Genomic DNA, 142207 nt, shown 5'->3' with positions numbered 1-142207 from the left:
GACACCTGTGATACAGTCTCCTGGAGATGGCCCTGAAGCAGGATGTACCCCAGGTTGTGTCTTGTTCTCTCACACTTAGGCTCTCTTGGGGTGACACCTGCCTGACTGGACCACCACCTCAGGAAGCTCAGGCTAGGTCTACTTAGATGTCTGGTGTTTCACTTTGACAGTGGGGTCCCCAACCCATGCCCAGGACATGTGTACTTTCAGTCACAGGTTCAACGACAGTGTCTGCTTAGCCCTCTTCATGTTATTGGAAGGAACAGGAACTGTCAACACCACGAGGCAAGGTAGGAGATCCTGGGAAGCTTTTCCCACTTAGTTCTGGATGTGCACAGCCATTCTTGCTGGTGGACAGACGCCTGAGCAGATGCACACACTCTCTAGGCTGCCCCACTGTCAGAGGACAGAGAGAGCTTGGAAGCCAAGGGTCTTGGTGGGCTTGCAGGCATATACTAGAAGACTGAATATTGGTACCTACTTGGATTAGAACACCCAGTGCTGGACTTAGACTTGGGGGTGTGGGTATGAACCAAGATGGGATGGTTCCTGATCTTCATTTTGGGGGTGTTTCAAAGATGTTTGAAGCTAAGTTTAGGTCAACTACTACTGAATATAGTGAGTGAAGGAAAACTTAACTCCTCTGCCAAAAAGGAAAAAACAAAAACCAAAAACCAAAAAAAAAAAACCCAAAACAAAAAAACCCACAATGCCTGAAAATGCAATTAGGCTGAACAACTAGGTACAGCCTGGTCTCAAGTGAAAGAGCCTGGGATGACCGTTGACCCAGAGCCAGCCTGGTCAAACAGGCTGATGGCCCAGGCTAAGAAGACAAGGGTGAGTGAAGCAGATGGAGGGAAGGGCCTGCTCGTTGGCTGGCCTCGCCCCGCTGACCTGGGCTGGTGCTGTGTGCAGTTCTTCCTGCCTTTGATGTCCTTACTGCCCCGGAGATGTGGTGAGAGGGGCAGAGGCGGGTAGTCAAGGTTGGATGGTCACTGAGGAGGGACAGAGTCCAGTTCTTTCCTCTCCTTGCTCCCTCTCAGAGGGAGCAACTCCCATGACTGGCTGTAGTACTTTCAACAAGTAAAGGGGTTGGTTACCGGATCGGGGGAAGTGAGGCGCAGTCCAGCGGTGTTCTCTGGAGAACTCTGCTCGGTCTACCATCCAGCATCCAGCATCACCAGGAACCAAGAGAGCCAGCACATCCGGATCTTGGGTCTTAAGGGCTCCTGTCTTGGCCCCACCTCAGGGGCAGGTCATAGGTAGGCATGACAGTTACCGAAGCCTCACTGGGGGTAGTACTTCCAGGTCAAAGCTGGAGCAGCTACCCACTACAACTGGCCCCGATTCTGGGCTCCAGGTCAGTTCTAAGAAAGGAAAAGAGCAGGTCAAGGGATGAGTACCATGTGACCACAGAGTCTGCCTTCCATCACAGAAGCCATACTGTCCCGAGGCCCCAGAGAGCCTCTACCACATCTGTCAGAAGCATGTTCTTAGTCGGTGGACAAAACTGAAGTCCTTACCCACAACAAAGAAAACAAATGCCATCAAGAAGGCAGGAGGCTCTGATGGTCTCACTGCCTTGGGGTAGCTAGCTGGAGGTCTGGCCACTTTCCTCTTTTTCCATCTTCTGTCCCCAACCTGAGGGTGGCCTTGGCTCTCTTGTCCCCTGGGTACCTTTTCTGGTCACCCAAGACTTAGGTCAGGACCCGAAGTTTCACCAAAAACACCCAGAAATCTCTGTCCTGTAGATACTAGATTCTTGGCCAGTGAGCAGACCAAATCAGAGTTCTCAGCCTATGTTCCAGAATTGGTCTCAAAAATCAATACCCTTCCAGGAATGGGCACCAGGGGTTGGATGTGGTCACTGTAGCACAGGCCAGTTGGGGGTGTCCAGCTGTATTGGACAGTGATGAGGGAGATGGGTAGCGAGGCAGGGTTCAGGATGGCTGAGGCCAGAGCATGCTTGGAAGGACCAAGCCAGTTAAAAGGTGTACCCAATCAGGAGGCTCCAAAATGTGACATGGATCTGTGTTTCCTTTTGATTCCTTCCTGACGGTTTACGTAAGAGGCAGCGTACTGGGGCCAGGAAGGGACGGAACCATGGGGCTGGGTTTACACCAGCTCTGCGGAGCCCCTCCGCTCTGCCCCCGCCTGCGAGGGGCTTTCTTGGCTAGGTCTGTTCCTGACAGAAGGGATGCGTGTTGTCGGGGGTGGGGGCCTTGGCATGTGTGTGTGTGTGTGTCTGAGAGAGAGAGTATGTGTGTGTGTGTGTGTTTAAAATACAGAAAAAAGAAGCATGGCTTTCCTCAGCTGCAGAGGCGGGCCGGGCTCTGTCCGTGCCAACTCCCTCAGAGCGGGCACCATGGGGACACAGGAGCCCCAGGAAGACTGCAGAGGTGAGGGACAGGCATGGAGAAAGATGGACGCTTGCCATCTCGAGTGCCGGCGGCGGCGGCGGCTGCGTGAGGCCAAACCCCATGAACAAAACCCACAGCAGATCGCTGGCAGCCCATGTGAGGAGGCAGAAGACAGTTGGCAGCGCTGCCGCCGCCGAGGACAGCCTGGGAGCAGGTGGATGTAGGCAAGGCCAGCATGGAACAGGTAAGGACAGGGTGGGCTCGCTAAAGTGCAGGTTCCTGGTGTCTGTGTTGGGGTGCAGGTGGGGGCCGAGTCTGACCTGGGTGCGGGTCCCTCGGCATGGCAGCTTTCCGAGAGGGCCAGATCTGAGGGAATCCGGCTGCCTCCTATCCAGATCACCTCCATGTACCTCTGGGCCCTTTAACATGTCCTGGTGCCCGCTGCTTCCCCATGTGCGCTTGTCTGGTGTCCTAAAGATGTGGGGTGGGTTGGCCTGGGTGGGCCATCTGGACCTGTGACTACGGCAGCCGCGCCTCGTGGTGGTCTCAAGGCTGCATCATCTCCACCAATGCCCGTACTCGCAGGGATGGTCCTCTCCACCCTGGTTACCCAAGGCCCCCTGACCATGAAGGGATAGATCTGTGTCCTTTGGCAGCTGGGTCAGGATGAGCTGGGGTTGTGCTGGAGGGTCCCGGAGCATCCAGAGAAATGCGCCTCACTCTCTCAGTCTCTCCAGAGTCCCCATCCTTGCCCACAGCCAGGCTTGGCACCTCGGTGCCTGTGTGCAGATCGATGGGACTGAAGCCAAATGTGCCGTCAAAGGGATCCGGGTGCCAGTGCCAAGGAGCCAGCTGCCGAGGGCACGGGTGGGGTGGGCTCCAGAGGGGAGGGGCATGTGGCTAAGCTTTCCTAGCGGCTCCAAGGACAAAACCCACTCCCTCCTTAGTGGTCACAGGCTGGTCAGAGAGGGTAGGGCTGAGGACGGGAATATTCCATCTGGTAAGGCATGGGAGGTCCCAGGTGGCCAATGAGGATCAGGCAAAGATAGGGGTGCTGCCCTTGTGCCCGGGTACCTTTCCTTAAGTGAGGTTCCAGGCAAACATGGAAATCAGCCTCCCTCCTTGCCCCTCTTCCCATCTTTCCCTTCCACAAGAGAGGCTGGCGCGGGCTCTGGGACTCGTGCCTCAGGCTGAAGGGATAACAAGAGGGACAGTTGGGCCGCATTGGTACTTGGGCCACTCTGTTCCAGTGTCATGCTCTAGGAAGTCACTCTAATCCCAGGAAGGTGTCATTTGAGGAGGCCTGGGCGCTCAGGTAGGCAGAGACATTAGCTTTGGTGCAGGCTCTGTGGTGCCCAGCTTCCTCCATCAGGCTGGTCCAGGCTTTGCGACTGTGGAGAGTGTAGTCTAGGGCCCAGGTGAGCAGAGGGGCCTCCGCAGAAGGATCAGGGAGGGACCTGAAGATCAAGAGACTGAGAAGCATGGTTCAGAGACTGGGAGGCACCAGGTTCACTGTCTGGGGCAGGGCATGGGGAAAAGGGAGAGATTCCAGGGGAGGTTCAGAGCCCAGCAAAGGCTGAGCCATAGAGGTCCCACAGGCAACCCAGTAGGAAAAGGCTACCAGACATCAGCACTGCTTAGCCAATCAGAGCTCTCTCCTTACAGCCTGGGGGAGGCACTGCCACCGCGGGCTACAGCCTTTAGAGAGAGGATGGCTAAAGCCTTGTGAGGAGAGAGTTCCCTTTGAAAATCCTGGGAGGAGCCAGGTCCTGGTACGCCTCTGCACAGGGCTGGGGATGAACAGGCATGCACCCACTGGGCATTTGGAAAAAAGAGGTGAGAGAATAGACCTGCTGTGGTCACTGCTACATACAGGGCCAAAGGGCTGGCTCTCAGCTAGAAGGAAACAAGGTGACCAGCTCAAGGGAAGGGCTCAAAGTGGGGATCCCAGTCAGGCTTCCTGCTCCGAAGCACAGACTTAGCATCATCCACCATCTCAGAGCCCGGGGTTCTCAGAAGCAAACTTTGGGACATTAGTGCTGGCCCAGTCTGACCTGGATCTGGGCTCAGCTGATGACAAGGACCTGTCTATAGTCACCAGGCCTGTTTGGTTGGCCAGGGTCTGGGTGGACCCTCTGGCTGTCTGGCTCTGCGGACCAGGTCAGTACAGTAGCATGGGTGGGAGTCAGAAAGGGCTGGAAACGGCTGTGTGGACTCAGTTCTCCGTGCACACTTTGCCCTGGGGAGTCTGGGCTCACGCAGCTGGGCAAGTTGCCATTGGTCTGATGTTTCCCTGGCAAGGGAACATGCTGGCCTGGTGCAGAGTCCCAGGAGTCTTCAGGTGGTCCTAGCTGTCCACTGTGACCCTGTGGCCCTTAGCACAGCCTCAGTCCACAACACAAACATACTTGTCAGGGAAGAGACCCTGCATACGCACTGGACCTTCCACTAGCTCCAGGCCAGTGTAAGTGGTATACCTGTCCGTCTGTCACCTCTGCCTATGGAGAGTATTAGCTTGTCTCCAGGATGGAACTCCCTGGAGGCCCTCCCATTCAGAGCTGCTGTGTTCTGACCTGGAGGGGAGGTATAGGGTGGTTGATTACCCTATCCTGGGCAGGTCTTTGCTGATGTCGATAGAGGTAGAACAGCAGGGTTAGGGGCCCTCTGGATGGGGAAGAGCTATGTACCCACCTGCCCTTTTGTCCTGGGCTCTACAGTGCCTGAGGATCAGGAGGCAGGCAGGGAGGTTGGCATCCCACCTGCCTCCCAGCTCTTTCCTCCCCCTCTGCCTCCCGAATTTCACAGTGCCTGCTTTCTGTGCTGGCCCAGCTCCCTGGAGACTCCACCAGATGTTCCTGGGCTGTGCGTTGCTCCCTAATGAAAGATTCATGCAGCCGCTCTGCCTCTTGACACAAAAACCTTCTGCAGCTTCCCCACGACCAGGAGCTTGGCAGCTAGCTCCCCCAATGTTGAGTGTGAGCCGGCACCTACCAGGAGCCTTCCATGGGCTCTGGACCAGATCCAGCCCTTGTCCAGAGAAAAGTCAGGGTCACCTGGGGCTTTATCCTTCTCCCTGCCCCAGGACCGCTCTGACTCCATTCTGGACTCCCAGGGTCCAGGGTCAGCAGCTAAGCATATCAACATGGTCTTGGCTTTGAAGGGCAGGAGAGCTCATTCTGCATGGGACAAGCTACTCCATGGGGGATAGACACCCCCCAAGAACACCCCACTCTATCCAGCAAGCCCAGGGATAGTGGACTGCCCATGTCCTCCATTGTCCCACACTAACATGTCAAGTCTATGGCCCACCCATATTCCTCTTGCTGGGCATGGCTGACCAGTCTGATTCCTGACATCCATCCCCTGGCTCCTCTGAGAGAAAATCTCCAGCTACAGAGCCTGTAGCTGGAGGCTGAGCTTGCTAATGTGGAGCAACGGACCCGGCTGTGCCTTCTGTGTGTCACGCTCCCCTGCAGCCCTCAGAAGCCCTCAGGAAAGCCTAGCTACTGCATTCAACAGAGAATTGGCCCACCAGGTCTGGAAATATGGTGGACAGAAAACAGCTCGTGGCCACTGCCAGCCATGTCTACAGGAGGCCACAGACTGGGGATAGTTACTTCTTAAGGCTTCACATGCAAACTATTGGCACAGGTGGGCAAGGCACCCATACCAGCCTTAGATTGAGGCAGGTTCCTGTGGCCAGTTTGTGGCCCTCCTTTCAAAGTCAGTGGCCAGAGCAGGTGGCACAGTCTCTCATCCCTCAGCCTTTGTGCGTGCTGCTCTGTCAGGACCTGGACCCAATTCCCTCCTGACTGCAGAGTCTCATCTTGCAGGGTTGGCCACATAGGAACTCTGCCTAGTGGAACTCTTGGTTGTCATTCCTCTGGTGGATTGGGTTCTTCGTCTATCCCAAGTCCTGGGTACATCCAAAGGGCTCTGAGTCTGGCCTGCCTGGACCTCATGCCCCATTCACTCCTCCCATTGGCCTTGGTCTCCACATTCCTGAGCCCGACACTGGTACCTTTGCTAGGCTAATATATATATGACACCTGAATGCCACCCGGTTACTCCAACCTCACTAATAGCACAAGACAGTTCACCAGGTACATACAGGGCTCCTGCGTCTGTGGAGCATCCTTTTCACAGGACTGTTCTCACCCGAGTGTCACTGTTGCTCTGCTGTTAGGAAGACTCTCAAGTGAGACAGGAGGTCCAGGAACCCCTTTACCACACATCATGCTGAGGGTCTGAACCCCCTTACCACACATCATGCTGAGGGTCTGAACCCCCTTACCACACGTCATGCTGAGGGTCTGAACCCCCTTACCACACGTCATGCTGAGGGTCTGAACCCCTTTACCACACATCATGCTCAGGGTCTGAACCCCTTTACCACACATCATGCTCAGGGTCTGAACCCCTTTACCACACATGCTGAGGGTCTGAACCCCTTTACCACACATCATGCTGAGGGTCTGAACCCCTTTACCACACATCATGCTGAGGGTCTGAACCCCTTTACCACACGTCATGCTGAGGGTCTGAACCCCTTTACCACACGTCATGCTGAGGGTCTGAACCCCTTTACCAAGCATCATGCTGAGAGTCTGAACCCCTTTACCACACGTCATGTTTAAGGTCCCACACAAAGTCAAGGTTCTGCCGGTCCTTGCTCCTGGACTATTAAATGAGGGTGGGGGCAGTGTGCCAATGCTTCACTCACTCATCCCAGAGGTGGATGACTTGCTGAGCGTCTGTGAGCGGAGCCACGGAAGGGCTTCCATGGCCCCAGCCTCATCACTAGTTCTCTCTGCTTATGTTCCTTGATGCCCTGCTCATAGGATGCTCTGATCATGGTTCTGGGTGGGACTGAGAGAGAGGTCCCAGGGAAGAGTTAGGTGCTGAGAGCATGGCTGAGGATCACTAGCCCTGGGTCAAGTGTGTGTAACATGATCCCGGTCACAAGGTCACAAACTCAGGAGAGATCACTAGGCTCACCGCCTGCCCAAACCTCACCCTCCAGAATGGCAGCTGGTGATGACCAGGCACATTCTGCCATTGACAGTGACTTCTTAGGGTTTAGACAACCCTATCCTTTCACCTCTTCCTTGGGGCCACCCTCATGTAGGGCCAGGAGATCCTTGGGGGCGCAGGAGTTTCCGGTTCAACCCCTTTCACAAGGCCCCAAGAGGCTTCTGTGTCATAGCAAAGAGGACCTGCAGCCCCTGAGAGCATGATTCCTGGCTTTCAGAGCGTGGATCTTGGCCCCATAGTCCTTCTCCTGATGAGCTGGGAGGTTGTCTGCCTGTCCTGTGGTGGGCAGGTACAATGGAGTGCTGCCCTGAGACCCTCAGGATACTGCTGAACTTGAGGGCCTGCAGTATGTATCAGAGGAGAAGTAAAGGGCCTGGGTGAGCATTCTGCAAAGACTTCCACACCATCCCAGAGGGACTGCCAGATCCCTGGTCAGCAGAGAGGCAAAGCGAAACCTAAATCTTTTACCAAGGGGTGACAAATGTCACGAGTCACCACTGTGGGGGCTGTGGGACCCTGGGGCTCCTGTTCATGATTGACAGCCACAATAGGCTGAATGATAACTCCTATCTTCTTCCCGCCGGCCTGGGACCAAGGGGCCCTTTGCTCTACTCAGGCTCAGGGGCTACCACCATGGGAGTAGCCCAGCAGGCTCACTGAGGCACCAGGCCATCCACTTCTGTTTGGCCTTGGGTCAAATCTTTGTGTCTGTCAGTTGCCTGACTTAGATGACCGTCTCTGACCACAGCAAAGTAGAAACTCAGCAGGCTGTGGACCACAGAGCTAGGAGCTGTACTGGTGGATCCCCTAGTTCAGTGTCTCCACAGTTAAGGAAGGAAATAGCTCAGAGAGGCCACAGTGCTTCCCTGAGGCCATAAAGCTGCCTGTGACCAGAGCCAGGATTGAAGAGGCCAGGACCCTTACCTGGAGCCCTGGCCTCCTTTTGGGGACCAGCCACCAGGAACTGGAACAGCAACCTCTTTCCCCCAGGAACTCCTCAAAGGGACTCCCAGCCCTTCCAAAATCACTGAGTCCAGGACTGAGGCCCTTCCCCCACACAGGCAGTAGGTTTGGAAAGAATAAGTTGGAGTCAGGAAGGGTCTGGGCCATGTCTTCCCTCCCTTCCCTGGCCCCCGCTGCCTCTCCCCACGCTGCCAGCGAGGTAATAAGCTATGCGTGTCGTGCAGAAATGAAACATGTTCCGCAGAACAAATGGTGTTAATTTGCAGCAAGCTCCACAGCCCAGCATTACAGAGCGCCTGGAGGGGCGGCTGCAGCAGCTGCGCCAGAATTAACAGCCTCGTGCAGCGAATTAGTAGAGCCATGCATCACCATTAGAGGGACAAAGCCCCCTGAACCCCAAGACCCCCACGGCTCTGTGCTCCAGGGAGGGAGCCGGTTCCCAGCGGTGAGAAAGGAAGTTGTGGGTCTCTTCCCTTCTGGAGGTTCTAACCCACAGGAGTCAGTGGCCCCACCTAGGCCACATGTAGCTGGCCTTCCAGAATCGGGGTCACTGCATGGCCAGCTGTTGTCAAAATACACCTGGGGCCTGTCCTGGTTGGGAGCCTGAGCTCTCGACGCCCACTGTAGAGGACTCACAGGATAACACCTCCTCCTATCCTTGCCTATAGATTGTGCTCCAGGCCTTCCTCTCACCCCTCCCCACCAGAGGCCTAATTAATCTGCCTGTCTATTTACTTCTACTTATTGCTCGAATATCGGGCTGCTTGGAGCTGCCGGTCTGTATTGATCGCTCTGAGATGCACCATCTCCCTGGCGATTCGTCTTCCTCTGCGGCCCGCCATCCATCCCGCTGACGAGTGTCTGCCCTGGGTGTTAGGAGAAAGCTGCAAATTGCACGTTACATCTTAATGGGCAATTCCAGTAACTTCATTGCATCTGATGAATATTTAACATCACCCATCCATCCCCATGTCGCTACCCAAAGGGGGGGGGGCGTTGGGGGAGTCTGGGACTTCTACTTGCTGTCTTCTGCCTTGTACCTTCTGAATTTGGAAATCTTGGCTATTCTCCCGGGACAGGTGGGAAGATGGCAGGTCGGGGAGGGAAGAGGGCATGTTCATTTGTTTGTGCTGTGCAGAGCTCAGGGTACTGTCTCTTGTTTTCCAGCACTGGTCTTGCTTCAGCTATAGGTCCCTGCCTCCCTTCTCCTCTGTGAATTAGAGGCTCATTCTGGAATGCGTGTCTTCTCTTGGGGACCCAAAGTATGATTCTGCTTTTGAGACTGGAGCTGAACACTAGAGGCTTCCCATGAACACTTGTAGAGTGATGGACCTATGGGTAAATGAGCCAACAAGAACCTGGACTCAGAATCATAGAACTTCAGGCAAGTGTCTAGAAAGTGTCTACCACTCTGGTAGGACACATAAGGAAACTGAGGGCCACAGAGGGGAGATTATTTGCTCAGCCACAGCCCTAGGTCTGAGGCTGTGGCTTGTGGCAGTCCGCTGGCCACGCTGGCCTCCTCAGAGCCTAGTCCCACACAGCTCTTAGGTAGGGCCATTGAGGGGAGGCCTATATTTCTCTCCAATCAAGGTCTTGGGGTAGCTTGCAGGTTGTGAGGTCACAGCCTTCCTGCTGGAAAGGGTCCCTGTGCCAGGTTGTATCCATAAGATTGCAGCTGGGTCTCACTCTCTCCCCAACCCAGCTGCTTCCGGCCTTCCACACGCACACTGACAGAGGTAAAGGCATCTGTAATTGCAAAAAATCATCCTTAGTTATCTTGATAACTAAGAATACACACTGTTTCACGTCCCATAGGCTGTGAGTTTGGCATACCACTGACTCCGCTGCCTCCACGGTTAGGACACATACTGCTTTGTCCCTCATCCCTAAACTGGAAGGCAAGGTACTGACTGATGAGAAGCCGCAAAGTTTTGAGCCTTTAACTTGGGATGCTGGTGTCGGGGAGATCTGGATCAAGCTCAGCCTCGGCCTTCAGCTATGCCAATTTCTCTATCTGTAGACCGAGACTTACACTTACTCTTATTCAGTGTGTATGTGTCAGGATTCAATGTAAGAACATAATTTATACTTCTGGTACCAAGTCCGTGTTGTGAAGATAACGGTGGTGATAATGGTATGGTGTTGATACTAATGATGGTAGTGATAATGAAGATGGTGATGATGGTGTTGGTGATGATGGTGCTGGTGATGGTGGTGATAACGATAGTAACTGATGGTGATGGTAACGGCAGTGATGGTGGTGGTGCTGGCATGGTAGTGATGGTGATGATTGACCATCGTAGTGGCCATTATGGTTGTGACAGGCTTGCAGTGTGAGTGGATTTGGATCGCTGAACGCTTCCAGGACCTCCCACACTGTTTGGCTCACACTTCAGACAGGAGCTTCCTCTTCCGCAGCTCTACAGCTTCCAGTTTGTCCAGCAGATCGGAGCAGCCTCATTAATCCTCCCACCAGCCTCCTGACTGGCAGACCTCAAGCATGTTGAGGTACAGGCCTGGGACCATGGTTGCTGCTGAGATTACAGGACAACACTGTTTTGTAGGGATTTAGAGAGGAAGGGAAAGGTCACGCTCAGACTCTTGGAACAGCAAACATCTAGGCTCCACGTGAACCAAAGGACTGTGGTGAAACCCAACCAGAAAAGCAGCCGGGAAGCACCAGGAGGAGACCACGCCCTGGTCTCACGTGGTCAGTCTTGTGGAGATCAGCAGTCAGTTCATTGAGATGGAGCCCAAAGAGAGGCTGTGCCAAGACAGGGCTCCATGTTCAGAAAACCAAGGCAGGAAGGGACAGCTAGCCTCTGTCCAGCAGAAACTGGGAGGCTGTGACTGACAGGCAAGGAGGGTAGGCTTCATCAGTAGATTAAGTAATAAAGGGTTCCAGGTCTGGACCCACCTTCCGCTTTCAGAATGGCCAGCTCCTGAGCCCAGCTCTCCCAGCCTTCCTACCCATTGCCGGCACCAGGCAATCTCTATTTTGTTTCTGTTACTCAGACTCCCATTTTTCTGAGAAGCTCCACTTCAGATCAATATTTACCTACAGTGGCAAAACAACTCGTCTGGGTGGCGGATGCTATGACTGAGGCATGTTGGAGTGACCTTCTGGCTCTAGCTGAAAGGGCTTAAGAGATACTTCACCCTTCCCTCTACAGTTCTGGGCTCTGCCCACAGTGCTCACACAGCATCCCTGCTGTGGTGCTGGCTGTGGGTACCAGCAGTGTGGAAGGCCTGCGGGGGAGGGGGGGGGGTTAGGTGGGGAAGGATCTTGTTTGTCAGGGCAGGAATAAAGGTGCTTAGCTGGTGGGGAATTGGAGAGTAGATGGCTATTCATGGTCTCTCCTCTCCCCCTAGAGCAACAGCGAAGAGCCGCCCCTGGCCTCTGAACCCACCACCAGACCAGGGGTGGCTGGCGGTCACTGCCTGGTTACATCTGCTGTGCACGCGAGAGCACTTCCAGATGTCCCAGAAGGACCCGCTCGAATGTCAATTCCATCTTCTCACAATCATTTTCCGCATCCTCTTAGCGCCGCAAGAACGCAGCCTGCTCGTTTGAATGCATAATTAGCCCAAGCATTCTACCTCGCTAATTTCAAGGCAGGGGACGCCAGTGGAGGGGGCTTAGGAATTTGCATATTAATTTAGCCGAGGGAGAGAAAAATTGTTTACCACTTTCCCGCAGTTGCTCACAGAGGACTTAACTCTTTGTACTCTCCATCTGGAGCCTCCGGGAGGGAGTGCATGGGGGTGCAGCTAACCCTCCCCCAAAGACCCTGCCTACCCAATTCAGCCCACCTAGGAGCTACTGGACCACTCTGGGGTGCCCCTGTACACACTATTGGGTTCAGCCAGCTGTCCCTGACTTTACGGGGCCACGTTTCTAGCCCCTTCAGTATTAGACAGTGTGGGGACTCACAGATGACCCCAAGCACTCCTCCTGGGCTGATCTTCAGGAGCCAGGCGTCTGAGTCCTTTTGGCTACTCTATTTGCTTGCTGGTTTGTTCCACAATTGTTCACTGTGTCCCACGTCTAGGGTCAGTATAGTGCTGGGTATATAAGAAGTGGCAGGTTAGCCATGGCTGCCCTGCCTTCCTCACAGGCTAATTACTGGCTGCGGTGGCCAATGATGTGAGAGATGCTGCAAATAGCTCCCAGCATTCCCTGGAGTAAGCATCCCCTGGAGAGTCCACTACCTGCAGGAAGTACCATTTGCCTTGGCTCTTGCAGAATGCGATGCTTCTCCAGTTGATGGAGCTGGTGTGAGGAAGGAGGCAAAGGGACACCGAGATACAGGGGAATGGGCCAGTGGTCCCCGCCATATTTAGGGGCTTGTGATGTGTCAGGTCAGGGCTGAACGGTGGACTCAAGTGTGCATCCTAAAAACAGTCAGACCTCCCTGAGCCTGCACGTTGCCTGGTGTAGTGAGTCGCAGTGGTTGCAGGAGACTCTGGTTCTCATCAGGACTGTGTTTCCATAGTGCAAAAATGACAGTGTTTACTGTGCATGATGACTTCCCGGAGGACTAAGCTGTGGCAGCTCTAAGTACTAGAAAAGAGTTTCATGTGGCTTGGTTCTTCGTAACAGAGGAGCTTTGCTGGAGGCAGGTTTAGGCCCATCAGGAAGGGCCAGGCAGAGGGCTGTTAGGGTCCTGAGTACCCATGGCAGGCAGAAGGCTAAGGTCTGAGAACAGAAATCAAGACGCTGGGTATCTGCAGTTCCGGGGAGCCATAGTTGAAGTCTTTTGGCCACATGGAATGGATGAACACCAAGATGTCCTCCAGCTGAGACCCTCTCTAGACAAACGTGGACCATGCAAGTTCCCACAGAGCCCACACGGCCTTGGCATCGACGGCCACTTCAAGCAAGGAGCCAAGTCCCCTTTGCAGTATCAGTGGCCTAGAGACCCAGAGGCAAGCTGCTCACCATCTGTGGCTTTCCTGGGATTTTTCTCACTGCCCTCAGTCTGCACATTTGCAAAGTGGCCCGGGGTGAACCCAGAGGGCCTTGTACTGAGCCTGACTCTTGGCACACGCCCAGTGAGACCAGTGCCCAGAAGTACTGATCCCGCGGTCAGTAGACAGGACTGTTGACTACAAGAACCTTATCTGCAGAGTCAGGGTCTTGGCGACCAGACTGGAGGCCTAGCAATTCAAGGGACATGGCTGAGGTCCGAGAAACAAGGGTGATAAGAACACTCTGGAACAGGACTGTGCCAGCTGTCTCAGAAGCCTATTGTGGGCAGGACGGAACAGAGGCGGTAGAACCGAAGTGGAAATGAGACCTAGAACCGGGAAACTGCCGGCCATGATGGAGGGGCTGTGAGTGAGGGGCTGCTGGGAACCACACACTGACGGGACCCTGCGGGAGCAGGTGCTGAAGACACACTTGGTCCCCATATGGGGAATCAGAGCCCCTGACCCAGCTGGACTTCTGGACTCACAGACTTAGAGGGCTAGAGGCAGGGCTGAGCCTTTCTGTGGTTTAGCCAAGCTCAGCTAAGATGTGTGCCTGTGACACCACAAGACGCGCCCAGAGTTCAGTCGCTCATCCCAAGCCCCACAACCATCAGCAGAACACTCTTCCGGTCCCTCAGGTGTGTGTTCAAAGGGGGAGGTTTTATAGGATGAGGATTTGATAGTGCTGCAAGACCCTAGGGACACATCCCAAAGCTCAGAGGGCACAGAGGCAAACGCCTACTACCCAGGGAGGAAGGTACAACAGGGAACAGGTGTGAGGCTAGACCTCCATCTGGGAGGTCACAATTGTTATTCTGTTTGACAGACAGAAGGGATGGACACACCTCCCCCAATCCGGTATCCACCTTGCCTCTGCCCGGGGCCACATCTCTTCTCCCCTGACTCCCTGGGGCCTCCTGCAGAGGAAAAGGCAAGGCCCATGAACTAAAGTGTCAGGCTTTGTGTGGGACTGGAGAGCAGAGGCCCAGGGATCCCAGGTGTGCAGCCAATACAGGTTCCTGGGCCAGTGTGGATCCAGAGTCCAGACCCCCTTCATGGGCCTCTCTAACAAAGGGCTCACCCACCTAGGGTCTCAGAGCTCCAGGGGAGGCAAAAGAGCTCCATACTTCATAGCTAGCCAAGCCCAGCGGAGAGAAACTTGGTCCTGGCTCTCCTCTCTGGCTTCCTTCCCGCTGTGGGCTCCCTCCCTCCTGAAGATCCCCTTCCTCGGCTTCCTTTCCTTCTGTGTCTCCTTCTGTCTCTGAACCTCGACTCTCCAGGTTTTATAGTGGCACAAGCCCTTCTTTCTCCTGCTCCAGCAGGTGTTCACTGGAGACTTAGGAGATGAATGGCTGATGGGTAGGAAGTTGGTCTTTGGGTAGGGGACATGGCTGTGGCTAGGAGAGGGTCACATTCACGTGAAGTCTAAGGGCCAGGGCAAGAAGTCTGTAGCCAGGCTGCCCTTACTGCACAGGAGGGCAGGCACTGCCCGTAGCAGGGCGGGAGCCCTGGGGAAGCAGGAGCAGCTTGCTCGGGCCCCCTGCCGTTCCTGCTCATCCAAGTGAGGCAGGCTGGCTTCCTTTGTGTGGATGTGTGGGCGTTGTGGGCTGGGTCTGGAGGTAATTTGTCTGCCTCCTGCAGCTGGCTGTCATCTCACATCTGTGAAGCAGCTTCATTTCACTGTCATTAAAAATCCCAGGTCTGACAGGTAGCAAAAATCCAACGTGAAAACAACATCCCAGGGACCAGCCTTGGCTCCGGTGGGAGGCTTGCTCCTGACCAGTCTACTCCCTCAGGGAGGCCAGATGGGAGTTGGCCTTCTGCTCTGTCCTGGAGAGGGCTGGCTGGGTTGAACAGGTGTTCCCTGCTGCCCAAGACAGAAGAAGCAGAGAATGAAGGAGCAGAGGGGGAGCTGTGGGAAGGCGGAGACCCATCCCAGCCACTTGCTACCTGGGCTGTGCCACACAGCCATCTGGAGGGGCCAAGTACCGCCCATCCATAGATAAAGCAAGGAGGTCCCAGAGATCCAGGCACACACACCCAGGCCCTACTACCTTGGTTTCAGCCTCTGCTGGAACCTCCTGGGAGGGGACCCTGCCAGGGGTCAGGCTGGCTGTTCCTGATGGGTCCTTTTTCTGCTTACTTGACACCTCTGTTTTTCTGGGTAAGGGCAAGAGCCCCATTGAGAAAGTCTGACAGGGTCAAGAGAAGTCCCAGTATGTCCCTCTCTCTTTCCTGATGTCCCTGAGCCCTTCAGGACAGGGTCTGGACTCCAGGAGCTGAGCCAGACTCCAGCCCAGCCCCACCTCTTGAAGCCCCTCCAGGAAGTGTAGCCGTGGCTGTCTTCTCTGAACCTCCAGAGAAAGAGTAGTGAGTGCATGAGATGCATCCAGTCGTGGCACGATACTGGACTTCAACCTCAAGAAGGAGAGCAGCCTGCAGGGAGACCACCACTCACAGCTCTGCCGTGGGCTGCTGGAAAGCACTTGGATCCTGGCGAAATGGTAGTTGCTTCAACCCTTCCTCTTACAGGAGACCAAGCCCCACAGGAGATACCAGGCCCCACCATAGATCTGACACCTTACCTATCCACCAGGAGGCAGGCTCCGAGTAGCCTGCACAATGGTACTGAGCCTGTCCTGGGTCACTGTAGACCTGTGTGCACTTGTCCCCAGCAGAACCCAGGGCTTGGTTTCGAGGCCTCATCAATTAAGTCTGTGAGCGGGACCTGGATTGGGTGGAGCCTGCAGTCGTACCCCAGGTCCAGTGCACAGGTAGTGTTACCGTCTGGAGATGTCCTAGGACTCTAAGCATTGCTGATTCCTCCTGCTGGGGAGTCGGGAAGGCCTCCCGCGGCCTGGAGCCCCTCCTGGAGCGGAGGAGCCCAGCACGGGGAGGGTTAAGCGCTGATGATAGCTTTGCCTCTGCATCAGTGTACATAATGTGCTGTGCATTTGCATACTGCAGTGTGCGCTCAATTAAAATGAACTTTTAATTTCTTCTAAGTAAATTACTTCTTGCCGGTACGTGATGTGCACAAATGTCAGAATAATGGGAGAGCCTTAATGAGCTGGGGAGTGGATCTGGTGGGGGCTGCCTGGAACAACCCCTGAAACACACATGTCTACATGCCACACCGACACGGGGCACACACTGTCCCACGGGCAGGGCACATGCCAACCTGTGACTGCTGGTTGTATCTTTTCTATCCTCACCGTATACACCCTGGCTGGGTCATTATTAGTGTAGGACTTACACCGTCTCCCACTCAGCAGAGGTCTTCTCTCTGTGTGCTTCGGATGCTTACACACCCACATACAGAGGGTTCCCCGGAGGAACATGTGGATTCATCCAGCCTCACTTTCCCTTCTACTCCTTATTTTGGCTGGAAATGACGATATAGGTTTAAAGGGCTCGAGGCAATCGGAACTGAAGGCAGTGAGCAGGCTCCCTCCACCCTCGTGGGACCAGCGACTGAGGGCAGATCTGAAGCTCTCAGAAGGGCCTGTGATACTGCATCTGGTCAGAGGGGGAGTGGAAAATCGGACCAAGACACACAGCAAGTGCGGGGTGAAGACTGTCACCCCGAGGCCTGACCTCACCCATTTGATTTCAAGTATCTTTCAGAGACGGTAAGGCGCATTATCTGTCTTCAACACAGCTGGCATGGATGGGTTCAGGAGCCCAGCAGAGTGCCCAGGCCCAGGCCTCTGGCGCAAGGTATTAACCTCACTCAGTACTTGTTTCAGTACCTTGGAGAGGTCCAGAAACTGGCGGGGCCGTGGACCTCCCCCCATAATCGGTCCTGTTAACCAGGCCCTGCCCTTTTCCACAGAGGCAGCAGGACCAGAACACCACTGTGGTACCACAAGTCTAGGATCAGCACTGGCTCCAACACCCACAGGTCTCATGGCCCTGAACATAATCACGAGGGACCTCTTAGCCTCTTGTATGTGTCTGGGCCTGAGGGTGCCCCAGGCCACATTTAAATCCCTGCTCCAGGAGCCAGCGAGATGCCTTGGAGGGTAAAAGATGCTTGGCGCCGAGTCCGACAAGCTGAGTTTGATCCCGGGATCCACATGTTAGAAGAGGACTGACTCATGCAAGTCCTCTCACCTCTACGTGTGCACAGTAGCATGTACGTGCCCACATGCACACACACACACACAGACACACATACGTACACACACAAACACACACACACTCACACACACAGATACACACATACTCACACACACGCACGCACACACAGACACAGACACACACTCACACACACACTCACACACACACACAAACACACACAGAACAAGAATAAATAAGATATATAACCCTCCATTCCAAGTTGTGTTGGAGCTACTCCTGAGTGTCCCTGGGACCCTAGGCCACCTGCAGAACATAAATTGGTCTCACTGGGTCCGAGGCCACTGCCTGACATCTGGCAGCGCCACCAGTGCAGCGGAGGTGACAGTGCCCGCCACTACTCTCCTTAGGTGTGCAACTGCTATGAGCCAGACTTCTGACAGCCACAGCTGGGCCTCTCATATCTACCTCCCCAGGCCCCTGGGGTCTAGACTTGTCAACACAACCTTCTGTGCCAGTAACAACTGTGCCAGGAGGGGCTGATCTGCAGACTGCGGCCTATGTGGAGGAAGGTGGCGCCAGCCGCACAAACCTTGATGAGAAGGCATCACTGAACAATGTGGCTGTGTGCATCCTGCTCCGCAACGGGAAGTCAGGGTGGGCTTCCTGGAGGAGGGAGGTAGCAAATTGATTATGAAGGGCACACCAGGATGGGTGACCCTGAGGGGACACAGGGTGAGGAGCACAGGCTTGACTGGGCTGGAGGAGCATGTCTAGCTTGAGCCTGCCTCTGGGGTACTAGAAGATGCAGTTACCATGGAGAGTGGGGCCAGGGGAGCATCAGTGAGAGGTGCAGGCCCCATAGTCCACACGGCTGAAGAGACAACCATGTGGGGGTAGTCCTCACAGCTATGGCTGCTAAAGGAGAGGAGCGGATGGGAAATGATGGACGCTCTGGACATGCAGAGTGAGGGAAGGGATGTAGGAGAAGACTCGCCGTGGGACAGGAGGGGTGGGGACTGTGACTCAGGTCCAGCCCCAGGAGGACAGTGCATAAGTGAGTTGATACTGTCCCAGTCAAGGAAGGTGACCCTGGGCGGAGGCCAGCGTGGAGCAGAAACCTTCAGAGAATCCTCCTGTGTGTGACCAGCCCAGGGGGACAGATGGGGAGGCCAGCGACAGTCTTCACTGGAAAGGTATAATAATTAAGCACCAGCAGGTCACATGGTCACTGAAACAGAAGAAAGGAGCCAGTCCCAGCCTGGCAGGGTTGCCTGTGTGTGGTCTCTATGAAGTAGTGAATGGTGCCTCTGCATGTCTACCTGCCCAGCAGTACTGAGCAGGCAGTGCTGGGCAGGAGGCTGGCTACGTGGAATGTCCCTCTCTGCTGCACCCACCTCGGATGGGCACACCCCTCTAGGACCTCTGACCAGCCAAGCTATACATGTTGGACCTCCCCGCCCCCTCCAAGGACTTACCAATCCCTCACCCTACCTTGGCCACAAGGCCCTGCCTCTTCCCCAGCCACCAGACCCCAGAATGCTCTCTCCATTCTGATCTGCCCATGAGTGACAGTTGGGGGAGCCGAGTCAAAGACAGGCCCAGCACACAGTGAGGACTAGGTTGGTGAGGCCCCAGTTCCAGCTTTATGTGCATCTGAGCTATAAATGTCACACTCCAGCTCTTGTGAGACCCAAGGACCCATCCAGCTCCACTAGCCTCGCTCTTCCCACCAAGCGGGGGAGGGGACGCATCTTCAGCAATCCCAGTGCTGAACTGACAGGATGAACCACTCTCGGATCTCTCCCTTCCTATTTTTCATACCCATCTTTCCCCTGAAGAGGCCTGACAGCTGCCACTCCCCTGGAGTTTGGGATCTGCATATTCAGGTGTGTACACATAGGCATGTGTGCTCACGTAGGCGTGTGGGCATGTCAGGTATGTGTGCATGCCCGTGTGCACGCATGAGGTGACTAGAGATCAGCTTTCCCCCCATTGGTGAAATTTACATTGAACCACAAATTAATTTCATAATTTTTTCCTCTCTAATTATGCCAACATCTGTCGCAAGGCAAGCTGTGCGTGTGCATTTTAATGTCCCTCCCCTGCCCGCCTGCTCACAGCATCGCTGTCTGTCTCCGACTGAACTTTTCAATAATTATCGCCAAGAGAAGATCTCGACTTCCATTTTTCTTGCTCCTCGAGAGGGGGAGAGAGATGATGGGGGAGGGGAAGAGAGAGCAGGGTGAGGGGGGCAGAGGGAAAGGGAAGGGAAGGAAGGGCCAAAGAGAGTCACGGCAGCTGGGTGGGCGCTGGGGACCTCTGTGTTCCTTCAGGAAGGCAGTGTGGCTGTGAGGAGGGCATGAGGCAAGACAGGGGGAGAGCAGCTGGGAGCCACGTGTGTCATGGCCAGAGACATAGCTGCTTTCTCCAGGCCGGGAGGTGGAGGTGTAGCCCTTGGTCTCCTGGGAGCACTCCACACTCACAGAGTCGGTGAGGAATCATGGGTTTGCACCATCCAGCTTGGGAACCCTGGTACCTCCTCTGCGTGGGGTCCTGCATGGGTCCCTGAGACAGCCTCTGGTCCTGACAGGAGGCCGAGTCTGGCACCTGTATGTGGTACCCACACTTAAAAAGAAGGTGCTTCTGGGTGTGCTGAGAAAGAGTATTGGCACCCCTTGCCAACCTTCCCACCAGCAGCCACCTGCTGGCCCAAGGAAGAGGGTGACCCCAGAAGCACCGGAGACAAGGGATGCTCCAGAAACAATCCTCCATCCTACCCTTTGACTGAGTGTACCCATTCAGTGCCTGAATGTGTGAGTGTGTGTATGAGCATGTTGTATGTGTAAACTTGAGGGCTATGCATGTGTGTATGCATTTGTGCTCAGGCACACGTGTAAGCATGAGTTATTTGTGTGTTTATGCACACGTGTGTGCCTTTGTAGACCTGCATTTACTAACTTCTGCTTAGCCCTGCCCAGCAAATGGACCCCAGAGAGATTGCATGCATCAGGGCCCTTGTTTGCTGTCAAGCCTGAAATCTGGCTCTATATCTTGTGTGCATCTTGTGAAGCTAGGCAGGTACTGGCCCTCTCCCATGAGTTTCAGTCTCCTCGGCATTTAACAAGAGTCAAACATCCAGCATCCACAGAGAGGTCACTTGCATGCAGCAGCTGTTCCCTGTAACACGTGAAGGCATGTGATCTCAGCTCTGGTCCTTCTGTGGAGATGGAGGCTAGCACTTCAGAAGTGGGTCTGCATGCCCTGAACCTGTTACTTCCTCTCTTCTCATTACTGGAAGAGTCCCCCATTGGTACCCTTGCTGCTCAGGTCCTCCTTTCTACAGCCCAGCCACCAACAGTGGCCACAGTGGAACTTAGGAGCATAATGCTTAACTTGAAGCTGCCCGTCACTCCTCAATGACCTCTGGATCACATCCACCATCCCGTGACAGCACTCTGGGGCTGATCCCTCATCCTCAGTGCTTGTGAAGTGCACCTGAGGTCCACTCTCTGGAGTCCCCCAGCCCTTTCACATGCCCTCCTTCCCAGCCCTCCTCCTGGGGACTCATGGCCTTGCTTGGTGTCTCCTAGGAGGGCTTCCAAGCTTGCTCCAGGTGGGCTGAGGCTGCCCAAGCTCATGCCACACAGGCTTCCTGGTAGACATCACCTGCCTGTTTCTCTGCTCCCCCTACCTTTATTCCAGGCTCATAGCTTTTCCAGGGCAGAGCATTTCATCTCAACCCCAGAGCCGGAACCATGGTTGATGTTTAAGGACATTCTATTAAATACTGAACAAATTCCAAAGCAGAAACACATTTGCCAGCTCCCCTGGATCTATTTCTGGGATTGTGGTGTCCAAAGACCTCATCTTTGCATTCTAGACATCTACTCTGCTCAGCAGAAAGCAAGCAGGGCTGAGGAAGAGCGGCCCCCTGTGGTGGTAATCTAATTGTATTGAAATATTATTTTGATTTGTACTGAAATATTAATTTGATTGTATGTTAATAAATAAAGTTGTCTGGGGGTCAGAGCTATTAGAGCCATAGCAAGAGTGTGGCGGTGGTGGCACACGCCTTTAATCCCATAGATATCTGTGTGTTCAGGGTCAGAGCTATCAAAGCCATAGCAAGAGTGTGGCGGTGGTGGCACACGCCTTTAATCCCATAAGATCTCTGTGTGTTCAGGGATACAGCCAGCATTGGAGACATATGCCTTTAAGACCTAGGGGGCTGTACATTCAGACAGTGACGAGGCAGTCATGTGTTTGGGTTTACAACCAATGAGACGGCAGAACAACATACTTTAAAAATACGAACCGACAGGAAGTAGGTCTCTTTTCGCGAAGCTGGGACAGCAGGAGGAAGGGTGAGATTTTAGCTCTGAGCTCTGACTTCTTGGCTTTCTCTTTTACATTGTTTCTGTGTTTCTTATTTAATAAGACGGTTGGTTACATCTACATCTGGCGCCCAACGTGACAAGAATCCATTAAAAACTGCTTGGCTTGGCGGCAGGTCCGCTTTCCCGCAAGGGCGGCAGGCGGCCCGCGGCGGCAGCGGCGGCGGCGGCGGCGGCGGCGGCGGCGGCACACGGCGGCCGGCGGCGATCGGCTTCTTAGTCCGAGCTGCTGGCGTCCTAGTCCGGGTAGCAACTTCTAGCCCGGGCCTAGGTCTGTGAGCAGCTTGCCTAAAGCCGGTGCTACAAACAACTCAGACCTGCCCTGCCGAACAGGGCTCTGCCTGTAAAGCCAACGCACGTGGTCAGAGCTTAAGGAAGCCAGACCCAAGCCTTGACTCGGCACAAGAGGGAACACGTGGCTGCATTTAAGCTTTAGCCGGCTACGCTTTCTTGTGCGTTCTCTCTTTCCTCTCTCTCTCTCTCTCTCTCTCTCTCTCTCTCTCTCTCTCTCTCTCTGGATTTACACCTGGGACACTAGGTGGCTGCTTTGAAAATCCCCTCGGATTTCTACTGTTCTACGCAGATTTGGTAAGTCATAATATATCAGATATTTTAAAGGAAACTATCTAAAAGAGAATTTTTTTCGACATTAAAAAACAAATGGGTTTTATGTGTACATTGGAAGAAAATTGGTTTTTGTTCGAAATTTTAGGCAGTCTGGCAATGGAACAACTATATAATATTAGTATTGGTGGAATTATGCACCTCATCACTATAATAATCCACATTTTAATATTTAAAAAGATAGTCAATTTAAGTGCCAGGATAACAGCGTTAGAAGAACTTGTTAAACCTGTAAAAATTCAGACAGAAGAAATTAACAGTGAAGTTGTTTCAAGTCGGGATCATAAGGTTGCAGAAAGAAAGCCTGTTTTCACACAGTCACCCTTAATTTATCCTGTAACAGTACAGCAGATGCCTGATCAAATGGCTACACAAAATACTTGGGCTCCAATTGAAATGTTGGATTTAAAAAGGTTTAAGGAGGCAATAGTATCTTATGGCATGCATTCCCCATATGTAAAGCAAATGTTAAACACTTGGTCAACATATAATAGGATAGTACCTCAGGACTGGCGGGACCTCGCACAAGGTGTTCTGGAACCCAGCCAGAGACTTCAATTTCTGACTTGGTTTAAGGAGGAGGCTAAAAACATAGAAAAACAATGGAGGGATAAAGGAGTACAAGTTTGCCAGGATCAGCTTATGGGCGAAGGCCAATATGCTTCAGCACAAGCACAATGTTTATATGATGTCCAAACCCTAATTTTATGTCGAACAGCAGCCTTGAATGCATGGGACAAAGTTGAGGAACCAGGAAAAAAATCTGAGTCATTTACAAAGGTGAAGCAAGGCCCAAAAGAGTCTTTTACAGATTTTTTACAAAGACTGGCTTCAGCAGTAAAGAGAACGGTCTCGGATTCAGAAGCTGGTAAGGCAATAATTGAATCTTTGGCCTTTGAGAATGCGAATGCAGCATGCAAAAGAATAATCAGGCCATTAAGGGCAAGATCTGCACCTATGGAAGATTGGATTAGAGAAACAATGTTGAAGCTGATGAGCATGATGATACATGGGTAGGAGAAGTAATTTCAAAAGGTTTGAGGAGTGTTAGATGTTTTGGATGTGGAAAGCAAGGACATTTGAAAAGGGACTGTAGACAGGTCATTTCCAGAAACAATGTTTCTTCAAGGAACAATGGCAACAGAATGCCCCTTCCTTCTGGAGTATGCAGAAGGTGTGGTAAGGGAAAACACTGGACCAACGAATGTAGATCAACAAAGGACAGACAGGGTAATCCTTTGCCTCAGTCTTCGGGAAACTCCCAGAGGGGCCTCAGGCAGGCCCCCAGTGCAAATCCAGTTCAAACCTTTCCGGCAGCCATAGAGGAAATGCCTGCTCTGGAGAGCGATTAAATAACCAAATGCCTATTGGAATAAATCATGCTGGTCAGAATGATGAAACAGAGAGAATAGAAAATTCAGGAGAAAACATAAAGAAAATTTTTTGGCAAACTTCTATTAATGAACAAAGACCAAAATTAACGATAAAAATAAATGGTGTTTTGTTGTCTGGTCTGGTAGACACAGGTGCGGACGTTACCATAATAGCACCAGAATTTTGGCATCCAACTTGGCCTCTTCAGGAGGTAAACGTTCAACTGTTAGGAATTGGGACATTATCTCAGGTGAAACAGAGTGCAAGATGGCTGGAATGTATAGGTCCAGAAGGACAGAGAGGAAAATTAAAACCATATGTGGCTAACATAACTATGAACCTGTGGGGTCGAGACTTGTTGCAACAATGGAATACTCAGATTAACATCCCTCCAATCTCAGAAACAAATCATAAACTAGCACATGTTACTGAGAGAAATATTAGAAGATATTGTTCTAATGAGTGGTCACCAGCCATCCATATTATACAAGAACAGGGCACAATAACTGATGATCTTCCAAAGACACCAACAGCTCTACCTTTAAAATGGTTAACAGACAAGCCTGTATGGGTCCAGCAATGGCCTTTAACAACAGAGAAACTCCAGGCTTTAGAAGAGCTGGTAGAAGAACAGTTAAATGCTCAGCATATTGAAGAATCAACCAGCCCTTGGAATTCTCCTGTATTTGTTATTAAAAAGAAATCTGGTAAATGGAGAATGGTAACAGACCTTAGGGCAATTAACAAAGTAATTCAGCCAATGGGTTCTCTACAATCTGGGATGCCTTTGCCTACTCTGTTACCAAAAGGATGGCCTCTCATAGTTATTGATTTAAAAGACTGTTTCTTTTCAATACCCTTACAAGAAAAAGACAGAGAAAGATTTGCTTTTACAGTGCCTACTTATAATAATTCTCAACCAGTTAAAAGATTTCAATGGAGGGTCCTCCCACAGGGAATGTTGAATAGCCCAACTCTGTGCCAATATTTTGTACAACAGCCATTGGAAGTGATACGTAAAAAATTTCCTAAATCTATAATTTATCATTATATGGACGATATTTTACTAGCTGACTCAAATGCAGATACTTTAGAAATAATGTTTGAAGAAGTAAAGAAAATTTTGCCTCGCTGGGGATTACAAATTGCTCCTGAAAAGATACAAAGAGGAGATTCTATTAATTATTTAGGATATAAAATAGAGCTACAAAAAATTAGACCCCAAAAGGTGCAAATTCGGAGAGATAGACTACAGACTCTTAATGACTTTCAAAGATTATTTGGAGATATTTCTCATCTACGAACTATTGTTGGGGTAAAAAATGATGAACTGACTAATTTGTTCAAAACCTTAGAAGGTGACAAGGACTTAAATAGTCCAAGAGAATTATCACCTGAAGCTGAGAAAGAATTAGCCTTGGTAGAAAAGAAAGTGCATGAAGGACACGTGAATCGTATTGATCCAAAGCTGGATTGCATTTTGGTTATCTTACCTTCTAGGCGTTCTCCTACTGGAATATTAATGCAGAGGGAAGATATTATATTGGAATGGATATTTTTACCAAATAAACCAAATAAAAAATTAAAAACTTATGTGGAAAAAATCTCTGACTTGATTTACAAAGGAAAATTGAGACTTCGTCAATTAGCAGGCATAGACCCAGCAGAAATTGTCGTACCATTAACTAAGGAGGACATTGAAAAATTATGGACAGAAAGTGAACCTTGGCAAAGAGCTTGCAGTAATTTTTTGGGAGAAATTAACAGCAAATATCCCAAAAGCAATAGAATTGATCTTATAAAGAGAGCTGAATGGATCTTGCCTCGAATTGTACGGCAAAAACCCATATCTGGAGTTCGTACATTTTATACAGATGCCAACAAAGAAGGAAAGGCAGGTTACAAATCAGAAAATTTAAGTAAAGTGGTTCAAAGTCCGTATAATTCAGTGCAAAAATCAGAATTGTATGCTATTCTGTTGGTATTAATGGATTTTTCAGAACCTCTCAACATAGTAACTGACTCTCAGTATGCTGAAAGAGTGGTGTTACATATTGAGACTGCAGAATTTATCCCTGATGCTTCAGAATTAACTTCACTATTTATTCAATTACAAGATACAATCAGGAAAAGGAATCATCCTTTATATATAACTCACATTCGATCCCATACTGGTCTGCCAGGCCCTCTAGCACAAGGCAATGAAGAGATTGATAAATTATTGATAGGAAATGTGCTGGAGGCCTCAGAATTTCATAAAAAACATCACGTTAATAGTAAAGGTTTAAAAAAGGATTTTTCCATAACCTGGCAACAAGCCAAAGAAATAATAAAGAAATGTCCTACTTGTTCCTTCTACAATCAGACGCCATTACCAGCAGGATGTAACCCAAAGGGTACTCAGAGAAATGAAATCTGGCAGATGGACGTGTTTCACTTTGCAGAATTTGGAAAATTGAAATATGTACACCACACTATCGATACTTATTCAGGATTTCAATGGGCAACTGCTTTGAGTTCTGAAAAAGCTGATTCTGTAATCACTCATTTGCTAGAAGTTATGGCCATCATGGGTATACCTGCACAAATCAAAACTGACAATGCTCCATCATATGTCTCTGTTAAAATGAAACAGTTTTTTGCTTATTACAATATAAAGCATATTACAGGCATACCACATAATCCTACAGGTCAAGCAGTTATAGAAAGATCAAACAGAACTCTAAAGGATATGCTAAATAAACAGAAATGGGTAACAAAAACCCCCAGAAATAGACTGCATAATGCTCTTCTAACTTTGAATTTTCTGAATGCCAATGAGAAAGGAACAACAGCTGCAGAGAGACATTGGATAATAGAAAAAACTACAGAATTAAATCAGCCTATATACTTTAAGGATGTGCTGACCTCAGAATGGAAACCAGGGTATGTATTACATTGGGGACGTGGTTTTGCTTTTGTTTCTACAGGAGAAGATAAGCTGTGGGTACCATCAAAATTGATAAAGGTTCGATTTGAACAAGAGAGACCTCTTAATTAGAGGAGGTGATAGTTCATCAACCAGCATGAACATCCAATTTAAACTAACTTGTATCAATAACACATGCCTTTTCATTTAATCAGATAATAACTTGTCAAAAGGAAACATCCCCAAAATTAGTCTTGGGGAAAGGTTTTTGTTTTTGTCTTTTAGGAGAATGAAGGTTAAGGAATCTGAAGAACACTGGACAAATGAGACAACTGAAGAAAAGGGACAAATCATCTATCCCAAGAAACAGAGTGAAACGGTGTATGGGTATATATTATCTAAAAAAATTTTATGTCTTCCTAAATGTTTGTTTCTGCTTTTCTCTAAAGATTTAACACTATTGGTCTTCTAACAGTCCCAGTTCAATTAAAATTTAAAGCTGACTTTGGAGTTGGAGAATGGCTCTCTCCTTCTTTAAAATCAAGCATGTTGTTAAAAGGAAAATGCAAACTCCCTGTATCATGCCAGAATAAGAGCCATTTCTGCTATGGTACAGGACAAAAGCAAAATTAATTAAGGGACTATTCTATTACTAATCTCAACTCTTTGATTCTATTCTGATTCTTTAAACTGTTCTCAAAGTATAAATTTTATATCAAAATTTACAAGATTAATATATATATATACATTTTAAACTTTGTTAAGATATGAATGGTCACATAGAGTACTAACTAATTCTAGAAAAAAGGCTAGCTGCATATATATGTTTTTGTGTTCGAGTCTCTTATCAGTTTTCTGCAGGAAATCACGGCCTGGCCTAACATCAACTGAAGTCTCCAGAAAGAAGATGGGGCCCCACAACAACAACAATTCCACGTGGACAATAATAATATCATTAAGCTGACAAACATCATCCACAGATCAGCTTTGAACTACAAGGTGCTCAGAGCAAATTTGAGATGACTAGCTGAGATGATCCAGTCTCAAAGACTACTTGAATAAGGACTTGAGATAAACCCTCAACTTTGGCATTATACACAGACTGGATAATGAAGGATATAGTTACCTCTCCTAGAATTTGACAATTAACCTAAAATTTTTCTTTCAGGATAAAGAAAACTTCGCCCATACCCAGCAGGAAGCAATTTTAAGAATACGACGCCCACATTCCCAAAGAGGTGGTGTGGGGCGGGTGGTTTTTTGGTCTTTTTAATGGGTTTTGGGTCTGGGATAATTTTCAGTATTTAGGGGGGTTGGTTACAAGTTATTGTCAAGGGTTAGGAAAAAGGCTAAGCAAAGGAGATTAGATTTAAAGTTCTTGTTTAAAAAAAAAAAAGAGAAAGAAAGAAAAGAAAAAGACAATTACTAGTTTTAAATACTTTGGATTGAATTGTTTTATATTGTACACAAATTTGAAACTGATATTGTTAGAAAATGCTATATGTATATTTCTAATTGTATTTATTCCATCCATTTAACAATGTAATGCAAATTTCTGATCCTTGAATGTTATTATTATCAACTATTAGGATATAAAGAAATGAAAGCTAGTAGTTAGACATTATCATAGAACTTGTAGTCATATTAGATATGTTTTAAAAATTGAGCAGAGATGTTTTAGACAGGTCATCTTCAAACCCTTCAGAGATCTACAGAATATGGCATTTAAAATGTTTTAATAACTTAGAAAATTTTTCTTTTTTGAGACATGTCGGCTCCTGGCAGTACCAATCTACTTTAGAGAAAATATGGGCATTGAAGAAACTGCATATGGAGTCAACTTTCATTCTGGCAAAAGTTAGCCACTGGACAACAAAGTATCCTCGAATCAACAGGACAAAATGGACAGACAGATCACGAAACAAGGGACTACTGATTCTTGCCAAAACAAGTGTGGTTATGGCTTTATCAAAAGGCATCTTCTGAGGCCAGGACAATATGGCCCCATCCCTGAAGTGGCCTTCGCATCCGGAAAAGGTACGGTGCCCTTTTCTTCGAAGGCAGCTTAACAGGCAGAGGGCCGATGGATTCTGTTGTACAATGGAACAGCAGCTGAAAGCTCATGCCTCTCAAAAGTAGACTGGCATTTAATAGAGGGATGTGGAGAAGAAGGGGATGCTGAGATGAAGCCATATATACACAGCCAAGAAGAATGGACAGCTGAATTAAAAAACTGTCAACAATTTCCAGAATTTAAAATCCTGAATCATGACAGGACACTAGTGGAATTCAGGTGTTTCTGGTACGTGGACTGCTCTCACCCAATGTGAGGTTGAACTGTTGACCTTGTGTACATCCTACTTCACAAATGAGTCTGTCAGATACACTAAGCCTATAGGCTGAAGATGATGCCCCAACACTGCGGAGAAACCTCAGGTGACTGCCCAGGCAGCTGGCTGTTTCTGTCAACTCACAAAATTTTTTTGGAAGTTGCTTGCATGCACTTCCTGTTTTTATTTTTGTTAGCTAATATTATTCCCTTCTTGGGTCTCTGAGGGAGTTGAAGATTAGTTAGTTATGGTTGAAGATTAGTTAGTTATAGTTGAAAATTAATTAGGATAGAAAGTACATTAGATACATCTTGGAATTATCAAAATAGGATAGATAATGGAATTATTTTCTCTGATTCGTCAAATACCTGTTTAGGTATTTATTACTTGTATATATTGTATATAGTTATTGTACTTTTGTATATAGTTTTTCTTTTGTTAGTCATAACCTTTTGCTTTTTTTCTTTTTATTAAAATAGAAAAGGGGAAATGTGGTGGTAATCTAATTGTATTGAAATATTATTTTGATTTGTACTGAAATATTAATTTGATTGTATGTTAATAAATAAAGTTGTCTGGGGGTCAGAGCTATTAGAGCCATAGCAAGAGTGTGGCGGTGGTGGCACACGCCTTTAATCCCATAGATATCTGTGTGTTCAGGGTCAGAGCTATCAAAGCCATAGCAAGAGTGTGGCGGTGGTGGCACACGCCTTTAATCCCATAAGATCTCTGTGTGTTCAGGGATACAGCCAGCATTGGAGACATATGCCTTTAAGACCTAGGGGGCTGTACATTCAGACAGTGACGAGGCAGTCATGTGTTTGGGTTTACAACCAATGAGACGGCAGAACAACATACTTTAAAAATACGAACCGACAGGAAGTAGGTCTCTTTTCGCGAAGCTGGGACAGCAGGAGGAAGGGTGAGATTTTAGCTCTGAGCTCTGACTTCTTGGCTTTCTCTTTTACATTGTTTCTGTGTTTCTTATTTAATAAGACGGTTGGTTACATCTACAGCCCCCACCCAAACCCATGTCTGCAGACACTGTGTGCTGACACCAACAAGGTAACCACTAAGCTCCCAAAAAAGCTTGCACACTTTCCTCAGGTGAAGTGCTAGCCTGTGGGGCATCGGCAGGCTCAGAGTGAGACTCATCCCCCTGCAGAGGCCCCCAAATGCACCCAATGACAGCATCTGGATGGCCTCTGGGGGGATGGAAAAGGCTCTAGTAGGACCAGGGTGCTGAAGGAATCCCATCACAGATGGAAGGATGGGAAGTTAGGGAAGGAGGTGGATGGTGAGACTGCTTCTGGCCATGATTAGAATAACAGACGTTGGAATCACATGCCAGCCAAAGACAGCTGCTTAGCTGCACAAACCCTGCGCATGGTGGTCTACATGTAGAATGTCTTCTGGAAGGCTCTTATGTGGGATGCTTGGTTCCCAGCTGTGGATCCAGTCCTTGAGAGGTGACTGGATCCTGAGAGTTCTGACTTCCTCGGTGAATAGATTCACTGAGAGATTCATACTAAGGTGGAACTACTGGGGGCGGGGTCTGGTGGGAGATGGCGCTCACTGGGGGCATCCCTGAGCGGGTATCTTGTCCTGGGCGCTTCCTTTCTATTCTCTCCCCTTTCTTTCCCTTCCGTTCCTCCCCTCCCACCCTTCCCCTCCCTTTCTTCCCCTCCCCATCTTCCAGGCTGCTGTGAGGTGAGAAGTCTCTCTATCACACTCTACTGCTGTATGATACTCTGCCTCCCTCAGGCCCAAAGCAGTGGGGCCGCTTGACCTCGTACTGAAGCTGGTGACACTGTCAGCCAATGTGACTCTGCCTGCCTTTTAAGTCTGACAGCAGTGAAATTGTGACCAACTGAATGGAACAAGCATTTTCAGGTGCTGCCCAGACAGCTACAAACCACCCCCAGCTTTGTGCCTGGAGAAGGTTCTCAGGCCTCTGCTGAGTGAGGTGGAGACCAGTACAGCGCACTAGTCTTAGCAGATAGAGGAAGCAGGGGTTGGTGTTCGAGGGTACCGAGGTGTCTGCAGTTAGTGGAGTATAGAGAGAAGGAAGCGATGCAAATAAGAGGCCAGAGCTGTACACAGGAGTTCCCTGGAACCACACATGACAAGAGCAGAAATGCAGAGGCCCCATGAGAACTGTCACCAGAGGGTGGAGAGGTGATGTGGCACCAGCGACAGTGTTCGCTTAGGCAGATGGAGTGCAAATACTGGCTGATGGCCCTGGAAAGGCAAGTCTTGAGAGCAGGGTGATGATGGCCTAGCACAGAGTGCCAGGTAGCCCCCTTTGTTAACAGGTTCAAAACAGCTTTGCCGGGTAAAGCTTCATGGCTGGAACAAATATGATCCTCTTTATAGAAAAGATCTCAGAGGACAAACCCAGAGAGGGGTGACCCAGATGTTGAAATTAGAAGAGAAAGATTTGAGTGAAAGACAGGTGAGCAGCCATTTGGACCACAGAAAAATGATGAATAGACACGAATATGGATCCATTTTTAAAAATACAAGTTTAAGCACAATTTTAAAAACTCCACAGGGCTATAGACATGCTTCAGCCCTTGTTTAATAGTCAGGAAGCCGCCGGGCATTGGTGGCGCACGCCTTTAATCCCAGCACTCGGGAGGCAGAGCCAGGCGGATCTCTGTGAGTTCGAGGCCAGCCTGGGCTACCGAGTGAGCTCCAGGAAAGGCGCAAAGCTACACAGAGAAACCCTGTCTCGAAAAACCAAAAAAAAAAAAAAAAAAGTCAGGAAGCCCTGGATGTGACCCCAGCACCATATAAACTGGGCACAATGGCCGCTTGCACCTATAACCCAAGAACTCACGAGGTGTTTACAGGAGGATCATACATTCAAGGTCATCCTCAGCTACCGACTGAATTGGAGGCCATCCTGGGATACATGAGACCCTGATTTAAGAATAGAACAACAAAAATCCTACCACCTGTGGTAGAATTCCAAGCAGTATCACATGTATGTGACCAGGACCTGGAAGGAGAGGACAGAAATTCAGATCAGATGAAAAATATCAATCCACAAATCAATAAAGGTCATGTGGCATAAAACTAAAAAGCAGGCACATTGTGGGCAAACTACTAACACCAAAGCTAAAGAGAAACACCAGAAGCAGGTAGAGAAAACAGGTGTGTCACAGACAGCAGCACATGGTAAGGAACACTGATGACTTCTAATCAGAAGCCATGCAAGCCAGAGGCAGCAGGAGAGTGTCTTTAAAATGTTGAAACAAACCTATAAACAAAGAAAAATGAAACATCCTTCCAGAATTAAGGTGAAATAAAACATTTTCAGGTAAACAAAATCTGAGGAAGTTCATCATAGCAGACATGTGTGTAGGCACCGTGGAGAAGTCCTTCAAGACAGAGAGGAAGCCGGGCAGTGGTGGCGCACGCCTTTAATTCCAGCACTCGGGAGGCAGAGCCAGGCAGATCTCTGTGAGTTCGAGGCCAGCCTGGACTACAGAGTGAGATCTAGGAAAGGCGCAAAACTACACAGAGAAACCCTGCCTCGAAAATACAAAAAAAAAAAAAAAAAAGACAGAGAGGAAATGGTCAGGAGAGCCTCAGACCAACCCAGAAAGGAAGCCAAGAGAATGAGGTAACACAAAGTCTCTTCGGATGATGACAAGATAGAAATAATGGTGTCTGGTGGGGAGCATGGTATTTGCAGGAGTGTGTGATTTCAATACAGGACAAGAGGAGAGAGGTACCACAGCATCATCCTTCCAAAGCATCAGATCAATTCAGTGTAGCTGTGATAGGAGCTCAAAGCGAAGACATCATAATCCTCAGAGCAGCTGCCAAAAATAAGGGAAGCTCGGAGGTGTATCTCCTAAGTAAAACCAAATAGCCAAATGATTCAAAAGTAGGCAAGAAGGAAAATAGGAAACAAAAAACCAAGTTTCTATAAAAGACAACTAGCAAGATAGTTTAAATTCAATCATGTTAATAATTAAATTAAATATAAATGGGTTAATATTTGGTTAAAAAAGCAGAGGCTAAAGGGCTGGAGAGGGTTGGTTGGATCCCCAGCACCACAAAAAAGGAAAGGAAACCAAAGGAGGGCCAGTGAGGTGGCTCAGTGGGAAGGCGCACGCCCCTAAGCCTGACAACCTGAGTTCGATCCCCCAAACTCACACAGTGGAAGGAGAGGGCTGACCCCTGAAAGCTGTCCTCTGACCTCCACGCACACGCTGTGACGTTTGAGTGTGTGCATGCACGTGGGTGCCCCCTCCCCGCCCCAACACAAACATAATTTTTAAAAATTGTAGAGGACAGGAAATCAGGAGTGGTTACGCTAATAGAGGACAGAGTAGCCTGCAGACAGTGTTATTAGAGCTGAAGAGAAACGCATCAGCTATGAACTCATAAGGAAGATCCACAGTCATACATGAGTCTGCTCAGAGTTTTCATAGTCAGGCAGTGGTGGTGCACACCTTTAATCCTAGCACTTGGGAGGCAGAGGCAGGCAGATCTCTGTGAGTTGGAGGCCAGCCTGGTCTACAGAGTGAGTTCCAGTACAGTGAGGGATACACAGAGAAAACTTTCTCCAAAAAACAAACAAAAAGAAAGAAAGAAAGAAAGAAAGAAAGAAAGAAAGAAAGAAAGAAAGAAAGAAAGAAAGAAAGGAAGGAAGGAAGGAAGGAAGAAAGGAAGGAAGAATAAAGAAAAGAAAAAAATAAAAGTTTCAAAAAACATGAAGCAAAACTAGGCAGATCTAAATGGAAACAGACAAACTCAGTCTCAGTTCGAGGTTTCAACATCCCTGTCAAATGTATAGATGGAAAATGAGGAGGAGGGATGAGGAGAAGAAAGAAGCTAAAGACAGTATTTCAACCACCATGACCTCATTGGTATTAATAGATCCTTGACCCAACAGGAGCAGAATACATAGGAATTTCCCCTAAATGCAAATAAGAGGAAAATGGCAATATTTTGAACAAGTTTGTTCCAACACATTGGACACTGAAGGAGGCTGGGTAATTTTGACACAGTCAGAGAACTTACTTAAACTCTTTCTACCAAACTCCCGTGCCTCCTACCAAAAAAGAAAACAAAACCCTGAAAATCTGAACATACGACTAACAAGTCCCTCCTCTTTCCCTGTCCCTGTAGGTGCCAGGACGTTCAGAGCAGGACCCCGGTCCCGACAGAGGACAGTCACCTATGGCATAGACGACTTGCGGTTTCTACAACTGCTATTTTGTTTCCTGACATTTCTCAAACTTGCCTTGGAAGCAGATGTATACACGTTACAAATAAAATTTCCGGAAGAACCAGTCTTTGTCCACAAGGGGCCTTGACATCTGCTGGCCTGTCTGAGCTTGGCATTCTGAAGACCGTCCCACTGGAGTGGCCCAGCTGTGGCTTCTTCCCTAGCCACCCCTGAAGTCCACATCTGCAGAAGCCTCACCCTTGCTTCTCCTCTCAGCCCGGTTCAGGCAGCCCCATCCTCCATGGCTACAGCCATGCTATGGCCAGCCTTCCCAAGCTCCAGTCCTGTAGCCTGGAGGCTGAGAACGCTCCTGGGGCCACTGCTGCCAAGCACAGAGTTGAGAGCCATGGGATCCCCAGACACCAGCATCTCTGCTCTATGCACTCAGGGGCCCTGCAGCCAGCACCACCTTGGCTTACAGCCCCAACAGGACGCGGGAACATTGAAGGGCGATGTCTATCAGCTTCTTCCAAGGCCAATCCACGGCTCCCCTCTGCAAAGTCGCTGTGTGTGGGATCCTTGGTCTCTGTTCATATGTCACTTGCTTGGACCGTGGGGACCACAAACATGCCTGTGAGCTGGGTGGCTCCAGGGCCACACATGTGGTAGTCCTCAGCAGACACACGTGGAAGGCTAAGTTGTGGCCTTCGGTAGCCTGAGTCCTCTCACCTTGGAGGGGGAAACTGGCTGCCTGCCCTGCACAGAGAAGGATACAGACACTAGGCTCAGACCCATCATCCCTAGACTGTCGATACCTTCCCTGGACTCAGTGGTGACAGTATGCATCTAAGGGCTGTCACAGAGGAAAAGGCAGAGGCTAGGATTCCCAGCCCCGTTCCCACCTCTGGAAATAGCGGGCGGCCCCAGCCCACCCCCTCCTCCGATGTTTGCTGTTTTGTTGTTGTTGTTAATTCCTCACCAGGTGGAACCAGCACTGTGGGGCTTAATTAAGCTCAGCCAGCTGTTGCTGAACACGGGGATGCGGTGCGCGGCAGAGTCAGCCCGGAGCCGTGGAGCAGGGAGGGCTGGGGCCGCAGAATCCCAGGCCAAGATGGAGTGTGGCCTGAGTTCGGGGAGTGGAAAGCTGGGGCTGCCGGGGGCGCTCTGTGGGGAGGTCCAGGGATGTTCAGCTTCTGCTTTCCCTCCCCTCCCCTCCCCCATGCATTGACCGATCTCAGGTCCTGAGAACCAAGACCCACCCACCCTCACAAAGGACAAAAGGAAACGTCAGAGATGAGAGTCCGGGGAAGGTCTTCAGGACGCGCTGCTCAACACTAGGGCAGGAGTTCCGGAATGAGCATGAGAGAGAGAAAGGGGAGGAGGATAGGTGTGGTGGAGGGAGGATATATGTGGTATTGGGGGCTGTGTAGCAGCAGAGTGTGCATACACGTGTGTTGGAGGGGAAAGGTGTATGTGTATGCATGCATGCAGTGGTAGAGAGCATGTGAACACATACGCTGGGATGTGTGTACGGCGTGGGTCAGGGTGAGTGTACAGAGGTTCTCTGTTCTCACTGGCGGTGGTCAGACGGGCTCTGCTTTTCCCTCTGGTGTTTCACGGAAGTTTACTCACCATTTCCATGAGACGGTAATAGATATTTCAACAAACTGCTTAGTTGGGAGGGCAAAGCTGTGGGCCAAACCAAGAGGAGCCGCTGTGGTGCCGCAGCTCTTCTCTGCCCCTTGCAGCCCATCCTTGCAAGCGACGGGGCACCCCAGGAACCTTTTCTCTGTGGTGTCAGTAAGTTGAACACACGGTAGCAAATGATTGGTTACGGGAGTCAGGTGTAGAAAGCGGAGGATGCTGGGAACTAACATGAGGGTCCATTCCTCTATCTCTAGAGCAAGAAAAAAAAAAAAATGGACCAGCCCATCCCTCAGACTCTGACTTCCTCCTATCTGTCAGCCACCCCAGAGAGAAACAGAATCTCTAGACAGGACAGAAGACATCCCAGTGACCAGCAAAGGTAGCCAGCCCTGGGTGGGCCACTGCCACACATCCGTCTGTTCACATAACAGTGACAACCACAACAAAACCACACAGCCAGGACCAGGGAGGATTAAGAGTGACAGGCACACTTGCTCACAGGCCACAGGGGCTGACTGTGTCCCTCCCTTCTAGGGAGCTGTTAGCTAGAGGAGAAACAGCGGCCCAGGACTCCTCTCTCCGCCTGTCATACCTGTAGACAAGGACCTCTGTGAAAGCATGGGGTGGAGTGAGTTCACTTCTGTGGCTGGGTAGGAAGGAGAACACAATGTCATTCTGGGGGTATACTCCAGTTTCATAAGTCCGTCAACAAAACTTCACCCTCTGGGGACAGAGGCAGGCAGCATGGCCCTGAGGCGTGAGAGACCGGCAGGAGGAAGGAAGGCTTCAGATCCTGTGTGTTTGGACGTATGAAACTCCATGCAGTGTCTCCGGAGAGCCTAGGCATGTGCCAGGGGCATGGTTGGCTAGCATTTTCCCAGGGTTGTGTACAGCAGTCACCTGACCCCACCTTTGCTCATTGTGGTTTTTTATGACTGTCACTACCCGGTGCCTAAGGTCTTGTTTGGGATCAGATGAAGAACAGGTGTCTCCAGAGCCCACACAGGTGTCTTTGTTATAGCTAAGATCAGGAGTCCCCCTGAGTTCCCAGCCCCATCTGAAGACCATCTGAACCCACTCTTCCCCAGCTGCCTGTGGGGAAGAGATTGAGGGCAGGTGAGGAACCAGCCCCTCTGTCCTCCTGGCTCTCACAGCTTGGCTTCACCTGCTCTCAGCCTCACCTGAAACCACACTCAAGCAGGTGGCTCAGGCCCTGCCCACCAACGTTGCTTGTCCCCCACCCCATATTACGTGTCCACGACCTCATTCCCAGTTGATTGACACACACCTAACCCAGTGAGCTAGCAGGTCCATTTTGACTCCTGCTAAGAAAGTATACCTGAGACTGAAGTAGTTTAGGGATGTGCTGCGTGAAGTTGGGGGCCCTTGGCTCCCTCGATTGGTCTGTGGGTGGGTTGTTCTGACCTTGGGAACTTCGTTCTGGCCAGATGGGTAACAGGGGAGCTCTCCAGATGCTTTCCATATTTGCTCTTCTTTGTGTCTTGGGATTTTTTTTTTCCAATGGGTGTCTGTACTGCTGGGATTGAATCCAGGATCTTGTGCACATTAGACAAGCATCCAGCACTAAGCCATAGCCCAGCCCTTCCAGATTTGCTCTTGTCGAGCTCCCCTCCTTTAGGAAGATGCCCAGATTGTGGTAATTTTTGCAGGGTGGCCCTGTGAGGCATAACATTTTTGGTGAGGCCAGAGTGCAGAAAGCTACCATTCTGCCAAAATGCTGTGACACAGTAGTGACACTGGGAGTTTTGACACAAAGTTGACACCAGCTGAGAAAGAGGAGCCAGGAGACCAGGCTGCCTGGAGTAAACCTAGCCTCCATCTGCCAGCCATAAAGGCAGATTCCCCTGCTCCTGCCCAGCACCCATGAGGCTGAAGTTCACTTAAAGTTGCAGGCCAGGAGCTCAGAATATCCCAGGCAGGCCTCATGACAGAGTGTATGCATCTGAGAAATTCTCACTTGGGGAGAACAGACTGGGGATCCCCTGGTGGGCAGGAAAGGGCAGCCAGAGGCCCTTGTGAGTGGGTCCCACGAGTGTACAGCCACAGTGCTGGCCCTGCCTAAGCTCCAGGAAGGGTCTTCGACTCAGAAACAAACAAGGACTATGCAAAACTCTCCGCCATAAGTTATTTATAATTTGATTTAACTATTTTCCATTTCACTCTATTTCCAAAGCTCTCCCTTTGGGTTTCTTGATCTGGGTCTCCTCTCCTTTGGGGGTAGAAGCCCTGGCCACAATGGCCACCAGCTGGATCTGTCAGAGTCTGTGGTGACACCAGAATCCCCAGGAACCTTCCAAGGTAGTGGGATACAGCACCTAGGGGAGCCGGGAGCCTGGGGATAGTCCACCAGCCCAGTCACACCTGGACCACTCATCCCCAACCCTTGTTCCAACCCAGGCCTACCCACACCCCCCCCAACAACATCTGACCATATCACTCTTCCAAGAGGCCATCCAGATCCCCACCTCCTCCTGGCCCTGGTTCTGACTCAAGAGGAGCTGATTCCTGACAAAAGGAGCTAGGGGTGGCTTTGCCCACTACCTACTCAGCTGGCCTGGGCTACATTCCATGGGTTTCAGGGTCAGGCCACATGGGAAAGTCCTGTGGAGCCGGAGGGAGGTGATCTTCCACAGTTCCTGCCTGCTGTGCTACTAGTACACCTTTGTGCCTTTTTGGCTTCTCAGAGTTACCACCCTCATGAGGTCACAGGCAACTCATGATGTACCTTTCATCTGTGCTTTGGGGGCAGCCCTCAATTCATAGACGCCTCTCTCATGCACTTGGAAGCATCTCCAGCATGGACCACCAGAGCAGGACCTGGACACACAAGACCGAGTGTGAGCAGTGCCTGTCACAAGCCCATGAGCTGTGTCACAGTTTGGATGTGACATTTCCTCCAGGAGACCGCTCTTGTGGTAGGCTTGCATTCCAATCCGGCAGCATTCAGAGCTGGAGCCTCTGGGAGGTGACAGGATCACCAAGACTGATGACATTAGCAGGAAACAGTGGGAGGTAGGAGATAGGATCTGGATGGAGGAGACAGGGAACCGGAGGCACGCCTTTGGAGGACATAGCTTTTCCTCCGCGGCTCCCCCACCGTCTATCTCCTACTGCCTCTTGTACGCCACGAAGTGAGCAGCTTTGCTGTGCCACATGGTCCTGCCAGGGCACTCTGCCTCACCTCAGGCCCACAGGACTACAGCTGGCTGATCACGGACTGGAGCCTCAGAAACCAGGAGCCAAGATAAACCTCTTTAATTTTAAAATTCTTACCACATTTATTTATTGTGCGTGTACGTACCCATGCATGCCCCGGCACGAATGTGGAGGCCAAAGAACAACTTTCGGAAGTCATTTTTCTCCCTTCTGCCCTGTAGGTCCTGGGGACTGAACTCAAGTCATCGGACTTGGCAGCAAGTGCCTTTAACTGCTGAGCCATCAGCCCCAAAGTCATTCTTTTAAAATAGCTTTTCTCGGGTATTGTCCTAGTGAAGAAAACCTGACTAAATAAACAATACACAGATCCATATTCATTTGCATATTCATATGTCCCCAATAATATAAATATAAATTGAATATTCTCAATTATATAAGTTGATGAATCCTAGTTATATACCCATATATCCCAATCTCTCTCTCTCTCTCTCTCTCTCTCTCTATATATATATATATATATATATATATATATATATATATATATATAACCAGGTATATCCTCAGATAGCCCAATTGTATACACCCATACATCTCCAATCATGTATCACATACACCATGTATTTAAATGTGGTTCCACTTCTCTGAGTTTTAATGGATATTCATGCCAATCTCCCCACCAGTGACCTAAAAGGAGTCCTGGGAAACAGATAGTGGGAAATAATCAAAGGAAAAGTACACTCCCTAGAAACATGACTGTCGGGAAATGATGTCAAAACAAAAGTCCTCCTCCCTCTTCCTCCTTCCTTGTTTTTTCCTTCCCCTGTGTCTCTCCCTGTCTCCCTCCCTCTCTGGGCCCTCTCTGGTGACTCCCATTCCCCTCCTACATACCCAGGCCTCAGACCTTCCATGGATTGTCATGGCAACGACTGCAGGGTGGATGCCATGTTTCCCAGGCAATAAAAGGTCAGTGTCATGGGTAGAACAGCAGCCTCAGGCCCCACCTCAGACTTCTTACAACTATATAGAGCCTGTGACACACCTTCCAGGACCCCTGGACATTTCCATTTATCCCAGGCATGGATAAACCTGGGATATCAGGTTTTATCCCTGTGTCTAGAAACCAAGTCTAGACACTCCTCTATGTCCACTGCATATGTTGTTCCTTTCAGTTCCCTGGTGGCCGGCAGGTCCCACAGCCATAATGCACAGCGAGAACTCCAACCTGGCAACCAAACCCGCATTTGCTATGTCTTGTTTGACAAGCTGAGGTGCTGGGGCCGGTGGCGGCCAGCTCTGGAGGCTAGCGTGCTCATCAGCCTGCTTGCTGATCCCCGAGGTCATCTGTCGTGGGAACCACACCCTCTGAGAACTGTCCATCCTCCAGAGGCAGCAATAGAGCCAGGGCACAGTCTCTGGCTTAGTCTTGATTCTTGTTGCCGTGCTAAAATATACTATTAAAAGCCATTTAGGAGCCGGGCGGTGGTGGCGCACGCCTTTAATCCCAGCACTCGGGAGGCAGAGCCAGGCGGATCTCTGTGAGTTCGAGGCCAGCCTGGGCTACCAAGTGAGCTCCAGGAAAGGCGCAAAGCTACGCAGAGAAACCCTGTCTCGAAAAACCAAAAAAAAAAAAAAAAAAAAAAAAGCCATTTAGGGAAGAAAGGGTTTATTTTAGCTCATAATTCCTGGCTATAGTCTGTCATAGGAGGGGACACACAGAGGCAGGCACTTGGTAGAACTGTCACGTTACGCTTGCCGTCAAGAGCCAAGAGCAATGGATTAATGGATGTGTGCTAGCGCTCAGCTTGCTTTTCACACGCCCTGGAAGGGTTCACCCACAATGGACAGATCTTCCCATCTCAATTAATGTAATCAAAATAATCCCCAAGGGCCAAATGTCGACAGTCCCTCACTGAGACTCTTTTCCCAGGTGATTGCAGATTTTGCCAAGCTGACAGTTAAAACTGACCCTCACAACATCGGAGACTTTGATGTGGACACGTGGGCAGGTCACTGAGCCTCTGACATCTCCATAACCCACTCTCAAGAGAGACCCTCCTGTTTGCATCCCCAACCATCTGTCAATTATTCTAATGAATGACAGCATGGCTAGTATTTACCTGAGCCTTCTGGCCCTTCTTCTGGCATTTGGTCATCAAGGAGCCAGTCCTAAATTAGACTCATCCTGGGGGAGATAGGTGCCAGACTGGGAGTGGCGAGGGGTGGGGCAGCCACAAGAACGTGGCTGCATTCAAGCGCAGGATGGGATCCTTTCAAAAACTGGGAGGATCCTGTCAATCAAAGCCACACCTCAAAGATGAGGACCTCAGCATGTTCCTGCCCCTCATCCATAAACCATCTCTCACTGAACTCAGTACATTTTGCTGAGGTGCAGAAAGGCCTGCCCCCGTGTGCTGTTTGCTCTCTGGGATTAAGAGGCAGCAAGGGTAGCAGAATGCGGAGCAGAGGACAGAGCGACGCTGCAGCTCGTTTGCACCCCCAGGGTCCTTGTTGGGAGTCTCTGTGTCAAGCTCGCAGCTGACGAGACAGGCTCAGCGGGGGGGGGGGGGGGGGGGGCGACATGTCTGAAGCCGTTCAAGCAGGGAGGGTAGAGCCAGTGTGTGACCCAACTTTATCCCAAGGCCCAACTAAGGTCAGACAAGGTGCCTCGGTTTCCCCAGCTGTGGTAGGGTTGTGGGAAGCAGGCATGCAGCTGTGCTCAGTGAGTTCACACATGCTGTATAGGCTGATGAAGTTCGAGACTCCTCTCCCGCACCACTTCCTAAAGCCTTTTGTGACTGTGGTGATCGGAAAGAAAATGACCCCCAAAGGGAGTAACGCTATTAGGAGGTGTGGCCTTGTTGGAGTAGGTATGGCTTTATTAGAGGAAGTGTGTCACTGTGGAGGTGGGCTTTGAGATCTCATATATGCTCAAGTCATGCCCAGTGAGACAGACCACTTCCTGTTGCCTGATGGTCAAGACGCTGAACTCTCAGCTGCCTCTCCAGCACCATGTCTGCCTGCACGATGCCATGTCCTGTCATGATGATAATGGACTAAATCTCTGAAACTGTAAGCTGCCACAATTAAACGTTTTCCTTGGTAAGAGTTGCTGTGGTCATGGTGTCTTTTCACAGCAATGGAAACCCTAAGACAGTGAGTAATGGTAGGACCCTTCCTGGAGGGAGGGAGGGCTCTGGGGCCTGGAAGGTGGCAAAGGTTTCTCTTCCCTGGAGCAGCACCCTTGGTAGACCTGTCTACTCATCCTGGAAATACTTAAATGTAGCTAGAAAATATTTGAAGCAGGAGTGTGAGACAAGAACAGCAGGAGACTGAGAGGGTCATGGCTTCCAAGGGAGAGGTGAAGGCAGGGCTTTTCCGGAAGTCTTATCTGGGCCCCGTGGAGCTAAGCACATGCCAGCTACATGCTCTGCTGCGGACTGAACTCAGCCTGTGGATGAGATGCAGCTCTGCCTTGTCCAGCGCAAGACCTTGTCTCTGGCCATCCTGGCATCTCTTCCTCTGGCCCCCTCATGAGTTTGCAGCAAACCAGAGAGAATCCAACATCTGCCAGCCCAAGAAAGCAGAGATGAGGGCCCTGGAGAAATGGTTCAGCCAGTGGTTAAGAGCTCTGGCTGCTTTTCCAGAGGACCCTGGCTCTATTCCCAGCACTTACATGTCGGCTCACGGCCATCTCTAACTCCAGTCCCGGGGGATCCTATGCCTTCTTCTGGCCTCCAAGCACCTTGCACACACGTGGTACAAAGAAATGCATGCAGGCAAAACACTCACGCATACAAAATAGAAATAAAACAAATCCTGAGGTGGGGATAGGGATCATTCGAACAAGGATAGAGACACTGGAATTCCTTGTTCCACAAGTAGATCATGGGTGTATGGCTTCTATATCTCATGGCTTCCAACATCTCACCTGGAGTACGCTCCAGCATAAGCTCCCATTGGATCTGCCCCCTTGGCCCTTCACCTTCCTGTCACTGCCCCCCCCACACACACACAAAGGGCCACTTGCCACCAGATCCTGCCTCCAGTTATACAGCTAAGTATCCCAGCCAAGATATCCAAGCACGAGCTGTGACCAGGATGGCATGTTAGGGTGTTGTACCCAGAGGCAGGGGGCATGCTGACCACAGCTCTCTTTTCAGCCATTGCACCATTCAGTGCCTCTGCCTGAAGCATCTTTCCTTCCACGTGACACCTGAGTGACCCTAGGCTCCCCCTGCCCATCCATCCTGTATCCCCAATCTCTCCCAGCATCTAAACCTTTCTCCTTCCTCTGCCAGTGTGTCCAGGAGCTCCCACACACCAGGCTCTGCTCTCAGATCTGGGTCAGAGACACAGAGGACATAGTGTTTCCTGGTGTGTGGGGTGAGGACCTCAGAATGAACAGCAATGGGTTGAAGCAGGCCTCTCTAGGGAGGAGGCATCTAAACAGATGAGATGATGAGCTGCCAGCTGCCTGGATACCTGGATCGCGCAAAGGCTGCATACAAAAAGAGACTGGACCAAAGTCAAACAAACCACAGAGGACCAAGTCAGGCAGCCTACCGCACACCGTGGCAGCCAGGAGCCTTAGAGTCTGAGCAGGAGAGCAGCCTTGGCTGGCGCAGTTCCAGCAGCAACCCTGCTGCTCGGGCCATGTCCCTGCTCTCCCTTCCTGTGATAAATGTACTTGTGTGATCCAGCATCCAGCCAGGCTCTGACAGGCTGACGGCTTAAAGGAAGAGGTGAGTGGGATGCCAGCACATACTTCTCAAGGCGGGTGAGATCTGCCTTGAGCATACATTCAGAGCTCAGAAGGACTCCAGGGACAGCTGTAACCCCCTGGCATCCCCTCCACCAGGTGTTTGAGTCCTCCCCACCTGGTCCCTCCATCTGCATGCAAAAACCTCATCTCTAAGAGAAAGTTGAGACCCAGAGACAATGCAGAGGAGAGGCGCTGTAAGAAAAGCATTTGATGATGAGTCAAGCTATTGATGGTTGCGCTCAAAACCCCCGTATTTTCCACGGCCTTTAAATGCCTGCAAGCGGATTAATAAGGTCTTGGTAATAGCTGGCAGTCTATATTTATTCTATCTGCGATGCCAGTTGGTCAGGCCGTGTGAATATTGATGATGGCCGGGATTGAGGGCAGCGGCGCCTGGCTTTATCTTGCTCATGCAGGCTGCCAGAACCCTTATCAGCCAGACCGGCTGCTGCAGCTGCGTCTCCCGCAGGCCCGCCCCGCCCCGCCCCCACTGCTCGCTTTATAATCAGAAGAGAAGTTGCTGCCTTGATATTTCCATTTTTATCTCTCCTATTTACTTCATTTAACGTCTTTCAGGGAATATTTTCTCTGCAAGGAGGCAAGTCTGTGGGTCGCCTACATCTTGCTGCCCCCACCCCCGCCCCTTGCCTAAGCGGGAGAAAAGGGGGAGAGGTGGAGCCCCCCCACTCTAGCCCTTTGGTTCCTGTCCCTGCCTGCGGTGGAGGCTATGTCCCCCTCTGGCTCCACGCTCATGGCCTCTTCTCGAGGCTTTCTGTCTTTGCTCCTCACCCAGGGCCGTGGTTTCCACCCTCTCTGTCCCATGAGAGACCCATAGCTCCGCATCCCCTTGGCAGTTAAGGCACCTGACCCACAAGCCCCTGAGGCTGCACCCCATGCTGCCCGCCTGTGGTTCAGAGCTCCTGGCTTGTCTCCTCACACAGCCCCTGATTTCAGGAGACGTGGTTATCTTCTTTTCGCAGACGAGGAAACCAAGGTTCTGGGAGGTTATCAGCTGTGGCCACTTGCTTTGGCTGGAAACTTGTGACAGAGAGGGAGGGACAGCAGTCAGGCTGGGACAGGCCATGTGTGCACCAGGCTTCGGAAGGAGCTGGGGCTGAGCGCAAGCCCTACTCACCTTTGGATTTTCTCCCTTTTGGGGAGGGACGGTGCTGCCCTTAGTGCCCCCTTCAGGCAGCTCGCAAGAGGTGCACCCTGTGGCTGCGCCTGGGGAAGGTCTCCGGGCTTGGCTGCCCTCTGTGTCACACCCCCCAACCCCACAGACCCTTTGTCCAGAACATCAGCTCTCCTGCCACAGGCCAGTGTCTTAAACCTTGTGATGGCAAACATTGACCTTATTTTTTTTTTTTTTTACAAAGGTCTTTGCAGGTGACATTAAGTGAAGAATCCTTGTGATGAGATCACTTGAGTTAGGGCTATCCTAAACATGCTGACCGAGTTCTTAGAAGAGGGAGATTCAGACACACATGGGCACTACCACATGAGGCAGGCACTTCAGGAGGGAGTCAGCCTGGCAGCCAGGATTTGCGGGGGGGGGGGGTGTGTCTGTGTGTGCGTGTGTGTGTCTCTGTGTGTGTCTGTGTCTGTGCGTGTGTGTGCGTGCATGCATGCGTGCATGCGTGCGTGCGTGCGTGTGTCTGTCTCTGTGTGTGTCTGTGTCTGTGCGTGTGTGTGCGTGCGTGCGTGCGTGTGTGTGTGTGTGTGCACGTCCCAGAGGAAGATGTTGGGTGTCTTCTTTGGTCACTCTCCGCCTTATTTTTGGGGACAAGGTTTCTCACTGAACTTGCAGCTCTCCATCTTGGGCCTCTTTCCCCACCTGCCAGTGCTGCGGTTACTGGCATACGCTGGCATACCTGGCGTCCATACGGGGGCTGGGGATGTGAACTGAGATCTTTTCTCTTTTACAGCAAATGCTCTGACCCACTGAACCATCTGCCCACCCCTGACTGCTGTGGCAGGCCCCTAGTATGGAATCGTCTGTCCCGAAAGTTCCAGGAAGCTCTCACTGGAGAGGCCACTATCTGTGGGCCCCTCTCATCTCAGCTCTAACCGAGGACCCGGTCCACTTTGAATCCTCAACAGTGAGCCAAGTGCCTCCTGCCCAAAGCTGCCTAAGGGATGTTTGTTGAATGAATGATTAACTTTACAAGGAGGGATTGGCCCGTTGGCAGGAGGCTCCAGCACACCTGGAGTCAGCCACCAGGTTCAGGGGTGCCAAGCTCAGGAAACCTAGAACCACAGGGTGGTCATGGCCATGGGTCTCCAAGCATTCACCCCCGCTCTCTGGGCCTCACAGTTAGATGCCCCTCATTCTGGAGGTGCTGAGCCTCTGTTCAGATATCTGAGCTGTGGCAATTCCCAGGTCATTATTGGAGAAGCAAAGGTGCCCAGTTCACCCAGATGCTCTTATGAAGACCTGGTGAGTCCCACTGAGACATGCCCTGAAATCTTCTGCCCTGGAATTAAAAAAGAAAGTCCTGGAGCCTGGCAGAACTCCATGTGATTTTTGTCACGAAAGAGAAAAGTCCGGAGTTAAGGGGAAGAAGGTTCCCCTCACCCTCTTTCTTTGAAGGTGGTAAAACTTTGGTAACACCCCAACAGCTCAGTAAGACACGTGGGGGTCAGATCCTGCTTGAAAGGTGGGTCATCTGCCCTTTGGTCTCCCCAGCACACACTGCTGGATCACATGGGAGGTACATAAGGGTCTGGCCATTCCCCAGTAGCTTAGAGAACATCCAGATGTTCAGGCCGGAAGAAACAGAGAAAGGGAGACTGGAGGAGGAAGTGGACACAGAGATAGCAAGAGGTGGGTATCAGAGCGACATGCTGGATCCTGGGTGGGGGCTCTGACAGCGGGGACATTAGAGATAGTGGGTCTGTAAGATGGGTACATGATATGGTCAGAAAGGAGAGTTTCTTCCCCAGGAGGCCCGTTAAGGAGAAGGTGCTGGGGAATCCCCAGTGTGGCTTCAGCCATAGGTCCAGGGAAGAGGCCGGAGGAAGCAGAGAAACCAGGTTTCTGTCCCATGTGCAGGTGGTCTGGCACAGGTGGGGACTGGGGGTTGAGGGGAGCAGATGTCACAGGCAAATTGAGCTAAGAGACCTGGAATGAAAGAGTCACAGTACACTGGAGTGGGAGGACCTGAAAGAAACCAGAGTCAACGATGATGGTCAGCCATGGTTACGTAGGTGGTGTTGTCAAGGGCCCGTTCCTCCTGGCAACAGAGAACAACTGGTTATGCACCCAAGAGGAGTACGTCTGCAACCGAGCAAGAGGAGCTGAAAAGCCAAGCGGAAAAAGCCCGTGCTGTGGCTCTGTTTTCATGGAGTCCCCAGCTGGTAAGTGAGGTGAGGCCATGTCCCGTCTGAGTGACTGGAGGTGGGGGTGGATTCCGAGGAGGTGAAGTGCTGATAAAAGGGACAATACATCCGACAGGACCCTCCGCTTGTCCAAAGGGATGGAACTGTCACCTTGTGAGATGTTGACTTTGCTGCATGTAAATTGCTACTCTGTGACACTGATTGCAGTAAGTGACAGTGTACGGGGGTGGGGTGGGGGGGTGGGGGAGGGGTGGCGCAGCACAGACACTGACTGCTGACTGTTGCTCAGTGTGTCTGTCAGCTGTGCCTCGGGAGCAAGCACCCTGCCGTGACGGCTCTCTGAACTTCCTGCACAGTTATTGGGACAGCCTCGGAATGGCCGTGTCTGTTCTTCTCGTGAGGGATACAGGATCAGCCCCTAGAGGCCATTCAGGAGCCGGTGGTGGGACCTGGCCATCCATAGCTGCTGCTTCTACATGGAGACTGTAGATCCCACATTCCACAGGCCTGAGGCTTAGGAGGCAGCCTTGCAGGCCCTTCCCAGAGAGATGGTGGGGGCCGACCCTCGGGCCAAGCAAGGAAGGCCTGGTCAAGCTGGCACTGTCTGACACCTGGGAGGTACCACAGGGCTCCAAGTGAGGGACGAGAGCTGAGGCAGTGGGATGGAAGGACCCACAGCAGAGCTCAGATGAACAGAACCCCCAGGTGGCCTGGAGCTATGGCAGGCACTGGCTACCCTGGGCCCTTGATGCATTTTGACTCCCTTGATCCCTATGTGGCCACTACAGAAGAAAAAGAAGCATGGGTAGGTCCATAGCTCCCACAGGCGTGTGGGAAGAGACGGATCTGAGGCAAAGCAGCCCCGCTATGGGTTTTCTGCCCCCTCTGAGTATCTGGGCCATGGACAGTGGAGGGCAGTCTAGGGCTACCTGGGACCTCGAGCCTCTGCTCTGAGACCAGCCTCATCCTCAGCCTGCAGCCTCCTTTGCAGAGGATGCTCCATTTGCTCTTCCTGCCAGCCGGGCGATCTGCCAGGCCGCACAGCTGTGTGCCAGATGCAGAAGGCCAGGGGGCAGCTGTCCATCTGCCTCTTCTCTCAGGCAGCGCCTATTTTTAGAGGCAAAGCCTTAAAGCTGGGATTCAGGCAAGCCTGCCAGCTGTGGGTGGGCTAGAGAGGGCTCGGCCAGGACCACTGAAGTGAGAGGCAAGCAGCCACCAGAGTGTGTGGCCAAGGTCTCAGCCTGGGGCCCCGAGGCCTGGGCCGTCTGCTCCTCTTCAGTCTTGCCCTTCCTCACTCCCTCCTCTCTGGGACACCTAGGCCTGCCTGGCCTCCGGGTTCCAGCTTTCTTAGAGCTTCCCCATCTCTTGACCATCACCCTCCAAAAGCGAGGCTCCCCTTTGACCTCTCCACTCTTCATCTCCATCGCCCTCTGTCCCTCACAGCTCTAATCTCACGTTATGAGGTGGGGAACAACCCCACCAACCTACTGTCTCAGGGCTATTAGGGGCAACTCCCGTTGCTCTCCCACCCAGGATCGTCTGGATCCTGACCCCACCTACCAGCCGATGCCTTGGGTTGCCCCCTCTGCACCACCCATCCTGGAGGCCATCAGTTCTCACCCCCGGCCCCACAGCAGCTACCTTTCTCCCCTGGCACAGCCCAGTTTCTCCACCTCATCTGCCTCTGGTCTCATCTGATGATGACGTCACACATATGAGGCCTGCAATGCCAGGCATTTCTGATGGCAACTCCACTCCAGCCACACCGGTACTGAACACCAAGACCTCGCCACCCTGGTGCCTTTTTGTCTTCCATGATCGAACTGGGTCTCTGGCTCCCTCCCTTCCAAGTCCTTGCTCCAATTTCCACAGCTGGGGAATCCCTGGCCAACACCCAGCCTCCCCTGACCACTCCTGGCTGTGGTATTTCTTACTGTGTGGTCAGAGGTGTTTAGCTGTGTCCTCCAGATTGGACATGACCATCATCATCTTGAAGAGTTGGCCTGTTGACAGTCCGTGGTGGAGGTGGGACTCATGAGGCTCATGGGACTCACCAGGTCCCTCCCCCCGGGTTATATCAGAGCTGGAAGGCTGACCGGGCAGGACTCTTGCCCATAAATAGTCTGGAGAACTCCGTAGAAGTTCCATTGGTATAGTTACCTGTGAGTCCTCCATGTGTCTGTAAGGAACTCCAATAAACTCACTGGTCCACCGTGCCAGACTTAGGTGGAATTCTTTGGTCAGTGTGTGTCCTCTCTATCTGGAGTGAATAACATTTCTTTACTTCTTGGGGGTGGATCTTAATAAGGTAAAAATTAGGCTTTACTATTACCTTCCAAAGACTGGCACTACCCTCAAAGAGAGAAGTAGGGCAGGTGACCTTGTCACATCCTCATTTAATTCATCCACTGGTCTAGGCCTTATGAAAGCCAGGCAGATGAGAATGACTGCCACCAACATAACCAAATGGCCAAGCTGTAGGTGCTGTGCCCATCATGGGCTCCACGGTATCCATCCCCAACATGGGATCCACATCTGCCACCTACTTTTCCCAGTTCCTTACCTAGGGGTGTCCCAGAGGGCCCCTCCCACATGGTCTGAATAGAATGACACCAATGGCCATGTCAGCTCAGGACATAAGGCCTGTATGTTAACAGAGTGTCGCATGTTCACATGTTCTAATACCAGGTAAGCAGGCAGAGAAGGTATGCTGGAGTGGTAGAGGGGCATGCCATCATGGTGCTGCAGCTATCCAGAGAGTCAGTAGCCCACTGCAGTGAGTCCCTTCCTAGGCCCCTGGGACTCAGCCATACTTTGAACTCAGCTGTGCCCATGTTCAAGGAGACAGTGGGGTGCAGAGCAAGGGTGGACCTGTGGCTCTTGGTTATGAGTTACACACTGAGACGAAGAGGTGTACAAGGATGGAGTAAAAGCCACAGCTGCCTGGCTGCCTCATACCCATGACTGACCATGTTCGAAGTTCCTGGACACTAACGTAGGTCGGGGATGATCTGGTGGCATCCTGCTGAACCCTGATATGTCCCAAGGAGGCCTATCCAGGTCCCATGAAGGCTCAGGAATCATCCCAGTATGGCACGTGTCCTACATTGTGGCCTGAGCTAGTCCAGCTCCTGGTCCCCCATGGTATCAGATGAGGCAGAGGAAGCTTGTCTCCAGGTGCCCACATTGTCACAAAGCCCAGACCCTGCAGCATCAGCCTGTGCTTGGGATTTCTCTGGGCCGCTGCTGGCTCTAAAGGGCTTTGTTTTAGGGCCTTTGGATATCGGTCCAGCCGTGGTCGCAAGCCACAGAGGTATTTTGACTCAGACTCAAGGCCCAGTTGAGAGTAACGCAGGGGTCTAAGTCATTTAAGTGAAAATTGTGCAAGGAGCAGATGTGTGTCCTTTTAGACAGTAGAGAAAGGCTCAAACCAGGGTAGGGTGGGAGGGCAAGGCAGTTGGCTCCTTACAGAGGAGGCAGAGCTGCATCTGGTCCTAGTCAAGGGAAGAGTAAGGCTTGTATTAAGAGATACATTAGTGGAAAGTAGAGAGAAAGGCAGGAAATGGCCCTGGTAGGGGAGATGGTAGAGAAAGCTGATGGAGGCCTGGTCCCCGAGGGTGTGCACATCACAGCTAAAAGACCAGGCCAATACAAAGATAAATGAAAAAAGACGTACCACCGTCACCTGTCCAGGTATGAGGGTAAGTGCACTCTGTGCAAGGGACGAGTGTAGACAAACTCTTTGTGGATGCATGTGCCAACCACACACATGCTGTCTTCAAAACAGCCTGGTTTAGAGACTGCTGGCTTAGGGGCCATGACTGCTTCTGGAATGCCACAGCTCGGGAACCACATGATCAGGACCGACTGAGTCCATAGTGCAGTCCATCTGGGGACTAGAGGACAGTGATGTCTAGCATTTGGCATGGTGCTGGGTTGGAACACTTGCTCTACCTTGTCCTGAGGAAACTCTGGGTCCTAGTACACTCGTATAACTTGGGAAGGGTCTGTAGAAGAAAGTTTCTCAAAAGGAGATTGACCTACCCACCTACTCACCCACAGTCCCCATGCCACAGTGTAAACCCAAGATAAGAGCCGAGGGAAGGAGGACAATGTTAACAGGCCTCCTTGGGGGGTCTCCACTGTTCGGGGTACAATGTCCTCCACCCCTGACCAAACTCACGTGTATCTAATAATCTTGTTCCCCAGCCTCAGGGACCTGGTTCCCTCTGGGCAGTCCCTGGCTCCCATCCAGACATCAAGACTTCAGCCACCCCTAGAACTGAATCACAATCATTACAGAGAAGCCATGCACACACCGGGCACCTGCAGAGTAAGGGGGTGGCATTAGCAAAGCCTGGGGGAGCCTAGGAAAGACCACAGCCTCTGGGACATTGAGCTCACCTCCAGGAAAATGCTGTCCTGATTCCTTCTACCACGTCTGGCACCATCTTCAAAACGTATCATAGCCTTCGGGCTGTTCTCCCTGCTTCTGCTATTGCCATCGTGGGGGACGATGCACTCACTTTGTTTCCTTTCTCTTCTTGAGACAACATGAGAGAAGATGCTCTGTACGCGTGGACCCCTCTCCATGTGAAACCCAAAGCAAAACACAGACCATCAGATTGGCTAAGCCCCAGCCATGCATCTGAGCAAAGGGCTAAGGGCAGCAGGGGAGAGGGCCCCTGGGGAAGGTGTTCCAGGAAGAAGGAGGCAGGTATAAAGGCCCTGGGGTGGCCATGCCCCATGCCCACCTGCTGTCTGTCTCTATTCAGAGCTATAGCCTCCGGGCCAGGCTCAATGTAGGAGCTCAGGTCAAAGGCCCCGGCTGGACCCCCCCGACTCCCTACCCTCCCAGTTGGGAGGTGAAGCTTTTTGTAGGTCAGCCTCAGGATGTTCCCTTGGCCTCTTCCGGAAGCTCCTGGGGCTGGGGGTAGGGCAACATGGGGAGCTAGGGCGCAGGCAGCAGGTGCTGTTTCTAACAGCCTTGACTGTCTGCCAGTCGCCTCTGAAATCCACAGCACATCTGTGCTCCTCAGTTGGCGGACAGATGGGCCCCAGCCTAGTATTTCTGGATTCAGTTAGACTTGGGGGCTGATGTAAGACATAGCACAGGTGCCCTGGGTGGTCAGGCAGGAGGAAGGTAAGCATGGGAGAAGGGACAGGGTCAGATGCCTATTTTGCTTGGGGCTGAGTACTGTACCCAGGCCAGAGACATTGCTGGGTACCTGGGGTGGACTCTGCTTGTGCACCTTGGCTGTGGATTTTGGTAGATATGCCCTGTAGAGATGACAGTGCGGTGACCCTCACCGTCAGTTCATCCCAGTTGTGACAACGGCAGGCTGAGCCCTGGAAGATAAACACAGAGCAAGGCAAAGCTGAGCCGGAGGGCGGGTGCCTTGGCCGATTCTGCCATCAGCAACTGCTGTGTCCTTTAATCAAGTCGCAGCAGGAAAGCCCTGACCCACACCCAGTATCTCCCCCTGCCCCATGCCACCTTTGGGGCTGGCCTGGGGAAGTTCCCAGGAAGGAGATAAGGCTGCGGATGTGGGTGTGCCCAAGCTTCAGAGTTCCAACCAGATCCTGTGAGACAATGACCCTGGTGACCACGCAGGGTAGGAAGTGGGAAAGAGGATGCTTGGCTGTGAAGCCTGGCACAGGAAAGTGGCCTGCTCCTGTGGCTAAGGCCTCCTGGCTGCCACACTGACCCCCTGGGAGCTTCTGCATTCATATTTCCTCTCCCAACAGCCTCCCAGGTCCACCTGACAGTGGGGAAACTGAGGACTTTTACAGTAGGGAGGCTGGCCCAAATCACAGACATGGCTGTGGAATACTAAGCTTTCTGTTTTGCCTGTACACAATGACACTTCTGCCCTTTACCAGGGGTACCTAAGAGACCTGCTGGTCCAGCCTGTATCTTGAGCCCCATACGGCACCAACCATGGACGATAGTAGGCACCACATTCCTACCCTGGAGGGTTCCAGGAAGCTGGAGGTGTTGTGGAAGACACTCCAATAGTACAAAACTCCAGCAAGTGAGCTGAGCCCTGCATCTTCAAGCCCCTGCCCTGTGTGGTTGAATGTGCAGCATCCAGCTGGTCACACTTGGTCCTGGACTAAGACACAGAGCATCAGCTCTTTTCTGCGTTACACAGAGATGAGCTGAATGCCAATACACATCAGTCATGACCCGGGATCCTGGAGACACAGCAGCAAAGAAGTAGAACAGAGTTGTGTTGTGCTGAGAGTGAGGATTGAGAGTCAGGTTCAATGGCAAGAACAGCCTTCATCTGGGCTCCTCCTACGTTCAGAGATAGACTTGCAGTCAAGCCACATAGAAAACCTCATGGTATTCAGAAGGGACAGTGGGGCTCTGGAAATGCTACCTGGCCCTGGCCATGTCCCCAGCATGCACACAGCTGGCAGCAGGGCAGTGCGTATGATGGGCACCCCAAAGATCCCGGTGTTTGCAGTCCTGGGCTTTGCCCAGGAGGGAAGCACATGGCTCTACAGGCCTGAGCTGCCCTCATTGTTGTTTAGGATTGGCAGGGCAGCCAACACAGCTGGAGCTAAAGCGTAGTTCACATCCAGGTGAACCACGAGGTGTTCCGTGTTGACCTGGGGATGGGGTGTCACTGTGGCATGCTGGAGATGCAAAGGTCCACTTTGCTCACCCTACAGCATCCCACTATTGGGGGTGGCCAGTCAACATGGCTCGGGCTCTTTCCCAACCTTAGTCCCTTTCTCAGAACGGCCTCCCCAGCCTCCTCCAAGTCTTGCTTTTATCCCGGCTCTCTTGGATGCACATGGCACCTCTATGAACTGCCCAAAACAAGGGCACTCAGGCCCTGCCAACCTCCCTGGAAAGCCATGTACAGCCATGATAGAGTTAGTCAACATTTAGACCTCCCCAGAGATTTCTGGGAATGATTTTCTCCCCTGAGTGTAGTGGTAAGAAGTTATGATCGTTGTGGGGCTGGAGAGATGGCTCAGTGGTTAAGAGCACACACTGCTCTTCCAGAGGATCCGAGTTCAATTCCCTGCACCCACATCAGGGGGCTTACAACTACCTGTAGCCCCAGCTCCAGGGGGTACATCACACCTCTGGCCTCTGTGGGCACTTACATTCACGTGCACAAACCCTACGTACACATAATTAAAGTAATAATAAGAAAGAAGTTGTGAACGTTAAAGGCTTTAGTGGTCATCCTGGAGCATGAGTTGCAAGCCAGTTGACCAAGCACATTCAGAGCATGTGAATGGAAAGAGCTAGTGTCCCTGAAAACACCATGGCCTCCACATACCTCATCCAGAACTGTGGGCCAGTTAGACATGTGGACCTGCTCCTGTTCTTTGCCGGCTCAACATTAGAGAAGGCATCAGATTCCTTGACTGCGCTCCCATAGGAACCATTGCTCCCAGCCATTTCTGGGGGTTCACTGTCTCAAATCCCAGGACCTCATGTCTGTCTGGAAAGACTTTAGACAGACCATGAGGAAAGAGGAGAGCCAGTGGGTGTTATGGGCACTGGGGGGGGGGGGCTGCTAGGCCTCAAGCGCAGAGCTTGGGACTTGGCCTTGATTAGAAGGGAGAAGGAGCAAGTGTGTTTTATTTTAATACTTTATTTTCTGCAGTTCTAGGCAGGAACTTAGGGTCCTATGATGCCAGAGGAACGCTCACCACTAGGCCACACCACTCAGAGCACATTCTGAGTGAAGATGTTATGGGTACCATCTGTTCATGTTTTGTCCCTCAGCAGTGCTCCAGGTCTTCTGGAGGACATTCAGTCCTGGGGGAGTGGGGAGCAAAAGGCAGGAGTTCTGAGATGCCTCACATGGACAGGAGAACCCTGAGGGAATGGTCCTGCGAGAGCTATCTGGCTACCACACCAGGGCACCAGTGGGCACCTATTTCTTCCTAACCACAGTCTCACCAGGGTTGGAGAAAAAGTGGAGGAAAGGATGAGGTGGTGTTAAGGGATGTGTACGGCACCCTCACTGGGTTGCCGAGGCCCCTCCTTAAATGCGGGCTCACTTACTCCTCACATCCAGGGCAGCAGGTGCAGCCTGTAATAGGTAAGGGAAGAGGATGCATCCAACCAAGGGCAGGCTGGAACCCAGGCCTGTTTACCAGGCTCTCGGCAGCCTGTGCACAGGGAGCTAACTCCACAGGCACAGCCTGGCCTCGCCACCCTGCCTCCCAGCCTCCCGAGGACGGTGGTACAGCTTGGGAGGCAGCCATCTGGCCCTGACTCCAGGCTTCCACAGAGACACTCCCGATGAGGCCCCATCTCCATCTCCCAGCTGCTCTCTCTGCTGAAAATATTTACATCCAAATATGTCCCAGTGTGCCATGCTTCTGCCTCAAGCCAGCCTGGGCGTCTGTCCTCACCACCTGGGAGGCACGGTGTGACTTCAGCAGCAGCAGCTCCACAAAGCCCAGAGTGAAGAAGAAACCAGGGCTGGCGGGACGCCACCCACCCTGCAAGGCACTCTGCCTCGGGGCCTTTGCACCTGCTCCTGGCATTGCTCCAAGCTGCTCCCCACAGAGTGTGTGTGGTTCACATGGGTCACAGGAGGCTGCAGGCTCATGTCACCTCTCTAAGCCTTTCCTGCCTAACACCATGTCAAATCTCCCAGGCTGTAGCCTGAGTCATTTTCTCTGCAGCCATCTCGTGCCATGCTGTTTCATCAATTGCTGTTTTTTTTTTCTCCTGTCTCTCTTGTGATGTCTGACCTCTGGGACAAAGATTATGTCCTCAGCAGCTTCCAGTTTCCCGCTTCCTGATAGGACTTTAGAAATGCTGGTCTGAAGGGTGGGGTGGGCTGAGTGCACAGAGTATAGAACCCTGGGTTCAGACACTTACTAACCTCCAGCGGTCACCCATGCCTCTAGTTTCCTTCTTCAAAATGGGGACAAACAGTAACCACCACAGGGCCCTGTTGTGAAAATGTCCTGTAGCCGTCATCATGGAGGTCCACAGTTTTGGAGGTGTGGGGAGACAGCCCAGTCTGAAGTCATGTCTGAGATCAGGACACTCACCCTTGAAGGTTTGGAGAAGAGTAACACCTCTCTGAAGTTGCCCCAGGATCTCACGGGACCTACTGTATATAGAGGAGGGGTGTGTGTGTGTGTGTGTGTGTGTGTGTGTGTGTGTGTAGAGGACCTCTAAATGTGGAGACAGAGCTTCTAAGTAATGAAGTTAAAATGGGGCCCACGGGGGATGGAAAGGTAACTCACTGGTTAAGACTTCATACTGCTCTTGCAGAGGACCTGAGTTCAGTTCCCAGCACCCACACTGGGTGACGTACAACCTCTTGTAAGTCCAGCTTCTAGGGAATCCATTGCCTCTTCGGGCACTGCATGCACATGTATACACATGTCCACACACATACACACAGTTTAAAATAATAAAAAAATAAAATAAAATAAATAAGGCCCACAAAGCAGTGACAATCCAATCCAACACAGATGCTTGTAAGAAGACATTAGGTGCTAGACGACATCTGGCTATGGGAACACAGAGGAAGAATCCTAAGGATAACAGAAAGTGGCCATCAGCAAAGCCAAGAGACACCTCAGAAGAAACCCGACCTTGAAACTCCAGCCTCCAGAATTGAGGAACTTTATTATGGTTTTTGTTATACAACCAAACTGACTGATACGCCTTCCTGCCCCTTCCAGGTCCCAGGAACTGCCGGCAACCCTGGTGATCCCTAGATTGCAGCCATATTCCTGCCGTCTTTGCCTCTGTCTTCTGAAACCCACAATGCCTTGTTCCCTCCACTGCCAGGGTAGCCCAGGGGCCACCAGCAGCCCGGCAGGTGCTGTGCGTGCCCTGCTGGGGGTCACTTGTGACACAGGCCATGTTCTGATCTGGATTCTGCTCAGCGGCTGGCAGAAGCTCCGACCCACCTTCCTTCCAGCCCTGCACACGTGTGTGGCCAGGGCAGCCCTAGATGCTTGCTGGCTTGTTTCCTTATGTCTCAAATGAGACATGGGATAATTTCCAAGAGGTCTGAAAAACCTTTCCTGGAGGTTTGAAAAGAGCCACCACGCCTCTGTCACCCTGTCAGCTGAGTGGTGGGGTCAGTGTCCCCCAGCTTCTGAGACAGACCACAGCAATGGGATTTCCTAGGTCGGAAAGCACAATACAGGGCTAGAGAGATAGCTCGGGGGTGAGAGGCACTGGCTGCTCCTCCAGAGGACACAGGCTCCATTCCCAACACCCATGTTGGGCAGCTCACAACCGTCTGTAACTCCAGCTTCCGTGGACCCAGCACCTCCTTCCATCCTCCTCAAACACTTGCGTGCACATTGGCACACACATACAGAAACACGCGTGTGCATGCACACACACATGCACACGCGCACACACGCAACACACACGCACATGCAACCTCTCACACACACGCGCACACACACATGCATGCAACCCCCCCACACGCACATGCAATCACACACACACACACACACACACACACACACACACACACACACACAACCTCCACACACACACCACACACGCACACGCACAGCGGCGGGGGAATAAAAATAAATCTAGAAAGAAAGAACAGCACAGCATTGGGGCAATCCAGCAGCTGCTTTGTCACTCAGCTGCCTGAGCTGCAGGTGGGGTCCTTACACCTTGGTCACATCAGAATGCCTGCCAGACTGAAGAGACAGTGGAGGGAGGGCACAGGGAGGGTTGGCCGCGGGGAGGTGGCTGAGAAAGCTGACTGAAGGAACACTCAAGAGGAGAGCCCTGCCAAAGCAGGGGGAATGTCCCAGGCCAGTGCCCTGTGTGTGCAAAGGCCCTGGGGCATGCGATACCTGCCTGAGTCCTGAATAGCAGACTGAGTAAGTGAGATCAGGGTGAGAGCGGAGGAGGTCTCAGACCCTCAATTAGGAAGATCACCAAGTCCTGCCCCCCTACACACACACCTTCAAGCCTCTAGAAACCCAGAGGTCTGGCTTTCCTAAGCCCACTGGAGTTCCTAGGAGTTCTGGTCCTCCAGGGATCTTACATGAGTGCCTCCTGGCACTAAGCAGACTAAACTGGACGAACACAGGGAGAGCAGAGTGCTGAAGGAAGCAGTGGCCAGGGGAGGGTCCTTGGACAAGGGAATGGCTGAGAAGAGTCAACTGGCTGCCCTGCAAAGCTAACATCCTGATGGATGCCTGTCAGACAGAGTGGAGGTCTGCGGCGTGAGAGGAGTCAGCTCCCCTCTTTTTCCTCCCTTCTGTCCTTTTCCCCACCCTCCCTCCCTTTAGTCAGGCCATCAGAGGCCAAGCCTGTGTCCCCCAAGCTCAGTATTCTAGCCTAGCGCACCACGAACAGAGACCCAGTACAACGGGGAACACCCGCGTCCCTTCATGGTGTGGCCACAAGCCTAGAGGTATGTCCAGATTTGATATAGGACAGATATAGGCTCCATTGCCTCAGACTGGCCTGCCTGAGAGGGGCCAGGAGCAGGTGAGAAGGTCAAGCCAAAGTCAGCCTGCCCACAAAGATGGCGATATAAACAGTGGTTTCTAACCACAGGTCAGCACCTGCCCATCCAGACTGTCTTGGCTGCAAGTGTCCACAGCATACATACACTGGTCACTCACGGGGGGTGGTGTTGCTCAGCATTAGAACGCTAACATCCAGGAGTGTTTCAGACATGACTGTTCCCAGGGACTCAGTGTTGGCTCTGGTCCCCTTGTTCCACAACAGTTCCCCTGGTGCAGCAGCCAACTCATCCCACCCTACTCCTGGAGGGAAAAAAACCAAACCTTCCCACAAAGGCTTGTAGGCCAGACCGGACAGACGGGCCACCCTGTGTCACTGAGGTGGAATGAGTGGACAGAGCAGTTAGCCACGCCGAATGAAGTTCTCAAAGGCACAAAGGAGCTGGTGGGAAAGCGGACAGGCAGACGCAATCCCCTGCTTTCTGCTTGTTACTCAATGCTGTGCTGTCCGGGGAGGCCAAGGAACCCGAGGAAATAGGAGGAAGCCAAGAATGCAGGGGGGAAGCCAAAGAGGAAAGGAGTAGGCAGAGGAGGCAGGGGGGAGCTCGGGAGGAATCACTCTGCAACCTCTGTTGACCCCCCACCGCACCCCAGGTCAGGGATGGGAACTGGCCCTACCCACAAAGAACCTGGCCAGGGTGCTGAGGTCCTCATTTCTCTGCCAAGTTGGAAGCTTCCACTACAGGAGGATCTGCCCTTCACATTAGCTAGGATGGGCTGTAGGGGCGGCATGGCAAGTCTCTCTCCTAGCCTCTGCTGTCCTCACGTGATACATGATCACCTCTCTCAGAGTCCCAGCAACCTAAGACAGGGTAACACCCCAGAATCCATTGCATCGCAGAGGATGGACACTGGCTGGCCATAGGCAGCCTGGCCAGGGCCGGGTCTTATTCCTAGAGGCCCAGGACAGCTGGGAATGCCCCTAAAGGAAAATGAACAGTTTCTTAGGAGGCTAGGGATGTGGATGTCAGGGTGGCCATCTGGGGCTACTGGGAGCATCACCCTTAGGGCAGGTTTGTGATGTCTGTTAAATCGGAGCTTTGGTTTCCAAGAGTGAAGGTGAACATAGGGATGCTCAGTCCCTCTGGCACAGAGACCTTTTCTTTCAAGATGACCAAAACCCCACACCACCAATATCTACAGATGTGGCATGAGACACAGAGTGCCCAATCATAGAATACTGCTTGACACAGACGAATAAAGAAAAGGAGGCCACTCAAAGGAACTGAGAGAAAGAAGCCAGACAAAAGGGGTGTTCAGGATAGGGCGACTCAGTTGGTAGAGTGCTTGCCTGTCATGCACAAGGTCCTAAGACGTATCCCCACAACTGCATAAACCTGGCACGAGGCACACAGCTGTCATCTCAGAACTCAGGACGTGGAGACCGAAGGACCAGGAGTTCAAGGCCAGCCTAGGATATATGAGACTGTAAAAACAAGAAAGAAAGGAGGGAGGGAGGGAGGGAAGGAGAGAGAGAGAGAGAGAGAGAGAGAGAGAGAGAGAGAGAGAGAGAGAGAGAGAGACGTGATGTTGATTCTGATCACAGAAAATTCTAGAAACTACAAACAACTCTGCAGTGGCCGAGCAGGACCTCCCCCTATAGTGGGAGGGGAGGCAACAGGGTTGTTGGGGACTATCCCAGCATAGTGTGAGCTGTCACAGTACCACTTGGCCCCAGCTCCAGGCCTTTCCCCTCCAGTGGATAGAGGTGTAAGGAAGGCCCCTATAGGCTCACACAATCGAATGCTGAGTCACCAGAGAGTGGAACTCTTTGAAAGGATGGCGGGAGGAAGTGTGTCACTGGGGGTGTGGGCTTTGAGGTTTCAAAAGCCCATGCCAGGCCTAGGCCCTTTCTCTCTGCCTAGGGATCCGATGTAGCCACCATGACGATAATGGACTAACCCTGAAACTGTAAACAAAGCCCCAATCGAATGCATTCACTGATAAGTTGCCTTGGTCGTAGCGTCTCTTCACAGCAGCAGAACACTGACTAAACCAGGTGCAAAGTTGGCTGCCTTCAGCCGTCATGGTCTCCTAAGGAGAAGGAACCAGGACAGGAGAGACAAGAAACTGAGCAGCCTGCAGGAGGAACATGAGGCATGAGGGAGGACCAGAGAGCGGAGGCTAAGAGACCAAGCTGTGCCAGAAAGAGAGGTCCTGAGGCCCCTCTCTGACACCTCCCCCATGTAGCCCTCAGGTCCATCCCTTGAACCTCAGCCCCTGAGGGCTCATGGGAACAGATTCAAATGCCCCCAGGCTCTGCCTCAGCAGGGCTTCATGACAAATGCCCATGGCCAGGGCATGAACCTCCCTTCTGGCCCTCTGCCTTCATCCCACTGCAGCGTCTGGAACTTGTATTGAACAAGATGGGGTAAGACAGGGGTTTCGAACCTTCAGAATCTGAGGCTTCGAGGTGGTATGGGCCTAGGCATACCTCAAGCCCTGTGCAGGAACACTTGGGGCGTGTGGGCCGTAAATGTGCAGGGAGCAGAACCGTTGGCTTGGCTGAGCTCCAAGGGGTTCAGAGAGTCGTTTCTCTGGAGAACGCTACAGCTGGGATCCGTATGCTAATGAGAAAGCTTAAGCTGAAGAGAAAAAGGAAAGTAATTTGCAGCCTAGAGAAAGCAACCCTCTACGGCCACACTAGGATGAACCTTCATCTCTGAAGTTAATCAAGAGACGCCACCAGCAGGCAGGGGCCACAGTGTAGTACTGTCATGAAACCAGCGCCTCAACAAGGAAGCCAGAGAGCAGCCAGCACGGGACATGGGACATGGGGGTGGGGGTTGCGGGTGGGGGGTGGGACTGGGATGGGGACACGACACTGATTTAAAATTTTGTATTCTCTCTCTCTCTCTCTCTCTCTCTCTCTCTGTGTGTGTGTGTGTGTGTGTGTGTGTGTGTGTGTGTGTGTGCATGCAAAGGTCACAGAATGAAAATGTACAGAGTTGGTTCTCTCCTTCCGCTGTGTGGGTCCCAAGGATGAAACACAGGTTGTCAAGCTTGGTGGCAATTGTCTTGACCCGCTGAGCAATTTCACCAGCCCTACCTGATGTTTTAAGATGTTAAGTTAAAAGCCGGGCATGGTGGCACGTGCCTATCATTCCAACGCTTGAGAGGTAGAGGCAAGAAAACCAGGAGTTCGAGGCCAGTCTCTCCTACATAGCACTTTAGAGGGCAGCCTGGGTTCCTTGAGGACTTATAAAAAAATGGTTTCCAGGTTTAGTGAAAGTGAGGGGCTGGTACATAAGCAGTACATCCTCTAAACTTGTATGTATAGCACAGAAAAAATGTTACTAGAAACCTCATTTTTTAAAAAGCGATGCAAATTTTTTTTTCCTGGCAGATACAGGTTAAGGTCCTTTCCATTTAATTCTGAGATCATGGCTGTGGTGGTGCTCCAGTTGTTGGTAAGAGTGCTGGTTGGCACCGAGGGGAGAGCCTTCCCGAGAAAACCCGGCTAGTCACACCAGTGACTAATCAGATTGTAGGGGTAACTCTGAAAGTCCCCCCAAATCCTTCCAGGTGCCTAGAACACCAGTCATCCCCTTGGCCAGGCCTGCGGGGCCCGCCATGACACACCTGCAAAGAGCCTAGCCCCGAAGGAAGGGCGGCACCCTCAGTATGGCTGTGGAGGCGGAGTCGGAGGCCCCAAGGGAAGCTGGCCAGCAAACACCAGGTTCCCTGCCTGCTCTTTCACGCCACAGATCAGGCTATAGGCAACAGAGATTCAGAATGTTCTAGAACATGAGCACATTGTCCAGAACCAATCCACCCTCTTTTAAGCTGCCCCCAACACCAAAGGACGATAGATGGAGTGAAAAAAAAAAATACAAAGGAAGCAGTGTCCAGGCTTAAGGGAGGTTCTCCAGTTTCTGCCCCTGTGGTTCACGCACCTGCTGCCCAGGCCAGCTGCACTTCTGGCTTCCCAGACTCAAAGGAAGTGAAATTAGAGCAGACTGCTGAGGAGAGCAAGAAGGGTGAGCCTCCAGCCCCAACATCACAGTCATACAGAAACCAGGGGCCGCCCTGCACACTGGCCCCTTAAAGGGAAAGTGGCTTCTGGAGGGGCTCCCCCACCGATGGGCAGGCAGCATCCAGGCTCTCAGGATGCCTGCCTCTTGAGGGTCACTGCGTGCTGCGCTGGGCTGTATAGAGGCTGGCCTCTCCCTTGGGGGAGCCTTGGTTTCCTGTTGTGGAGTAGGGGCTGAGAGACCCAGTCTTGATGTGGCAATAGCAGAGGTAATGAGGACCTTGAGCCTGGACGTGAGGGTCACAGGCACATCCAGATTCGCCAGCCTGAGCTCAGCCTGGTTGGAGAATCCCAGCCCTCTTACAGTGGTTGGGCGACCTCCTGTGATGTGACAGTGACGGCAATATGCTGACAGTTGTGTCTCACCGGGGGCTGAGTGGGTTCTACGAGGTCACGGGCAGGCCTAGCATATCCAGGTGCTCAGCAGATGTACTTCCTGTGTGGTTTGGTGGATTTATTTACATTCTCTGAAGCACCCTAAGAGGTTCCTGGCAAAGGTATAATAAGCGAACTCCCAAAACGTGAGGACCCCTACTCTAGCCCAGCCCTCACCTGGGGTTAATTCCAGACTGCACTTAAGCCTAGGGACCCCCCAAACCAGGCTTGTCCTTTCCAGACGTACATCTGATCATCACAGTCCCCTGTCCCGGATTTCCACGTGTCAACCAGACATGAGCTGCATCACCTGCTCTGTGGGTCTGAGTTTGTTCAGCCACACCCTGAGCTGGGCAAGGCTGGTGGCCAGCACTGGCCAGGCTCACCTGGCACTCAGGTGAATGGTTCCTGCTACGCCAACTAGGAAGCAGAGGTTGATGGCCTGCTACTCAGTTCACATGGAGCTGCACATGAAACTGTCCTCCTAATCTGGGGTGGCTGGGACTTACAGCCCTCTTTCCAGGATTTAGTAGCTGGAGACATCAACTGGCTGACCCTATCCTTTCTGTGTAAAATAAGTTACTGTGAGACTTGAATAGCCTCATGTTTTCATCCATCTCTCTGTCCACCCATCCATCCATTATCTATCTATCTATCTATCTATCTGTCTGTCTGTCTGTCTGTCTGTCTCTGTCTCTATCATCTATCTATCTATCTATCTATCTATCTATCTATCTATCTATCTATCTCTGTCTATCTATCTATCTATCTATCTATCTATCTATCTATCTATCTATCTATCTATCTATCTATCTATCTATCTATCTACCTGTCTGTCTGTCTGTCTGTCTGTCTGTCTGTCTGTCTATCTACCCAGCAGTCATGGAGTCTCATAAACCAGGAGAGGAGACAAGAGTAAGTGGGGTATCTACTTACCTCCTATCCCCACAGCCTCTGCACCCCCACTCCCAGCTCTCTGGCTAGACTGCAGATTCCCAAAGACCTGGAAGGAAGCCTGCCTGGATCCCCAACCTGGAATCACTCAGCCATATTATCTGGGAGCTTGGATGGCCAGCTGTCTCCCACAGTACAGAAGCAAGGCCGTCTTGACCTCTTGCTACCCTGGCATGGGAAGAGTGTGAAGGTACAGGAGGGAGCCCCCAAGCCCTGGCCTGGCATCAGCTTGGTGCAGACTGCAGACAGCCATGGTTCCTGCAGGCTGGAGCCACCGCCCCCCTCAAGTTCTCCGCAGTCACTTCCTTCCCCACTCCTTATCTATTGGACCACCCAGCTCAGAAAGCCACAGCCAACGTCTACTTCCCCACAAACATCAACTGCCCTCCTGGGGGCATAGTGAGCGGATGATCACCCCCAGGTGCTGGGGCAGCCCCCCACTTGTGGGCAACTTTCTTCCCTTTCAAACCCCACCTCTGTCAGGCCCGCTGATTGGAAAAGCATGAGGACAGGGCAATAAGCAATTCAGAGCCTCCTTTTGAAAGCGGAAGCGTCCCATCTGCGGGCCCCGCAGGTGCAAGCCAGGAACATCTGCCTTCGAGCTGAAGCGGAGCTACCCGCTCCCACCAGCCGCACCCAGGTCCACCCCTGCTGCCTCTTGGGTGTGGGGATGTCTACCCAAGCCCCTCACTGCCCCAATCCAAAACCTCCCTTGGCTCACTCACTTTGATACACTGGGAACAGTTGGCTCAGGGGTACTGGTGCTGTGGGCCACAGGCAGGCAGACACACCTCTCTGCCTCTGTCCTGCAGAGGTCCAGGAGCCTGGCCCAGCAGGACTGTTGTTGGCACTGCAAATCAGTAAACAAAATACCAGTTCCCTCTGTTGACCCCACACTCCACCCTCATCAGAACACAGCAAGCACGGTGACACTCGTGGACAGTCCTGGCTCACAACGAGGTCCTCCCTCCCCAGACCCCGAAGAGAGCAGTCAGCCAGCACGGCAGAAAGGGCAGGCAGACCCCATGTCCCAGAAGTCTCCAACTCAAGGCCTAAGCATGTAGCTAGTCTACCCTTAACTTCAAGACGCCCAAACGCCAAGACGGTAACGTCCAGGGAGACCTGATGGCATGGGGTTTAGTAACCAACTATGTACAGGAACAACCTAGACATTAAACCAGAGTGAAGCATAGAGAGCCTAGTGGCATCCTTAGGACCATGTCTAAGAACCCCCACCAGGTTTAAGAGAACTCGATTCCTTCCTGTGAGGGCACCCAATAGTTGTCATCACCATTCAGTAAATGGCTTCCTCTGGAGCCTAAACCTAGGATGGCATTATTTCTGCTAGTAGTCAGCTGGGGAAGGGCCTGGAGTTCCTCCCAAGTAGACAGCCTTCCCAGCAAGTTCTGGGCAGCCAGGAAAGGGGTCACTGTCTACATGTGGCTTGTTTGGCTCAAGCTCCCCATGGGGAAGCTGGTATCGGATTGTGTTTCCACCACCTGGCAGACTGTGACTCCGATGCTGCTCAAGGCCAGGCATAAGGTGACAACGGAGATTCCTAGAGGGCACAGTTGACTGGAGAAGCCCTGATGATGCAGAGAGCCCACCCGAGCCCTGCGCGGGCAGGAGGCTGGTCAGAGTCCTGGCCAGGCTCACTCCTGACCGTGCCCCCGAAAGCCTTTCACTGGGTGACGAATAGAAGGGGATTCTTGGGCAAAGTGGGTGGAGTCTCTGGACCTCCCAGGCCACAGGAAGGGCTATACTCCATGGGAAGATAGGCAGATGAGCCAGGGACTCTCCCTGGCCAGGATGAACACTACCCCAGGTGGAGGAAACACACTCCATGAGCCACACCAGAGTGGGTCCAGTGGGAGGTTGCCGGGTTGCAGGCAGGATAGGAGGAAGTTGTTGGAAAGTCAAACCGGAATGGCATGGTGGAGAGAGAACCGGCAGCCAGGCAGATGGTTCCTGCCGAGGAAGCACTGGGCACAGCTGCAGTCCCCCGACCCCCACCGCATTATCACTGCGACACAGCTGGCTGCCTCACCCCTGAAGGCTGCAGGAGGACCTCCCCCACGCAGTCCCCAAGCCCGCCCCATGTCACATGAGGCCCTGCAGCCTCCCACCCTCTGTCCAGGGCTGCAACCCAGCTCTGCCGGCAGCAGAGACTAGAAGGGCCTAGGGCCTCCGAGGGACAGAGGCAGGGACGCCAAGACACCAAAGCTGTGCCATCCCTCCAGTTCTTTCCAGATCCCAAGAAGTCAGAGAAGGTGCTTCAGGGTGGGTTCCAGAAGCTGCCCATCTCACCCCAGCTCCCAGCACCCATCAGTCTCCTGCTCCACCTGCAGCTCCATGTCCCAGGCATCTACCACGCTGGAGAGTGGGGCATTGCTCTCAGGACCCCGGGGTCTTCGGCATGGCAGTCCAGGTAAGAGGCTGGGGTAGGGAATGGGGAGGATTGGAGAGACAGCAGCTGGGACAGGTGGGGCAGGTGACAGGAAGGTGACATCTCCAAGCTGCTGTGCGTGTGCCCAGCTTTGTTGACAACGTGGCCGTGTTGACCTACCTCAAATATCAACACAGTCCCCCCACCAACAGGGGAGCGTCCCTCACAGCTGGGGCAGGTGGCCCCATAAGAGCATGGCAGGTGTCAAGCCTGAGTCCTGGCCCCACCCAGAGGCAGGTGCCTGGCTCTGTGTGAGAAGGAATGGGCTCTGTGTTCTACAGTGGGGGGGCTGAGGCTAGAAGTCAGGGGCTCACAGATGCTTCCAGGTGCAGAGCCTCAATGCAGGCTGGATTAGGGGTCAAAGGCAGGAAGAGTGAAGCCCAGCTACACGAGCTCACTACTTCCAGCAGGGCAGTCGGGGAAATGGGGACCCTTCTCACCCTCAGGAGTTGCTGGTTCTAGGAAGGGACCCAGAAAACTGCCAGGCTCCTCTACATCTCTGGCCCCGCTCCTAGAACTCCAGGGACTCAGAGATACAAGCAGGTGGCTCCATCTCCAGCCCACAGCCAACCACGTGGTCACACTCCAGGCAACCTTCGGAACTTTCCTGAGCCCACAGTTCTGAGCCCCACAATACGCTTTGCTTGCAGTCAAATTCAAGTCCAGACCCTGGGCCCGGGGCACCCTTTTCTTCAGGGAGAACCACAGTGAGGCTGGTCCAAACCTTCAGCTGGCCCAAGGCCCTGACATCCAAACCCCCATGTATCCAGAGACATGTAGGACTCAAATGATGGTGCTGGGTATACGTGGCCCAACTTCCCAAACAACATGTGTTATCTATGGCTTCTGCCAGGTGAGGGGATTCAAAGACACCTGTGAAAATGTGCTTGTTCACGAACCCAGGTGTGAATACCCTGCAGGTGGACGCAAGGGAGGTGTCTGCCCTGGACTAGGTCCTTTCTCCCCTTCTACCCCCGTCTCCCACATGGCTTCTCAGAGACTGGGAAGGAGACAAGAGATGAGCTGGACTGTGTGATTTGGATGGAGCAGTAACCCTAGAAGGTCAGGCCACAAAGTGTACGTGAACTTGGTTGTGCCAGCAATATGGATGTAGTATTGGTGGGATGGGGTTGCCCAGAGCAGACAGTCTGTGTATGTCTCTGACAGAATACCCATCCTCCAGTTTAATGTCCCCAAGGTCACTTTGTGCATACCACATTCCCTAAACAACCTCCACCCAAGGGACCGATGTGAGACTCTGCAGTGCTAGAAAACACCACCAGAGGCAGCATGGAGCTGGGCCCCTTGATAGATATAGATGACTAAGAAGGTTCTGGGGCCTCTGTAAACCTCCAGGAATCTGTGTAGATCTTGGAGACAGAACATGGGCTAATTGGTTTCACTCAAATCATTGCAAGAGTAGAGAGGAGTTTGGAACTGAGTGCCAAGAATCTCTTTCTCTACAAAGCCAGTATACTCAGAATGCTCTAAGCTGTGCTCGTGGTTAATGGCCACAGGGGAGGTATCTGCTGTGAGCTGGGACATGGAGGCCTATGGGTAAAGTGTACGAGACTTTCACTGTCCCTGTGACAGGGCAAGGAATGAGGAGTCAGCACTGCACGGGGCAATCCCACCCTCGGAATGATGGTGCGGCATCCCCGTCTGTCGCAGACCCCAGAGGGCAGAGGGCCAGAAGCAGACCAAGTGGAGGGTTAGCAGGCTGGTGTTTATTAGGTGCCTACTGTGTGCACTAGGAGCAGCGTGAGCGCTGCCAGTCACAGATGGAGACCTTGAGACCCACTCACAGACATTGCAGCTAGAGGATCCCACAGGGGAGGCTCAGGCCGTGAACCCCAAGGAGTAACTAAGTCAGGCGGTTTGCTAGTGTGGCTTTAGAGAACAACATGGGTCCCAGTTAAGCAGGAGGTAGGGAGGTGTCCCTAAGTGGAGCAGCCCAGGCAGGGGCAGGAGGGGCAGGGCGCAGAGGGGCGCTGGCAGCAAGGACACCAGGGCCTCTTGGTCCAGACTGGAGTTCTGAGCCCAACCCTGGGCTGGCTGGATTCTACTACCCATTCCCTCCTCCCTCTTCTTCCTCCCCTTCCCCTCCCCGCTGCTCTGCCATCATCCTCCTCCTCCTCCTTCTTCCAGGCTATCGTTTGAATGCCCAGGTTCCTTCCTCATGCATAGATTCTACTAACCCTGGGTAGAAGATATTCAGGAAAAACATATCTGAACTGAGTTCTTCTTGTAGGTCTGTCTACTTGCGTCAGACATCACATCATCATCCAGTGCTCACAGGGCACACCCAGGGTCTGCGCAAATGTGGGGCCACTTTGTGTGAGTGACTCGATACCGTGCACTTTGGTGTTCTCACGCAGCCCCCTGTGTGATAACAAGGGGTGAGTGGGGAGCTGAAACACAGCAGTAGGTTCTCCCACGGGCAGGGACCAGGCTTAGTTACAGGGTCACACCTCCACCAGCACAGCTACCCTGCCTCTTCCAGCTCCTGCTACATCCAGGCACCCTTCATCTACGGGCGGCGTTTCGCCACTCTCCCTCTACCCCTGGATTGTGATCCTCCTAGTCTAGGTGCAGGATGTGGGGGCTGCTGGCCAGAGGGTCTGGTGTGCGCTCCAGCTGCCCCCTCAAGGGGAGAACCAGAACCTTACTTTGATGGCAGATCGCACAGGCACCAGCTTCCAGGGGCACAGAGAACATCCCCAGGGCAGCCACGGTAAAGCTCAACATAGAAGCCATGGATGTTTCCACTTCACACTTAGCCGCCATGGAGGCTGCCCAGCCTCTGTGCCCGTTAGTGAGAACCAAGCTTTGCCAGGGACGATGTGACTCACGCAGGAGGCAGGTTCCCGACAGACAAGAGAGGCTAACCTGGGAGCAAACTTCTGAGGCTGACCTCAGAAGTTCCAAAAAGAGGGACTGTGGGGCCCATGGGAATCTGCAGAGAGTTAACAGTGACCATTGGCCCTCGTCCGCTGATATGATGGTGACCTTTGACCTAAATCTGTGTGAGTGACTGTGATCGCTCACCCACATCTGCTTGAAATGAGGCGACCTCTGACCAGCATCTGCATAAGGTGGTGGTGGCTTTTGGCTCGAGTCTGAATGATGTGGAGATGACCTCTGACTCATGCTGTGCCAAAGCACCGTCATAGTGTCCTTCCTGTTAGGCCCGCCAGCTCCTGTAGTGTGCCGTGACCTTGACCCCATCCTCACCTTCCAGCCCTTCTTCCTTACTCAGGCCTGACACACTGAGAACCCTGAAGCGATGGGTTGTGGCCCACTCAGACTCCACCTCTGCCTCTGTCTTGCTGGCCACATGGTCTCAGGAGCTCCTGTGGGAGGTCGTACCAGCCTTGAGAGATAGCAGAAGATGACAGAGAGGTTCCAAAGAGCACCCAGCATGCTTTGCTGAGCCTGCAGCCTAGACTGGGGAGCACATGGGTTCAGATCTATCTGTGGTAAGTGAGATAGCCCCACAAGGTCAGCTCCTGGGTGAAGGGGCAATTGCAGAGAGAGCCAGAAACACCCGGGTTGAAAAGTGAACAAACCGTAAGGGACATCTTGCAAAAGTCAGACCGAGGAGGAAGGCAGAGCCCCCAGCCCCCGAGCAGGCAGAGAATGGAGGGATTAGGAGGTAAGTGGGGGGTCGCAGCCTGAATTCAAGTCTTCCTCCTGCCGGCCCCCGTGGACAGCACCCTCATCCACTCACACAATGTCCAGATCTAGATAAGGTGAAAGGCCTCTGCTCCAATCCATGGTGTTTTCTCCTCCTGCCCTGAGGCTAAGTAGACAGTCCCTTCTGGGACACAGCCCTGTCATTTCCCATCTCCAGCGGTGAGACTAGCTGGAAGCCAGGAGGAAGGTGTATGCAGAGACAGGATGAAGTCCCGGCCAGCTTCCTATAGGAAGTGTTCCCAATGGGACAGCTGGAGGCTATTCTTCAGGCAAGGGCGACTTTCAGTTCTCAATGCAAGTCGAGCAGAAAGCTGTTGGTGGGTGTGCTAATATATATAGGCCTCTCTGGTCTCTGTTCCCTGAGGGGATGCCCATCCTGTGCTCCCTCAGAACTGTCCACTTCAGTAGAGGAAGCCAAGGAAAGAGAGAAAGGGGCCTCTCTGAAAGTGGTCCACCCACCCCTGGGAGTAGGATGGAGGTGTTGCGAGCACAGTGCTGGACCCAAGGTCAGACCACATGGAAGCTGGTGAATTCTCCATGAAATTCCCAGGGGCATGTCTACCCAGCCCAGGATGGCCACACAGAAGGACAGGAACCCTGCCCAAGGAGGCTCTAGCAGCTCTCTTAACTGAGCAGAACTGCTTGCTGCCCATTGGAAGGATGATGGATCTGATAGACACAGGCACCCTTGGGGCGCCCCCTGGGTCCATAGCCCTGAATGTCTAGCCCTCCCACCTGTCCTGTGGGGCCTCTGGCCATCTGGCTGCTTTGCAAACACCCAGGGCCTTTGCACATTCTTTCCAGCTGCATTCTGCCCCTTGCAGTTTCTCCACCTGATGAGCCCCACGGTGTTTCCCCAGTCTATGTGTGACATATCATCTGTCCCTCTCAATTGCATTTGGCTCCATAAGGTTGGGTCTCAGGCTGCCTCGACCAAGAGAAGGGTGTGCTCAGGAGCGACTAGCACTGGAAGGGAAAGGGATGTCCATGGAGAGGTGCAGCCATGACAAGCTCACACAGCATAGGTTGGGCAGATACCACCAGGGCAAGCAAATGTTACCAGGGTCTACAATGCAGGGCAAGGGGGGAGAACATGGTTTCTTGGTCATGGATGCAGGGACACCCCTTTTGCTGTGTCCACTGTTGGCTTCCAGCCTAGCAAGATCAGGGCAAGCTGTCCTGAATTCTAGGTGAGTGAGGATCCTGGAGGCACACTGAACCTCCTAGCAAGGAGGTCCCAACTTCCTCCAAGGCAGAGGGACAGGGGACACAGTAGCCTCTTGCAGTCAAGGGACATCTCCCCTGGAGGATATAAGGGGGGGCCATGACACAGAGAACAGTGTCGACCCTTGGAGGCCCAAGAGCAGTAGGCTTTAACTCGTTTGGTCCTTCAATTTCCTATCTTCCTATCACCACGCTGCCTACAGAGGAGGACACAGAATCAGAGAGAGGAAGTACTACCCAGTAGTGAGCGACATCAGGCCATTACCTACCAAACCCATGCTCCCTTCCTGCCACCAGCACACAGAAAAGCCAAATGGCCTACCTGGACTCAAACTACAAGTCCTGGCCAGGGTGGACTCAGATCCCTCTGTCTGGAGCTGATCTCCAGGAGAAAACCAGAAGTGGGGAGGAATCTTATAAAAGGGACCCCTTGGCACTGGCTCCTCTGTGTGGGAGTTTGAGCTCAGCAGAAGCACCCTAAACTTGGCTCTCCAGGGGCTCTGCTTGCTCCTAGAAGACCAAGCATGCCTTGAAGCCCCACTGATGGCAATAACTGTCACAGGACAAAGCTGCCCTGCCAGGGCCCCAACAACAGTGCCCTGACAGACCTCCCTCTATTTGGGAACCTTGTCTCTGGCTTCACTCACTACTGAAGTTCGAGTTGGTTTTGCAGCTGAGGGTCCATAGAGTGGAGCCCTAGGAGAGGGAGGGGCAAGGACAGAAAGCTTCTTTTCTGCCAGAGGAAGGATGAAGCCCCAGAATCTTTCGGGAAGCCCTGAGGGCAGAGGCAGATGAACGGAGCTGGCATTAGGTCAGCAGCTGAACTCAGGGCTTCTTGAGGCCAGGCTCATCCTAACGATGCAGCCTATGTCCTGGCTCCCTGGGCCAGGTTTAGCCCATGTCCCTGGGCCCCCAAGCTACAGAGAGTCTACCACATAGATCTGTGCCATGGTGAGATGGACCTCCTGGCTTATGAAGTGTGAGGGAGGGACCAAACTTTAAAGATGGAAATCAGCTCCACCCGCTCCCACATCTGGCTGTGACACAGACCGTGGCAAACCCCGCTTAGTGAGCCTGGCATGGAACTGGGTGAGGAAAGGCTCGCCCTGGCACGGAGCCTGGCCCCCTCAGCTCAGCTCTATCTCTACCTCATCACTTCCTAGGGTCTCCAGCTCCCACCCCATCGGGACTGATCCTAAACATAAGGGGAGGAGCCACAAGGCCTTGCCAAAGCCAGAGGAACTGGGAGTCCACCCCACCCTCCAACCCAGGTGCACTCTGAGTATCTGGAAAGTCCCGGCTCTGGGGGAGGGGGAGTGTTGATTGAGGGGGTCAGAAGGCCCCATGTTGTGTCTACGCAGCCCCTGGCCCAGCACACCTGTGTTCCAGGGACAGCAAGGCCTGCTGGGCACATGTGGTTCTACCAGAATCTGGGGGGCCTCAGAAAATGTCCCTTGGCACTCCCAGGGCCTCAGCTGCTGTTCCCCCGCTGCTTCATCCTATGAAGAGAAAAGGAATAAGGTTTCCCCACACACCTTCAGAGAATGAAACAGAGGCCCAGGTGAGGCCATTGTGTTGGCTCTGGCCACACCTTGAATCATGCCTTCACAGCACCCTTGTGTACCTCCATCTGCCCCACTTGCTCTGGGGAACCTTTCTGACGTTCCCGATGTCAGGCAGACATCTCTGCAATAGCCAGTTTTCTCCCCGTGAAGTGGAGACAACAACTGCCTGGCTCTGCCACCGATCCACGCAAGCTAGCCAGGAGGGCAGTGCCCGCACTCAGAGCTATGCTAGCCGTAAGGACCCTCTGAGGCTCCCATTTCGTCTGCAGCATGCCTCCCAGACACTGTGGGGTTGCATTGTCACACTAAGGGCATTATGTCCTACGCTCTCTGCTGCTCTGCACTGGTGCCCATGGAGGCTGCGGGTCCCTGGGACAGACAAGCCACATAGCCCCACACATTCACTTCTCTGCTCCCCTGGTGAGAATTGAGCCCCGACTCCCCTGTTAAAAAAGATTCTCAGATGAGGGTCCTTTCTCTTCTTCCCTTGTGCCCACATCCAAACACAAGAGCAAGAGCAGACAACAGGCCATGTCCTGGCCTTTAGCAGAGGCCCAGGTCCAAAGTGGCTACGGCTCTTGCTCTCAAGAGAGAGAGGTTGGACTCAGAGGGCAGTAATGGGAACAGGGGATAGGTCCCTGGTTTGTGTGGCCTCAAGTGCCAAGATAAGGCAGAAATGCAGGGTTACAGCTCACATTCAGAAAGGCTTTTTGTGCCATCCAAGTGCCCAATAACAATTCTTGGGGATCCTGCAGGCCCTGGCACAGATCGTCCGAGAAGGGTACTAGGCACTAAGTGGGGATGGGTGCCTGGTGAGGATGGGCAGGTTGAGCCATGTCTGCCTGGCCCAGGTGTGGGAGAGAGATGGAGGACACCTCGCTGTGCTGAGTGATGGGAGAGGAGCCAAGAGTTCTAAGGGCACCCAGCCCAATTATCAGGCTCTGCTCACTAGCGGCTTACTCACAAATGTCCTCTGACCCTTCACAAGGTGACCCATCCTGGTACCCTGCCTGTCAGTAGCTCCTGGCTGAGGCACCTCAGGGAGACATGTGAGATTGTGTAGGCAAGTGCACACAAGGCTTAGGGACCTGGGAAAGTCTACACAGTGGCCTGTGGGAATCACCTCAGCCCTGCCCCTAGGGCGGAAGGAAGAGGGAGGGCTGCTTACTCTACCGCGTGGGTGGTCAAGGGGAATTCTGACCTCCTTTCTGTGGACTCTCTGTGCAGGCCCTGGCCTCCCCTCCACAGCCCATGTTTAGCAGTTGGTCAGTGGGGGAGGGGTTGCTCATTGCAGAAGCCAGTGATTCTGTGGTACTTTTTAACTTTTGGCTTGCATGGTCTCTAAAATTATTTGCTCATGTAATTACAAATTGGCCTCACTTAGCTTGGTCACACAAGAACTTTGGCTGTTTCTTTTCTTTTCTTTTCTTTTAGTGGATAACAATGGCTCAGTGTGCACTGGAATTTTCACAGGTTAGTTATGGCTGGCACCTCACCACTCAGTCATGCAGATCAGGGTCAGAGCATCTCACCTGCCACACAAAGTCATGCATTGGCAATTGCCAAACACCCCATAGTAGATATGACTGTATTATAGCAGTCGCATACAGGGACTCTGTTATTCAGGTCAGCATCTTGTGGCAAGTATCTTTATGAACCAGGAGATGGACATAGGACCTTGGCGAGAGTACCCAGTGGAGTATGGGCAGATGAGTGGATGGATGGATGATATATGTATGAATATTTATGGAGGGTGGATATATAGATGATGGATAGATGGATAGAGGATGATAGAGGATGGTGGTAGGTGGATGGATAGAGATGAATAGTTGATAGATAAATGAATTGTAGATGAATAGATGGATGGATGGTGGATAATGAATGGGATTGATGGATGAGTTATGGATGATGGATGAATGGATGATAAATAAAGCATCTTATATTTTTATCTCCTGTCTGAAAACTCTATCCAGGAAGGATATGGACCCTGATTTAAAAAGGATGGCTTTGAACTGCAAATAGCAGGTAGCCTAGTCAGGGACTGTATACGGTCTGTGCGATGCCACATAGCAAAAGCCCAAAGGCACATGGTCCAGCTGGAAGAGCAGTGGCACCCTCTGGGACCCGGGTGGTTCATTCAGTCTGCTTCACTAGCTTCTTGCTTGAAGATTCCCAGACAGAAAGTGTCCATCCCACCTCCAGGCTTTGTGTCTGTGTTCCAGCAGGGAGAGAGAGAAAGAAGGGCCGAAGACCAAGGTTGGGCTTAGGTAGAAATCCATCTTCAGACTTCCACTTATGCCTCACAACAGGGGTCCATTCTGTCTACAAACAGTGTTTGGCCCTCCTTGTAGGCCATTTATGGTCCACTCAGCACCTGTCCACCAGTGCCGTCGTCCTGAGTGTCAGTGCCCAGCATGGAAACTCTTACTCAGGATCCTGTCTGAGCTGTGCAGCAATGCCTCTCCACCCTTGGAGTCTACTACAGAGACACCCAGAAGCTGAAAAGTGCCAGAACTTGAAGGTCTATTGATTCCCTCCACCTTGTCTCTGTCCACCACCAGGCTCTACCACAGTCACACACACACACACACACACACACACACACACACACACACACACACACACCTAGACAACTTCTCCTTTCCTTCCTGGAACAGTTCTCCTCCTGGCAGCCACACTGCCCTCAGCTTCTCCCCAGCAGTTTCAGGCCCTGAAGTTATTTTAGATCCCAGCCACACCCAGAGACCCCCCCCTCAGACAGGCCACCTCGCCTTGAGGAGGCTGCACCCCCGATCACCCTCAAGCGAGTGGAGATCCAGTGGCTCTAGGGCGCTTCCTGTAGCTGCACTTTTACTAAAGTGGTATCACCTGGCTGTCTCTCACTCTATGCCTCAGTTGCCATACCAGGGTATAGTCAGTGCAGGTCACACCTCTGCTCATCTGCTCTCAAATCATTTGCAGCTTCCTAAAAGAAGCCCTGGTCTCATGATCATTACTCCCTGGCCACCACTAACCAGGTCTCTGTCTCTGTTGGATTTTCCTGTTCTGGGCATCTCTTATCAAAGAGATCGTATGTCATTCAGGCCCCTACTTCCCACTGCCCAGTTGGTGCCATGTTTTCAGGGTCACCTGCGTGGAGAGTATCAGTGTTTCGTTCCTTTAGAGACGACTAGCATTCAATCCTGTGGACTGTACCTCTTTTTCAGTTTGTCTGCACTTTACTCTTGGTCTGAGGAGAACCCAGCCCCATCACCTACAGGCTGCATGTCCTCCTCAGTAAGTCTTTGTTTACCTGATCCTTGTAATGAGGACAGTGGTCATGGCAGTGTGAGGATATGATGTGGTAGGAGGTAGCATTGTGATCTGGCTGTCACCTTTACCTTCACTGCCCTGGACTTGGAAGGGCATCGTTGTCCCTACACAAGCTCTGACTCAGTTTACTTTACACTCTAACTCAGTGGGTGTGAGTGTGGTTGGGTCAGCCCTGAAAGTCCAGGGTGTCACCCTGGGGCAGGGAGAGGTAGGGAGAGGAGGTGGTTCTGGAGTAGTTCTGACTAGGACCCTCCTCCAAGGACACTGGCTGGGTCTCCAGACCTGCAGCTTGAAAACTGAAAGGTGAGCACCTGTCAAGGGTCCTCCAGGAGTGTTGATGGGCAGCTGGCCTTGGACACCCCACTGGGGCATCAGAGCTCCAAGAGAGCTCTATTCCAGGTTGACCCGGGTGCTCTGGGCCTCAGATTTGGGGCATGGTTATGTGTTGTGTATCCCAGGCTAGGGTGAACTTGGATATGGTGGTAAATGCCAGCACTGATGTGCAGAGGCAGGAGGATGGCTGCAAGTTCCAGGCTAGCTGGAATACACAGTGAGTTGCAGGATTTGTCACTTGCTTTCCCACTGCTGTGACAGCACCCCTGGCAAAGCAGCTCAAGGGATGAGCGGTTTGTTTTGTCTCCATCTGAGGGGACCGTCCATCGTGGCAAGAAGTCATGGAGACAAGAGGCGTGAGGCATCTGGTCACACTGCGTCTGCAACCAGGAAACAGAGATGAACACTGATGTTCCTCTCACATCTTCCTCTCTAGTTAGTTCAAGTCCCCTGCCCATGCACACATTGTGGCTGGGGACGTTGAAGTTGGTGGCAGGATGGGGGTCTTTAGAGGAGGGGTATCAGATTCCGGGGTAGAAGGTTTCTGTGGGAGACACCTAGAAATGGTCATGTCACTTCGACGTTTATCTTACACGTGTGTCGTAAGCTAATGGTACCATGCAGCTCAGTACTCAGAAACAGACCTTCATCCTAAAATGCTAGACATGGCACAGAGAGGGAGTGCCAGGTGTTAGCCATACCGGGGTGGGACTGGGACAGTCCTCTCCTCCCTGGCTTCTGGCTTTCCTAAGCCTATTCTCCGAATGCTCACCAGCCAACCAACACCAGCCCACACAACCCCAGATGGGACCCCAAATTTTACCAGACCCACAGACAGCTTCTCTTGCAACATAGGAAGGTATGACAGCCAGCTCTGGCCAGGATGGTGGTACCCTTCCTTGGACTGACCCAACCCTCTGGCACCCTCAGCACACTAAGGAAACTGAGGCTGCAGAGGAAATGGGATTCCAGGAGCAGCTGCAGAGGCTGGACTGAGCCCAGGCCAGGCAAGAGAGGGAAGTCAGCCCCTCTGCAACACCCAAGGTTTCGGATTAACATTCATGGGATGTCGTCAGCCAAACAAACGCAAATGTTTATTTTCCCAGCGGTAAATTACAACTTCAATAGACAGAAATGACGGTCCTGGGCCTTGAAAAGCAGTGACAGGTGCCTTGTCCCTGGACGGTCACACGGCCTAAGACTGTTGAGTCCAAGAGCCCCCAGCTCATTCACAGCTCCCTGCTGCCCTCCCCCACCCTCAGACGTGTGCTGCCCACCAGACACATTTCCAGGCCTGCAGCACATCCAGTGAGTAGTCCAGGAGCCCAGGGCCAGTTCTCCAGGCACAAAACCACTCTCTACAGCGTGACTATCTACCATCAGCCCTCCACCACTGGCCTTGTCTGCAGCACACTTAGAAACCCCAAGAAGGACACAGAACAAAAACCACACAGTCTAGTGTGACCTCCCAAAAGGTGACTGGCATGATGATGACCAGAGCCTCAGCCCTTGCTTTTGGTCTTTTCTGCCCTCCACCATTGATGGGGGGTACCCAGGCAGATCAAGAGAGGGAGGTGTGGTCTTCTGCCATTATGTCTTGACCCTTTATTCTCAGACAATACCCTAGAGACCCAGCTCTAGCCCCACAACCAGGCATTTGATCATCTCAACTGCAAACCCCCCTGGGAAGGCAAGGATAGGCAGGTAGGGCAGCTCCCATACCCCTTTGGACAGTGTTTCCCTGGGTATATTGAGTCATTTGACACAACAACCCTACAGAGGCTCCTGGCTACTCTGGCCACATGCCCTTCTGGCCTACAGAAGACATGGTCTCATAAGACTGAAGGGCAGGGGAGGTGGGTGGAGCAGACCCTGGCCTGGAGAGCTTAGCAGTCTGAGGTGCAAGCCCCCCAGAGACTTTCCTCTCCAAGGCTGTTTCCTTATGCACAAAGTCAGTGAATTGGCTGGGGAGCTCTGAGGACTTTTCACACTGGGATGAACATCCTTAACTCCTCTCCCTGGGTGAAGGGTAGTGCCTGTGACCTGCTCCCTTTTCTCTGGACCCATGGCTGGGAGTCCAGGATTAGTCTGTGGACTCACTGGGGTTATGGGGGCAGCAGATAAGATCAAGCACTAAGGGGAACATAGGAAGTGACTCCCCAACCTGGGCATAGCCACCAGTTCACAGTGTTCTTCTCTCTTCTGTCATTGCCTGAAAAGGTGGGGGCATGACTGACAGATATAGATCAGGCCAGGCTGGACCCATGAATGGTTATTTATTCCACCATTTTTGTTCAATGGCACCATCCTTGCAGAGTCTCAGTGTTGATGGAGTCCTGACATCTTGCATCTCAGCATCCAATGGGTGCAGGAAGCCACAAGTTCTGGTGCTGGGGGCCTCCTTTGGACCAAGGAGAATCACAGATCTATGATCATGGGGACAGGACAGAGGAAGGCTTCCCGTGGGATTTGTTGAGGCTCAGCAGGACCTGCACTGAGAATGTATGCCTGCAAAATGTTCTAGATAGAGTGTCTATGGACCTGGAGCTGGGAGGGGTGTGGAGGAGGCAGCTCAGGAGCTGGCCCTTATCTGGAGCTGGAGGGGACAGCACCAGCCTCCCCATGTCACACTCTCCCATGCGGAGATGGATGGAGAGAGAAGCTCCCACCACCAGGCCTGGCTCCGGTGATAACAAACGGCCTGTCAGCAGCAGACACTGTGGGTCGAGAGATCATCGGCTGCCTGGGCTTGATGGATGAGCTGTGGTGGCTTCTGTGTGCCCCCAGCAAGCCTGTTCCCATCACAGCCGGCACTGGGTTACAGGAGCCACTCAGCTCTGAGTGTGCAGTAGAAGGACAGCCAGGTGTGGGTCATTCAGGATTCTGGGGCTACAAGTGACAGAAACCAGCTCCAGGGAGTCAGTCAAGCACATCTGCGACATGAGGCTGTCTGTCCTTGCCCTCTGTCCTCCCCTGTCCATTCTGCTCTGTGTCCCAGCAGATGGCCCTGGGCAATTCTGCCATCACCTCCCATGTAGAACCAGAGGCATGCTTTCCCTTCCTGTTAGTAAAAACAACCCCAGAGAAGGTCACCACCCTCCTTGTCTGAACCACGCGCCCACTTAAGGCCAAGGAACAGGGGCAGAGAAGCTACAGAGATGGGGTGCTGAAATGGCACCAAGGCAGGTGGTCCCGTTAACTATTACCAGGGTGGGGTGCGAGCTGGAATTTGGTGATGTTTTAAAAAGCAAAAACAGAGCCAATGTAGTTGTACATACCTGTAATCCTATCATTCAGGAGCCTGAGACAGGAAGATTGCCCATAGGTCCAAGGCCAGGCAAGAATACATAGTAAGTGCTAGGCCAGTCAAGACTATGTAGCAAGAATGCCTATATGTCTGTATATTATCATATAAGCAAAAACAGAACAGTAGAACAAAGCACATGTGTAAATATTCTAATGAGAAAAAAAAAGGGTGAAGTTAGAATGTTTCCTAGGGGGTGGCCTGACATGACATGAAGTCACTTGTGAGTGTGTGCAGTGGCATTGAATTCCAGGAGCGGAAAAGCGGTGGACAGCAGCCAGATGGTACCTCAGAGCAGAGCAGGGCTCAGATAAGCCATGGAAAGACATGGATGAAGAGGGAGGGAGAGGGACTCAGTGTGAAGGAGGTTCAGGGGAGCCCCAGCTTTAAGCAGAAGAGTAGAAATAGCTGACCTTGGGAGGGGTCATCCCCCTTTTATCTTCTCATGGGACTTCCCTATTCATGCACTACTCCAATTTGTATTTTTGTCTGCATTTGGTTCTATCTACCTATCAATCAATCTATCAATTATCCATCTATCTATTACCTACCATCTATCTATCAATGTCATATATATGTGATAGATAGCTATAGAAATATGTATATATATGTACATATCCTCTCTGCATGTATGTATGTATGGGTGCATGTGGAGACTGGGGCACAACCTTGAGTGTCTCACTGGCCCAGAATTTGCTGAGTAGCCTTCATTGACTGACCAGTGAACCCCAGAAACCTGTCTCACCTCCCCAGTGCTGGCATTCCAAGCACAGGCCACCGCACCTGGCTTTTTTACACGGGTCCTGGAGATCAAAGTCATGTCCTCATGTCTGCATGGCAAGCGCTTTCCTCAGCGCCACCCCAGGCCTGCTGCTTCCTCTTCCTTCTTTGTGTATTGTAGGCTTCGGTCCTTTGGGCACATGTCCCAGCCTGTGTCTCATCTTTCAGGGTGACTCAGGGCCCTGGGGAGTGCAGAAGCTGTCACCACCGCACAGTCAGATGTGTCCTTCCTGGGGTCCTGTGCTGACTTACAACCTTTCCTGACGCTCTTATCTGCCAGTGTTTGCAGTGTCTTGTACTTCACATTGTATTCTTTAGCTATGGGAAGCTGATTTTTGCAAGTAAAGTTGGAAATACAGAGTATATTTACTCCAAGTGGGACCTAGCCCTGATACAGTCTGCAAGAGGACTCCACATCTCTGGGGACATCACATGGTGCTTGATTGTACCCTGACTCCTTGGTATGCCCGTCAGCAGATTGCCTCAAGTGTGCTTGGCAGTGTCTCAAGACACTGGACCAAGACAAGAGAACAGGACCTGTCTTTGGCCCTCTTGACACATCTATGGCCGTGGCTCCCACTGATTGCAGGGCTTACAGTCACCCTGCACACACCCCCTTCCAGCCTAGAGGAGAGTGAAGCGGAGGAGCAACAGCTTGGAGGCCCCCACAGTGCAGAAAGCATGTCCCAAAGGAGGACACACAAGGGACATGCACACTCACTCAGCCCCGAGTGCTGCCGCGGCCCTTTTCCCCGGGGCATCCCCTTGGGTCTTCCCTAATCTGTGGCCTGCTCTCTCCTCTTTCTCAGTGACAAAACATGGACCCAGTCCCTCTCTGTCCACTAGAGGACCACCATAGCACAGTGAGGTTCTGGGTCTTGTTTCACAGTCACCTTCTCATTGTTAGGTAGTGGCAAGGACAGCTGGAGGCTTTGGTAGATGAATTCTAATGTGAAACTTTCTGGATCAGTCTTAAGTCTCTTCATGATGATGGCCACGGTGCCCCACAAATGCGCATCACCCTGAGCAAGCACTCCTGCAGAGCACGTCTATGCCACTGTCAGCTCCTATGGTTTTCCAAACCTTGGTTTTGCATACAGGTGAGAAGCAGAGTCCAGATAACTCATCCCAGGGGTCTTAGCAGACAAGGGAAGTGCGATGTCTTCCTGTAGTCAGAGGACATCAGGGCTTCCAAGAGGGAGAGAAGTCTGTGGCAGCCTCCTGTTCCCTCTGACTTCAGGAGGATCCTACAGGAGGGTGCAGATGGGGTGGCGCCAGGAGTTCTGGGTGCAGGATGGGAGCTGCTGCTCTGGGAGACCTGTGTTGGCAGCTTCTGTGGTTTATGTAGTGTCATTCCACTCACTAAGGCCACTTCTGAGCCACTCTGCCCCTCTCCACCTGGTCCCAAGCCTTCTGATAGCCATGTCCGTGCCAAAAGCTCACACTTGTTCCCTGCTGTCTGGAAGAGACAGAGGCAGCCATCTGTCCATCTTCCTTCATTGACACTGCCGTACACTGTACAGTTTGGCTGGTAGATGGCCCCAAGAGGGGTGGGGGGGGAAAGGCTGAGACTAAACCAGGAAATTCAAAAAGCCAGGTGGGGAACACAAAGGATGGAGGTTTCTGGGTGAAGCTATAACCCATCCCAGCCGCCACCACAAGACTTGAGTCTCCCAGGGCCAGCTTCCTCATCTGCAGAAATGCAGCATTCCCAAGCAGGCATGTGGAAAGCACCTAGACCTCGACAGAGGAGGGAGGCAGCAGGCGCCTCTCTCTAGAGCAGCTCTCTGTGAGGTAGCCTGGCCAGAGGCTGTTTTCTGTCCAGCCTAGAGCTGGAGTTTCAACGACCTGGATTTGTACACACCGTGATTCATCATTTTACCTGGAGAACCTAACCTCACAACTCCTTCATCTCAGCCTTCCCCCTCCTTCTCTTTTTCCCCTCCCCCTTTCCCCTCCTCCTCCTCCTCATTCTCTTCCTCCCTCTTCTCGCCTCCTCCTCCCCCCTCTCTTCCTCCTCAACGGAGTTTCTCTCTATAGCTCAGGCTGACCTAGAACTCACTATCTTTCTGCTTTGGCTCCCAAATGCTGGGGTTATAAGCATTGGACCTTGCACCTGGCTGAGTCTTGTTGAATAGAATAGAATTGTGCGCTGAGGGAAAGAGGATCTGTGTAAGAATCCAGGTGCTAGACCCGAGCCCATTCCCCTAGGCCTTTCCAATTGTGCTTACCCTTTACTATTTACATGAGATGCTTAAAATGTCATTGATATCTATATTTTGTGTCTCCCAGGCTTTTTAAAATAAATAGACCAAGCTTTCTAGAGCAGATTTGGGTTTGCAGGGAGACTGATCAGAAAGCAGAGCTGCCCCTGGATCCCCACAACATCAGCAGTGTCACTGGTGCCCGACAGTTCTAACAACCGAGGGGACACAGGCACACTATTACTGACCAGAACCCAAATTTACAACGAGCTCCTCTGTGGGTTGAGTATTCTGTGTGTTTAGATAAACGTCTGATGATAGTGCCCACATCAAAATGCCATCCAGAGTAGCCTGCCTTACCCCCACCTGCTCCCCAACCAGGCCCAGGGGTACAGGGGTTGGAGGGGGCAGAGGGCTCCTACTGCACCAGAAAAAGCAGAAGCCAGGCCCTCGAATCTTTCCACTGCCCTTTTCTTCTTTACGTTCGGAGTATGTTCTGTTAGAGTTGGGTCACAGAGAACTGCCCTCTCCAATGGGCTTCTTCACTTAGCAAGGTGTACCGGAGATTCCTCCAGGTTTTTTCATCCTCTTATGAATGAATAACATCCACCATCTGATGTGTCCCAGGTGGTGATGTCTATTCAGTGACGGATCCATTGCTTCTAACTTGGAGCAATTACAAATAAAATTTGCTGTAAGCAGTTGCTGGCAGGCTTCTTTCTAGACAGACAGCTTTTGTTTGCTTGCTTTTGGTGATGGTGGTGGTAGGTCTATTTTGTTCTGAACTTTTGATCCTCCTCCACCACCTTCTGAGTGCTAAGATTCCAGGCACACATCGCCATTTCTAGTTTATAAGGTTCTGGAGATCGAACCAAGTCTTTGTGCCTGCTGGGCAAATACTCTGTCAACTGAACTACACCTCCAGCCTGGAAGATTCTGTTTGCTTGTTTTAAATTGCAGTGTGTGTGTGTGTGTGTGTGTGTGTGTGTGTGTGTGTGTGTGTGTGTGTGTGTACGCATGCCTGTAATCAAAGGACAGCTTGCAGGAGCAATACAAATGAAAGTCAGAGGACAACTTGTGTGAGTCAGCTCTCTCCTTCCACCGTGTGGGTCCTGGGGATTGAACTCCAGTTGTCAGGCTTGGAGGTAAGTACTCCTACCGCTGAGTCATCTTTTTCACCCGGGCCCCAAAGTTTTTAAACTCACTTAGGAAACACCAAGAGGCAGGCAGGTGGGCTGTAGGGCAGGAGTGCTTAGTTTGGGGAGCGTGCCAAACCTGCTTCCAAAGTCCTCCTCTGCATCCCTCAGTGAAGGACCTAAGCTCCTGCTGCCGGGCTTGCATCCTTGGCTACACATGAAGTGTGGGTCTTTACTCAGGTACTTTGTCTTTATCTTCCTTGAGAGACATCTGTTCGGGCATCTGACCCACATTAATGGGGAGGCTGTTTGTTTTCTTGTTGGTTAATCTTAGGGACTCTTGGCTTATTTTGGATGACAGTCCTTTTCCAGATCTGTGTTTTACACATACATTATCTAGATTGTGACATGTCTTATTCTTTTAACAATATCTTTGCCACAGAAGAAGTTTTAAACTTCAAAATTCTAATTATTAAGAATTTTCTTCCATAGATCATACATTTGGTTATATTTAAAATCTCATTGTTTAGACCCAAGTTTTTAAGGAGAGTTTATTTTAAAATAGATAACAGCACCTATCAATCACTACAATTATCTAGGACTCACTAGATGCTGTTTTTGTCTTATTTTATTTTATTGGACACAGTCTCACTGTATAGCCCTGGCTAGACTAAAACTCACTATATACCTGAAGCTGGCCTTGAACTCACAGAGATCCACCTGCCTCTGCTTCTTGAGTGCAGGGATTAAAAGTGTGTGCCAACATGTCTGGCCTAGATATTCTTTTATTTTTAAATATCAGTATTTTGTCAGCTTTTCATGGCAGACAGCTAAACTCCTATTGAAGGTTTTTCAGTATCACGGAGAAGTGTTTAAAGGAGTCTAAACCTACTCAGAGTTATTATTGAAGGTCAACAGCAGGTGACAGCTGGGACTCGGGCTGGGCTGGCCCTAGTGGAACACTTAGCTCTGCCAAACACTAGCTTGTGACATTGAGGTCCCCAGCATCCTCCTCAGGCTGGCAGACTGGCAGGAAGATCATCTCCCAGGGCTACAGAGAGCAAGGTAGGAAAGGATAGGTGCCCGACCCCTGGCATGGGCTCCATTGTAGGCTTTCTAGGGTACCAGAAAAGAGTTCAGTCCTAACAGAGGGAGTGTGAGTCAAGAATCCCTGAGCAAATATTTTCATGCCCATTTTGTTTACATCAAAATCCTGAGCTGGGAGCTATGAGGAAAAGAGGTGCTGCCCTTTGGGGGGGGGGGTCAGGATGGCAGGAGGAACCCAAGGGCTGCTGGAAGATTGTTTTCCTTAGAGAAAAGATATCCATTCCAAAGAGAGCCCCCGGCTCCAAGTCAAAGCAGGTGAGTCTGGTGATAGTTCTGTACTGCGCCCTTGGCCAGGCATAGCACCTCTCAAAGCCCCAACGGGAGGCGGGGACCAGATAAAGGTGGAGAGCTGCCTTGACTGGGAAAGCTACAGTGCCGTAACAAGGAAAAGTGACTTCTCTGAATTGGATTGAGCCTTGTCTCTATAGACAACAAACACAGTAAAAGCTCCAGGCAGCACCTGGTTTCCTGATCCCACGGTCTCTAGCATGTCCATTAGACCCCCGGTGCTTGGCGATTATTTGTTGTTCTGAGTAGGTGTGTGTATATACCGTTCGTGTGGTCGAGAGCTTCCTTGAGGTAACATGACTAAGAACTGTGACCTGGCCATTTCCACAAGGAACCAGCCCTTAGTGAAGTAGCTGGAAGGCCAAGAGGGCAGGAGACTTGGCTTCTCTGCCTAACAATGGGCTCTGGAAAACATCTTTCTTGCTAGTGGAAAACGTAGGGACTGCAGCTGCCAGGACCCATTGCACACAAAGGAGCCCTCGGGGCCTCCACCATCCCTTCCCTATCCAGCAGCCACGGCTTTCTCAGGAGAGCTTTCGGAATGGGGAGGTTCACTGTCCCACTGGAATCTGTACCTCTAGCAGAGGTTGTGAGCACTTTTCTCAAGCCCAATGGCCACTTACCACAAAACAGACACAGCACCAGCAACCGGGTGGGAAAGCCTGCAGCCCAACCGGAGGGTCCAGCTCCTGCAACAGGCTGAGCCCCCAGACACTGGCTTAAGGGCTCTGCTGTCAAGCTGCTGCACCCAGACAGCTCTGCATGATAGCATCTCTGACGGGAACTGTGCTTTGCTTTCTTAGGGCACATGGCAAAAGTCCCTTCATGCTAGCAGTCCACACAGCTGGTGTCCATATGCCTGGTATATAACGTCTGTGGTCTCAAGCCATATATCCAACCCTGCTAGATCCACATTCCCCTGTGAAATGGACTCAGGGCCCTCCACACTTCTGCAGGATGGATGCAGACCATGTGGCCAGGTACAACCATGAAGAGAGATCTGAAAATGTGGACATTGTAGGTCCCCTCAGACTAGGGTTAGATACCATTCGCCACAGAGGGAGATCCAGGAGGCCAAGGAGGCCAGGAGGATGGGGCAGGAAGGCTGTTTTGTGTTTCAAGAATGCAGAAGTGGGTTCCTGAGAGGAACCCACCAAACTGGGGGAAAACAGGCCCGTACGGCAAGCGTGGAGAGAGAGGGAGTTGATTTTTTTTTGGGGGGGGGGGCATATTGCTAGATTTTCATTCTTCCCGTGCAGATTTATGCCTAATGAGATGAAAATCAAGGCCCCGCTGATCTGAAGTTCTGGCCCCTTCTGTCTCCGCAGACCGTGACCCTGGGTATCCCCCTAATCTCAAAGAAGTCAAGTGTATGTGGGACCGTGGGAAGGGAAGAAAAGAAAGTGCCGCGAGTTTGCTCAAATGTACTAACCAGAGGAAAGCATGGGACTCATCGCAGGGCGCTTCCAGGCAAAGTGGGCAAAGCGGGTGGGGAGAAGGCTCAGAGGAAGAGGAGAAAGTAGGACGCGGACAGGCAGAAATAGCGGCTGGGGGCTTTTCCTCAGGTTGACATTAAAATGAATGATATGCAAACGAATGCAAAGCATATGCGAACGCCAGGCCCGAGGGCGGTGGGGAGAACCAGATTCTGAGCCCCTCTTGCCGCAGGTCTCCTGGCGCCTTGGGGACCAAGGCCGTGCGCGGCGGGCGTAGCGCGCCCCCTGCCGGCAGGACACGGAGGTGGCCCGGGTCCCGGGAGGGCTTGCGGGAGGGGGGGGGTGTGCGGCGGCCGAAGGAGGGGCGCCCGCCTCCCGTCCGGGAGTAGACACCGTGGCTCCGGGAGCAGCGACGCCGTCGGGCTGCGATTGCTCCGAGGTGGGTGTGCGCGGTGCGCTCAGCTCGCCCGCCCTCCCGGGGCGCGGCCTGCGCGGGGCGGGGGCGCACAGCGAGGAGTCCGCCCCGCACCGCACCGGGTTGCCCCGCGCCGCACGCACTCCTCCGCACACTGGCTAAGCGTTGGGGCTCCTCGGCCGGTTCCCACTCCACAGCCCCTCACTCCTGCACCCACACAGGGTCCCAAGCGTGGCCTGGCGCTCTTGAGGTCCTTGAGTCCTGAGTCGGGCCCCACAGCCAAGTCCGCCGGGCGCGTCCCGGGGCCCGGCGGCCACCCGGGCGGTGGAGGCGGGAGCCGCTCTGGGTGTTGGGCGGCGCCGGGCGCACGGAACCGGGCCTCTCTCCCGCGGCCGGCGCCCCGGGGCGGAGCGAGCGCGATGGGCGCCGGGCTGGAGGCAGGTGGCGCAGCGGCGGCGGGGCGCGGGAGGCGGGGGCGGAGCGCGCGGGGCGGGGGCCGCGGGGCTCCGTGAGACGCGCGGGCGAGCGCGCGGCAGCAGAGCCGAAGGCACGGCGGCTGGACCCGGCGGCCGCCGAGGCCGAAACCGCCCGGGCGGCGTGCGCGCTTTGTTCCCGCGCTGGGGGCCGAGCGCACTCGGCATGGCCCAGGCGGCCGACCCGCGCGCCCCGACCCCGCCGCGCGCCTGAGCCCCGCGCGGCGCGAGAAGACAGCGTGCGGATCGCCCCCAAGTTATGGAGGTGGCGACCGAGTGAGAAGGAAAAGCCACTTCGGGAACCGGGTTGCGAGAGAGCGACGGTCCGCTGGAGCTCCAGACCGTAAGTGTCGCCTCTGCCCGGCTCAACGCCGACGCTGTCACCCTACTCTGCCGGTGGCTGCCCTCCTGGGGTCCCGCACTGCGCCCTCCGCCCTAGCCTGGCCACTTTACAAAGTTCATGCCAACAGCAGGGTGGAGCCAACTCTGCCCACTCATTTGACCGAATGCACCCACCATAGGTGAGCAGACAGCTTGACCTGTCCAGGGTGTGTGTGGTTAACCTTTGGGTGGGCGCTGAGTCGGTGGAGGAGTACTGATGCCCCACCGCCACCCGCAGGCGCCCCCCTCGGGTGCCGGGCTTCCTGACAAAGGCTGGTAGCCTGAATGTCAGTGCTCGGGGACTGACTGGAGAAGCAGAGGGCAACCCCCGGGGAGATGGGGCTGGCAAGAGAGGGTCTGCTGCTTCCTCTAGCCCTTCCCCCTCTTATTTTGGTCCCTGGATCAGCCATTAAGGCCTTGGGGCTGAGCATCCTTCCTGGTGGTGGGGAGGGGATCATGACCACCCTCCCTGGGGTCCTGACAGCCAGGTGCAGGCACAGCCTCCAGCTCTGATCCTTCTCACAGCCTTTGGGAACGGTCCATCTGTGTGTAGGGCAGGCCCAGAGCCAGGCTGTGGGAACAGCGGGGAGGAGGTGTGAGCACCGTGGAGGGACAGATGGCTGGAGATTCAGCCGGAGTCGGGCTGACTAAGGTGGAGCAGAAGGCAGCCAGGCTGGCAGCTCCTGGCTTGGAGCCGCTGACTCTGAATGCAGAGTCCCGAACTTAGTGTGTTTGGGCTTCTTGACCACAGTGCTGAGACCCCCCCCCTACCCCATGAATAGAACTATCTGATCATGTGAGCTGAAGCTGACTTTCAGAGCCCAGTTCCTCTAAATAACAGAAAATCTCATGCTCCTGTTTGTGGGGTTGATCCCAGCAACTGTCACACCCGTCCCTCCTACCCTGAGGCCAGGATGTGGCTTCATTATGTCTGGCTGGGTGTGTGCTTCCTCCCAGCGATCAGAAACAGGAGGTTCCCAGGCAGCCACTCAGAGGATGGGGCTGGCTGAAGACAAAGGAGCGGTCACTGTGCCCTGGCATTGCCCTTGCAAGTTGCTGGAAGGTTTCAGAAACTTCTCAAGGCTGGGATTCTCTCACCCCCCCACCCCCCACCCCCAATCCCAAATCCCAGGGGCTGGCCTGAGAGACTTCAGCCATACCTGGCCAGAATGCACTTGGCTCCCGGCCTGGGAAGAGGTAGGAAAGCTCTGTGAATGATTCCTGGCCTTGTGCATGGAAGGCTGCTGATAGGGGTACACTGGGGCCATGTTGTCGCCCCCACCCCCACACACTGAAGAGTAGAAGCTAGAAAATGTGGCTGTCCCCAGTTGGCACTGGGAGCCCACCACGCTGATAAGATGACGCTATTTGGGACTACGTTTTGCGGGGCCACAGCCACTCTTGTGCATTGAGAGGGAAAAGCAGAGAGAGCAGGAAACCTGCTAGCAGAAGGAACAGATGTGATGCTCGGTGCTGCCCGGGAGCTAGACAAACGCAGGGAGGGAGAATATCACGTTAGGACTGATTTTCTGGCGGAATCCACCCTCATGGGAGGTGCTGTGATCTTGGTGATTGGGGAGAGAGGGAGGGCCATGTGTACCTGGCACACCACCATGTTGTTGCCGTGCGCCAAGCTCAGGCTGGCATATGGAAGACACCCCTGGACAGCTCCCTGCAGGGATGCTCTGGAGCTGTGATGGGCCACCCACCAGCCCTTGAGGTCCCTGTCCAGCTTCTCTTCCTCTGTCACTGGGTTATCCATGTAATTGAGTTACCACCTCCAGGAAATCTCTCTGATTGGACTCCACATATTTTCTTTTCTGCATGACTGGGAGAAACTCATTTTTCTTCCTACACAAGGATCTGGAGATGCAAATGCTGCCGGGCTGGGTCACTGGGCCACAAGATCTGAGCCAGTGGGGTTGCCCACACCAAGGAGGGCCAGGCTTAGCTGCAGCCTCCTCTGAGGCAGGCAGGAGGGTATGTCAAGAGAGGCATTTCCCACCACCTTCTGGAATGGTCTTCCCTCCCCTGCTGCGCTGAAAGCAGGATGAATTTGGGGGTTTCTGATTCATTCTCTGCCTCCCACATGCCAGGGCAGTGGGATGATGGTAAATTAAATGGATCTGGATTTCCTCCACCACCAAGAGGGATGAGAACCCACCTAGCTCATTCATGTCTGCACGGATGTGCATGCACACACAAGGGTGCACAGAATCCAGCACAGGACAGGCAGCACACAGGCTACTGGGCTGGCTGTGCCTGGGGTTAAGGGAACTGTCTCCAGGGAGCTCCCTTGCCTGGCCATTGTTTCCTGCACTTGCCCACTCTGGATCTGCTTGCTACGGAGCAGGGCTATCTTCTTTAGCAGTAACTATGATCTTCAGAATTTAGCTCATTGTCTTGTCTAGATGAGTGCCCTGTGAGAGAGCCTTGGTGGGGTGAGTTTGATGACTAGCTGGCCTCTCCCAACTTTGTGGTCTGCCCTGCCTGTGTCCTGGGATCCTTATGCCAGGTCTTCTCTTCAGCAGCCTTGGAGCTCTGAGTATCTATATCCCAAGGGCTGCAAGCGACCAGGGTTGATGCTATGGGTGGGGAGCCCTCTGCTGGGCTTCCTCAGGCAAGTGGGGTAGAGCTGTCTTACAGTCCCTGCTCAGCCCCATTGCTAACATTATTGGCCTTCATGAAGCTGGGCCACCCCATCCCTGGTTCAGACCTCACCGAATTGGCATGTGGGGGTGCCACTCAAAACACTCTGGAAACCACTGGAACAATGTTTGGCTATTACAGTGAACACAAACCCATTGTAGGAGCACCCACATCCACTGGGTAGTGTCATCCCCCGGGTCCCCTGAGGGTGGTCAACAGTGGGACTATGCTGAGGTTACTCTGTCTGTACATAGCTGGCCCTGGAGAATGTTTGCCACTGTGAACTAAAAGTCTGTCCCATGCCATGTAGAGGTAGGTAGATGACAGAAGTAACCCCGGGGGCAGTCCACCTCACCTTTAGGACCTCAGACTTGCCAGATCCAGCCCTGGCTTGCCTCATCTCGCTGGGTCCTTGCAGTGACCCCAAAGTAGCAGCCAATGTCACTGCCCCACTTTACAAACCCAGAGGGATTCTTTGGACCCCAGAGGCTGATGGACACTTGGGATTCCCCTGAGTTCTGACCCAACAAATGATTTGGCTAACAGCCATGCAGTTGTATGTATATCTAGGTTGACCAGTTGTACCCCTGCGGGGGGTGGGGTGGGGAGGGACTGTGGAGGACCAGAGAGGTACAGAACTCCACAGGGGATAGGCCACAGGCCTGAGGCTCCTTTTTACAAGGATGTCCAGCCTCTAGACCAGATGAGGGGTATGGGGCTCTGTTGTTATCCTGATAAAGTGGTCACTTGCTGTCTTCCCCTCGTGGCTCTCAGTCTCCCCAGCTGAGTGAGTGAACATTCTCCTTTTCTGGTGGACATGTCGCCCGACTTTGCTGGGCACAGTGAGCAAACCCAGTTCTGTTTCTGAGGTCCCCAGACTGGAGCAGGGTATGAGAACCGGGTTGCCAGGGCTTCCTTTGTATGGAAAACGGTTCTTCCCCTAAGTGGGGAAGGCTGGGCAGAGCCTGGCATCCGGGTGTGCACCTGAGATGGTGGAAGTGATAAGCACTCTGGTTCCTCCTTTCCACCTCCAGGCTCAGCCTGACCAGGTGGAAAGTGGCTTGGCAGAGGCCGTCCCTTCCCTTGAGCGACAGCGCACTTCCTGAGGCAATAAAACAGAAGTTCAAGCTCCTGCTTTTTGTAATTTGTGAGACCTCAGAGCAAGCCAGATGTCACCGGGAAGGAAAACAAAGATGCATTTGGCCATAATAAGGAAGATTTCTCCAGGCCAAGACTCCCATAGCACAGCCTGAAGCTCCCTTTCATCCTCCTGGGGCCAGTTTATCCCTGTGCTCTGAGCCTCCCAGGCAGGCCCTGAGGCTCCTCATGGGGGTAGCAGAACAGTCTCCTGTTTACTCAAGGGAGAGGCGACAGAGGGGATGAGGGAATGGGAACATGGGAACACGCCCTGACACTCCTAGGGACAGGTCCAGAGGGCCCTTCGTACACCTCAGTAGCCAAGGTTGACTGGTGGGAATCAGAAGGACGTTCCCCCTGGCCCTCCCCACCCCATCCTGGAGCATCAAGGAGACAGCCCAGAGAAAACCCAGTTCAGCTGTGGTGGGTCCCATACTACAGAGAAGGCAAGTGCGAGAGATTCAGGGCCCCTACCCATCTGTGGAATCTCTCTCCTGTCCTCAGAAAGGAAAGGGACAACACGTTGGCTTTCAAAGCCTCATCCACAACTGTGTGACATGCTGCAAATTACTTGCCCTCCCTGGGCCTCTGATTTCAATTATGTCTGTTGGGTACAGGCTGTCCTAGCCACTCTTCAGAACACCTCGTGCCATCTCTGGGTCTGGAGCAGATGCAAGCATCAGGTAGCCATACTCAGGTCTCCCTCCTTTCTTCCTGACCCTGGGCTGAATGCTTGCTCTCTTGTTCTAGCGAGCAAGATGGCCTTGGCCTCCTACCCAGCACCTCTCCTCTCAAGGGGACAGCAGTAAACACGGAGCCAAACCTTGGGGCTCTGTGTGCCGTGCGTGCCCTTTGAACATCCATTTCATGGAAAGACGACCCGGGCTGGTAGAGCATACCCTGAAGCTGCTCCAATAGACGAAGCTACCAGGTGTGCACACAGTGCCGTCACTGACCGCTGTGGCTCTCGGGATGTGGTGTGTACTGCAGGGTGTGCTGTACCCAGGGACCCGGAGTGGCTTTGCAGAGGTGACCCATTTAGCTGAAGCCTCTACCAGGAAGGACTCTGGCCTACATCCCCAAGGCTTTCCTCTGGACTGGGGAAGATCACCGTGCGGAGCCTGGAGAGGCCCCGCAGCATCCAAACAGAGGTCACAGGGTAGTGCTGAGGGATGTATGTCCGGTGGGACTGCCGAGAGGGCCTGGGCTGATAGTTTGTGCACCTAAGGACCTGGTCAGTCTGTGGCAGGCATCCAGCACACAGGAGACCTCTAGCTCTCACTCTGCCCCCATCATCTCTCCAAAGACCATCAACTTGTCTGCAGGGCACTGTGTGTGGCTCGATAGAGGGTACCCGGGCAGGGCGGCTGCACAGACAATGAACAACAGCTAGACTTTGAGGCCGGGCTTTGGGACCTATGTGCACATGTATGCAAGCAGGTACAGGTGCGCAGGGTGTGTGCAGGTGAATGTGTATGCAGTGCAGACGCACAGTGTATCTTGTTGGGGACCACTTGGCATGTTTTCAGGGTATGTCTGTCCCTCCGTCATCCCCCCCTCCAGGTAGGTTCTCACTCTATGCCTTTAGCTGGCCTGAAACTCCTTATATAGATAGAGCAGGCTGGCCTCAGATCTTGGAGATCCACCTGCCCCTGCCTCTGCTTCCTGGGTGCTGGGATTAAAAGTGTACACCACCGTGCCCAGCTTCTGTATCTGAATAATGCTCCACTGTGTGGACATGGTGAGCATGGTGTTTCTGAATTCCCATTGTCCCTCACTTGAAATGTGTGCTGTTTCCCACCCTGGTTCTGGTGACTGGTGCTACTACTGTGGGCATCAGGCAGGTCCTGGGGAGTGGACTGTGTTCTGTGTTCACTGGCTTTCGAAGGATAAACCGAAGAGAAAAGCCACCTGCCTGGTGGCCAGGGCTGGCTGTGTGGCTGGTTACCTGGTCCTCCCTGCCAGGGACAGGTGGGACAAGGAGTGCCACCCAAGGTCCCCTGCTGGCTTCGGGATGCCTGACCAGTGCCTGTAGGGGGTTGTTTGAACAGCAGCCGTTCTGCCTGCAAGCTGTCATCATGTTTGGTTCCACAAACAGCCACTGGGCTCCTCAGCACCTGCTCTGTGACCAGATGGTCTCAACCCAGTTTTGTCCCCAGCCTCTCGGCTTCTGCCCTTGCTCCCAAGTCCGTCCTGTGTGAGCAGCCAGAGGAGTCCCCGCTACTGCCCATTGTGTGTAGCCCTCAGGAAGGAAATTGAGCCACAGATTGTAAGACCACACAACCCTCATCCCACTGGCCACTCGCTTGGTTCTGCCTCTGGGACCTTTGCACTGCCTGTAATCCTCTCCCCTCCCAGGATGTGCATGGCTCCCACCTTCTCGTCTTTGCCCGAACGTTGCCTCTTGGATGACACCTGCCCGTCCTCACCTCCTCTGCTCCATTTGCTCCGTGGTAGAACTCGCCTTGCACTGTGCAGTCTTCTGTTTCCAAGTATCAGGACCAGCCAGCTGCCCTGCTATCTCCAGGGGCAGGTTTTGTCTGTCCCAAGCCACCTCCTTTGGAGGGGGAAGGCGTTCTGCAACAGGTCTGTGTCAGGCTGCTGCAGGGCTCCCCGTGGAGCTGAGAGAGCATCACTTGCTGAATCCTCTGTTTGTTCCCTCTCTCTCTGTACCCCACCCCTGCCTACAGGGTGGCAGGGTCTTGGGGGGGGGTCTCAGGCCCACCAGCCCAGCAGACAGCTTGAGGTTAGCCTGGCTGTTCCTTGAACTGTTGACCTCCCAGACAGACATTTCCTGAGGGGCCACACCGGGTGATCGTAGCCCCTCTAGGTACAGAGGAAGGAGAGGTACCGACAGGGAGGGCCGCAGCTTACTGAGGACCCCAAAATTCACCCCTTCGCATAGATAGGACAGATGATCCCACAAGATGGCTGTTTTGCTGTACTCATAGGTTCTGGGGCAGGATGGGGACAGGGCCCATGGGGGCAGCATCCCTGCCCCATGGGTCATGTCCCCTGGGCATTTCATGCCTTGGCCACCAGGGCTACCAGTAGCAACCTGAGTAGTGGGAGGTCAGCGCCGCGGTCACAGCTTTTCCTAAGCTGACCTTGGAGTCCTGCAGTGCTTTCAATGTGGCCTTGGGTGGAGGCCTGAGCAGCTGTGCTGCCTGCTGGAAGCGGGGGCTGGAGGGGGGGGTAAAGTCAAGCTGACCTCTGGGCACGGACAGGGTCAGGGCAGGCTGGACCTTGGGCACTCCCGTAGTGCACCCTGTGTGGATGATGCCAGGCATGAGGAGGAAGTGGTGTGGTGGGGGAGGCAGATGGTCTGTTCCCCACTTGCTTCTCAGTCTCCCCCAGAGGCCAGTCCATCTTGTAGTCACCGTCCTGTCCACCCCGCCACCCTGGAGCAGCTGAGATCCATCTCTGGCTGGTATGCCCCCCTGTAGCCAAGGTGGCTGTCTCCCTGGCTACCTGGCTCTGACCCTTACAGGACAGGGAGGCTGGTGGGGAGGAGCAGACGTCCCACCTCCCATGGCCCAGCCCCTCTTCCAGCTCCTGGACAGAGGGCAGAATCCCAGTACCAGATCCCCTGGGGGACACAGTGAGCCAATTACTTTTTGCTTCTCGCCAAATCTGGAAGCAGTAGCCCTCCCAGTGTGCAGAGTGCTGCGGGAGTTCAGTGCTCCCTGTGTAACCACGCATGCGCTAGGGATGGCTGGGCTGCACGTGGGAACCCTAGCCTGGCTGCGCAGTTGCTCCAAACGCTGCAGGGCTGCCCTTGGCTCCCCTCATCTGAGCTGTTGGCCTGGAGCTGCACCCACAGGCTCACAGATGGGCAAGGGCTCTACAGATGGGCGGACAGCCTGCACTCTACGCCACAGTTTTGAGACTGTCCTCGGCTGAGACAAAATGCAGCCGGTAGGGGTTGTTCCTTTGACAGTGACTGGCTTGCAGGCTGCCTTATATACAACTACTGCCTTATATACAGGCTACTGCGGTCCAGCACCTAGCCAATGCTGCCCCGTGCCTGAGAGGGACAGTCAGTGGAGGAGATGAGTGACGGAGCCTCCGCCTGGACCATGGGAGCTCCCTGGCTGCCTCTGGCCTCCTGGTAAAGGGACTGTGCTGAAACCCGCAGGGGGACAGAGCCAATAACCGTTCCACAAAGCTCTTCATGGTTGTGCAAAGGCCCCGGGGCGGGAACGTGCCTGACACACGAGAGGAATAGCAAGGACACTTAGGATGCAGAAGCACCCAGCGTGAACAAGGAGGGAGAGTTGAGAAGTGCTTGGGAGGCCGCCCTGTGGTGCTGTGGGGACCTGACCTCAGCAGATAAGTCACCGGGCATGAAAAAGCAAGGGGTGTCTTATGCCAAACTTCTTGACACTGAAGCACCCAAGGACCTGATATGGTGATCCCACTCTACCCCCAACCCAATATATATATGATATATTTTACAGATGGGGAAACGGAGGTTTATGAGTCCCTATCCTCAAACCTCAAGCCAGCAGCCAGTTTGTCCCTAATGAAGATTCCTACCAACTGGTCTCCCTGCAGTCACATGCTTGGTGTGGTGAATGCTCATCACACTCTTGAGATAAAGGGCTGGGGACAGCCACAGGTCATCAGTCTGACATAACACATGATAAACCCACTCCCCAAGGCTTGGCCTGGTGACTGCCACCAATCAGAGGGACACCAGTATTGGGGAGGTTAGGCTAGGATGCTGGGACCCTCAGGCACTCCAAAGGTAGTGGCAGACTGGTTTGTTGTGCTGGACTTAGGGAGAGGACCTGAGGCCTTGGGCTGTACCTCAGTGGTGAGCATTCTCCTGGTGTGTGTAAGACCCTGGGCTCCACCCCAGTGCAAAATGATGTCAGAGGAGCTTGTCACAGCTATTAAACACTAGAGCTACCCTGTCCTGTGTAACAGTGGCACCCTGAGCCCCAGGAGACACAGATGCATTGCCTGTCACTGGTTGTTTTAGGTTTCTTCTCTTGCTGGGATAAAGCACCCTGGCCAAAAGCAGGGTTTATTCATCTTAACGATTCCAAGTCATAGTTCATCACGGAGGGTAGAAACTCAGGGTAGAAGCTAGAGAGAGGCTTGCTTGCTATTCCACTTAGTATAACCTCCAAGGACTACAGCCAGAGGTACAGCGGGAACAATGGAGAAGGCTGCTGGCTAGCTGGCTTGCAGGCTGCCTTATATACAACTAGCTTTCTTGCGTAGTTCAGGGCCACCTGCCGAGGGAATGGTGCCTCCCCCAGTGGGGTGGACCTGCCTACTTCAATTAACAATCAGGACAGTGCCCTGCAGACATGCCCGTGAGCCAGTCTGGTCTATGCAATCCTTCAGTTGAGACTTTCCTGTCAGGTGACTCTAGGTTGTGTTGAGTTGGCAGTTAAAGCGAACCATAATACCTGAATATCCTAGGATGGAGCTCCCTGACCGCTCAGTGTGGTGTCGCTTCTTTCTCTGATGGGAAAAGTCGATCTCTAGCATGGAGGTCATGGCCTTTAACCCTCCAGTAAGCAGGAAAGAAGTAGGCAATGTGAGAGCCTGCTGAAGGACGGACACACACACACACACACACACACACACACACACACACACACACACACGCCTCTCTCCTAAGAACAGTCTTACAAGGATGGGCTACAGAGGACAGACCTTCCACCACCACCCCCATACCGGCTGCTTATACTACCTGCTTCTCTGCTTAGAAAAGTGCCCGGCAGGTTCCCATGCATGTTAGAGTTCCTAGCTGTTTTACACACCTATGGATCCCTAGAATCCCAATGGTATGACCTCAGGCAGCTCCATACCCTCTGTGAGACTCTGTTTGTCCTCGCTGTTAATGGAAGCAATCCCAGAGCTGAGCACCTGGGGAGCACCTCTTCCCAGGAAAATTCCCCAAGGGATCCACCCCCACATCTCAAGGTCCCCTGAGACCATTTGGTGGGATGAGTCAAAATACCCATAAGGTTCCTGCTGGAAAGGGAAGCAGCTTAGCCAGCCTCACAGTTCCCCCAGAGCAGCTGCACCAGCATCAACACCAACACCAGCCCATCTGCCTGCCTGGAACCTTCCCAGGGCTAGGAGAGATTGACTAGGCTAGGGCAGCAAAGTTTCCACCCACTGTGGACCATCCTCTTGTCCTAAAGCTGGGAAGGGAAGGGTAGAGCTGGGCTGTGCAACTCCACGGTCACTCTGTGTCCACCGTGATGTGGTATAGAGCTGAGATGGTGTGGATACCCCCTGCCTTAGACAGGACCCACACACAAGGCTTGCAAATGTGCCTCTCTCCACATAGTCCCAGGACATTTGCTTTATCTGTGTGGATCACTGTGTGCTCCCCAGATCCAGGGCTTGGTAGGTGAGCCTGAGCATGAGTCTTTTACTATATGGTGGCTTATGCTTGTAATCCCAGCACCCAAGAGGCTGAAGCAGGAGGAATGATAGGAATTCAAGGCTAACTTGACCTATATGCTAGGGTTCAGACCAGCCTGAGCTACTGAATGAGACCCTCTCTCAGAAAGCAAAATTTAACATCAATATGGTGATGCACACCTGAAATCCCAGCACCCAAGAGGCTGAGGCCCTGGAGGTTGAGGCCAACCTGAGCTACAGAGTGAGTTCCAGGCTAGGCTTGGACCTTGAGACCTTGTCTCAAATGAACAGGCAAATAAACAGAGAAAAGCTGACCCATGTGTGGACTCCTCTGCCTCCCAGGTGTGTCCTAGTTCCCAGAACAGGCCTGGATAACGGGCTGGGTTAGGATTCCTTCCTTTGGTTGTCCTGGGAGAGTGTCCTCAAAGGATGTCCATGGTGGACTTTAGGGAACCCAGTATCCGTGTTCTAACACAGGACCGTGTGTCAGGGCTCTTTCCCACCCGATAGCTACTGCCGGTTGTGCTGAGATCAGATGTGACATGCTTAGCCACGTCCAGAAGATGCAGCCTCCACTTCCTGTGATGCACGGAGTGAGAACAAGCCTCTGCTCCTCCTCAGCGTGGCTGCAGTTTCGGCTTCTGTGCCTTATTTGCTCAGACCAATCAGAGTTCAGACCCTCACACCAACGGGTCGGTGTTTGCAGGAAGTGTGGGTTACAGACGCTCCAGAAGGCGCCCCAGATGCAGCTGCTGTGTGATCCTGCAGCAGGAGGCTGCCCTGGACCCCTGCAACTGGGAACTCAGCAGGCACTGCCTAGGAGAGGCTGGCCCGGAGCAAGGGCAGAAAGGCCTGTATGTCCATGCTTCAGGCACTCCCGTTTCCCAGTAAGAATACCAAGGAAACACCTTCCCCCCAACTCCACAAAGTAGACACTGACTTCGACTCTAAAGCTGTGCCTTTCCTCATCGTCCTGCTCCGTGGTCCATCTCAAGCCTCCAGTCTTGCCAAGCAGGGAAGGTGTGGGAAATGCGGCGGGCCCTGTGATGGAGCCAGGCAGCCATGTGAAGAGAGAGGGTTGGGAGCCTGTGTGGAGCAGGTTGGCCCTCTTTGCTGTGTGCACAGGCAGTCTCATCCTCCCTGGGCTTCTGTTGCCCTGCCTATGAAATGGAGATTGGAAACTTTCCTTTCTCGTCCTTATCATCTACCAAGCACAGGCCGGGAGGGTTAGATAAGCTGACTTCTTGCCTGGGGCACAAGCTGTGCTGCCAGAATGTGGTCTCCCCTCCGACACTGACCAGTCCTGGGAATTTGACCTTGGATGGGTCTCTGTACTTGGCAGCCCAGCTTGGAGGTCATGACGGCTAGCAGGGATGCTCCCCAGAGGAGGCAGGCAAAGCTTCCTCCTTCCTTGAAAACAAGCAAAACGGATGGTGATGAGGTTGGAGAGGAAGAAGGACCAGATGAGTAGATCTGGAGCCGTGGGCACCCGTCTTAGGTGTAGTGGAGTGTATTCAAAGTGTGAGGGCCAAGACACCCAGCACCCATGTGCTCAGTCCACGGTGCTGGTGTCCATCCCTCCCAGGGGACTCCCTGACCCCGGCAGAGGAACAAAGATGACTGACTAGGTGAGACCCTGTGCTCCTGCTCTCCAGCCTTCCCGTGGGATCTGGGAAGCCGCGTGTGGACAGCACTCTGTCCCTGATGTCCTGGTATCAACGGGACCTGACGGCAGAGTCCCAGGGCAACAGATCCCCCACCCAAGAGACTCTGAGAAAAGGCGCCTGCTTGGCAGCTTTGGATCAGGAAATCCCGGCTGGCAGGATGCCACCACCTCCCTGCCACCCTGATCCGTCACCAGCCAGACATATTTCGGATCCTTGCCAGGCAGGGGGGAGGGGTGCCGGGGGAGGGCTGCACCCAGCCCCCCTGCTCCATGCCATCCTTGCTGCTGCCTGTGTGTAATTAACAGAGTAATTAAAAACAGGATGAGTTAATTGGTATTCATTTATGTGGCAGATGTTTTTAATTGAGGCAGGAAACAATTTACCTGTTTACATAAACAATGGCAAAGGCAGGCTTGTAAAACACATTTTAAAAAAATTTTTCCTCCCCCTGCCTAAAAAGAAGAATCGAAAGCACTGGGTCTCCCCTGTGCAGCCCTGGCCTCACAGTAAGAGTGGGAGTCCTGCAGTGGGAGGGGCCGGCGGCTCCGGCCTGCCAGGAGGAAACATCTGTTTGCCGGTTGCTTCCAGCGAAGGCTGTTTCCTTAAATTCTGAGAAAGGATGTGTTGTTCCTAGGTTGTGGGAGCCTGCTTGGGGTGACAGCTGTCCAGGCCACTGTGGTCATCGGGAGGCCCGGCAAAGCAAGGTCCAGACGGATCTAGCTAACCCTCCGGGCTTGCACTGTTAGTGACACTGTTGTACACGAGTCTGTGTAGTGGGCTGCCCTGCTTCTCGTGTGGTGACTGAAATTTAGAGTGAAATAAAAAGTTTAAATTCAGTTCCCCTTTCATAGCCACCTGTCAAATCCTCACTGGCAGCCAGGGCTCTCGGGCACTGTCATGTACATTCCTCCCTCACAAGGACTTGGAGCACGAGGACTCAGTGACACCTGCTGGGGAGGGCACAGAGAGCTGGCACATGAGAAAACCTGCACTCCAGAAGTTGCCTGATCCCAGTGACACAGATTAAGTACTTACTGTATGTCTGGCCTGCTTTTCACTGCTTTTTGTGACATGTTAATTACTCTAATTCTATCTATATGGTGTTCCCATGGTAATTCTCAAAAGGGGTAGGATGGGGGCTGGAGAGATGGCTCAGTGGCTAAGAGCACTGACTACTCTTCCAGAGGACCTGGGTTCAATTCCCAGTGGCTAACAACTGTCTATAACTCCAAGATCTGACACCCTCACACAGGTATGCAGGCAAACACCGATACACATAAAAATTAAAAAAAAAAAGGGGGGGTAGGATGATCCCGTTGCAGTGCAGGGCTGGGTTCTGAGCTCCATGTCTACACTGGAGAACACCTTGGCTTTGCTGGGTGGAGAAATGCCTGTGTTAGAGCAGCTGACTTGGAGACACTTGGTTTAGGGAGTTTGGTTGACTTTGTTTTGTTTGAGACATGGTCTCACTATGTAGTCCTAGCTACCCTGGAACTCACTATGTAGACCAGGCTGGCCTCAAACGCATGAAGACCTACCTGCCTCTGCTCCTGGTGCTGGGATTAAAGGCTGCACCACCACAAACTGCTTTGGTTTTCTTTTCTTTCCTTTTTTTTTTAAGAGTATACATGGGCCGGGCAGCGGTGACAGTGGTGCACGCCTTTAATCCTAATACTCGGGAGGTAATGCCAGAAGGATCTCTGTGAGTTCGAGGCCAGCCTGGGCTACAGAGCGAGATCCAGGACAGGCACCAGAACTACACAGAGAAACTCTGTCTTCAAAAACAAAAACAAAAAAAAAAGAGTATACATGACTGAAATTGCACTTAGCTAGAAATACCAGAAACACCCCAGGAGGGTGCAGGAACTGTTTGCTGAGCAGAGATTGGTGGGATGGACTGGGATGCTGTCCTTGTATCAAAATGTGAACCCTGGAGTCACGCACGTGCCCAGCTCACTCATCTGCTTGCTTCCTCGTGCTTCTTCACCTGTAAAGCAGATAAATGACAAGATTCCAAGGCAGTGTCTGGGGACACAAGCCCAAGCAGGCACAAATCCTCAAAATGGTCTTTTCACAGATGTCAAGGGCAGAGAGGCCCTGAAGCTCCCAAGGCGCCCTGGTGGAGAATCTGGGCTTTTGGAGACCTTCAACTGGGATTTTGCAGATCTTTGGGGACAGTTCTTAGGGCAGGGTAGAGGATAGAATGTTCTGGAATCCATCAGGCATGAAGGCTTTAATCAGAGAAAGTGCCCCAAGCTCTAGCTTGGGGTGGCAGAGGATGTGGTCCTCCCTCCCTGGGTCACCTTGACTCCAGGCTTTGTAGCCCAAGGCTTACCTGGAGAGTCAGCCACAGGTTTTGTGTTGTTTGCTTGTTGGGGATGTGGGGTCATGCGTGTGGAAGTCAGAAGACAGCGTATGGGAGTCAAGCCTCTCCTCCTACTAGTTCTGGAGTTGGAACTCAGAACATAAGACATGGGCGCAAAGTGTTTTTATCTACTGGGACATCTCACCAGCCCACAGCCATAGATTTTTTTTAGGTCATCCAGAGGACAGCACAGTGGACAACAGCTGGGGGGGGGGTGTTCTGGGCCGGTAGCTGAGTGGCCTCAGAAGAATGCCAAACTTTCAGAGTACATGGCTAGGGCCTGCCCAAGGCTATAAGCCCTGACCTCAGCAGTAGTGTCCTGACAAGCCCCCAGCAAAGGCCTAGACCCACATGGCTTCCCTGGAGTCTTCTGACAGCCTGCGGCCCTTCCTCTGCAAGGCAGAAGAATCACAAGTTCCCTTTGATGTGGGCTCAGACCCAGGTCTTAGGCCTGGGCCTTGCTGGGCCTTCTCGGGGCAGCCCTGTGCCCTAGGTATGGAAGAACAGAATGAGCCAGAGGCTCTCACCTTGGCAAGATAGGAGAGAGAAAGCCATAGGCCTGTCCCTTCCAGATTCTGAGGAGCTTCTGGGCTTCCCACAGTGGGCATCAGGTTGGTACCATATGGGGCTGCCTCTGCACCCTCCACAGCAGCTCACAGGACACCTGTGCACCAGAGGAAACAAGGCAGAGAAGCCCTAGAAGTGAGATGCCCTGTCCACCCTCCTCTGCCCACCCCACCCTCCCAGGGCATTTGTTACTTATCCTGAGACCAGGTGAATCACATACCTCCTCGGTTGAGGGTGGAAGCCTGAGGTCTCCCTCCGAGGTCTCTAAAGCCCTGTCTTCCATGTGTGTAGCCTGCCCATCACGGTATAACTGGAGTGCATAAGGAAGAACATTCTCCATGGGACCCTCATGTACGACCACTGGTCCCCAGTTATGGTTTAGCATCCAGGTGAGCAGTGTTGTGATTGTAACTTTGCAGCATACCTCCGCGGGTTCGAGGTGGTGTGAGAACCCTGGGAATCTGCGGGACCCAGGGCTCCTTGCTCTGCTAGCACAGGGAAGTCCTGTTGCCGGCTTGTGTTTCAGACTCTTTGCTAGCCTTTTCTCAGGGCTCAGGTACTGCCCTGCCCTGGGCTGTCACAGGGCTGGGTGTCACCACTGAAGCCAGGTGGGACCGGTTCACACCTCGGCAATGGCAAGGGAGTCCCTGAGGTTGGTCAGCTCCCCGTTTGGTTTTCCTTTAAAGGATCTGCTGTCATGTTTCTGGTTTGTCACTGGTCGGTTGTGGCTTTGTTGTTGTTTATTTCTTTGTTTTGAATCTCTGGCAATTGAACTCAGAGCCTTGTGCATGCTTCTACTCTACTACTGAGCCTTAGCTACTTATTTATTTGAGACAAGCCTTGACTGTGTAGCTCTGACTGGCCTGAAACGCGCTGTGTAAACTAGGCAGGCTGTGAACTCACAGAGACCCACCTGCCTCTGCCGTCTGAGTGCTGGGATTAGAGGTGTGTAGCGCCACACCTGGTCTTGTTTTTTTAATATTATTCTCTCTCTCTCTCTCTCTCTCTCTCTCTCTCTCTCTCTCTCTCTCTCTCTCTCTCTCTCTCTCTCTCTCTCTCTGTGTGTGTGTGTGTGTGTGTGTGACAGAGAGAGAGAGAGAGAGAGAGAGAGAGAGAGAGAGAGAGAGAGAGAGAGAGAGAGAGAGAGAGGTGTGAGTGTCATATGCATGTAGGTCCCCGAAGAAGCCAGAAGGGAATGTCAGGTCCTCTGGAGGTGGCTGTGAACTGTCCAAGATGGGTGCTAGAAACTGCAAGAGCACCAAGTGCTCTTTTCTCTGAGCTATCTAGTCTCTCCAGCCTCCCGGCTCTTTTCTTTATTTTTTTCTTTTTCTTTTTTTTTTCCTTTAACTTTCTGTTTTGAGACAGGGTCTCACTAAGTTGCCCAGGCTGGTTTTGCGCTTGCGTTACTCCAGCCCAGATGTCCCAGGTGACTGGGGTTGCAAGCCTGCGCCTCCAGGCCCAGCTGCCAGTGCTGTACCTGTTTAGTGACTTAAAAATGTGTATTTCATTTTTAAGATTTATGATGTTTAATTATGTAGAGGAGGGGGTATGAATGGGATTATAGGCACCTACAAAGGACAGAGATGTCTGAGCCTCCTGGAACTGGAGTTATGGGCTGTTCTGAGCCACTTGACATGGACGGGAATCAAACTCGGGTCCCCTGCGAAAGAAGTGTGTTCCCTTAAGCCGTCTTCCATCTGAGCCATCGTTCAGCCCATTTAGTGACTCTTGTGGTGTCTTGTAGTTCTCTGTTCTTTGTTGTCACTGTCTCCCCGAGGCCTCCAGCCCAGCAGAGTTCATTCCTCCACCGCCCAGAGGTGACCCAGGCTGGGCACTGCTGATGACTCTGTGGACTGTAACAGTAAGTCAAGGACCATTTAATACAGACCAAGGACAGCCGGGAGGCAGGGAGAAGGAGGCGCCCTTCTTGTCTGTACTTTTCAGAAGCAGCCTCTCCTTCCTTGCAGAAACGTCACACGTACACGTGAGGTCACCTCGTGACTGCCTTCTCCCTAGGTCACATGCCCTTCACTAGAGAAGATGTACATATACCCACCAACCCCCACAACCAGTGCAAGCATGCACTCACACACACACACACACACACACACACACACACACACACACACACACAGAAGCACCATGTATGCACAGATGCATTCATACACTCACACTCGTGAGTGTGCGTGCACGCATGCTGCAGTGTGCATGTGGACGTAAGAGAGCAATCTCAGGTGTCAGCCGTCCTAAGCTTCCTCCCACTTTGCTTGAGCCCGGGTCTCTTTTCTGACAGGACCTCATCAGGCTAGCCGTCCACAAGCTTCTGAGGTTATCTTGCCCCCACCTCCCATCCTACCATAGGAACACCAAGATGGAAGACACGTGTTACCACTTCTGGATCTGAATTCAGATTTTCATGCTTGTACATCGAGCACCTGACTCAGTGAGCCATCTCTCCTGCCCCACGTTTTTCTTGGCTGATGGCTTTTTGCAGGTCCCCCTGCTGAACGACTTGGTCCTGGTCTCTTTTAGGGACATGGTGAGGCACACTCCCTAAGTACCCAATGACTGCCTCTGCCAGTGAGGCAGGTGTGGAGTACCCAGGTAGTCATAACCCAACCTCCGTTATCAATGCCATTTGTATCTAATAAACTGTGCCAGGCTGCAATGGTGACTTCTTAGTGTCACAGGGGGTGGGGGTGGGGGTTCAGATCCATCCATGCCCCGTTGCATGCCAGGACCCATGCAGAGTTGAGGGGTCCCTTCCCCCTGTCCTTCTCTTAGCCTGGCAGCCTCCCCTGGCAGTGGGCAGCCCAGATGGTGGGGCACCTCCCCCACGGCTCTCTGGGAGTTGTTGGCTGCACAGCCCCGGCAGCTGGGAGAGGAATGTGTTTCCTTTGCAAGCCAGCCGCAGGGTGAGCGGGCCTGGACATCTGGATCCCATTTGCAGCCCGGAGGACAGCATGGAAGGCTTTAATTCCAGTGTTTCCCATCCTCCCTGCCTTTAACTCTGTTTGGCCCAGGGTGCTGTGAGAACTGAGCATGCCCGGGTTCTGGGTGCTCTCATAGGCTGGGCCGCGGGCTCTGGCATCTTCTTTTGAAGATCCTGACCTTGGATTCTTGTTCTGGAAGCGTTACATCACGGCCTCCTGCCCAGGAGGGCCGCCCCATGCTGCCTGTGCTCCATTTTCTCCATATGTCTTTGTCTGCCATGGAGGCACACGCTGTCATCTGGATGGGTTTTTTCACTCATGGCCCACTTCTCTATCAGTGAATGGCACTTGTGGCATGATTGTAAGTAAAGAACTCGGGGTATAGCCACACAGAGAAAAACACAGTCTAAAGACAACTCACTGTACCCACATAATCCACAGACATTACCTGATGGGTCCCTCCTGTCCTGGGAAAGTACCTTCCTGACTTTGAACACCATGCTAGGCTGTTGGCACAGTTCATACACAGGGCCCCTCAGGGTGTGTTCTTGGGAGCCTGGCTTCTTCGCTCAGCTGTGTTTCTGAGATGGAGCCAATGCCTTGCTTCTGTATAGGTCCCTTTCTCATTGTGGTGAAGTTTTCTGCTGTGTGGATATATCACTTTTTTTTTTTTCCAAGACAGGGTTTCTCTGTGTAGTCTTGACTGTCCTGGAACTAGCTCTGTAGACCAGGCTGGCCTCAAACACACAGAGATCTGCCTGCCTCTGCCTCCCAAGTGCTGGGATTAAAGGCATGCACCACCACCACCGTGTTAAGATTGGCAAATGTTGATCCGTGGGTTTCCGATGTAAATAAATGTCCCAGTCAATGATAGGTGTGTAACAGACTACCCTAGACTGAGTGCTATGGAGCCACCACTGACCTCCAGCAGGGGGCACCTCAGGTGAGCTCCACAGACAGCTCATCTGTCCTCAGCTGCTAGTGGGAATTTTCTCCTGGGAAAAATGGGCCATTGAATCCGTTGGGCTTACTTACAGAGTCTGCGTGAGGGTTGCAGGCAGAGGCATAGCTGTACCAAAACAGCTGCAGTGGAATGTCTGCATCCGGCATGGATGAGAACTCCCTGCAGCTACATAGATCAAAGGCCCTTTCCCTGGTCTTCCCCAGCCTGTGTACTCTAGCACCCATCCTAGACCCTGGGGTGCAATTAGTGCAGGACGGCATACAGATGGCTGGGAGGAGTGACTAGAATATCAGATGAGGGGCCATGACCCTCCCACCCCTTCCTTCTCTGAGGAAATGACAATAGTCCCCAGGCCAGATCGTGATGGACTCTGGCAAATCAGGCACAGCTGATCTGGTGAAGATGGCGGCTATTTTGCTCAGAGGGTAGTACAACAGCAGGCCTTGCCCTCGGCTCTCTGGTTGGCCTGGCAAGGGCTGCAGCTCTGTTGAGTGTGAGGCATTCTGGTGACTGTGTCTGCTGGAACAGCTCCATCCATGTGTGTGTCATGCCCCCAAGTGGCCTGAGCCTGTTCACACACAGTCCCATTAGGGAGCAGGTGGGGCTGGCGACAGGTGACACCAAGCTGTATTGTCTCCCATCTCTTTCACTACATCCTATTGGCCACAGCAGGGCTGGGGCTAGCCCTGTTCAAAGGACAGCTAGTGGACTCGCCTCTCCAGAATGAGCTGGGGTGGGCGTGGAAGGAGGATGGGGATGTGTCAGGTGGGGCTGATAGAGCACCCACCTTGCGGGAGAATCTGCAGTGACCAGTTCTGGCACACGTTGAGCTCCAGACAGAGGACCAATTCAGTGTCTCAGTAGTCATGAGGAGGGATCCTGTTCCCTACTTCAAGCGTGAGAGGGGCTGCTTGCTGAGCTTACTCAGTGGAGAGACAGGTTCCCCAGTCAGCTGAACCCATGAGCTGGTGCGGGGCAGCAGAGGAAGTGGGGTGGGGCGCGTGCATTGTAGTAAGCCAGTCGTCACTCAGTGTCAGGCCGTATGCTGGGCTCTGCCCAGGGATGGGAGAGGCCATTAACATAAGGACCGGCATCCATGATAGTTTGTATACTAAGAGGTGCTCTGAAGAAAGTGAAGCATATGGTAAGGGAGAAAGTGCAGTGATGGGGCGGGCTGTGGGCCCATTCTGACCAATGAGGAGACAGCTGGAGTGATGGGGCGGGCCGTGGACCCACTCTGACCAATGAGGAGACAGCTGGAGTGATGGGCGGGCTGTGGGCCCACTCTGACCAATGAGGAGACAGCTGGGGGGGGTGTCCTGCAAGTAAAGGTGGCAGAGGAAGGATGTGGTATGATGTGGCGTGACCAGAGCAGGTGATATCATAGCTCTGTGCCTCAGTTTCCCCATATGTAAATGGAGTCCTGACACCCACAGCTTTATCATGTGAAATGGGGGAGGGTGTCATTCCGAAGCCCAGGTTAGCTCAGTGCCTCTGCAAAGGGGAGCCAGCCTGACAGGGCAGGTTGTATATGCATGCTGAGAAAGCCTTCCTCTGTGGCCCCCACTCCGCCCTCATGGGCCCACATGTAGAACCATGTGTCTTGCTCACATGTCTTAGGTACTTATTCTAGATGCTTCTCCTCTTTTCCTTCCGTTCCAGTGGTGACTGCACATTCTAGGCAAGTGCTCTTCCACTGAGCTGCCTCCCGGGTCGTTTCTGTACCTCTTGCTCTTGAGACAGGGTCTTGTTGCCAAGCTGCCCAAGCCGGCCTAAAACTTGCAATCCTCCCCATTTTGTGGCAAGAAAACTGAAGCTCAGTGTAGGAAGAGAAAAGGCCAACAATGTTCCCACCATAAGCTGGAACTGGAGCTGTCCATTCCCTGTCTGCTTCTTGTCCTCCAGGACTCTAAAGATAAGGAAGAGACCCAGACCCAGCCTCCCACTGCAGGAACCATAGAAGACTCGATCCACGAAACTCTTTTACATTTGCTGTCTCAACTCGTCCCACCCCAAAACGTGCTCCCATTTTGGTGGTGGGCACTAAGGTTCAGAGTCATTTAGGAAATCCTCTAGTTTTCACAGCTCGAGTAGGAACCAGGTCTTCTGCCTTCCACCCTCCGCTGTTGCCATGGCAAACTTATGCCTTTCATTGTCACCATGGACCAGGGATCGTGGGGGTCTTGGGTCCTTCTTGAGGTGACCCAGTGCTGGACTGCAGGAAGAGCAGTGGCAGGCAGAGTTCAAACCAGAGACATGTCCCTGACTCAGACCTCTGAGAAGAAGGCAGGGCCACCCAGGACCAACCCTGCTTGACTCAGGGTCCTGTCACCACTGGGGCAGGAGTGCTGCCTGGCCAGTGGAGCATAGAGCAGGAAACACTGATCCCTGTATTTTTGTATTATTACTTATTCATGGCGGTGGAGACTGATGGAGACCAGATGTGGGAAGCCACTGGAGCAGACACCTGGGACTCATTAGGGCTGCATCCCACCCACTTCCCAAGTTCCCTGCCTGAGGGATCAAAGCTGAGTGCCTCTGATCCTAGCCTTGGACAGGACAGGATGGAGCCCCACCCCCAGGTCAGAGTACCCCCCCCCAGACATGGAATCACCCAGAGGAAGCCCTCAACTCTTTGCTGTGCCTTGGGCCTGGGAGCCCATGTGTAACCCAGCCCTTTGCTGGAGAAAGCAGTCCTTTGCTGGAAATCAGGGCCCAAGTTCCCTCTCTGTGTGTACCACAGGGGAGCTCCAGAAGAGGGCCATGTCCCCTGGAAGTTCACCCTGGGTTGAAAATATGGCAGTCTTACATGAGCCCTCTAGTGACTCCAGATGCTGTAGCTAGGCCTCGATGTCCAGGACAGGAGCCAGCACTAAGACCGGGCCCTGGCAGAGGATGGACAGGCTAATGCCGGCTACATCAGTGGCCTCAAAGGACTTGTACATGCCCCTCATGGCTGTTTATCCCCCCACAGCTGTCTCCCACGGCTGTGTTACCCATCAACCAACCCCTCCCGTTTTAAAGGGCCCATCTGAATGTTAGGCAGCTGGAAAACCCTCAGGACCAGGATAGCTGGGACACATCCATGATGCATGCCCTGTGGCTCCAAGCATTCAAGGAAGGCAACCCTGTCCACATGGAGCTGCGGTTCTCTAGTGGCCCCCTTTTGTCCCCAGCCTGTGCTCAGAGGTGGCCATGGGGATCTCCACATCTCCTATCACATCGTCATGACGGTCCTACGAGGCTCCTGAAGTGCATCTTTGCTGTGTGGCTTCACTCTATGTCACTTTCACACATATCTGGACTCACTATTCACTGCTTTGCTTGTGTGTGCAAAGGATGAGAGATGTTGGAGGCAGAGGCAGGTGGATCTCTGAGTTCAAGGCCAGCCTGGTCTACAGAGTGAGTCCCAAGATGGCCAGGGCTACACAGAGAAACCCTGTCTCAGGTGATGGGTGGTGGGGAGGGAGGATGAGAGATGTCTGAGTTTATTGTTTAGCTTGTGACGGTATCAGGTTATTTGTGATTAAACGGGGCTGTCGGTCTTATAGGGTTGAAAGACATTTTATTTTTATTACATTTATTTATGTAGTGTATGAGTGTGGGGACACATTCTGGGATATGTGTGTGAAGGTCAGAGGACAACTTATCCACCATGTGGGTTCTGGGATTCAGTGGAACTCAGATTGTCAGGTTTGGTGGCAAGCACCTCTACCCACTGAGGCATCTTGCCAGCCCTGCAAAGCCATTTTAAATGGAGATCTCTAAATGGATGGATGGGTGAATGAGTCGATGGATGATAGATAGATGGATGGATAGTGTATGCATGATGTGTGCATGGATTAATGGGTGGGTGCTGGGTAGGTAAATGAGGGGTGAGTGGATGGAAAAGTGGATGGGTGGAGAGTGGGGATGGATGGGTGGATGGATGATGGATGGGTGGATAATGGACAGATGGGTGATGGGTGGGTGGATGGATGGATGGATGGATGGATGGATGGATGGATGGATGGATGGATGATGGATGTAAACTCTGCCAGAGACACTCCAGTAGTCTGTGTGGAAGCATCAAAATGCTGAAGCATTCCAAAGAGCCTCACAGTCTGCAGCCTCTGAAAGCCATGTGAACCCCCCCCCCACACCTCTCAGTTTTCCCATCTTTCCCATGGGAATGGTGTTGCCCAACTTCCAGGAACCTCCGGGGAGCAGATTCATTAAAACAAAACAAAACCACAGTGTGACAAAGCTATGACAGATGAGGTTGACAATGAAGGCCTGGAGAAGGTAGCATTTCCACAAAGGGACACTAGCCAGTGCAAAGGCCCTGGGGAAGGAGCATCTGAGGGTAGAGACTGAGACCGGACAGTGAGGGTAGAGGGGACAGTCAGCTTTAAATGGCAGGCAGGGAACATGTCCTGGAAGGTTAGCTGACCCTGCTGAATATGAGGAAATCCGATCATGTGGGTTTACCTTGGCCTTGGTGGCATAGTGTTGGACCACTGCCCAGCCAAATGTAGAGGCTGGAATCTAGAGATAAAGGCTCTGTGCTCCTTACCCACTGTGTGGCATTGCAGTGACCTCAAGTGATCTTGAGTATTGGGACAGTCTGACCAGGTTATGACCAGGTTATGAGGATGCAGTGGGTGATCTCAGCTTCACAGGGCCACTTCTTTTTTCCCATCTCACGTTTCCCATCTCACGTTTCCTACAGAGTGATAAAGTTTCTCTCTGTCTCTGTCTCTGTCTCTCTCTTTCTCTCCGTTTGTGGGTATGGATGGGTGTAGGGAAGGGATTCGCATGCACATGCTTGTGGAGGCCAAAGGACAGCCTTGAGCGTTATATCAGGTACCTTTCACCTTTTTTGTTGTTGTTTTTGTTGTTGTTGTTGTTGAAACATGGTCTTCATTGGCCTGAAACTTGCTGAGTAGACTATTCTGGCTGGGCAGCAAGCCCCAGAAACCCTGTCTTCCACCTCCTCAGTGCTGGAGTTACAAGAACATGCCTCCATGCCCAGTTTTTTACATGGGTCCTGGGGATTGAACTCTGATCCTATGTTCGATCCCCAGCGCCAACTTATCCATGTCCTCAGCCCCAGAACACAGTCGTTTCTTGACGGACGGAGAAAATAGCCATTGCTAGCACGCATCTCTTATCCGATGACATGCCATACACCTGTGATTTCCACTGTGGCCCCCAAATTACAGATGTGGAAACAGAATGCCCGCCCACCTGGGTCAGTGTCCTGAGTCTGAGCCCATCCTCTCCAAGTGCCCTTTGTTTTGCTTTGATTGAGGACTTGTTGCTTTGGGGGACACTGCGTCCCCCCAGTATGTGAGGGGTTGGCTGCACTTGCAGAGGAGATGCCTAGACCTGGGGGCCTTGGTACCTTTCAGGCCCCTCCCTGACATCCATGTGCCTTTGAGCCTCTACCTGCCTGTGGTCAGCCCAGAAAGAGAGAGGCAGCCTGGCCCCTTCAGCGGCCCTGTCCAGTCTCCACATGTGAGTGTGTTCCAAGACTCCATTGAGAAGAAACCTCACATTTGACCTCCTGGAGTGGAGGCCCATCTCCCTACCTTGCCATGGCTCAGTTTCCTTATCTGCTGACCTCATGGATTTATGGTGGGTACAGCAGGAGGCGAAGAACCCAGAGCACTCAGGTCAGGGCCAGAGTCTCAGGTCTGACTTTGTGATCACACTGTTACCTCCGAGACCTGTTGATACACAGTGACCTAGGTCACTGCAGAGGTCCGTCTGGCTATGCTGGGCAAACCAGGCTCTGAATTTTCTAGGGATATAAAGGTCTGAAGTGACCCAGCCAGAAAGATGGGCAGCTCCATGCTGGGCTTAGGCCAGTTCCCAGCTAGGAGGGGCGGGCTGGGAACCACAGCCGTCGGGGACAGTGATGGATGGAGTGGCCTGTTCCGGCACATTCCGTGTTCTTTCCCACAGGCTCCGCCTGGCCTTCGAGAGCTGCTTCCTCTGGGGATACTCGGCAGCATTCAGCTGGGAACTGGGTAATGTTGTGGAGGACACAGGGGCTCCCCTGGGCCCACAAGCAGCCGTGGGGCCTGGGAATTTTCTGGAGGGTGGGAACAGGGAAGTGGCAGAGACTGGGATGGGATTGGGGGAGGGAGCCAGGCCTCCCTCACTCTCTTTCTTCCCAGAGCTCATCCCAGACTCTACCAGCTTCAGACACTATGGGATAGTGTATGGGTGCCACTGCCTCAGAGTTCCCTACTCATTCAAGTCCCTCGGGAGATCTCCAAACCTCTGCCAGGCCCTATATGCAGTTTCTAGGATTCAGGGTAGGGAGCCCATAAACTCTTTACTGGGGAAGACTGGAAGGAAGATACTATCAGCCCTAGAAAAAAAGAAAGGAAGGAAGGAAGAAAAGAAGGAAGAAAGGAAGGGAAGGAGGGAGGGAGGGAGGGAGGGAGGAAAGAAAGAAAGAAAGAAAGAAAGAAAGAAAGAAAGAAAGAAAGAAAGAAAGAAAGAAAGAAAGAAAGAAAGAAAGAAAGAAAGAAAGAATAGCGTGGAACACTGGACATGCTTTAGAGACCTTTAAGGCTGGCCAGGGTCACCTGAGACCAGCAGGGCCAAGCTATCCAGATGCAGCTTTATTGCCAGCATCTCAGCTGGGTATCCAGGACAAGTCACCAGACCACCACTGGGCCTTGGTTTCCCCACCTGTAAGGTGGAGTAGGAGTGTATAGATGAGGGCTGCTGAGGCCTTCATAAAGCAGACGTTCCTTACCACACAGAAGAAAGCTGCTTGTTGGGCTGCATGATGCCATGGGCCCCTTACCTCATTTCCTTGGGATGAGGGAGGTGGGCACTCCCACAGCATCCCCCACCCACCTGCCACAGCACAAGAACTACAGTGTGGGCCTAGGTTGAACAGCAAACAGGAGACATAGTACAGCACTATCCAGCTGGTGACAAAATTTCCACAGCGACCACTCCAGATTGGATGACCACACAACCCTGTGTTCCTTTCAGCTGGTGTGCAAGTTGACCCTAGGAGCTTGGGCATGTGTCTGGTACCCTTGGCCTCTCCATGCTTCTTCCAAATGGTTCCCACTGTGACTGCAGCCAGCCCCCATGCCAGGTGCCTGTACTAAAGAGTTCACAGCAGTGACTTGGCCTGGAGCTGATGCACAGTTCCAATCCTGGCTGCCCCACCTACCAGCCAGGAACCCTGGTGGCAGCCTGGCGGGGCTCTGAAGTCAGTAGCTGTCACCTGGAACGCACAGTCAACAGCGCTGCCCCCAGGACAGCTGTGGTTTTTACCCCCACCTGCTCACCTCGCAACAAGGCCAGTCCAACTAAGCAGGCAAAGGAACCTCTGTCCAGCTGCCTGGAAACACAACTCCGAACCTGGGGACACAGGTCTGGGCAGTTGGGTATAGAAAGGACCGTTTGACTTAGGACTGACGGACAAGATCCAAATCTGGACTGCACAGCTAAGTGGCACTGAAGAAATCACTCCTTGGGTCTCAGTTTCCCCTTTATGAGATGGTGCCGGAACAGTACCTCTAGGAGACTGTGAGGGCTGAAGATCCAGCAGGAATGTGGCTGAGGCCGTGGGGTTGACCCAATGGTGGGACAATAGGAAAAGAAACAGCTCAAGCAGCCCGGATTTCAGGGTTGTCGGGACCTCCCCGGGGCCTGCTCTAGAGGGACCAGCCCTTCCTCTAGCACTTATAACCTTGCTGGGAAGCAGGGTCTGCCTCTCAGTGGCTTCCCAGAACAGCCAGCGGTGGAGCCTCCTACCTGGCCAATCCCTGCCCAAGCTGTTTATGGTATGGGCCTGGAGGGTCCTGAGGCAGGAAGATACAGCCTGGGAAGGACAAGTCTACGGGCCTAGTTCCTGCCATTAGCATTTCTGAGCCTGTAGGGGTCTGGAAGGCCTTCCCAGCCACTTCAGTGAGGGGAGAAAAATTAAGGAAGATTAACTGCTGGGTCTCGAGATGTAGCTCCGTTGGTAGAGCACTCCTGTAGCCTGCACGAAGCCCGGGGTTCCATCCCCAACACCCATAAACTGGGCATGGTGACACATACTTGTAATCTCAGCATTCAGAAGTGGAGGCAGAAGTATCAGACGTTCAAGGCCATCTTTGGCTACACAGCAAATCTCAAATAAATAAATAAACAGCTGTGGTACGGGTTCTGTGAATGACATTCCCACCTCCTTTGATACCACCTCACAGACACACCTCAGGGAAGTGGACAGTTTACATGCTCTGGAGGTCAGCTGGTGGCTCAAGCCCCTGGGGACAGCCTCTCTCAGCAGTCAGCCCCGCCCCCCTGACCTAGACCAACCGTCAGCTGGCCCCTGGGCGCTTGCCCTCCACGCTCACCTAGACCCTTTTCCTGAGGCTCCTAGCAAGGTACTCCAGAGAAAGACTTCCTCATGGGGGCTGCCACGGTGATCTCTAGCCGGAGTCGTTACCTTTGGGAGACTGCGATCCCATGAGGAAACGTTGCAGACGGGTCAGCCAGGGAGCAAGGTGTCTGCAATGGGGTGACGGTCCAGAGGAACTGCCAGGAGGGGGTGAGCTGGAGAGGGAAACGAGGTTCCCAGGGCATGCTGGGAGGTGGACACCCTTCGGTTGCTGGAGGGAAGGCAGGGAAGGGTAAAGGCAGAGCAGCAGCTCCAGATCTGGGAGGCTGCAGACCAGTTGGAAGCAAGAGACTGGGTGAGTCTAAGTCCCCACACTCACTGGCTTTAGACCCCCGTATCCATGTGTGATTTGGGGCAGATCACAGCCCCTCTGCGTACCTGGTCCTCTCTTTGAAATGGGCTTTGAGTGGAATCGGGACCATAAGGTTTCTATGAGGACAAATGAGATCCAGGAAGTGCTGGGAACAGAGTCTGCGTGCAATGAGCATTTGAGGCTCTGAGGCAGATAGATGACCTCTGGCCTCGATGATTCCGGTCCTATTAAAAAGAAAGAAAATTGTCTGCGGGTCACTAGGCACCAGCAGGGTGCCTTGGATATCATGGTCATGCAAGTGGTGGCCACTGCAACATGGTACCGTGGCCCGTGGCACCAGGGCGTCTGTCTACCAGTGGTCCAGCACTGAACAAGTATGCTGAGAGGTAGCAGCTAGTGCCTAGCCCAGCTGCCTGTGCTGACTTCATTCAATTGGCTCTACTTCGTTTGGTACTTGAAGCTCAGGTGAAGACACTTCTCCTCTGTGAAAGGCTTCAGAGACACAGAGTGTCCCTTAGTGTCCTGGGCCTGTGACCAGAGCCGGTCTGGCACTTGAGACATTTGGCCCTGGCGGGACCATCCGAAGCAGCCCTATCTGCCCGAGGGCCCAAGGGCAGACTGGACAGGTGAAGGGCTGCTGAGGACGGGCTGCTCCATGCCGAAGCAGCCGGCCACGGTTGCCTTCTTTGGTTGTTCTCACCGGACACTGGCCATCAGCCCCGCAGCCAGGCATGGTGTTGATAGGTCCCCACAGCTGCGGCCACACGTGTGCCCAGCCATCAGCCTTTGGACAGCTCAGGGAGGGGAGGGGCCGAGCGCCGGCAGCAGGGGGGGCCAGAGGCCACAGCTGGGGGACAGCAGGTGCCGCAGCCTGGGTGGCTGCTGTGTGCCATCTGCTCCTGCTGCCCCTCCTCATAGGTCCAGGAAGATGGGGGCTCCTTGCCTCTCCCTTGCAGACCCAGACACGAGCCATCATGGGCCGCTGGGCTTGTCTAAAGTCTCTGGGCTTCTCTCCCTTCTGCAGCCAGGAAGGGGGTTAGGTGAGGCTTCACTGTTTCTGGTCTGCCACCTGGTCGACGTCATTTACTGGTCACCAGCCACAGAGGCTGGGCCACCTAGACTCATATGTGTCTGCCAATGATGGGACCCTGAAATGGGGTGCAGGATGGGAAGGGCTGCGGGGTGATGCCCATAGTTGCCATGGTTATGGCCAAGAGATAAAGGGGTTCTGAACTGTGTGACTCAGTCTCCTCAGTCTTCGTCCCCCTCCTGTGGAAGATCTGTGGGCAGGCAGGCAGTCACTGGGGCAGAGAGGTCTGCCTTCTGCTCATAGCGGGCAGGAGTCTCCCCTTGCCGGCTCTGGACATGACAAACAAGCAACTTACAGAGGTCCACCTCTCCTGTCCGACCACACGTTAAGATGAAAGGGAAGCCCCAGGACTCACTGTCCCCTGCAAAGAATGGCCCAAGCAAGGCTGCCCCTTGGGCTTTGCTTCATGGTCCTGTTCTGGAGCCCTTGGATAATCCCGATCAACCTGATACCAGTTCACCCTGCCCATGGTCACCATCTTACCTTCTTCCTACCCATCTGACCCTGAGCTGAGCACCTTGATGAGAGTTGGGTCACTGGAATGTGGTTGAGCCTGGACGTCCTGAGCCTGTGGGGTCACATTTCAGGGACCAAGCCCTAAGCACCCTGACATCCACAAGCCCCCAATAGGTGTCACAAGGACCATAAGGTGGTTAAAAATATGGTTCCACACCATGAAGCCAGTTCACTCCTCCCTCCCCGCCCCCTGATGCCACACACACACACACACACACACACACACACACACACACACACACACACACACATCCCACAGGTCCTAGAGGAGAATCTCAGCTCTGGGAATCTGGGATCATCACTCCCCATATATCTTACAAATGCAGATACTCGGGGTAAGTCAGGAGAATTGAGATGGGGCCTGGAAACCTGCATGGTGGGCTCCCACACAGACGCTAGTCCTGACGAGCCCACCTTTGGCCTGCCTCCGTGCTCCACCTGTGCATGGATGCTAGCCACCTGTGAGAACACCTGGGACTCCCACTGGATGGGTGGAGTCAGGAGTCCACCTGGCCAGTGGAAGCTCGCAGGCCCCTGCCCAGGTGCTGGCTCGCCAGCTCTGCCCTCCGCCGCTTCATCTTTCTCTCTTTTTCCTTAGCTGACAGGAAGGAGAAGGCTGCAGCAATGCCAGACTCTCCGGCTGAAGTGAAGACGCAGCCCCGGTCCACACCCCCCAGCATGCCACCCCCACCTCCCACCGCATCCCAGGGAGCTACACGACCACCCTCCTTCACACCCCACACACGTGAGTCCCCCCCTCGTACTGTCGCAGTGCACCGGGGCAGGGAGTGTGGAGTAGGTGGAGCCATTTGAAATTCTGTACTCCACATAACGTGACCCTGTGGCCCATTGGCAGCCTAATCTTAGGCTCAGATCCCAGCTCCTCCTACTTACTGGGCAACTTTGGCTTAGCTACTTAACCTCTCTGGCCTGGCCTCCTCATTTATAGAGTGGGGGCCTGCTGTGGTTCCTGTCTTACAACCGCTGTGAAAATGGAATACGTTAACAGGCGTTAGTACCAGCCTACCAAGCACTGATGTCTGAAGGCCCGGGGTACTTAGGCTCATCTGAACAGCCCAGAGCAGAGGCCGGAGCACAGCACTCTTAGAGGGGATTCCAGGGAACCTCGAGCAGTCATGGCAGCCCTCTGCCACAGTTGCCTCTGTTCTTTGAAAGATTGTGACTTAGACTCTCAGGTGCTAAGCAGTTGGGAAGACAGAAACTCCTAGGGTTGGGCCACTAAAGGGAACAAGGTCTTGTGCCCCTTCCCCAAGATAAAGGCTTGGGAGTGTGTCCCCAAGTGTTCTGGCAGCACCCCCACAGCAGTCTTCAAAGACACATACTTGAAGGACCCTGCCCCAGTTCTCAAACTGGAGCAATACCCCTCTCTGAGGGAGGAGTCTCAGTACCTCAGCCTGATGTCGCCTCGTGTCCAGGGCATGGTTGCTTCCTCTGGTCTCTCCATCCGTGGACATGGAGCACTGACTCTGCCCTTCAAAGACAGGGCTCTGAACGAAGCCCTGCTGTCTAGAGAAAGGCTGAGACGAGGGCAAGCATCTCAGCCCGAGGCCGGCCTTGTCCTGTTGACAGGGTGTCAGGTTCCTGCTTTGGGGGTTAATAGCACCTGCTTCCAGGTACAGGGGCATGGAGCCAGGACTGTCTGAGAATGTGCCCGGCACATGGCAGGTTGTCTCATGGCTGGATGCCCATATACACCTTCCGGTCTCTCGGGAGGCTCTGGCTCCCAGTGCCGACAGGATTAACCCGGGGCCCAGTGATGGGTGAGCCTGGAGTGGGGGCTCCTAGCTCTAGCTCTTGTAGCCGGGACTCGAACCCCTAGCAGCCTGCTGTTCTCAGAGGACAGATGTGCCTGCCAGGCCCTGGATCTGCCTGCTGGCCATGCTCCTCCAGGCCAGAGGTGCCTGTGCCTTTTCTCACATTCTTCCTCCCACAGTGACATGGCCGGCACCTTTCCCCCTTCCCTAACCGTCCTTCCCTCTGGGCTCCACTGCACGTAGACTCTGGCTGCTGGGCAGCTTCAAAGCTCAGCCAGTGGGTGAGAGGGGACTCAATGGGACTGTGCCGATGTCACCAGCCAATGCCTTAACCTAGGGACAGGAATTGTTCGTCGCGGGGGCTGCTGTGCCCCCTCTCCCGGCAGAGAGGCCATGGCACACTTCCTGAAACAATGGTCCTCCAGATGTTTGGGGACCCCCCAAGCACGAAGGAAGAACAGAGCAGCTGACAGGCTGATCTTGGACTCTATAATCTGTCACCGACCGTGAGGGTGCCCCTCCCCCAGTCTGCGTTTCCCTGTCGACCAGTTCTTATCCCGAAAGCTGGCCTGGACACCAGATGTTCCTGGTTAGGAGGGAGGATGGGATCAGCTGGGACCTTCAGGGCTTTACTTTCATGAGGCCTGTAAACAGATGTGAGGGTGGCCAGTGCATGTGTGGTGCATGGGGAGGAGCTGTGCCCCTCCTGCCCCTCAGTCCCGCCCTGGGGGTCAAAACTGTGTCTATGGAGCACAGTTCCTTCATCCCAGTCTGTGGGGCTTCAGACCTGTGGGGCTAGTTGGTGCATAAGTCTGAGGCTCAGGCCTCCTGAGGTCACCTCAGGTTTGTTCCTAATCCACATGGTTAACCACACCCCTGCACCTGGCTGGTGGCAGTCCTGGTAAAGCCTCTGCAGCCAGCTGCAGATTCCTACCCAGTGCTTCAAGCCAAATGAAGAGACTGACCTTGAACCTCTACTTGAGGGCTGTGGTTTTCCTGGCCCAGTGACCACCCTGGGCACAGATTGGTCTCTGGCTGGGGAGATGGGCCAGAGGCTGAGTGTGGAGACCTAGGACAGTACAAGAAGCATTGGCCCAGACTACACGCCTCTCAGGCAGGGAACTCCTAGGTGGGTTGAGCTCCCATCTGCCCTTGCACGCTTCTGAGACGGGGCTCACTACCCCTGGAGCTACTGCCTGTCTCCACTGACAACCTCACCTAAATTAACTCAGAAATGAATCTCAGTACCTGAAAACACACAACTTGGGCCCCAGGTCTCTTAGGGATAGTGCTGAGGGAGTGACCAGGCACTTTCTGGGGAGATAGCTTTTAGGAGGTAGGTGCTGCTCATGCTGACAGACACCCAGTACAACCGTTATTTTGCAGAGGAGGAAACTGAGGCCCAGAGGAGTGGACTGGCCCCCAGTGGCAACAGCATGGTCTCTAGGACTGCCACTAAGCAGCAGAGGGGACGGGCCGCTGAGGCGCCCTCCTGACAGCGTGTTCTTCTTATTTTGCTTACAGATGGCGAGGATGGACCTGCGACGTCTCTGCCCCATGGCCGTTTCCACGGCTGCTTAAAGTGGTCCATGGTCTGTCTCTGTAAGTAAAATAACAAGAACCATGGGCTTCAAGGAGGCCTCCTGGGTCCTTCTCGCTGCCTCTACACCCCCTTTGTTGGCTCTTGAGCCACCTTAAAGTCAAGAGAGGCCCAGGGGCCTATGGGCTAGAGACCAAGACCCTCAGACATTGTGCTGGAACCATGGGACCTTTGCATGTGAATGCCTATTGAGCTTCGTCCCCAACAGCCAAACAGGCGGACTGGAGCAGATGCCAGGACTATGAGGAGACAGTGGGGACATGTGTCAATGGCAAGCCAAGATCCACTGTTTTAAGAGACTCTGGCTCCCACTGTGGACAGGGTAACAATGGGCAGATATGGTTGCCTGTGCCTTAGCTTCCCCACCTATAAAGAGATGCTGCCACAGTCTGGAGTGCTGAAGGTGATCCATGCATGCTCCATGCTGGCAAAGCCTTGTTGCCACGTCTGACCCACATCACAAGCCCTGTGGGCATCAGTCACCTGTGGATGATTTCACCAAGGCTCCCGGTGATATGCAGAATATTTGTCTCCCATCATCAGGTGTTACTGTGCCTCAGCAGTCTTAACTGGGCCAATTAGCTGCATCTCCCAGGTGTGTGCAGCTGCCGGGGATTTCTGGGCTCTAAGAATAAGGAAGAGGTTACATGTGTTATTTATGTTTTATGTTGTCCTTCTTGCTGCCATCATTCTGTGCCATGCTTGGCCACACACTAGAGCCTGGCACGCAGCCTGACTGGCCCTCAACTGTTGACTGATTCTTGTGGTGGTGATAATGGTGTTCTCCTTGTCAGGGAGAAAGAGTGCGAGAACTGTTAATAGGGTCCGTGAGCTCCAGGCCAACTCCCACCCAAGCATCAAGGCTAGGGGAGCTATGGGGTGCTAGTTTGTGCCCCCAAACATCAGCCGAGGACACGTGTGCTGTCTAACTTAGTAACACACCTGTTGTGGTAATGAAAACACTTGTGCTGGGGGCTATTTTTGGCGTCTCTTTAGCTGCTGAGACTGCCCGGCAGCCGCGGGAGGGAAGACAGACAGGCAGTGAGTGAGGCGAACAGGCCACGGGGGACCCGGGCGCTCAGAGCAAGGCTGGTAAGCGGGCCCCAGCGAGGACAGGACCAGGTCAGGCTGGTGGTGGTGGGTGGCGGACTAGATAATGTGGACATTGGCATGTTTCAGAAACTACCAAAAGGCCCAGAGCCCTGGTGATAAAATGCTTGGGTCTTAGGACACAAGTCCACCTCTGTTAGTGAGGTCTCCGTGGCAACAAGCCATCTCCTGGTCGGGTTGAGGTGACAGCAAGTGGCTGTCATTAGGTTTGACCGGGGCATGTGTGTCGGTAGCTGTCAGAGCTTGCTAGCGAGAGGGAAGTCCACCCAGTGGGGTCCTCTGGAGATGGTTTTAGAGAGGCTAAGAACCCAGAGATGTTGGTATGCTGTGTGCAGACATCACTGACCACCCCAGAGCTAGAAGGGTGCTCCCATGCACAGACTTACACTGGCTGCTTCTACTAACATACAGTCATTCAGGAACTGACTGTGTATCCTAGGCCCTGGAATGGACCCTTGAAATCATTTGGGGAAACAACTGGAAAGGCTTCAGCTTCCATGTGCATACCCCCCTACTAGGGCAGAGGAGCTGCTTAGAACTGTGTGCAGAGTATTCCATGACCTCTGGCAGCCTAAACACACCAAGGTGGCATGTGAGCCTGCATGCCTCTCCCCACATGCTGAAATGTCTGTTCCTTAGGGTCAGCTGTCAAGGGGTACCTCACATAACACCCAGCATGTAGAGTCTGTCAGGGTTGTAATCTCACGAGGCCAGCTCCCAGGTCAGTTGGTGGCGTACGCAGGCTCATTAGCCATGGGTTCGGAAACAAGAAAGATGACTATGCTTGGACCCTGGAGCCCACCGCAGAACTTCGGAGTGGCTGGGGACCATTGGCAGATAGACCTAGGTCTGGCTTACATTGTACATCTGGACTGGTGTTGCTTCCCCAACCCTCAAGGGTTTATGATATGGGGGTGTCTGAGGACCTGTGAAGTCCTTGTATCAGGGGACTGACTGTCAGATTGGAGGTGAGGACAGAGGGATGGGAAGGGTGTGTCCAAGGGGACTAAACAGCAGCCGCACCCACGTGACACCATAACAGCTCTGGGCTGCGTCCTGCCTTACACTCACGCAGAAGGTAGGGGTCAGCCCTAGGAGCAGACCGTTGGGGGCCACCAGCTGGGTCTATCCATGAACGGTTTATCCCAGGGCCTTAGTGGCCCTGTCTCCTTTGTGGATCTAGAACATGCTTGTGTGGAGCCACCAGCCCTGGCCCCAGGTGGTTTATCTGGGCTGGAGTCTCAGGCAATTTCTAGACAAGATAGAGCTGGTCACTGCACTAGGGGACAGAAACTCCAAGACTGGCAGAGTAAGATTAGGTCCCCTGTCCTGTAGTGTGAGCAGAGGTGTGACAGGGTCCTGCAAGAGCCATGGCAGCCACAAGATTTGAGGGCCAGGAAGGGAGGACTTAGGTAAAGGCCCCACCTCATCTTTCCATGCCCAGCCCGTAGGCCTCTCCTAGGGCTTGGGTCAAGATGTCCAGGCAGGTGTAGTCTAGAGTGCCTTGCTAAGGTACCCATTGCCTGAAGCAAGCAGATACCTCAGGGGAACTCAGCTGGAGTCTCTGCACTGGACAAGCCTGGACGGACAGATCTTTAGTCTAGAAAAATGGGCTGCCTCTCTCCCTTGGCACTTACAGCCCCACCAGGCCTCCCTCACCACAGGTGGAATGAGACAACAGAAGCTTTGGGAACTGTGGTCTTGAGGGCACCCCAGACCTACGCTGTCAGCACAGTCCTGAGACCTGGCTTCTGCACACTCAGTCAAGGCAGGAGACAGTGGTGCATGCCTAAGGTCAGGGGGCATAAGACATGGAAAAAAACAACAGTTGAGTGAGCCAGAGGTGTATGAACATGTGTCCATACCTAGAGATTGCATTCATGACCTGTGAACTCTGACCTGTCTGCAGAGTCTGCTAATCATACCTTTGTCACTCAGGGCTGATAGACAAGGACTCTGGCAGCCCCTGGCCTTGGCCCTGGTACTCCGAGTTGACGGTAGGGCCATCCAGTCAGCCATGGCTCAGTGATTGGCAGCCGTGATCTTGTAGCATGCTTATCAGCTGTGCCCTTAGTCACCTGATTGTCCTCAGCATGAACCATCCCCTGGACACAGCCTTCTGTGTCAAAATCCCCTGAAGAATCCAACCAGCTCCTCCTGGGGGTCTCAGTCACTCTGCCTGATCTTGAGTCCCATCAGCTCAAGCACTGGGCTACTTGCCGGCAAGGGTGTTACTCAGGCTTAGAGAGGCTTGGGGTCCTCAAGTTTTGGGAGGCTCTCAGGACAGTGCTCAGGGCTAAGGAGAGTTGGGGCATTGCTCAGAGGTGGGAAAGAGATTGGGTAGAGGGTGTTGCTTGAGGCTGTTATGGCAGAGGCAGAGTTGCTGGCCTTTGCTTGGGTTAATGGGGGTGAAGAGGCCCCATGCTTGCTCATGGTGGAAACCTGAGCCAGTCTGGTAGGATGGACTGGGCATCTACTGCATGTTGGAGGACCTAGAATATCGGCTGGTGTGAAGGCCTTGACCTCAGGCCCAGGGTAAGCCCCCAGGGACAGCATAAGCCAGCCCCACAAACATCTCTCTCTGCAGCTACTTCCAGGGTGTGATCCCTACCATCCTCCTGGCTGGGGTATCTGAGGTGAAGGGAGTCACCTCCCCAGGAGCAGTTTGCATATCTGTAAGAGTGTAACCCCCATGAGCACAGAATGGTTGCAAGGACAGAATGGCAGCTGTGTAGGATACAGGGCACAGCTGCTCTGGACTCTGTCATCATCATTGTCATCTGGGCCACTGCTGTCACTGTTACCATATGTACCTATAAAGTATAATTATTATGCCTTGCCCTCATACTCACCCTTCTCCTACAGTGATGAACGGCAGCAGCCACTCACCTACGGCCATCCATGGTGCGCCATCTACACCCAATGGCTTCAGCAATGGCCCAGCCACCTCATCTACTGCCTCGCTGTCCACACAACACCTGCCCCCAGCATGTGGGGCACGGCAGCTCAGCAAGCTCAAACGTTTCCTCACCACCCTGCAGCAGTTTGGCAGCGACATCTCGCCTGAGATTGGGGAACGTGTTCACACACTGGTGCTGGGGCTGGTGGTGAGTCTCCAGGTTACCGGGCACCTGTGCTCCCCATGACCACCACTCGGCCACTTGCTCCATCATGACGCCCACCACGCCATTATGCTCCGCTCATCCCTCAGGCCAGACCCAGAGCCTCCTCCTTCCCAGGGTGGGGGTGGGGCAGCTGGTTCAGACAGTGCGTGGGCACCTTTCAATGGGGCGGTCTCTCCTGCAGAACTCAACTCTGACGATCGAAGAATTTCATTCCAAGCTCCAAGAAGCCACCAACTTCCCATTGCGGCCATTCGTCATCCCCTTTCTGAAGGTAACCAAATCCTTCCTGGCTGGGGCCTCTCTGAGAGGCCGCAGTCCTCAGTTCCCCTCCCTCTCAAGTGTCATTCTCAGCGGCCCAGGGAAATGGTGCTGACCACCAGATCGGACTAGTTAGGGCTGTAAACTAGTTGCTAGACCTCATGAGTCAGAATGCACAAAACCCAGTGTATTCCTATCCCTCAGCAGATTTTTGAGTTGCCCACTCCAAGCCAGGGGCTGTGCAGAGGCTCAGAGGATCACATGAACAGGCAGGCAAAGTACCCTAAAGCAATAACCTTGTGGGAAGAGAGTGCTGACGACCAGGTGTAGAACTGGGAAATGGGTACAGTGAGGAAATATTCCCAGATCTCCCAAGGATGAGTATTTCATGGTGACTGAGACGGGGAGAAGGCTTGGACAGCCCCCTCCAAGAAACAGGGCTGGTCTATACAAAGGCCCTGGGGAAGGAGGAAAAGCAACTGTCCATATGGCTGGGACAGAGTGCAGGGACAGGTGTGCAGAGGGCAGTGACCGGGTGATGGACAGGCAGGCGTGTGACGGCACAGCAGGGGGATGGGGCAGTCAGATGGAAGACGCTGTGCTAAACACCGACCCAGGCTTGGGACTGGGGCCACACGAATGGGTGGTGACACCGCACTGGGTCCCTTTGGCAGAGGAACCAGAGCCCCCTAGCAAGGCAGATTCCTCACCCCAGCCTGAACCCTCAGATGAGAAGCTACATTTGTTTGGGGGTGGGGTGGGTTGCTTTTTGTTTGTTTGGGTTTGGGGGTCTTGTTGTTTCAGTGCTGGCGTTGAACACAGTCTTATACATGCAAGTGTTCTACTGCTGGGCTACAGCTCTAGTCCTTTCTAATTTTGAGGCAGGGTCTCACTAAGTTACCCAGGCTAGCCTTGAACTCTTTATCCTCCTGTCTCAGCATCCAGTAGTTGGGATTGCAGGTGTGCACTACCAGGCTTAGTAAGGTGCCAGATTTTTTTTTTCAAGACAGGGTTTCTCCGTGTAGTTTTGGTGCCTGTCCTGGATCTCACTCTGTAGACCAAGCTGGCCTCGAACTCACAGAAATGCACCACAGAAATCCACCTGGCTCTGCTTTCCAAGTGCTGGGATTAAAAGTGTGTGCCACCGCCGCCCGGCGAGACCTGGATTTTAAAATCTGGTCATCTATACACACACACACACACACACACACACACACACACACACACACACACACGCACTGGGAAAGAGCCAGGTCGCCCGGCGAGACCTGGATTTTAAAATCTGGTCATCTATACACACACACACACACACACACACACACACACACACACACACACACACACACACACACACACGCACGCACTGGGAAAGAGCCAGGTCCTCATCATGCAGGGCCTGTAACCTGTGACTCACTGCAGCCCTTCACTCTGAGAGGAGTGAGGAGGGCATGCTTCCAAATGTGTTTGGCCATGTGATCTTTCCACTTAGACCTCTCAGGGAGATGCTAGCATGCCCACACCGTAGGGCCCACACCTCCACTTATAGCTAGGATCCCAGGCCATGCTCCCTGCATATCTGTGCTCTTCTCTGTTGTTGTTGTTGTTGTTGTTGTTGTTGTTGTTGTTTGAGACGGGGTTTCTCTGTGTAGCCCTGGCTACCCTAAAACTCACTCTATAGACCAGGCTGGCCTTGAACTCACAGAGATCCACCTGCCTCTGCCTCCCGAGTGCTGGGATTAAAGGCGGGCACCACCATTGCCCGGCCGTCTGTGCTCTTTAGTCAAAGTTCAAGGTCAGACCATACAAGCAGTAAGCTCCAAGGTATGAGCCCCCACCAAGCTCCCTAGCAGTCACTGGGCTGGCCCCACTGCCCTGCACTCAGCCCCTGTAGCTGGAGCCCCCATTCTCTCAGGGCAGCTACATCAGTAAGGTTTTTAACTGCCTAATTTAGACCAAGAACGGGTTATAAGATCTCTGCCTAGATGCCCTCTTGAACCCCTGGAGGGGGACACAGAGGCCCTGACACTGTCAAGTTAGTAAGCAGGGAAACGGAAGCCCTCACTTTTCCGGCTGGTGCAGACCCAAGCCTGGATTTGAGCTTGGGTCTCTATAGTTCAAAGTCCCCACAGAATGCACAGTATGTGTCCTGCCAGCCTCGTTGCTCTGGCACCTCCCAGGGGGACCCCACATGACACCCCACATCCACTCCCCTCCTCCCTCCCACCCACACCTCGCTGGGCTCACACTGGAGCTAGTGACAACAGGGCGGCCACGCGCGCCAGCACGTGGGCCCACCTGGCAGTCATTTGCAGTGCGTTGGAGGCCCTCCTGCTCCTCACCCTCCACATACTGCTGACTCTGCCACCGCCTGTCTTTGGGATGCCGTGCGCCTGCTTATTTTGTCAGAGCCAATGTTTGCAGCAGATGCTTGGTAGCATTGGCCACCCTGTTTATGCCTGAAATACCCCAGCTTCCACTGCCCGTAGTCTCTAGCCTCAGAACCCTTCCTACCTAACCTAGTGTGGCATCACCCAAAGCAAGTGCTGGGTGGAACACCCTGTCCAGAACTGCTTTGTCAGGGGACCCTCTCCATTTTCCTTTCTCTCTGCCCGCCCCCTAGCTCACCCAGGACCTCTGTGTCTCGTTGTTAGGAACATCGGTGGTACATCTGTCTTCTCCATGATACAGAGCTCCTGGGGGGGAGGGGCAGTAAGAGCCAAAGAGAAAACCTAAAAATACGAGGTTGCCGCCAAGTCTTTCTAACCTTGTTGGCAAGACAAGAGCACTGGCCCCCTCTGCCCAGTCCAAGGGCATAACTACTTTGCTGGCACAGCATGGTAGGAGCCCAGCCCCAGTGGTCTAGAAACAAGGCAGCCTGAGGAAGAGCTCAGGCAGATCCAGGTGCCTCACTGCCCGCACTGAATGGGTCCCCTCTTGGTGGTCAGAGAAGCAGCGTAGCACTTTCCTGAACAGTCATGGACCTTCTGGCGTCTGCAGTGCTTCTCATGGCCACCTCTGGGGATGCCATTCTGAAGGTGTGGCGGGGCAGAACTTGGCTCCCACTGCAGGGCCCTCTTGGGTCCTTTCCTAGGCAAGACAAAACTGCCTGCCACACAGGTGATCGGAAGAACTGAGTTAGTTCACGTGGGGCTCACTGGAGCCTGCCGCGCCAGGGCTGCCAGAGCTCCAGCTTACAGGTGAGGCAGGAGGCAGCTGTGTGACTTCCCAAGGTCACACATCTCCTCAGTAGGCCAGCCGGGGTGAGTGGTCCGCCAAGTCTTCGATTGGCCGGCCTGTGGTGGGAGGGCTCTGCAGAACCAAGCGAAGCATAAAAAAGACTCATGGCTTAGCCGTCACCATGGTGGCTGTATGTGTACTGTGTATCCTCTGCCAGAGGCCCATTGAGGAGAAAGGTGGTTTAGATTTTCTGGACATCAAAAATCTCTATGCCAAGTGAAGTCGGGGCCCAGGGTGCCCTTGTGACCAGCTTGGTCTGTCCTCTGAATGATGCCTGGGACTTTTGAAGAAAAATGGGGACTTGTTCTTTCTGGGTGAGCAGTGGTCCTGTGCCCCTAGCCAAGGACTGCTGTGTATCTGGATGGTACAGCTAGACTACCTGATACCTAGGGTCTCCTCCGCTCTGTCCTGCTCCCGCCTTCATGTAGCTGGACAGTGGGGCTTTTCAGAAGCTGCCCCACCCGAGACTCCAAGTCCCAGCTGGCCCCAGCTGGCCAGGACCCCAGATGTTTCCCCACCCTAACAGCAACCAGATGGTGCTCATGCCCAGCCCCCGCCCCGTCATGCTGGCCAAGGAGAGGACAGGGTGGGTGGGGGACTGGTGAGGGAGGAGACGCTGGGCTACTGAGACCTCCCAGGACCTCATCCCAGCGCATGCTTCTGACGTGGTCGGCAGATGGTGAGCTGGCCCCCGTTCAGCTATCCAAACAGAAAAACAGGCTTGGCAGCGTCACAGCGCAACAAAAATGCATCGGCTGCCTGATGGGTCGGGTGGATGCGCCAGCAGGGGCTGAGGAGGCAGAGGCTGGAGAAGGCTGCCCTGGCAGCTTTGAAACGCATGGGAAAGTTGTAGATTGTGTTTATTTACAAATACTTAGAACTGCTGGCTCTCCCAAGAGCCTGCCACTGGGCCCCTCTCCAGCATGCTCAGGGCCAGCCTGCCACCCTTACCCACAGCAGCTCTGGAAAGGCTGACCACCAGCAGTTCCTGGAGACCCTGGCCCAGCCCTAGGGTGAAGCTCATAGGTTTAGAGATGGAGGCTGTGAGCTCTGGTGGCCTCATCTGCTAATGTAGACTCGAGCTGTGATGTCATGACTGAGGCTGGAGTTCACGTAGGTCACATTCCCCATGTGCTCAGAGCTGCGTGGCTACAGAAAGCACACACTGATGTCTGAGGTCCTGCTGTAAGCTTTGTTCTGGGCTGAGGCTGGAGAGTGGGAGGACAGGGGAAAGAGAGGAGATAGTTCTGTGGGGATCCTGGCCAGTGCATTTTGGGGGCCAGTGCAGGGGCTCGGCATCAGTGTCAGGTGCTCTTGGCAGCACCTCTGTTTACCACCACCCCGTGTGCGTGTGTGTGCGTGCGTGTGCGTGCGTGCGTGCGTGCGTGCGTGCGTGCGTGCGTGCGTGCGTGCGTGCGTGTGTGTGTGTGTGTGTGTGTGTGTGTGTGTGACCTTGCTTCCCTTTTCTGTGCAAAGGACGATATGGTGCCTGCTTAGCCAGGATACAGGTAGGGAATATTGGCTGCAGACTCTGGGAGGAAGCATGGTGATGTAGAAAGTCCATACATGGCTCTGTGTCCAGCAGGGCACAGGCCTGTCGCTTCCCACAGTGCTGCAGAAAGGAAAGGAACCTGAGGGACCCTGAGTCCTGAGTCACACAGAGGCAGCCCTGGGCTGTCTACTGGTCTCAACAGGTTGTGTGGCTTGCATACCAGCTGACAGGGAACTGTGCCTCAAGCCCCTGCCCTGCCCACAGGCCAATCTCCCACTGCTGCAGCGGGAGCTCCTGCACTGTGCCCGCCTGGCCAAGCAGACGCCTGCCCAGTACCTGGCCCAGCATGAACAACTCCTGCTGGACGCCAGTGCCACCTCCCCTGTCGACTCTTCCGAGCTCCTTCTGGAAGTCAATGAGAACGGCAAGAGGAGGACACCTGACAGGTAACAGCCTCTCACAGATCCCAGGACAGGGAGGTGACCCAAGGCGGCCTCTCCCTGCCCATCTGCCTCTGCCACAGCTCTGCCAGACAGCTGGTCCAGTCTGCTGTCTACAGCAGGACCGATCAAGAGCTGCTAATACTGCCAGCTGGTGGGCTGGTGACATTGGGTTCTGCAGCATACGCTGCCCTATTGAGCGACGGACCTGGGGTCTCTGGGATCCCGGGAAGACAGCAGCTCAGGAAGGGGTCTCTCCCACCAGAACTCATTTGTCTTTGTGCTGTTTGAAGACCCTCAGTGACCTGGAGACTAGAGCCCTTGGTGGCTGGGCTGGACTGGACCCCTTGACTGGCCACAGAGGTACTGGTCCTACCACTGTATCACAGTAGGGACCACACCTGGCCATGGGACCCTGGATGTCGCCCTCCCTCCATTCTCTACCAGGAGTCCCAGAGGAGGTCAGAGTGGGGGACCAGAACCCAGGGGGGCACTCCTCTGAGTTTCTGCCTCCACCCTGCCTCTCCTCACCTCTATTATTACCCTCTGTCCAAGACTGGGGCTGCTATCCATTGGCCACCTGTTTTCTTGGTCAGGACCAAAGAGAATGGGTCAGACCGGGACCCTCTGCACCCCGACCACCTCAGTAAGCGGTCCTGCACCCTGAGCCCAGCCCAACGCTGCAGTCCCAGCAATGGGCTGCCCCACCCTACACCACCCCCGCCCCCACACTATCGCCTCGAGGACATGGCCATGGCCCACCACTTCCGGGACTCCTACCGACATCCTGATCCCCGAGAGCTGCGGGAGCGCCATCGGCCCCTCGGTAAGTGGTGTGAGAGCCATCGACCCCTTGAGGTATGGACACAGAGAGTGAGTGAGTGAAGCCATGGGTTGGCGAGCCTGCATGTGCTTGTATTGGAGAGAGTTGACATGCATTTTTTAGGGTTCAGTCAGCAGTTGCTTGTACCTATGCTCTGGTGGAAGGTACTGCAGCTGTAATCACTACCTCATCCGTCCAGTAAAGAAACAGGGGTAAGGAGTCAGTAGCCGCCACCCCAGTGCCCAGGTAGCCGACTTACCCCTTCAGAGCCAAGTTGCCCCTTCTCACACACAGAATAGCCCTAGGGCAGAGGACCCTGTCCGAGGAAGCAGCCTTTACCACCCTCCTGGGCTGGGCAGCCTACAGCCAGAGTAGCTGAAGGCAAGGCTACCAGCAGGGCTGCCTGGCTGTCCTTGAATCCAGAAGTGGGCCATATGACCTCTCTGCCTCAGTTTCTTCCTCTGTCAGAACAGTTGTGTGAGGACATGAACATTGCTAGAGCACCTGGCACACGGTGTCCTCCAAAGCCCAGTTGCTGATGACAGGGACAGCAGCTGACACAGAGCACACGCACGCTGGCATTTCTCAGCCTGTACCCACACACCTCCAAGGTGTGGCTGAGGCTCCAAGAACACGAGTGGGACAGCCATGGGTGGTCACAGCAACACCTGCCTGGCAACGCCCTGCTAGACCCCAGTGTGTTGGAAAGGAATGCTCGAGATGACCATCCAGGGTCATGCAGGATACCTATAGGATCCCAGACCAGGGTCAGCAGAGGCCTCTCCCTACCCCCCACACACTGTGGAAGCTTCCAGGGCCTGGACCTAGGCAGCAGGTGACAGTGTCTGGCTCACCACAGCCGGGTCAGGCAGGTGCTAATTCCCACTCGCTTTTGCTAATGCAAAAATAAACGCCAGCTGTCGCGCAGATCTCAGCCTCTATTTTAGTTGGGGCGTTGGCACAGGCCCCTTGTGGGCAGCCAGAGAGAGTGCTGGATGACGGCTGTGGCCACTCCCTGCCCTTCTGCAGCTCGAGGAAGGCATTTCAGGTTAGGGCACTAAGAGGTCCTTAGGCACCGATGGCAGCTTTAAAGAGAGGCTTTGCCCCCAGGAAGCCTGGGTTGGCACCAGCTCACCTGCACAGCATCAGTTACCACACTGGAAGTATTTGACACCGCAGGAAAACCAAGAGAGGACCATCATGTCCCTCATGTCCAGTGGCATCCCACACCCTGCCCCACCCCATTTGGCCATCCCCGAGGTCAGGGATCCAGGCTGCCCTTACACCATACACTGCCTCCCCCACTTGCTGCCTGGTAACTATGGACAGACATGATCCTCACCAGCCTCAGTATGTGCATCTGTTACATGGGAAAGACAGACCTTCGCTCCAAGGTCAGGGCAGAAAGAAGGGCACAGTGCTTAGCACCAAGCCCTGCTTGGGGACACCTCCTCAAGCTTACCAGGTCAGCTTGGGATCTTCTTACTTCTCACTATGTTCAGAACTAGGCAGGGTCAGGAAACTGAGGCAGGGAGTGGCAAGATAAGGGCCCCAGGGTCCCGTGTGCAATGATCCATCCTGGCTTGCTACTTTGTCTGACCCTGCGGCCAGTAGATCTGATCCCAAGACCACACTCAGGACTGGTAAACACCCAGGCCAGAGTTCAGCCTGGGGACACAGAGGTAAACACAACACACCATCTTTCTCCATGGAGCTGACAGTCTGGGGGTAGAGAATAAACAGGGAAGTCTCATACCTAGAGACCAGAGACACATGGCCTGAAGAATTCCAAAGACTCTGCAGCTGTAGAGGGGCCCTGTGGCCTGGACTTTGAGGAATGCATAGGAGTACAGATATTTGAGAGGAAGTCGTAAACACACATAAGTTGGGCAGCTGCACAGAGGCCCTGAGGTTTCTGGACCGTGATAAGACAGACCCTTAAAGTGGATCTGGAGCTGCCTATCAGAAATGGGCAGAGAAAAGGCAAGAGGAGCTGGATTGGAAGGCTAGTAGGGAGGGAACGAATGGCCAAGGCAGAACCAGGGATGACGAGTGTTTTACCCCCTGAGTAGGAATGGTACTTAGGAAGTAGGCGGCACCTAGGAGTGGGGGCAGGACCTGAGATCCAAGTCAGGGCTTAGTTATGGCAAGGGTGGGGTTTGGCACCCGCAGGGGGGCCTAAATGTGCATTGCCCTTTCTGCAGCCATGCCTGGGTCTCGACAAGAAGAAGTGATTGACCACAGGCTCACAGAACGTGAGTGGGCAGAAGAGTGGAAACATCTCAACAGTGTGAGTGCCCAGGTGGAGTTTGGGCCTCGGTGATTCCCAGAAAGTCTGCAGGACTCTAGAGCCTAAGGCTGGGGGTGGGGAGCAACACTGAGTTTGGGCTGCTCTGGGCTCAGCATCTCCTGGCAGGACCTATCTGAGTGCCTACTGTCTGCCTGTCCCTTTATGTAAACATCACTGTCTATTGTTGACCTATCAGGATGCTGTGAGAGAACAGAGACAAGGATGCTGAACCATGCAGACAGGCCCTTCTTCCTCTACTCTTTCCTGCTCAGAGACTTTTTTTCTGGTTTTTCTAGACAGGGTTTCTCTGTAGCTTTGCATTCTTTTTTTTTTTTTTTTTTTTTTTGGTTTTTTGAGACAGGGTTTCTCTGTGTAGCTTTGCGCCTTTCCTGGAGCTCACTTGGTAGCCCAGGCTGGCCTCGAACTCACAGAGATCCGCCTGGCTCTGCCTCCCAAGTGCTGGGATTAAAGGCATGTGCCACCAACGCCCGGCCTTTTCTCTGTAGCTTTGGAGCCTGTCCTGGATCCTATCCTGTAGAGCAGGCTGGCCTCAAACTCACAGAGATCCACCTGGCTCTGCCTCCCGAGTGCTGAGATTAAAGGTGTGTGCCACCACTGCCTGGCACTTAGACACTTGCAGAGTAGAGCCCCAGTGGTGTAGGCTATCTTGGTGGTAGGTGCCTGAGCCTCTGGTCAGGCCAAGTGAACTGTGTCTTGATGTTCCTAGGAGCTCCAGTCCTCTGACCACCATGCACTCTGAAGTGTGGGCCCCTTACCTGCTTCTTTCTTGGGGATGTTCCCAAGGCAGATTGCTCTCAGAGTTTCAAAGGAAAGACCCTAAGCCTGTACCCTGCATCCAAAGAAGTTCCCATTCAAGTTGGGTGCCCATAGGCACTGGGAACCATTTCACTGTTTGTGGGGAGCCAAGGTAGATTTCTGTGCCCTGCCTTCAGGGATGATGAGCTGGCTCCCTGACCACCCCCTCCATGTTGGATGGCCACATCTGGCCACAACCCCGGTTCCAACGTACTGAAGGCCCTGCCACCCACCTGCAGCTCCTGAACTGCATCATGGATATGGTGGAGAAAACACGGCGATCCCTCACTGTTCTGCGACGGTGCCAGGAGGCTGACCGTGAAGAACTCAACCACTGGATCCGGTGCTACAGCGACTCCGAGGAAGGAAAGAAGGGCCCCACCCCCACCTCTGCCCGGCCCCTCAACAGCTGCAGTGGCCCTGAGGGGTCTCAGCTAGGTGTGTACCAAGGAAGAACACGGAAGACCTGTAGTGAGGGGTTGCTAGCCCTGCACAGCCTCTGTAGGATGCCACTAATTCCCCAGAAAGCTAGCCAATAGTCAGGCCTTACTTAAACAGACAGTGTCACTTGGAAAAGGGGGCCTTTTTCACTTGCAGAAATATGCACCTGGTCTTCTAGGAAGCGTGGACCTCCCAGGATCTAGTAGGTACAGGCCAAGCTTAGGAGGTAGCACTTAGAGGCTTCTATTTACCCATCCACCACAGTGGTGACCACAGAAACTAGGGGAGGCCTAGGACATGCCCAGCTCCCTGCCTGAATCCATGTCCACTGGCTATAGAGCATGCCACCCCAATCCCCCTGACCGCCCTGGCGGCATTGTGAAGCCCTGTTTCCCAGGAAAAAGTATTCCTTGCCTTCAAGCCCTGGCCGGAGGGGAAGGGAAGCCAGTGTGGATGAAGGCAGCTGATGCCCCCAGCTTGTGTATGACACTGTGCCCCACCCCTTTGTTTCAGATGCCCACCGGGACTTCATGCCCAGGACCCTCTCTGGCTATATGCCTGAGGAGATCTGGAGGAAGGCTGGTGAGTAGGGCTATGGGGACAGACCCTGGGGACAACCGTAAGAAGTGTCTGCAACTCAGAAGGACTCCATCCATGTGCAGCAAGTTTGTGGATTTACACATTGGGCCACACAGGAGTGTGCACAAAATGCACAAACATACACACACACACACACACACACACACACACACACACACACACACAGAGAGAGAGAGAGAGAGAGCATGAGAATGAGAATATGAATCAATTACAGCCAGAGTTCACATAGTCCCTTCTGGCTCCCTTGGATAGGCCTAAGCAAAGCCAAGGAGCAGACCTGTTGTTCTCAAGGCAGGTCCTTCACAGCAGTCGCTTGCCTGAAGTCTGTTAGAACAGAATCCTGGACACCCCCCAGAACCTGCTGGATCATACTGTGGGGCGGGGACTAGACCTCACCCCCTGAAGATGCACACCAGAGTGAGGACCATGACACTTGCAGGTGGAGGTTGAGCTTTAGAAAGTTTACCCACAGCTCTATTCCTCTTGACCAGGGTTGCACACATGTGCCCAGGACTTACATATTCATCCACATGTGGGATATTTTGATCATACTCTGACACTCCTGAGACTGCCAATAAAGTTTACCTTGAGTCAGAGGGCAGAGCTAGCTACTAGCTGACCAAAATTAGCCATAGAGGTTTTGGAGGACCCAGGACATATAAAGAGACACAGAGGGGCCTGGGTGATGACTGGCCAGTGTGACCACCAGCCCACCTCTGTGCTTTACAGAAGAAGCCGTGAATGAGGTGAAGCGCCAGGCGATGTCAGAGCTACAGAAAGCTGTGTCTGATGCAGAGCGCAAAGCCCATGAACTCATCACCACAGAGCGTGCCAAGATGGAGCGAGCCCTGGCTGAGGCCAAGCGGCAGGCCTCAGAGGATGCCCTGACTGTCATCAACCAGCAAGAGGACTCCAGCGAGGTAGGGCCACTGGCCACCTCTACACTCCACTGCTGCCTCCAGGTGCACTGTATTCCGAGGGTTGACCAAACCTGGGTTAGAACACCACACCTGTGCAACCTCTCGGCCAATGAGCTCTCTGCTCTCGGGGTCACGACTGTCACTGGTGGCATAAGCAACCATTCAGTCTGTTCAGCACTGCTTGTCAGTAAATACAGAGACCCATGAGGACTGGTAAGGTGTCTCTCAGGCCTTCCCAACCTGCAAGTGGCAGGAATTGAAGGTCCAGAGAGTAATGTCTTGTCTGGGGGGGCTGGCACGTGTTAGGGCCCATATTCCATCAAAGCCTGTCAATATCGAACCCTCTGTTCTTTAATTTGTGAAAGCAAGAGGTCTAAGGAGACTTTTCAGGACCCTGGGGCCTCCCTCAGCTTCTGGCAGCTCAAGAAACAGGAAGGAGAAAGCCATGAGACCTATGACCTTGTGTGCCTGGGTGTCTGGGCACTGTGCCCCACCCAGCAGGGTGGGTACAGGAGGACTTTCTGAAGACTGTTTGCTCTGCTCCAAGAGTTTGGTTGGCAGGACATCGGGAAGAAAGGAAAAGTCCTTCTAGGAAAGTCATTCATGGGCTGCCCCTTAGGAAGGGCCAGGTCTCCAACACTGGAGGGACAAAGCCAGGAGGCTCCTGGGGCTTGCTGGGCCACCATCTTAGCCTAACTGGTCAGCTCTAAGTCAGTGGTTCTCAACCTTCCCAATGCTGAGACCCTTTAATACAGTTCCCCTTGTTGTGGGGACCCCCGACCATGAAATGATTTTCGTTGTTACTTCATAACTGCAATTTTGCTACTGTTACGAATCATAATGTAAATATCTGTGCTTTCCAATGGTTTTAAGCAACCCCTGTGAAAGGGTCATTCAGCCCCCAAAGGAGTCAAGACCCACAGGTTGAGAACCACTGCTCTTAGCCAATGAGAGACCCTATCTTAAAATAATGCGGACAGTATTCAGGAATAATACCAGATATTGTCCTCAGGCCTCCACACGCACACATATACATATGTGCCCACACACTCATGTGTTCATGCACATATGCACATGCACACAGGATCTCAGAGCTGTCATGAGACGGGCAAAGAGCCAACTGGAGTGTTGGGTATTTGGAGGTGGGGATAGTTTGGGAAGTACGTCACTAGATGGGACATCCGAGCAGACCTGAGGAAGGGGAGCCATCAAGTACCAGAGCCATCCTGATGAAGAGTCCAGCAAGGCCCTCCTGGGCGGAGCAGCCTAAACTGGAGAACAGCAGGCAGGGGTGAGGCCAGAGACTTTAGGAGCCAAATAGAGACAAGAAGTAGGCTTTGAGTCCTGAAGCAGGGGCAGCCTCCCAGTCCCACAGCCCAGCCACCTTACAGGGATCTCCAGCCATCCCTGAGGGAAACACAGTCAGAAAAGGGAATCCTGGTCAGTGAGCACCTCTCCTCCCAAAAGAGCTCAGTGAGTGCTCGACAGCTCAGTTGCCTCTAGGGGCTCTAGAGTTCTTTCTTCTTCCTGGGTGAAACCCTAACTGGGTTTTAGCAGCTGGGCGTGGATGCACAGCTCTCTCCTGCAACTCTCTCTGTCTCTCTATCTCTCTCTCCCTCCCCCTCTCTGCTTTTCAGCAGTGGGCAGGCTGTCTGGGCATGTGCATTCTGTCCCATTCTGACCATCTCCTTTGCCCTCCTCCACATCCAGAGCTGCTGGAACTGCGGGCGCAAGGCCAGTGAGACTTGTAGCGGTTGTAATGCAGCACGCTACTGCGGGTCCTTCTGTCAGCACAAGGACTGGGAGAAGCATCATCATGTTTGCGGCCAGAGTCTGCAGGGCCCCGCAGCGGCAGTGGCTGACCCACTGCCTGGACAGCCTGACGCCACTGCCAGCCCCAGTGAAGCCGGCTCAGCAGGGCCCTCTCGCCCCTGCTCTCCGGGCCCACCCGGCCCCCTGGACGCCGCCGTGCCCCGCTGACCTCCAGACCTGACGCCCAGCCCATGGACGCCATGCCCTGCCAACCTCCTGGCCCCACCTTGGCCCACCAGATGCCTGGAGCTGGCCAGGTGGAGTCACTGCTGCTACTGCTTCTCTCCAAAAGAAAACACAGATCCAACGACACTGCATCCGTGCAGCCTCAGCTACCTGACAAGGTCTTGCCAGGACCTCCTACAGCCTCTCTTCACAAGCATCCTCAGAAACCACTTCAGAGCTGCAGACGGTGGCGCCCGCGCTGCGCCGCGGAGTATGGCCGGCGCTGCCGCTGTCTGCCCCCATGTCTGTCTCTCTGTTCCTGTCCCTCTCTCTGTGTCTGCCTCTGTGGTTCTTGATGTCCTGGTCTCCCTCTGTTTCCCTTACCCCGACTCTCCCTGTGTCTCTGATCCTCTCTGTCTTTGTAAAGTCCACATGCTTTCTCTGGAATCAGAGAAACCTAATCGGTGGCTTTTCTTTTCAGTGAAGAACTTTTGGAGATTTTGTTTTGTTGGCAAACAAGCTACTTAGAAATGGACAAAGAACTGTGGGGTTCTCCCCACTCCTTATTAGAAAGGGAAGAAACTGTGATTTTCTATCGAGTTGCTGCCTCACCCAGCCAACCCCAGGGGGATCGGCGCACACAGCAGAGATGGTGAGAACAATTTCGATTTCCAACTCAAGAAGCATTTTTTGGTTTCAGGTTTTATTTCTTTTCTTTAATGTCAAACTCTTTGGCTTTAAGTGAAAAAAAAAATCCAAAAAAGTTTTTTTTTTAAGCAAAGGAAACATACCTGTAAACTACCTTGCCAGCTAGCCAGCCAAGGATGCCAGACACACCTCGCTCCAAAGGAAATCCAAAAAGCAAACTCAAGAAATCAAAATCCAAAATTTATTTTTATCACTGCCAAAGTATTTTTTCATGGTCTTTCCATTCCTGGGTTTGTTTGGATGTTGGTCTTTTATTTTGGTTTTGATTTTATTGGGGGGGGTGTTTGGTCACTGGGATTTGGTGGGTTGAGCCAAGAAGAAGCCTTTTGTTCCTTTTTGACTAGTGGGCAGCATCCTTGCTGCACAAAGGAGTCAGCGTCAAGGCCACGTGACCCTCAACACCATATCCAGAAGCCCCAGTCAACATGAGCCTGAGCGTTGTGTGCCCTAGGGCCATGTCCGTGTGTCCCTATATGCAAGGGAGACACCTCCATCTGTCCTCACACCTTCTGTGACTTCTCATAACTCATTTTCCACTTGTGAAAAAAAAAAGTGCTAAAGTGTTCTTCCCAGAGAGAGCACAATTCCTAAATGAAACTGTGACAATCTTTTGGGTTGATTCTTGACTGCTTTTGAAAGCATAAGGTGACAGCGAATCACGCTTTCTCGGTTTTTCCTCCTCTACCTCTCTGCGCTCCCATTCCCACCCCAGCTCCATCTCAGCCCTGCCACCCCATCCCCGGTGTCTTGCTGTGGCTACCGTCATTTCTTTCAAACTTTTACAGAAAAAAAAAAAAAAAGGAAAAAAAACAAACCCCACATAAAAGCCAGCAGCCACCCTCACCTCACCTGGAAGACTCACGCCCAGCTGTGCATAGCTCTCTGTGTTGCATCCCCAGTGTTCGTCTCCAGCCCCGAGAGTGACGGTGATGCTCGCCGCCCACCTGCACTCCAGCCCTTGCCCACCCTGCCCTCTGCCCGCTCGACTCCCTCAAGGACTCAAGGAGGAAATGAAGGAAGGAGGCTCATGCCTGTACCAAACAGAAAGACAGCAGACACAGTCCGGGTCTGCACCTATGTGTGTGGCTGCAGTAAGCTGCAGGCCTAGCGTGCAATATGGGGGAACTGCTCCTGAACCCGGGGCCCCGGGGGCCCTGCCCAGAGCAAGGTGTGCAGCGTGTGTTAATGTGAATGTAAATAGTCTCCACAGAGGCCCCAACCACGGCGTCAGTACCGAGGAGATGTTTGCCAAATAAAAAGAAATTAAGACAACCCACAGAAGTATGTGAAATTTAGGGAACATTTTGGAAGGAATCTGAGCTGTGGTCCTATGGGCTTGTTTGGTGGCTGGTATTTCTTCACAACTGTAAAATTCATTCTGTAAGAGAACATTATATGGAAGGATCCTGTTAGGCACTATCAACCTGGTGCTACCCCGAATGGAGCCTGACAGCAACCCTCGCTCTGAAGGCCAAGGTAGAGCTCATCCTCTGCAAGGTTCCTGAGGCCACAGCCCTCCAAGCCCACAGAGATGTATTTTTGTGGGTTTCAGAGAAGCCAGGACACATGGCGGCCTCCTGCCCTTCCTTCTGGTGGACCAGTTGCCCTGAGCGTCTGCCTGTGAACACTGAGTCTGTGTGCTGGTGGAGACCTGCCTCCCGTGACAGGAAGCGTCACTGGATTCCATTCCCAGATGCACCTCTCGCCGTGCTTCTTGTCTGTTATCCCGTGGCATGCAGCATCCTTGGCCCTTCCGGGAGGGCAGGCCAGTGGCTATTCATAGGAAAAAGCTCTGGGGTGGGGGGCAGGAGGTGGTGAGCACCATGTCTGTGGGATGAAAATAAAGCTAGGCCCTCGGGTTGTGCTTAAGAGCTGTAGTCTCTGGAGGTCTGGGCCAGGAGTCCTGAGGTGGCTTCCCTGATGCCCACGTCCCTGGTGTCAGGACTTGAGAGTGCCTGCTCCTATGTGGTCCAGCCATTCTGACGGAGGTCACGGAGGGTCCCTTACCGGAAGACCCGCCAGTTTGCTTTAGCTTCACTTCCCTCCTGCCCTACCCACACCACCCTTATCGACCTTTTAAGAACACGGAGGCCCGCCAGGGACAACAAAATGCTGCCCAGCCCAGTTGGCCTCCGTGAACCAGCTTACATATTTCGGGTTCAGCAGAGCCCCTAGCTGTTGGGATAGCCCAGGACAACTGTCAGATGCCATTCAACCACAGTGAGTTGCTTGTGCATGAGATCTGGCCAGCAACTACAGACACCCAGGCTGAGAGGAAGAGCTCAGCAGTCAAGGCAACTGCAGAATCAGGGTGGGGGTGGGGAGGGCTGAGTGAGGGAACTGGGCCTGGAGACAGCAGGAGGGAACCCAGGCACATTGCCCAGTTCTAGCCGGATGTCAGCAGTGTCGTCTGAGGCAAGGAGGGGAGGCTGGGGGGTCCTAAACCAGGTGCTAAGGCCCTGGACAAGCTGTGGGTGCTGTGCTCAAACTTCAGCCACCAAAAGACGTCACAGCAGAACCAAACAACCTCAAAGCTTTGGAAAGAACAGGGTGCATGGGTGTTCTTTGTTGGGAGGTATACCCTGGGTGGCCATAACCACGGCATGCCCTTGGTTTCAACCTAAAGTCTGCCTGGGGCTCTACACAGAGCTGGAGGAGGGCGATACCCCATCCCTGACTCCTGCTGAGAGCTCCTGCTACCTTCTCCAGCTCGGAAACCATGGACCCAAGAACAGCTGCCAGGACCTGCCTCCTGGTAACCACAGACAAACACGAACCCAACCCCTAGGGGATGTGGCTCTCACAGAGCCTTGCTCCCCAAAACCCCAAATCAAAATGCAACTTTACTTCCTGTTCTGAGGCCAAAGCTAAACCAGGAAGGCTTAGTGGGGAGGGCAGCTGGCAGGCAGAACTCTCCGACCCCCAAGGCCTATCCCAGATCCTGTCTCATGACCTTAGGACTTCTTGTCATGTGTCCTTCCGCCTCTCCCACCCCTCCTCATCTCCTTGCCCAACCCTGCCCCAAACTCGGACTGGCCTTTCTCCAGTCTGCTGCCTACGGGCTGCCTAAAGAGTCTTTCCAGCTCCGTCCGCAGACCTGCGCAGGAATGGAGGCCAATGGCTGTCGTTCCACACGTGGTCACAGGTGTATAGGAGCAGGCTGGATATACCACAGCTTAGGTCCTACTGCCCGATGGGTGCCAAGGTGAGAAGAGCTAGCCCCCAGAAGGATTCAGTCAACAGGGACATCTGTCAGAAGACCTCAGGTCATTGATGGTAGAGAGGGACAGAATAGGATGCAGGGCCATGGGCAGTGCTATCTTGAGGCCACAGTGGACAGGAATCAGGATGGGCCCCAAAGTTCTCTTTTAGTTTCTCCAAATAAAATCATTAGGCTAACACCAAAGTATCATCTCTGGCATCCTTCTGTCCATTACTCTGCTCCTCAGCCTAACCACACT

The 142207-nt window shown here is 53.1% G+C and overlaps 1 protein-coding gene and 1 long non-coding RNA gene across 6 annotated transcripts; one reads left to right on the top strand and one right to left on the bottom strand.

The window, feature by feature from the left end:
* The first annotated feature begins 66261 nt into the window (after nucleotides 1–66261).
* On the top strand, nucleotides 66262–139560 carry Cbfa2t3 (CBFA2/RUNX1 partner transcriptional co-repressor 3). 5 transcript variants are annotated; one of them, XM_076572240.1, is made up of 12 exons: nucleotides 66262–66464; nucleotides 117733–117879; nucleotides 120434–120511; nucleotides 124485–124726; nucleotides 124926–125015; nucleotides 129996–130177; nucleotides 130768–130997; nucleotides 133199–133284; nucleotides 134340–134538; nucleotides 135055–135123; nucleotides 135871–136061; nucleotides 137772–139560. In XM_076572240.1, exons 1-12 carry the CDS (start codon nucleotides 66389–66391, stop codon nucleotides 138039–138041), a joined length of 1860 nt encoding a protein of 619 aa, XP_076428355.1. In that variant the 5' UTR covers nucleotides 66262–66388; the 3' UTR covers nucleotides 138042–139560. The 5 variants fall into 5 exon arrangements, with proteins under 5 accessions (XP_076428355.1, XP_076428356.1, XP_015861410.1 ...); XM_016005924.3 differs by lacking the exon at nucleotides 66262–66464 and adding an exon at nucleotides 87195–87306; XM_006987396.4 differs by lacking the exon at nucleotides 66262–66464 and adding an exon at nucleotides 87829–88098.
* LOC107402498 (uncharacterized) lies at nucleotides 100326–103252 on the bottom strand. Its single transcript, XR_013051365.1, has 3 exons — nucleotides 103135–103252; nucleotides 102875–103011; nucleotides 100326–101969 (listed from the first exon to the last, which is right to left on the bottom strand). It is a non-coding gene; the product is annotated as an uncharacterized LOC107402498 (long non-coding RNA).
* Nucleotides 139561–142207: the final 2647 nt, after the last annotated feature.

This window comes from Peromyscus maniculatus, chromosome 5 (assembly GCF_049852395.1).
Source record: "Peromyscus maniculatus bairdii isolate BWxNUB_F1_BW_parent chromosome 5, HU_Pman_BW_mat_3.1, whole genome shotgun sequence".
NCBI lineage: Eukaryota > Metazoa > Chordata > Mammalia > Rodentia > Cricetidae > Peromyscus > Peromyscus maniculatus.
Note: the sequence above shows the minus strand (reverse complement) of the source record. Positions and strands in the feature narration are given on the sequence as shown.

Bases quoted from the DNA above. Each gene is read 5' to 3' on its own strand.
- Cbfa2t3 (XM_076572240.1), top strand. From the start codon at position 66,389: ATGTCCCAGGCATCTACCACGCTGGAGAGTGGGGCATTGCTCTCAGGA. The intron at 120,512-124,484 runs GTAAGTAAAATA...CTTCTCCTACAG, and splicing joins GTGGTCCATGGTCTGTCTCT to TGATGAACGGCAGCAGCCAC. The intron at 135,124-135,870 runs GTGAGTAGGGCT...TGTGCTTTACAG, and splicing joins GGAGATCTGGAGGAAGGCTG to AAGAAGCCGTGAATGAGGTG.